Here is a 121,896-nt window from a genome sequence, read left to right on the forward strand (position 1 = left end):
TATAAATGAAATAAATAAAACAAATAAAATAAATTATATTATTTACAGCTATTTTATTAGTATTGCATTTTAGTTTTTATATAATATTATAAGTATTAGTTTAATTTTTAAGTAGGTTTATTTTAATTTTAGTTTAGGTTTTAAATTTTTAATTCATAGTTAGTTGTAATATTTTTTTATTATTACCTTTTAAGTTAAATAAATGAACTTTATCCTAATAAAATAAATAAGATAAATAAAAAAAATAAAATAAACAAAATAAATAAAATAACTAAAATAACTAAAATAACTAAAATAAATAAAATAACTAAAATAAATAAAATAAATAAAATAAATAAAATAAATAAAATAAATAAAATAAATAAAATAAATAAAATAAATAAAATAAATAAAATAAATAAAATAAATAAAATAAATAAAATAAATAAAATAAATAAAATAAATAAAATAAATAAAATAAATAAAATAAATAAAATAAATAAAATAAATAAAATAAATAAAATAAATAAAATAAATAAAATAAATAAAATAAATAAAATAAATAAAATAAATAAAATAAATAAAATAAATAAAATAAATAAAATAAATAAAATAAATAAAATAAATAAAATAAATAAAATAAATAAAATAAATAAAATAAATAAAATAAATAAAATAAATAAAATAAATAAAATAAATAAAATAAATAAAATAAACAAAATAAACAAAATAAACAAAATAAACAAAATAAACAAAATAAACAAAATAAACAAAATAAACAAAATAAACAAAATAAATAAAATAAATAAAATAAATAAAATAAATAAAATAAATAAAATAAATAAAATAAATAAAATAAATAAAATAAATAAAATAAATAAAATAACATAATAAAATAATATAAAATAAATAAAACAATAAAACAAACAAAACAAACAAAACAAACAAAACAAACAAAACAAACAAAATAAATAAAATAAATACAATAAATAAAATATATAAAAAAATAAACAAAATAAACAAAATAAATAAAATAATCAAAATAATCAAAATCAATTATATCAATAAAATTAACAAAATTAATAACAAATAAAATAAATGAAATAAGTAAAATAAACAAAATAAAAAAATAGACAAAATAAGTAAAATAAACAAAAACATTAAAATAAACAAAAACATTAAAATAAGCAAAATTAAAAAAAAATACAAAAATAACAAAATAAACGATTAGTTCTATTAATAAATTAACTTTTCTTTTAGTAGGTATTTGACTGACGGCACATCACTAAATACGAATGTAGCAAACCAATAAGCAACCGATAATAAAGGTTACCATAACTGAATAAAAACCGGTTAAAAACCCCTAACAAAAACCCTAACGCGATGGGGTTTTGAGATTAACTCGGTTAAAGGTTAAGGTTACCGTTTCAATAAGCTTACCGTTACAATCAGGTAACAGTATGATAGGGTTACCGAATGATACGGTAACCGAATTGATTGGGTTACCGAATGGATAGGATTAAGCGTAAAGAGGGGTTTTCCGGTCCTTGCATACGATACGTTTCGGCGATTTATACGTTAACGTTTTTATGGGACAGCACATCTTTTTTTCGTGATTTCGGTGTTGGCTCAGTAGTAAAAGTTGTTCAGAATGACCTACATACAGTGTGTAAGTCAAATACGGGCAATAAATTAAACCAGATATAGAATTTACCCGTCTTATCATTAATTAAGATGTTTTTTTAAGTTACACTTAATTATGACCCCGTGATTAATTTTTTCCACATGTACCGAGCAGCAATGTACTGTAAACATTAAGAAACAAGATGATAATGACATTACGAGATACGAGCTTTTCATAGTAACTGCCAACAAGCGTTGACAGTTACTTTAAAAAGCTCGTATCCCGTAACGTGTGTGGTGTATTACATTGCGGGCCGAATTATTTTGTATGGTTATAATTTTCAATGCATTTCTAAGTAAAATCTATCTCAATATACTTTTTAGGTCCTATGCTAACCACCGTTTAAATATTCGCCCGTATTGGATTTACACACTGTATATTATTTACCCCGTAGGTAGATTCAGGCTCTGAATATCTGAAATATGTATGTCAGCTCGTATGTGCTGCGCAGGTATCTGCTGCTTTAACTGACAGCACACTGACAATCGTGTTTCAAAGAGAGTGTGGAGCAAAGCATAAAGGAGCAAAAGGTCCGTGTATATCTACATAACATTGTTCAAAAATCGTAACGAAAAAATGTACTGACTAAGGGCTGATTTAGACGGCGCGCGAACTCGCATGTGATTTTAGTTACATTGCGGACTGTTGGTTACGTCTAATTCAACCGACCAATCAAAACCCGCAATATAATGAAACTCGCATGCGAGTTCTCGCATCGTTTAAATGCGCACATCAGGACGGATAGTAGGTGGTTACATTTTTGTTACTACTTTTTATTGGTTTTATTTGGAAGACTAGAAAATTAGACCATTAAGATATAATTAGGATCAGATGAAAAAGGAGGCAAGACTCCTATTTGTCAAACTTTTTTCTCTTTGGGCACTTTAAAATTTTATTTTTATATCAGATGCTGACACGTCATTTAACATTTTAAAATTCTGAATCGGCCTGACCAAGCTAACTCTGCATTGCATTCTCAATGACAAAGGGTGGCGGTGTCATCATTAATGTCAAACTTTCTATGAAAATATGACGTTTATAATTAATCATTATTAATGATAGCCCTCACTCTGTTCTGTTCAATTCAGGACACCTACTCTATCCAGAACAGATACAGATGCATTGTTACTGTAGCTGTAGACGGATCTAATAGTTTTAAGTATTAATAATAGTTGACAACAATATCTGTTTTTATAGCTCATGGCTGTATTAGATCTAGAAAAATAAAAGCATTTTAGAAATTAACGAAACACTGGATTCGGGAACATAGGTAATCCTATAAGTAGTATTTTTATAGAAAATATTTAACATGTAACTCTCTAGAGTAAGAAAGACTTACAAGATATTATATTAGAGGCTTTAAAAGGCATAGAATTGTATCTTATTCATATCCTTAAATATTTGTAGATATCTTTAATATCATATCATATTCACAGATTGATGTAATCTTTAAATCTTAATGACTTCAAAAGTTACAATAAGTAGTGTGTTATTAAATAATTGATGTGCGATATTTTTTTGTAATTACGAAAATCGTAAGCTTCGGGTCTAGATATTTTTGACATTCGCAATGTTTTTATAACTGTATATTTGAAACATTTATTTAATCTGTAGTGGTTTAAAAAAACTTGGATCTAACTATCCCAGGGGATCGAAATAGCCCCACATTAGCCTATTGCTATTTAGATTCGTTAAAGTGACCTATCAATCAAAAGGACTGTCCATATGAGCATTTTTTTAGGGTTCCGTAGCCAAATGGCAAAAAACGGAACTCTTATGGATTCGTCATGTCTGTCTGTCTGTCTGTCTGTCCGTCCGTATGTCACAGCCACTTAATTTCCGAAACTATAAGAACCATACTGTTGAAACTTAATTGGTAAGTAGATGTATTATGTGAACCGCATTAAGATTTTCACACAAAAATAGAAAAAAAAAACAATAAATTGTGGGGGTTCCCCTTACTTAGAACTGAAACTGAAATATTTTTTTTTTCATCAAACCCATGTCTGGGGTATCTATGGATAGGTCTTTAAAAATGATATTGAGGTTTCTAATATCATTTTTTTTCTAAACTGAATAGTTTGCGCGAGAGACACTTCCAAAGTGGTAAAATGTGTGTGTGTGTGTGTGTGTCCCTGTAACTTCTAAAATAAGAGAATGATAAAACTAAAAAAAATATGTGATGTACATTACCATGCAAATTTCCACCGAAAATTGCCACGAGATCTAGTAACTAGTTTTTTTTTTTTAATAGGTGGGTGAATCAACTTTTAGAACACTTAATTTCGTGTCCCTAGACTCCCTACCAAAGAAAAAATTGATTTTTCAAAAACCATGTCGATAGTTCTACTTTTTCGTTTACACGGGCATTATTAGATCCATAAGTAATTAAGAACACAATAAAATTAACAACTTGATCAGATAAAAGTTACATTTTGTACGGTAACGCAGGAGAAAAAAAGTTATCTCCCATACAAAAATCAGGGACACGACATTTTTGCCTTTTTCTACTGCGTTACCCTACAAAATGTAACTTTTATCTGATCAAGTTGTTAATTTATTGTGGTAATTAAATATTTAGTTATCTAATAAAAGCCTGAAAAGGTAGAGTCTGGTGAGACTACTAGAGTAGCAATTAATTTAAGCTTAATATGTAACCCTTTCTCAACATACATTAATAAATTTCATTTCATTTCATTTCATTTCGATAATGCCCGCGTAAACAAAAAAATATAAAAATCAACATGGTTTCAACTAGGGAGTCTAGGAACACGAAATCAGTGTTCTAAAAGTTGATTCACCCAGGTACGTCATAAATCCCCTAAATACGGAACCCTTCATGGGCGAGTCCGACTCGCACTTGGCCGCTTTTTTATTATTATAAATCAGAAGCCCGAATGATTTTGCATAGTTATTATCAATCTCCTTATTTTGTGTGCCCATGGTGTTATTGATCAATGAATTTTTGGTTTATAATACTAAATATCCATTTATATTAATTTGTGTAATGCTACAAAAACAATTATACTTATCTAATCCCTCTCAGACTCCATCTTATCCTGTTGTCACGATTGACTAGCTTTTTAAATTATTCGACAGTTCTGATTCAATAATGGAAACAAACAATATTTCATTTTCTCCCTTCAATATCCGGCTTCCAAAAATGTTTTTATATTTAAAAAAATGAAATTTATCTGTCCACCAGTATTTGTGTATTTAAATTTAATAAGTTGATGATATCGCTCCATTTTATTTATTCTAATTTTGTCAGCAGTTTTCTTTTCTTAGTACGAAATTTAAACTTAATTGGATCTGCGGGTGTCTGAAAATAATATTCGGGTAATCAATCAATCAATCAGTTTATTTGCAATAAAATATACTTAAATGCATGCAAATACAATTGTATGAAATTCGAAGAAAAAATTACATTATTAAATTATTTTAACTACTTATAATAAGTCTTGGTTGCACGTAACGTAACGTAATACACTTGAAGTACATATTTCAACTTTTCATGCGCGATATTGAAGACTATAAAAATTTAAAAATTGAAAATAATAGTAAAATACTAAAAACACACAACCCAAATCGTTGAACAGAAGCAATCATATTTAAAACACATCCATCAGATGTTGGATACCACTAAAAAAGGATTTGTTTAGGTAAACTTGGTGTTTGATTTCTTAAATAAAAAAAAGCAAGGCAGTGAATCGTTTATGATAAAACATATCTAAGAACCCATATTAACTCACATTTATAGACGGGTCTAACGCGAAATTTATTCAATTACCTTTATTTACCGACGTTTCGATATTATATATCTAAGAACTAACGCAAAAAACCTGCTTTCGAATAAAAATAACCGCTTTGCCCGTTAAGAACTACGGTGCTGCAGACAGACACAGACATAGACACCCAACGGTCAAACCTACAACCCCCCTTTTTGCATCGGAGGTTAAACATTTGGTTGAACGTATTTCAAGTTGCGAATGATCTCGGGCGAAGGCCAGACAGTGTGAAAGAACTAAACAAAACAATATTTTTTTCCCCTACATTACTATTTATTCTCGCTAAGTAAAACAAAGTTGTTTTCGTAAGAAACGTCCTGTCACGTTGAGTGAGCTACGAGCTAAAGCGCTGCGTCACACTAATTATCATTAATCACTGAACCCAATTAATCGGGGCTACATAATCCATATTCATGAAATTAGTACGCTAATTCATCTTTAATGCTCTTAAGAAATATCGTCCTTTTGAATACATTATGTGATTCAACTTTTGGAAACTTGATTTAACTTTTGAGGAATTTCCGTTTTTAATTTGTACAACCTTTTTTTATTTAAGGTTATAATAATATATTATGGTGTCACCAGATTTGTGGCAATCATATCATGAAAAAGTCAAACTTAACCTAACCATATCACGAAGTGATCAATTTTAAAATGGCATTTCATAAAATCATGAATCATGAATCTGAGTCATGGTTGTTTTCTATGTATTTACTTAAAGTATTTGTATATTATATATATCGTTGTCTGAGTACCCACAACACAAGCCTTCTTGAGCTTACCGTGGGGCTTAGTCAATTTGTGTAATAATGTCCTATAATATTTATTTATTTATTTATTTATTTTATAAAATCATCAGTTTCTATGATCTGCAGATCATGATTCATGATTTTATGAAATGATATTTTAAAATTGGCCACAACATAAGAGTTAATGAAGCTTAGAAACTAATTAAAAGTGGACAAATTCACTGTGTTGGGTGGGATCCGGTGGTCGCGGGTTCACGTCCCACCCAAGACAGGGAATTTTTCCACTTTTACTAATTTGTTTTTAAGCTTAATAGCATCGTTAGCAGACGTTTCTGCGTGATACAAAATTAAAATCAACAACCCTATTCTTAGACATGTGTATACTTAGGTTTTAGGTATTACCATAACTTATCTTATCTTTCGACCCTAATCTTCAACTGATACCTTCAAAAAACTTGACCTATAGTAAAGGGCATCGGCGGCTAAAGGTCATCCAGATATCGAGGGCTAACTCCGCTGTAAGTCTTCATGGATAATTAAAATGTCGTTTTCTTTGCCTTTCAGTTGTTCTAATGTTTTGTTGTTTATTTTTAATGAAAATTATTTTAAGTTTTTCTTTAATGTATGACATCTATTTCAGTTTATAATTCTTAATAATTATTTATGTTTATTTGAATATATTAATGATTATTTTGGGGACAATCTAAGGTTCCTAATACCACATCTAATACTTAGGCGATGATATACATACAACATAAATACATACATTATTATATTTGTAACCCAAGACCATGAAATTTACCTATATGTTGATTGATTGATTTATATAGGTACCTACATTAAATTTAATCTTATTATATTACATCTGAATTCACCGTAACTTATATCCGTAGCATAGGTAAGTAGTTAGTACTTATTAGAAACGACATGATTTATAGACAATTTAATTTATTAGTAAAAATATTATCATATAATTATGTAAAAATATAACGATGTCATTATTGTGATGGAGAAAGTAAATAAATGTCTTTTTTTAAACGCTTTATTATTCTTCAATACATCCCCTCTATTTTTATTAGTTGCTGTTTGTGCAAATATTTTCCAAAAATTGGCCAAAATATTTTCCTAATGAATAAAAAGTACTGAATAAAAGTAGAAAACTCCATTAGCCTAGTTCTCAATAAAATACAATTTAACGTTTGTTTTCACAAACTTCTAAATAAATTTTCATATTGTTTGAACAACGGCCCTCTTTCAAACATTTATAATTTCTTATAAAGAACTGATTTATTATAAACACGAATAAAGTGTTATAGGTTTATAATGATGGTACAGTCAGCATCAAAAGTTGCGTGTCAGAATATGCGTCAAAAGAATTTACCATTCTCTGATAGCATAAGTACTAGAATAATATAAGTCTACAATGTCTGGGAGACCGAGCAAAGCTCGGAAAACATGTAAAACTCAAAAATGCGCGTTTTCCCGGAGATAAGACCTAGCTAGATCGATTTTTCGCCCCCGAAAACCCCTATATAGCAAATTTCATCGAAATCGTTAGAGCCTTTTCCGAGGTATAAATAAATAAATAAACAAGAATTGCTCGTTTAAAGGTACAGAACAACCTATACAGAACAATTTAACTACCTATTAGATACTTTTAAACATGAACAAACCAGCGCCATGGCTAAGGACAATAGTTATCGGCATAGGCTGAGTGGCATCCATTTTGGTGTCTTATATTAGAAAAAGATTATAGGTTAAGCTTGTATTCAACACCAAATAAACCATTTCTATAACCGCTAACCGCCGAGACATTAACTCTATTCGGAAAAGTATTCGACGCGACGGCGGCTGATACTGTTGTCGCGTTGTTTCATACACTGCTATGGATGCTAACTGTAAATCGTAGTGTGTGTACAGCGGGTCTCTATTGTTTCCCAAATAGTTTTAAGCCATAATGTATTGTTTGCCCGCATTTACGTTAGTCATAATTCATTTGGTTCAGAAACGCATCACTTTTCAGGATTGCCATAAAACCAACTAACTGCCGTATTCGAACTTCAAGATATTCACAAGAGACGACACGTACTAGATCCATTCTAGATACGTTACAGTTTAGATTTCAACTAGTTCTCTTTTGCAGCGCAATTCGGGCAACCAATGTCACTTTTACGTTAGATAGAGTTAGATATCTATTAGATGTGAATTGGATCTCTAAGTCATATCTTGTGGAAATCGTTCAAGAGTATCTCCAGAATCCCGCAAATGTCAAATTTGACAGGTTAGATCTTAAACATATCGTTATCGTATCTTGGTGATGTCTAAAAGATATCTAACAAATGTCTATTTCAAAATCCGAACCGGCCCCTAACCTTTTTTTTGTTGAATCCTAACCTATTATAGGATAACATAACGAAAATCCTGAAATGTTAGGTTTCAGTTTTATGACTAATGATAATATGACAAACAATACATTATGACTTAAAGCTTTATGGGAAAGAATGGGATCCCGGGTACAGCTGTACAGGGCACACAGAATAGTGTGTATATGTACAGTATATTAACAAAGGCTGATCTCATTACACCCAAGTTTAGTGTGTGCTGTGAATTGCGTTCACAAACAGTACTCAAGACAAACGGAATTAAAGCAAATTAGAGCAAGTTCGCGTCAAGGGACAGTCGTTATTGTGATCAAATTCCGAGGTGGCTTGTTTGCGTTAGTTGGCCGACTGTACTTATGGTTGGCAGTATTGATTAGATTAGATTAGATTTATTTATTTCTCATTGAAAATGTACATTATATTTTACATGTCAAAATAAAATGCATTCACAAAAAGATCGTTGCAACAAAATATCAATAATAATAATAATTAACATTCAAATTCCATAAAAAAAAATCCAGAAATAAAATAATGTCCGTTATTAAATAATCAAAATAATCAAAAGATAAAGTAATTTTGTATAAAACCACTTTCTATAAATAGAAAGAGTAAACAGTAAAAATAATTAAGAATATAAAAAATAAAAATGTCAAAAATAATTGTAAAACATACGACTAGGACAACCTAGGTAATGTCAGAAATTCAATTGTGACATTGAATACCTACCCCTCGTCGGTATTTCTAGACCGATACGACCTTCAAGAAAAGAGCGTACTTCCATCTTAAACGCACAAACGCACCGGCGACGCACTTGCAAATTGCAGCTGGTGTCATGGGCGACGATATTGGACACTTGACATCATTCAAATTTTGGTCGCACTTTTGATATTTGTCAGGTAATCTTGTACATAGAATATAGATCTGATTGTCTCAGCATGAGTTGCGATCTCGTGCGCGAGACCATAACATATATGTACTTGAAGTCGCGCACGAGAACGCATCCCATGCTAACAGGTATGTTAGTGGTTACCATACTGCGTCTAGTAATTTAACTGTGACGTTTACCCACGAGTTTATATTATTATCAACAGTCGGCAAACTTGGAAATATGAGTTTGAGTTGTATTTTGTTAGGAGTTGCCTCAAGTTTAGCTGAGTAAAGGATCTTCAACATCGCCAGTATTTGGGGGAAACTATTATATTACAGATTGTGTGGGAGTTATTATTGGTCTTAATGTATTTACTCGAAACTTTTTTTTCTTAATTTTTATTAAAGAGCTTTATTATATGTCGCTCCATATAATCAAAATACAATGACCCTCATTTACGATTACTAAGGCCTATATTTACTAGCTTGAACAATGCTCTGGCCTCGTCCGACAACGGAAAAGCTAGGGCACTATTGCAGCGAGATACTATCACGCTAATCATGTGCTAGGCCTGGCTAGGCCTACTGCTAATAGTAGCGGCGTACCTCTACTTCCATGCTAAAGTCACTTTTTAGGGTTCCGTACCCAAACTGTAAAAACGGGACCCTATTACTAAGACTCCGCTGTCCGTCCGTCCGTCCGTCCGTCTGTCACCAGGCTGTATCTCACGAACCGTGATAGCTAGACAGTTGAAATTTTCACAGATGATGTATTTTTGTTGCCGCTATAACAACAAATACTAAAAACAGAATATAATTAAAGATTTAAGTGGGGCTCCCATACAACAAACGTGATTTTTGACCGAAGTTAAGCAACGTCGGGCGGGGTCAGTACTTGGATGGGTGACCGTTTTTTTGCTTGTTTTGCTCTATTTTTTGTTGATCGTGCGGAACCCTCCGTGCGCGAGTCCGACTCGCACTTGGCCGGTTTTTATGTTTCCCTTACCCCACCTTACCTATACATAATATGAGTACTTACCTAGGTACCTACGATATCCACGTACTAGACGAACCTACTTCTCGATGATTGATCGCATGCAAACACTTGGAGCCCGGAGTGTGTCGTACCGCTTCGATATTGCTAATATCCACAATATTACATCTATACCTTACGCTTAGGGTAGGGTCAAGGCTGGAACAGTGGCTCGTCACCCAAATATAACTCTATACTACACCCTTGCGTGTTAGAATATCCATTGCTCGTCCATTTGAATTTGTTCGATTACTGAATGTGTCTGCTGTATTACCCTCTTGTTGAAATTAGGTTGATTGAGACATGTTTCCGCCTTGACCCTACACCTATTTGATGAGAATTCTAGATGTTTGAGGCATAAAAATAAAAAAGTTAAAAACTTCAAGGCTAATAGACTCTCTCATCTCAATATTGGTTCAAACTTATTTATCAATATTGGTTCAGTAAGTAGTATGACACTACGGAGAAACACAATATAAGCTTACAATACCTACGTAGATTAAGACTGCTAAAATCCCGTAGGTACCTACCTAGAGGCCTATTTCTCAGACAGTATTAGACTAATATCATTAGTCCATGAACTGTACTATACCCATACGGTTTGACAGTTGTAGTGGCAACCCTGCCATGACAACACACTAATAATATTAGACTAATATCGTTCGAGAAATGGGCCCCAGTCGTATAAAAAGTTGACGACATCTAAGTAGAATTATCAAGTTATCGCATACCAAAATATCCGTTGGAAAAATCAAAAGCGAGTCAAAACTACAAGGCATCCAAAACACATTTTTGCTTTGTAGTTTATTGATTAATTTAGATAGGTACGTTTAAGTTATTTTTATGATTGTATAGGTATATACCATTAACTTTACGTTATTTACCAGAATTGGTATTTAATTATTTACAAATAATCCTTTTCCAAGTTCAAGGAAATCCGGAAAGTTCAATCAATTTGTAAGTGATTTATAAAGAAGTTAGAATGTTAATATTTAATAGGCTAAGGCAATGAGGTTAATGGTTCACGTGTTTCTGATTCTTAGCTTAATTTCCTGCTTAGACAGGGGCCCGGCCATTTCTCGAACGGTATTAGTCTAATATTATTAGTGTGTTGCCATGGTAACTCATACGACTTGACAGTTCGCGGACTCATAATAATATATAGTTTGTCAAAGTATTGTCTCATTTAAAAACAGACAGAGAGAATCATAATACTATCTTTGTCTTACACTAGTACTAGCAACCAAAAGAAAAGGATGAGTGTAGTTTTTTTTGTCCTTATTTACTGACAAATTGGTTTGACCAACTATAAGTATATAGTACCTAATACCGCGGTATTCGGAAAACAAGATCCGTTCTAGAGAAGAGAACGATAATACGATATGACTAGAAACCTGGCCCCTATTTCACCAAGCTGACAGGTACGACAATTGTCAAAAAAATGACAGACCTTTGTTTCACCACGCCGACATTTGTCAGTGACATATGTCGAGTGACAATTGTCAAGTGACAGGTGACAGATGACAATTTCGTAAATTGTTTTGTATAGAACTTCATATAAACATGACAGGTAGTTTAGTACAATTGTCCATCTTAAATTTAATGACAATTATTTTGTGAAACAAGGGTAATGTTTACTAGTCGACATATTTGTCAATTCTTCACAAGAGATCGTTAATTGCTTTCGATGTGCCGTGTTGTCATCACTAACATGATATTGATTGAGATCCCATCTGTGTCCCGACCCCATTTAATGCAGCGTATACCTACATTATATGATGAGAGAAACCTTGGATAAGTGGACAAGAGACCTTGTAGAGTGGTGCCCTAGATATAATAAAAGAAAGAGTGGCCCACAAAAGTTTAGATGGTCGAATGATTTAACAAGAATAGGAGGTAAATGGATGCAAACAGCAAAAGAAAGAAACAAATGGAAAGCTATGGAGGAGGCCTACGTCAAAGGACGAGTTGAAGCTAAAGTTGATAAATCAAATTAATATATGTTATGTACCAGCTTCAATAATAAAGGCTAATTACAATTACAATTACAATACCTACATTATTTGTTGACAAGGCGTCAAAGCATTATTTTTTTGTTCGTTTTAAGTATTTTTTTCTGCAAATGCAAAGTCAGTGACGTCAAAGTAGGAATCTATTCGTACTTTATATATTCCCTTGTATAAGAATATCACCACTATTGCTTTCGCGGAGATTCATTTTCTAACTAACCAAAACCCTAACTTTACTGTTAGTGCCCAACTTCGCCCAAGTAAATTATTAAAAAAACAATAAGATAAGATAAGATAAGATAGTTTATTCCATAACAATTTTACAATCATGTCGGAAATTTAACTTACAATACCTATCTAAACATACCTAATTTCGCTACCGGTCCCCAACTTCGCATTATTATTTTTTTTATTATGAAAACTATACTGAGACTTATTCCAAATCCTAAATGTTGAATTACTAAACGCCTTCATAGGCAACAATTACAATTTATAATGGAATTATGATTTAATGCTAGTTAAGAAGAATTTAAAAGCGATTTAAAGCGATTTTTATTTGTACCCTAAAGGCGAATTTAGGCTACACAGTTTTGCGAACGTTTATTTTCAATGAACTGCAACGATGATAACGGGGTTTGCTAACAACGAAAACACTACAATTGTCACCCAAGCCTGACACAGCTCCGATCTCATGTCAAGAATTACCGACAAATTGACAAATATGTCGACTTATAAAAACTACTCTTGTTTCACCAAATCATTGTCAATTGGACAATTGTAACTAAATGCCTGTCATGTTTATAAGCACTTCTATACAAAAACAGTTTACGAAGTTGTCACTTGTCACCTGTCACTTGACAATTGTCATCCGACATATGTCACTGACAAATGTCAGCGTGGTGAAATTGGGGCCTGGTAGTTTAGATTTCAACTAGATATCTTTTGCAGCTTAATTCGGGCAACCAATATCACTTTTACGTTAAATTATCGTATGAAGATCGTTTCAAAATCATTTTGAGGTCTAAAAATACATAACGAGACGTTTTAATTAAACATTGTGGAAATCGTTCAAGAGTATCTCCAGAATCGCGGAAATGTCAAGTTTGACAGGCTAGATCTTAAAAATATCGTTGGTGAAGTCTAATAGATATCTAGTTCAAAATCCGAATCGGGCCCATAGGCTCTTAATAATAAGGTTATTCAATTGGCTTGTTTCTTTCAGATTTGTAAGGAGTGGCCAATTACTAGGATAGGTATACCTAAAGTCTATTTTTTATTCGGTAGACTAAAATGACATTTCATAGTATGAAATGACACATGATGTTTATACTATGAAATGTCATTTTAGTCTACGGAATAAAAAAAATGACTTTAGTACTGGCCAATAAATATAGCAGTCATCCATACCGCTCCGAACTAACTATTACTCATTTATTCGCTACTGAAAAACATAAGTTACATACAACACACATATCCCACCGTGTATACATATATACTTACTTACCCCCTTATTCATTAAATACGCTACAACCTCAATGAGCTAATAATCGTTTGTCCTTATCTGTCATTATGAATTATGTATTTGTAAGAAAGGGATAAAACATAATTTAACTAAATCAGGCCCGTAGAGTTTTAGGGTTATACATTGCTAAAATCATAACCCGCTTTGCCGTAGTTGGGTAAGTGAAGCGTCAAGAGTGGAAATAGTCGGGTATTTCGCGAATATTCGCCGATATTACGAACGATCCATTTACCGGTCTAATGAAAGAGAAGCAATTACGGAGGCTATAGAGATGTTAAAATTCGAGTCTAATGAGTCTAAGGGTGCAGAAAAATGATGATGGTGTTTTCTGTTGCTGAAAATAATTAAGGGCCTATTGCGGTTTTAGAAAATCGAAATTTCGTTATAGGTATACCTACATTTCTAACACAATCGGTGCGGCAGCGCGAAACCCAAACTTACTGCGAGTGCGTTACGAGTCATCATATACTTCCCGTATTGAGAAAGCCAAATTTGCGGCACGACCTACATTTTCCCGTACCATGTCCTGACTTAAAAGGTCCCTACAGACCTGGAATGTTATCGATTTGAACTAAAAGTCATTCTGATCAATAGACAGATCAGATAATCCTTGTGTATATACCTACAGCTGCCGTCGCCCGCGGATCTGTATAAAATTCCAAAACATATAGGCATTTTTCAAAACCCTTAATTTTATGGGAATTTTAACCACCGCCGCACCGGGACCGGGGGTAAGACAAGCGCAGATAAGTAGCTGCCGCACCGGCGGAAAGTCTAATACGGCCAAATGCTTCCCGTAACGCACCGAATGTGCTAATGCTCAAGTAGAGCACGGAACGAAATAGTAGTTTGTGTTACAAGGGATCAAAATATATTTCCGTCAATTGAATCCTGAATGAAGCGATGGATTCTACAATAGAATCACCCAAGACGAAATAATTTTGATACCGTGTGACACATACTGCTTTTCACGTCAACAACTATTAGGAAAATAAAAAAATCTTAGTGTTGACACAATCTGATGCTTAAACAGATTATTTAAGCTAAAAAAATAATGTGCAAAAAAATGCAAAAATAGTGTGCTTGAACAGAAAAGTGTTACTGATCCCTCCTAGCAGGGAGGAAATGTGCCACTTTGATCTTTGATCCCTCCTAGCAGGGAAGAAAAAGCTCTTTTCCGAATAGGAGGTGTGAAAACGAAATTTATATTTTCGATGTTCGCAATATCTCATCTCTGGTTGTGACAAAATGTATCTTAAATAAAATACCTAGTAGGGTAAGTGCATTGAGTATGCACTTTTTTGTCTCAAACGATGCCGCTTGGCACGATTGCGTAATGGTACGGAACCCTTCGTGCGCGAGTCCGACTCGCACTTGGCCGGTTTTTTTTTGTTACGACATAATGACAAGAGTTAAAAATAAAGCGGCCAAGTGCGAGTCGGACTCGCCCATGAAGGGTTCCGTATTTAGGCGATTTATGACGTATAAAAAAAAAACTACTTGCTAGATCTCGTTCAAACCAATTTTCGGTGGAAGTTTACATGGTAATGTACATCATATATTTTTTTTAGTTTTATCATTCTCTTATTTTAGAAGTTAGGGGGGGGGGGGGGACACACATTTTACCACTTTAGAAGTGTCTCTCGCGCAAACTATTCAGTTTAGAAAAAAATGATATTAGGAACCTCAATATCATTTTTGAAGACCTATCCATAGATACCTCACACGTATGGGTATGATGAAAAAAAAAATTTTGAATTTCAGTTCGAAGTATGGGGAACCCCAAAAATTAATTGTTTTTTTTTTTCTATTTTTGTGTGAAAATCTTAATGCGGTTCACAGAATACATCTACTTACCAAGTTTCAACAGTATAGTTCTTATAGTTTCGGAGAAAAGTGGCTGTGACATACGGACGGACAGACAGACGGACAGACAGACGGACAGACAGACATGACGAATCTATAAGGGTTCCGTTTTTTGCCATTTGGCTACGGAACCCTAAAAACCGGCCAAGTGCGAGTCGGACTCGCGCACGGAGGGTTCCGCACCATCAACAAAAAATAGAGATAATACATCGTGTTTGTTGTATGGGAGCACCCTTAAATATTTATTTTACTTTATTTTTAGTATTTGTTGTTATAGCGGCAATAGAGATACATATTTTGTGAAAATTTCAACTGTCTAGCTATCGCGGTTCATGAGATACAGCCTGGTGACAGACGGACGGACGGACAGCGAAGTCTTAGTGATAGGGTCCCGTTTTTTACCCTTTGGGTACGGAACCCTAAAAACTAAATCGAGTCCTAAAGACTCAGTCCATCACTAGGTCCTATTATATGCAGCCGTCTCCGTCGCGTCGACGACAGAGCTGGCTTCAGATGCCAACTCGATGATTGATTTCATGTCTCAAAGGACGCCGGTAAATAGTTAATGTTCTGTGAAATGTTGCAGTGCCACGATGATTGAATTGCCATTCAAATAGAAATTTAAATTACGAAATATGTAATGTATTTTCTTTTACAGAATACGTGAATAGGTATGTGATGCAGGGATCGGATACCGGTATTTTTTGTATGGGAACGGAAACGGTATTTTTTCGTTCTTTGCTAATTACTTCATTTCTAATTGGGCAATCTAATAATACGAAGTCGTAACCTAAAAACACAACTGAGTGCTACATTTCGAGTATAAAATAATTCGAAAAATATGGTTGTTTCTATGTTTTTGCAAAAAACCGGTTCCGATCCCTGATGTGATGACTGAGGGGCTACCGCGAAAACCGTTTATTGCAAATTGCGGGGATCTTTCTCTTTTACTCCAATGAAGGCGTAATTAGAGTGACGGAGAAAAATGCCCGCAATTTGCGTTGCGAACTTCGATTTTCGCGGTTATAGCCCTGATGCCACGGCGGTGATAGATAGGTGCGAAAAGAGAAGAGTTATGGAATGTATGGGGCCCAATACACTCCACGACTCTTCTCTTTCCAAAAAGACTAAAACACATTGGCTTGTCAGTTTGATCTTTCTTTTATTGTAGTATTCTTTCGGCCAGTACGTATCCATGCTATTCCGAAATGGCGTTAAAACTTTAGTAGAGTCTGTTCGGAAAGAGAAGAGTCGTGGAATGTATTGGGCCCGATACATTCCACGATTCTTCTCTTTCCGCACAGACTAATACCTAAGTATAGTTTTAATTTAATGGTTACATAAATAAATATTATGGGGTAATATAGTAGCAAGGACGAGCGGAATGTACGCGACTGACATCATTTAAGTAGATATCATTTTCCCGGGTTTTCCGGGGCCAGCTCTGCCTATAAGCTATATGCTATACGCTCCACGAAGTGTCAGTAACGACGATGACGTCACGAGCGGGTTACGGCCAGTTTATCGTGCGACATAAATGCCGTGATAAACGAGATTATTCCCCCAGCGCAGAATACTTATTTAAGCGGAGTCCATAGCCATACGGGATGATCAAATCGACCGATTCGATCAGAAAATAAATTGGCGTCGACCCCCAAGTTAATCAACAATTTCAGTTTTTTGGCGATATTGGAGCGTTCTAAATTAAAAAAAGGCGAATACTGAAGGCACAAATTGGTATTCTTGCGTCCGCACCTCCATTTTATCGGTAATATTGGCGATTGAAATCAGCGAGCCAAATTGGCGTTTGCGTCCGCACGTTCTGATTTGATCGGATAATTACATCAGATTGGCGAAAAATCGTCCCCGTCTGGAGACGCCTTTACAGTCGTCGCTTTCCGTATTCTCTACAGTTTTTTTTAACGCCGAACGATTCTTTAAATCATTATTATTTGGTTGTTATACTAAACAAGACAGATATTAATTTGCAACATGGGCTAATACTAATAATAGGTATTATTCTAAACCAGAAGCTGCAACTGCTATATACTGCAACGCCTATTATATGGCATCTTGCTTACTGTTGCTACAATCTACAATAGAAAGTGCTTCCAGTTTAGTAAATACTAGCGATCCGCCCCGGCTTCGCACGGGTTAACAAATCATACACAAACCTTCCTCAAGAATCACTCTAACGATAGGTGAATACCGCATGAACATCCGTTCAGTAAGTACCTACATTTTTGAGTTTATCACGAACATACAAACACACAAACAGACAGACGCGGCGCGCGGCGGGGGATTTTGTTGTATTAGGTGTAGTGATTAGCAATTTTCAAAATTATCCCGCTTTAGAAGTTACCCCAATGCATCCTAACTGAATCTAGATATTTTTGCTGTGTACAGTCATCAGCAATAGTTGCTAAGCGGGCGAGGTCTTCAAAATTATCTTGACGCGCTCTTCACGTCAAGATCATTTTTAACACCTCGCCCGCTTAGCAACTATTGCTGCTGACTGTACAGATCAGATGACAGTAAAAGAACTGCGAATCAAAACAAAAGAGAGTCGGCATCGCTCCGTCTCGTGGTTACGAGTGTTACGACACCATCAACTGTTTCATGGACTGGCAGTGATTGCGCATATATGATTCCAATCTTTATGCCGCTTTAAACCAGGAATAAAACTGGATCTAAGGGTTGCGTTGAATATATTACTGCCTACAGGATGGGGCCAAAAAAAGTGAACTACAAAGTCACCTCTACTTATACTTAAAGTGAGGATGCTATAGGTATATTCTTGTTCCTCTACAATGGGTTGGCCGGGCGAAGTATTTTACTAATGGGGTTGGCAACTGTCAAAGGTTTGCATAGATGGCGCCATCATAGTTTGCCCCTTTTTCTATGAAATTTGGCTTAAAGGGCTGGCATCCGGGGCATTAAAAAAACAAAAATTTGACACAATTCTAGAGATTGACAGGGCAAGCTATGATGGCGCTGTCTGCTAAATACTTCGACCGGCAAACCCCATTGTAAGAATACGCGTACTGTCAAACTTTTGTTTTTTATGGCCTGGATGCCAACCTTTTAAGCCAAATCCGTTAGAACAAAACTAGAGACAGGTAAACCCTATCCTGGCGCCATCTATCAAAACCTTTGACTGTTGCTAACCTCATTCAATAATGTGCTGATTAACACACTGAGTCACAACTAAAATTATGTACCTACGCCTACCAAATTTGAAATTATACGACTTAAACAATTAAACATTTAATGCAAAGTGAGAGACACGCTAGTTGAAATACATTTTAAGCAACAATATTATTATAACAAAAACGAAAGTAATAATCATGTATAAATCAATTCTCACTATCTCTCATATCCAGAAATGACCAGAACAATTACAAATTACAAGGAAATCAAATCTTTTTCGCGTGACCTGCAACCACCAACCCCCCAATTAATTCCCCAAACTCCCAACCAGTCAAAATCGAACTCTTTCCTCTAGACTATACGATGTGTTTGTAAGTTGACGGGCGGTAGATGTAAAGTTGTGAAGGAGTAATCAGGGATGTCACTGGCAAGGAGACCCTTGTCCTTGTCGGAATACTGAGTAGCACAAATATCTACGTATGATATCAGTAGAGATAAGAAATAAATACGGACTGCTAGTTACGGTTGGTATCTCTCGCATTTCTGATCTGTCTTTCAGATGGTGGATGTTTAAAAATGTGATTTTTGTCCAACCTCTACAGCATTAGAAAGAACTTCGCAGATGTAAGCTTGTGGTCCCAAATCGGCGTCAGATTTTTGGCGCATGTGAAGTTTATGATCCCGATCTAGCCCACAAGATGGCAGAACCTATACTATACACAAGAAACGTACGAGAACGGTAGATGGCAGCACTTTCTTTGGCAACAATGTACTTATTTATGTTTTCGATTCAGGCCACAAGATGGCAGACTTTCCAACGCGCACGGTGCCTAATTCATTCGTCCCAATCCCAACTGTACACAACTGAGAGAAAACATAGCAGTAACTTTTAACATACAAAGCGGTTGAACATTTTTTTTGTTAGCCTGGTTTAGTGTCCCACTGCTGGGCAAAGGCCTCCCCTCCTTTCCTCTACTCAACCTTGTCGGTTGAACATTTACATTATTACATTTACATTTACATAAATTTAATTTATTGTACAGGTATTAGTGTAATAGATGGTCAAACTGGTTTTTCAATAGAAAAAGGCGCGAAATTAAAATTTTCTATGGCACGATAACCCCTCGCGCCTACATTTTTCAAAATTGCCGCTCTTTTCTACTGACGAAAACTGCGTGACAGAGTATATAATTATTAAGTATCTAAAAAAAATCCAAATTTTCTCTTACACTTAAGTGTCTTCTTATAATAGCAAAACCACTATCTTATTTTAGTGTCTTGTAGTTTCAATAAATTGAAAACTCATAACATAATATTTAAAACTTTCGTTTTTGAACACATATATTAAGTAACTCACATTTATAGACGTGTCTACCGCGAAGTTTATTTTATTACCTTTACCGAGGTTTCAACACATGTTTCACTGGTGTACATTTCGCGATAGACCCGTCTATATGTGAGTTAATATGAACTCAGCAAAACATTATCCCTCTTTTTGCGTCGGGGATAAAACCTTTTATGTATAAGTACTTACTTAATACCTACCATGGACTATTAGTCCATGATACCTACAAACATTTCCAAACTCTATTATTTACGCGTCTCTGATATAGGGGTCCCATTTTGTCTTAATAGCAAGTATTCGTCCGATAATGCGAAGTCTGCTCATGCGATAAATAGGGTGAAAGTCTACCTCCATTGAAACTATTTACTTACAGGAAAATTGGGATGTATGTATTTATTGAGAACATACCTGACCGAATATAATTATGATCACGCGCTGTGTTGTTGAATTTCATTGAAACTAATTTTTTTTTTTCATAAATTATACTCAACTGTCATCCTATACATGCGAGTAACATGACAATGGTCATGGTCTTGGAGGATATAATCAATCATTGTGTATGACCGTTGGCCGCCTATTTTCGACAGAGGGGAAAGCCTGTTAATGGCTACTCCGTTTAGTTGTATCCTCCAAGGTCATGGTAGGTAATTATAAATATAGATGGTCAAGCAAATCTTGTCAGTAGAAAAAGGCGCGAAATTCTAATTTTCTTTGGGACGATATCCCTTCTTCGCGCCTACATTTTTCAAATTTGCCGCCTTTTTCTGCTGACAAGATCTGCTTGACCATCTATATATTACTGGTCAGGCAGGCTTTAGTTAGGTCAACCTAAAACATCGATCTTGGGGAATAGAGTCTGTTCGGAGAGAGAAGAGTCATGGAATGTATTGGGCCCCATACATTCCACGACTCTTCTCTTTCCGCACAGAGTCTATGGGGTTTTGGTCTTCACATTTAGGTATAGATGCGTATCCAATCCATACGCCTCTGTGTGCCAGCAAGGCATCGCTATATACCTGCGTAATGCTTTCTCCCTCGCACTTCAAAGCGAAGGGGCATGGCACACTGCGTCCGATTCGCACGTCGCTCCGAAGTTTGAGCGAGACAACGCTATGCGAGTATTATAGCGACGTCCCGCTCGCACGTCGCTCCGACGAATCGGACGCAGTGTGCCATACCCCTAATAGGCATTAATGTAATAATGATTATTACGATAAGTTTATATAGGTACCCACCTAATTTCAACCCCATTTTCCATGGACTTCTATACGCCTCGGTTCTATCAATCATTGAGATCGTCTTAGATCTCGTTCAATAGCTAAAATCCCCCTTCGCCTAAAGCCGCGATTCGCGTAAGAGTGTGGAGGGGGCTTAAAATGCTAGTAAAGAGCTGCGCAGACCTTGAAATGAATCGTATTAGATTTTATACTTGGTCAACCAGATGTTGACAGTAGAAAAAGGCGGCAAATTTGAAAAATGTAGGCGCGAAGGGATATCGTCCCATAGAAAATTTGAATTTCGCGCCTTTTTTTACTGACAAGGTTTGGTTGACCAGCTATAGATACATTGCCGGCAAAGTAGGTTCAATGAATTAAATACCTATAGCTGGTCAACCAAATCTTGTCAGTAAAAAAAGGCGCGAAATTCAAATTTTCTATGGGACGATATCCCTTCGCGCCTACATTTTTCAAATTTGCAGCCTTTTTCTACTGTCAAGGTCTGGTTGACCAAGTATAGTTCAATCAAACACCGCAATGTAGGTATCTAAGATTGCATGCAATTTGTTACAAGGTGCGTGGAGCACTTAGTATGTAATTTCTCTCTTTTATGCCAAAGTTTTTTTAAAAGTGAACTTGTGACTTTAGCTTATACGCGATGTAATAATTTAATTTTAGCCATCCCGCCATTTTCCTTATTAAAGTTTTCTTTTCTCATGTCAATAATGTAACCGCTGCTTGTCTTCGAACGTATCCACGCTGCTGATAAAAAAGGTTATTGATAGTCTATGGTTTTATTTGCCGTTGCAAAGTATGCTTTGTAAACTTTGTAATGTAAATTAAACCTTAACATAACGGCGTAAGAAAAAAATATCTATGAAGTTAATTTTCATATTCGCATTTAGTAAAGTTGTGGCGTGAGCGTTTTTGTCTATTGCTATAAGTCTGGTCTGTCTGTCATATAATTGTCAAGTTATTGTCAAAAAAATCACGCTTGAGTCAGTGCGAATTGTGGGAAATGTTTCGCAAAAATAAGCGAATCGTAGAAACGTGTGTGTTTACGTGTTATTTTCTATAGTCCGCCTCTTTTTGATAAACAATACAATGAGTAAAACAAATCCTTTAGTCGGATTGATTGGGTACGGAGACTCGGATGAAAGTGATGATGATGTGCCTTCAAGAGCTGCTGAGAAGACATTTAGGGCCCAGCCTCCAGAGCCTAGCGCAGCGGGACATGAACTCAACGCAGGGGTACACCCTGCACCTATACCTCATTGTGGTAAGTGGCAGTAACATCGTACATAGCTTGTTCTTTATACAAAGAACGTGTTTTGTTGTGTAAAAACTGTATGGTCAGAGCACGCTAACATAGCTTTTCATACCAAGGGCTGCGTCAGGTATGGAGCTTATATTACCAAGTCTGTGCAAAGTTAGCATGGTCAGAGTCTAGATATCATAATATGTTGCAATATTCTAAGTAAATTGTGAGTTGTATGAAAAACAATATTACCTAAGCATTGCTCTTAAACTTCTTAAAGGAGTGTATGTTAGCAATTTACTGACAAAAGCTCGTTTGCTACTGTTGTACCTACTATTCAATAACAATAAACCTGTAAAGTATCTAGAATTTGGTTTGCTAATGATGTTGGAAAAATTCTGCTTTAATACCCGTGTGAAGCCAGGGCGGGTCATTAGCTAATAAGCTAAAGGTACTGGTGCTCGACGGGGTACCAGTACATGTCAAAGTGATTGTCAATAGAGGTGACAGCAGGGTGCCATCTATTGGACATTAGCATGTCGAGCACTAGTATGTTTACCTTACTAGAGTTGTTTACTTTCACAATATTCATATTCAATTCATATGTGAAAAAGTACCTAAACAGTTTTTGTATAAAACAATTGTGTATAAAATATATTTAATGAATAAGACAAAATCGTATTGGTAATTTTTTTACAAAAATGGTATATTTCGTATTTTCACAAAAATGTTAAAATATTTTAACAGCGTGGTCAGCATGTTATGATGAGAGCAGCGGCTTCACCTACTACTGGAACCAGCACACTAATGCGGTCACCTGGGAGGCGCCGCAGGAATACTTGATGGCATTGAAGTTGGCACAACATCAGTTGCATGCTTCAGGTAACAATTCTTCTATAAAGTTGTATAAAATTTTATTTTTAAAATCAGTCAGATACATTTACATCAATTTAGTGGATCACACTAGGCTAAGTTAAGAGTGATTTTTACATAAATTTTTACCTATAATAAATAATAATAAATTCATTTATTTTGAGTAAGTTACACTCATATTTTGGTTAGTAAAAATAATTCTAAATTATGTATTAGTACTTAAACCTAGGAATATCTATATCTATAAACTACATATTTTTCTTATCAGCAGAGTACGGCACATGTAGCCGACTGCAGCATAGTGAATAGGGGGCCTATAGGACAAATTTATATACTTTGCATTTGCCTACATAGCTAAAACAGAATGCTATTTTTAGTTTTGTCTTTCTTTTTTCAATATTCGTAAAAAAGTAGCACTTTTGGGTCTTTTGGTCAAGTGATAAAGTGAATGCCTTGGAAACTATTGTGCAAACCAGGGATGTAACGGATGTGGTTTTATCGGAACCGAAAGCGGAACCAGATGTTTTAAATTTAGTTTATCGGAACCAGAAACGGAATCGGAACCGAAAACGGAACCGGAACCAGAACCGGAGCCTGAGTCAGTACTATCAGTAGGTATACATTACACAACACATACGAATAGGTACTTTAAATTCAAAAACACGGATAAACCAGAACATCTAATTACTGCAGCACGTGGCAAACGGGGCTATGAGCGAATGACTGGTATAAACCTGTTTGTTTTTGATGTACATCGCTCATGTCCCGCTGCCGCGCTAAGCATTGACATCCGATATACTTCCGTTTCAAAAGTAACAGAACCGGAACAGAAACGGATGTGTAATACCAAACGGAAGTTCCGACTTAACGGAAACGGAGCTCCGTAACATCCCTGGTGCAAACCCTAGCTTGAACCAACAAGTTTTCGTTTCCCGAGAGTTAAGTATCAAGGAAATTTTTCAGCAATTACTGTTCAGTAAAGAAAACATTAACAGTAAATATACCTGCTAACATTTGGAAAGAAATTCAAAGGTGACAATGATTATGACAGAAAAAAAGACTTGAGTTTCCATTTAAGTATACACATTTATTGGTGCTAAGTGCTAATCTATTCCAGGTTCAGCAGAAGTATCAGCGGAAGAGTGGCAGCTGTACCAGCAGACCCTGGCCGAGAAGCAGACGCAGGCCAAAAGCAAGAAGCCAGATCAAGCCAAGCCAAAGACTGTCGTCAAGAATGGTGCCAAGCGGAAACCGGGCAGTGATGATGAGCAGGAGTAAGACAGTTTTGCTTTTTTAATTTGATTAAAGTACAGTCAGCATCAAATAGATATACACTTCATTTTTATATGCGTCCTCATTGTTCAGTCGCACTCAAGTGCGAAGAATAACTTTATTCTTATTTTTAGGGTTCCGTGCGTCTGTCTGTCTGTCCGATTATTCCCCCCTTTATCTCCGAAACTAGTGCGTCTAAAATAAAAATAAATACACAAAATAGTTATTTACCTATGGATGACAGGAAAACCTATTAGAATTGTGCAATCAAGCGTGAGTCGGACTTAGCGTACGGAACCCTTGGAACGCGAGTCCGACTCGCACTTGGCCGGTATTTTTCAGTTTAAAACTAAATAATTAATAGATTTATTTACATTCTTATTCACAATACATTTTTATTTCCTTTACAGAACAATAGAACTAATAACATCCTACCACAACTCTGACTCGGAATCCAACGATGAAGACACCCCAGCCAAGGCGCCCACGCCTATAGCCAAACCAGCCACGCCTGTAGCCAAGCCAGCCACGCCTGTAGCCAAGCCAGCCAAGCCAACAGCCCCCAAGAACCCGCACAAGAAACAGAAGACCAAGCCCGTTGAGTACGGACCGAGCTTGCCTAGCAACCAGAACTATACTGTGCCGATTGGGCCGGAGCTGCCCCCAGGAATGGTGGTTGAACCGGTGCTGGATGATAAGGTAATGTTATTGTGGATTTAGAAGTAGGGCAAGTATAGGACATTTGAATATGTACTTTGCTCTGACGTAGTCAGAATGGAAAAGAATCGCTCCTTCTGCACTACCGACCTTCTGTAAGTGGTGTAAGTATGTATACAAAGGCAAGATACATTGCTATGAAGATATTTCTCCTTTCACTCTTGCACTGCTTTTTCCAACAAAGCAAAAATCACAAGCAAAATGTGTAAAAAAAACTTTAATAACGACGAACATAAGCATAATGTCTGTTTGGATTGGGGATTCGACAGAACTTTTATACTTGACTATGTGGTAGCAAAATTTGGGTCACTTTTTGTCCTTAAAAATGTAATTTCTTGAATTAAACTAGATACAAAACACCAATGATGAAAAAGAAAACTGAAATTGCTAAAAAATAACAACTTTATATCATTGAACACCTATGTATTAAATTTTTTCATTGTATCATTACTATAATAAGTACTGTAGTAGTAGTAGGAACTCCTCCAAGTTCCTCAACATTTCCCCTCGTGTTGTCAAGGTAATTTAACTCTACTTTGGGGTTTTCAATGAAATGAGTATGTTATAAGCACTATGATGGTTAAAGTTTTCAATCTGAGGTGTTAGGGGTCTGTGATGAGGTGCCCGTTAGAGTCTCCAAGTGTATGCACTGTTGAGATTCACGAGCTGCTGAGAACATTTTCTGTATCTAGATTATCTAGAGATCTATCTAGTTATTATAACTATGGGGTTTATAAAACTAAATTCCAAAGAAAGATCAGCAAAGATTTTTGTTGTTGTATGTAAATTCCTTGAAAGTACACCAATAAGGTTTCTTAATAATATTTTCTTTTTCAATTGTTTTAGACACAAGCAAAGACACCGCCTTTAGTAGAAAATGATGATAGCTTAGAGGAAAAAACATTATTTATGAGATTAAAGGAAAAAGCCAAATTACTAGAAAAACTTGGTGGAGAAATACCAACAGAATTGCAGAAAATGATTAAAGATGATACAAAAGTCGCATCTCCTAAATTTGTGGATGAAACTAGCAGAGACAGCAAAATTGACAATATTGATGATTTGTTAGATGAGATTGAAAAGAAAGAGTTGCCAAAAGTTAAGTCTAAGAAGACCGATCTGTTTGGTGAAGATTCCAATAGTGGTAAAAATACGCCTGTAGGTACTCCTCCTAGAGAAGTGAAACCACTATTCCCAAGTAGCAAAGCTATAGAAGAAACACCACCACTACCACCAGTTCCTGCTGCTACTGTATTTGAAAATGGTGTAGAAAAACCAGAAGTACCAGAAAAGAAAGTTAACCTATACTTGGCAGACACAGTGGTAAAAGAAAACCGCAAAAAGCTAAGAATTGATAATTCAATCCTTCCCGAGAGAAAGAAAACCGAAGTCCCAGCTTATACAACAAAATATTCACAATATATAGAAGGGTTCTCAAGCGAGAGAACAGGATTAGGTTTTAAAGAAGATGGCATTGAGAGTCCAAAAGTGGCGACTGTTAGTTACGGTAACGGTTTGTCGTTTACTAAAGGGGAAGTTCTGAATGAAGATACGCGGGATGAAGATTTGGATGCGATGTCTGATTTGGTGGAAGCCAAGTTGAAGTTTCTGAACGAGGTGCAGCCGTGTCAGGTGCCTCCCGTGCAGGAGATGTTGATACAATGGCAGGTCAGTAGCTTTTATTTCAATTTAGTGTTTGTGAAAAAACTGCTCTTTGGCGTATCTTATTTTCCTGATAAAACTAGATTTTATTTTGTGCTTAGTGCACGTAACCACGTTTGTCTATAATGAATTCTATTCGTAAATTCAAATGGTCACGAATTCATACCAAATTCATGCCGTCTATGTTAATTGTGTTGTTTATTTGATTCTGTCGAAATTATGCATATGAGAAGGAGGTCCCATAATAGGGCCCTGTGGTACTCTGAGCTGTATATTTATTATTTTAGTTTCGTTGGGGTCATTAAGATTTAGTTTGATTTGAATTTACAAAAGTGTTTAAATAACCTAACAGACGTATAAACATGATTCAGTTCAGGGCTAAAATCATTCAATTGCACTTCGTCCTAGCTCGAGTCATGCTTTACACAATAAAATGCTTTGGAGAGATTGACAAAATAATCTTTAGTAGACTCAAATTATGTAAAGGTAATTTCTATCAAATGACGTATTTTCTTCGATTAACACGGGCTTCCGACACGTCGAAAGGGATAGGCCCAAGCGATATCTTGACATTCAAATCATTCTGCCATTTTTCGCGGGGGGGAACGTGCACACAGTCGCACTTCTCACACACTTACGTACAAAATCCAATCTGTAATGACGACACAAATACATAGAAAATGACACCCTACACAGACAAATCTTGCACACCTCGATCTGTTTTTGTGTACGGACGAATTACAAGTGTCACAACACGCACACTAACACATTTCCGTCAAAGAATTTTATTGTTTTCTGAGAGATGAGAAGTCGGATTTGTCGCTCGACCGATCCGCAATTTGTACTGGGCGAGCAAAATCGATAAATCCAGCAATTACATGAGACTAAAATATAATAATTGTGTTTAAATGTAATTAAACGTATGACATGTAAAAAAAATATTACATGTGAAATGTAACACCTTCTTTTTGTAAATTTGACGTCCCCGACCTCTTTATACAACAAAAAACCGAGCAATTAGGCATTTTTTCTGCTGCCGTGTTCACTCGCGCGTCTAGACTCGGTCTAGTTAAAAATCCGAGCGCAACTAGTTTTATTACCCGCGCTAGATCAGTTGATCTTGTACCTAGGCAGAGGGGAAACAGTGCGAATGCCGCATCCCTTCCGTGTTGATCGAAGCGTATTTCACACGTGTGTGATAATTTATCATTGTAAATGTCGTTACGGGTGGTTTGTGTGGTATGTAGACGCTGGTGTCGGCGTTTCGCGGCGGCGCGCTGTCGGCGCCGTACTGGCGGCGCTGGGTGCGCGCCGGCGCGCGCGCGCTGCGCCGCCTCGAGCAGCGCGCCGCGCCGCCCGGCTGGACCGCCAGCTTCCAGAGGTACGATATCTCCCGAGGACTATACAGGTGCTGCGCCGGACTTACACTGGCTCGATAGTGCGAGTTGAGTCGGAATACTCGAGGGTTCAGGCACAAAATAGATACAGTATAGTTTCAGTATTCAGTATATTCAGTATATTTATTGCATCTTCATGTTGTTTTTACAAGGTGTTAAGGTATTTCATTTCTGGATCAAACATGAACCCTGTTAGGGCATAGCAATCTTATAACTATATCTTATATCTAATAATTTACATGATACTACTATTCTTGAATAAAAAAAAAAAAAAAATTAACATATAACATTAAAATTTGGTGCAAATAATATTAATTTGATTAAAAGTTTAATAAGTAATTACAAAAATGTATAAATATAAAAGTCTAATTGTGAAATATGCGTCAAAATATTGACTTACAATATTTAATATAGTTCATGAAAAACATTCAAATTAATTAGAATTATACATTTAGATTATAGTTTGTAGCAGGGATGTTGCGAACATCCGCATCCGCAACCGCGGAACTTCCGCATTATTTTCAACATCCGCATCTGCATCCGCATCCGCATAAAATCGATGCGGAGCTTATGCGGATGCGGATGTCGAACAAGTCGGTAAAGGAACGTCTTAGCGGCGGCGTAAGTGTTAGGTAATTTCGTCATTACCTATAACGAAATCGTCTCGATCCAGAAAAGTCGGCGAAGTTACTGTTTATTAAATATAACGCACCTATATCCTTGCTCAAATACTAAACAATTTTTTTTTAATAAAAAAATACAAAAAATGTAATATTTGACGTTTTCTAAGTACCTAATCTTGACATCCGCATCCGCATCCGCGGATGTGAGTCTTTAAATGTCCGCATCCGCATCCGCATCCACGGATGTCAAAAAATCTGCATCCGCAACATCCCTGGTTTGTAGCTTTCTAATAGACCCCGAAGGCTAATCCTATTGTCTATTGTTAACTAAAACCGCTCGTGCCACGTGCCACAACCGCCTGCATAAAAAATCGGTACTTCGGTTACTGAGTGCCGGCGAGTCGAACGCTACGGAACCAGTCTAAAATGTGTCATCAAGATGCGTAACGAAGGCGCGTTATCGGAGAGCGCACCTACACTGGTTTTTTGAGCGTTGGACTAGCCCGCGCTCGGGTGCCAAATAGAATATTAGGACCCTTTTTTGCAGGTAAGTAGCACGTGCGGTTTTACTGAACGATAGACAATAGGATAAGCCTTCGGGCTCTACTAGAAAGCTACAAATTATACAGAAGTCAATCACATGTATGTACTTCACTTTTCATACCTACGCTCGGCGGTCGCGCTAGGGTTGTCAACTATGATTTATGCACAAAAAACTATCGTGGTAGTGGCACTCGTATCTAGTAGTGGCCGGGGCGGGGTGCTTACCTACCTACCTAACTGTTCTGTTTAACGTTAAAACGAACCTTCGAAATACAAGCAGATACCTACTTACCTCTCTGAAACCACTGGTAGCTTAAAAAACGACAATTCACCGTTTAATGTTGAATTTAAACAACCGTCCACTGAACAGTTGTAATAACTTTTTTTTTTGTTTCTCCATTATTGCACAAAAAAGTTGACAGACGCGTGTCTCAAGCGGTTGACACTCGCGCTCGCACTGGTCCCAACCGGTCCGAGATATCGTGTCCGTGAGCAGTGTCTATGTGTGCGTTGCTCGAGCGCACTTGTATGTAGATTGATTTCTGTACTGTATCTATTTTGTGCTTATAGTGCGAGACAGATTTACATGTTGGCATGTCACGTTGGATAAACGCAACATACTTATATGTATTTTAAATCACAATTTAATATGAGCAGTTCTTAGACAGAAAGAAAGTTTATTGACATACAGTTATTGAAAAGTGAGTGCCTCAATTACGACACATTCGTGTTACACTTTTTTGGATTACAGTAGATAACATTTATTTTTGTATTTATTTATATGAATGACATAATACTATTTTTCCATGCTTATCTACATCAAATATAGCAATAATTTAGTCGAGCACTCGTCTGCCAAAAATTCTAAAATCAAAATTTTAATCGACAAATCAGTTGAGACACCTAACCAGCACCTAATATAATGTAGTTGTGTACCTACTTATTTAGTGAATTGCATTAGTCTATTATACCAGAGACACAAACCAACTACCTACTCAAGTTTATTGCCCATATCATTTGACAGCTATGAGCCACCATTGTCTGTCTTGTAACTATTTAAGTTGAGTTTACATAATCCTAAAAACTTGATTTGTAACTACAAAATATCCCAATTATAACACCTTCCCTACACAGTTTAAAGACAGCGTGATAGCCAAGTTCTCAATTATAATTATTTGTGTAAAACTGTCTTGCGTTGTAAGCGTGCAGTAAAATCAAAGTGACGAACTATTGGTGATAATCGAAAACTTTAGTGTTCGCCGTGAATAAAATTGCGCTGTGCGTTGCATTTGACAGATTTTTGTTTAGTGAAACAACGTTATTAAATACAACGCACAACGCAATCACTACTGTTTTTTTTACAGCGAGTACTTAACTTGTGTGGGTTTATAAGATTGATGCGATGAAGACTAGCATTTTTTAAATTACTTATATTTTTTCTTTTAATCCTAATTGTTTTTATTATATTTTATTCGTTGGAAAACAACTAGGACCTTTTGAATACCTAGGTAATCCTAGGTATAAAACGATAATTCGTTTTTGTAAATAACACGTACGAAAGCGATAGCTATTATAATAGGGATGTTGACAATTTTTTGGAACTGGTTTCATTTTGTCACGTAATAATTACCGAAAAAAATATTAAAATAAATTCTTTATATGGCAATTTTTTTTCCTATCAAATAAGCTGTCAGTTTCAAGCTGTCATTTAATTTCATAGTAATTTTATTGCCAGGTGTTAATTTTTTTAAAGCCTTAACACACTACCGCATAGGACAGCGACCTTCTTTCTCGCTCTAACTTATAGCTGCGTCCTTAACGCACCACCTTACACACTATCGATTCGTGCGCCGCACCGCACCAAGATCGCGTTTCGGTACGATAATCTGTAGACACTTAGGCAGGTTTTATAACTTGTCTTTGGTGATTCCACTGTGATTACGTCACGCGCTCCGATTGGCGTTTGCAGTCACGTGATACTGAGCATTTTTTTTAAATAATTTATAATAATAATACTTTTGATTATTTTTAATTAATTTATTACGCATTTACACTTGCAAAATATGATTTTCCGCGTTCTAATATTCCCTGCTATGGTAAAAACATAACATGTTATATATTCGCGATTCATGTCAACATCCCTATTGGGTATATAATTTCAGAAAACTGTATATGTCCTACACAAAATTTGAATTTACAATGGTAAAACGCCGATATTTTGTAAAGCCACATAGCGTTATATTCTCTAATACAGCGAAACATACAGAAACAAATATTTTTCCAGCAAAATCTTTATTCAATTTCAATTTACATATCGCGAAATGCAACGCGCAGCGCATACTTATTCGTCCAAAAAAATATTGGGTGCCACTATACAAGTTCTTAATTGGGACCGTAATGTTGGTGTACACTTACTACGAGATTGTTAGTTCTTCTAGCGTGTATTTCATTTGTATACATGTTTTTATTGTAATTCGCCTTTATGTAATATTTTACACCGATTGATCAAAGTGTTGATTCTCTATACGTATGAACACGACGTACTTTGCTTATGCTTACATCAGTGCATATTAAACATATTATGTATACATGAAAGTAAAGGTATAATGCTTAAGTAAAACAAATTATTTGTTTATAACTTTCCAAGTATAAAAGTTATATTTCGAAACATATTAAATTGTATATAGTTTTTTTTTATTTCCTCTTAACAATCTGTGATCAATGTCTGTGATAACTTGTTAATAAAATGCTTAATTAAATTCAAAGCGTTTATTTTAAAGTAACCCTAAAATTAGGAATTTATTGTTTATATTTTAGGTAATTTAAATTACTTTACATTATTATATTATAATATAACATCTTGGGCCCATTTCATAAAGCTTTGCAAAAACAAGTAGATTAATTAAATACTATAAATTAAAAGCTTTGACACTGGCACATGTAACTTTTGTAAAGTTTGGTGACATAGGGCATTTGTCATATACATATTATGTTGTAACATAATCTAACAATAACATTAAATAAAAAAAGAAGTGACCTGAAGACAGAAGTCTATGAAAACTCAAGACAGGACGAGTCAAGACTTCGCGCCGAGGATTCGGGTGAGAAAAATGACGTAACTTACTAATTTGTATTTTCAAGATAATGCACTTTGATCTATTTCAGAAGCTGACAGCTTGGCTAGCCACCTTGGCATCTGCCTGGGTCATCACAATCGTATACGGGCGCCTTCGATATTTCAACTTTTAACGGAGAATCCTTAAATGGAATAACTTGTGAATCTACTTTTAGAAATATCTTGACTAGATATTTAGTTGGGTTTAACATTTTATCTAGCAATAACCCGTATTATGTAGGAAACCAAGTCAAGTGCATTATTGAATAAAAATACTATTAGTTTATACAAAGAAACAAGAAACTTTGAAACATAACCTAAAAACTGTAAGTCTAAAGCTGTTCCATTTAAGTTCGATTCCCGATTAAAGTTTTATAACTAAGGCACCCTAAATGAATCGCCAACATCTTCAAAGGACCGGAAACGACACTATGTCGTGAATTGTAGCAGAATATTTTCTGAAATCACGACATAGTATCGCGAGTTGCGAATTAGGAAATAAGCAAAGGATCAAGGGATTAAGTATACGGTTTTCTTTTGACTGAGTTGCTTAATTTTAAGTGTTGCCTGTAGTCTTTGGGAATTTAAAGTGCGGAGTGTCGGTTTATCTGAAATAATATGTAATCAAGATATTAAACTAATTTGATCATTCAGAAAACCAATTTACAATACGAATTTTAGAATTAATAAAAATATTAAATTGTAAAACGTATAAAACAGGAACTACCTACATATATATTACCTAATTAACAATGAAATGACTGACTGCAGTTTTTCACCAATATACTTTTTGGTATACCAAAGACATTTATTTGTTTAACTAGTATAATTTAAATTTTAGTCTCAATATAATGTAATTATTGCATTATGAATTGCACTATCAAATTGAATCAACCGAATACGCGAAAAATCTCAAACGACTTTAAATTCCTACCGACTACCGGCTCCTACCCGCCCCCACTACCTTTACTTGTACGTCCGTCATTTGCAGGTCCGAGGGGCGCTACCGCTACCGCCGCGAGGCCGACGGCTTCACGCAGTGGGAGTACCCGGCAGCAGAGACCATGGACATGGAGATATGCACCACACCACCTCCCGAGGAGCCTAAGGTTAGTTTAATTGAGCAGTCTTCACAATTCTACAGCCATTGTGTCTATTATCTTAGCCTCATTAGTCTGTCTTAAGGTGTGTGCGAGGCCAAAGTCACAGGATTAGCTAGCGTAGCGAGGCCGATGGATTTATGCGGTGGGACTACCTGGCCGCTGAGATCATTGGTTTAGGAATATGCTCCACACTATTCTCTGAGGAATTTAAGGTAAATGTGAGGCCGAAGACTCATAAGACTACCGCCGCGAGGCCGAGAACTTCACGTACTGGGACTATCTGGCTGTCGAGACCACTTATGTGGAGACATGCACCACACTACTCCCCGAGGAGTCTAGGTAATTGAGAGGCCGAAGGCTTACAAAACTATCGTCACAGGGCCGACAGCTTCACGTAGGGGGAGTACCCGGCGGCTGAAACTATGGGTATGGAGATTGCACCACACCACCCCCTGAGGAATCTAACGTAAATGCTAGGCCGAGGGCTCGGGAGGCCGAAGCTTCACGCAATGGTATCCGGGAACTGGAGCCAGAGCGACCTTAGAAATCTAAGGCAGGTAGTCCGTTTTACTGGTCATTCCCTGGAAGTCTTAAGTGTGAGGCCTGAGTGGACGCTCGAAGCGGAGCGTTCGGCGGGGCGTGCAGCGTGGCGTCGAGCTCCCAAGTGATGTGAGCAGCGTGCACTAAGGCCGCTCCTATACGCTTGCATTTGTCTAACATGCACGCCGCACGCGCCGCCCCGCTGCACGCACAACTCGAGCGTCCACTCAGGCCTTACACTGATATCTTTAATCCACATTTTCTCCAATATGCTCGGAAATGTTCACTTTATTGTAGCAAAAATAGAACGGGAAGTTCTTCCTTATTGTCAAACTCAAATTAAAAAAAATCAGACTATCGCTGTCCTGTTCTAGCGGACGGGAAGTAAAAAAACAATACAGTAATAACTTATTACTGTAGTGTTTTTTACTTTTTAAAAATAAAAAACACAATCAGCCAATTATTGTAGCCGCCGGCCGCGTCTACACGACCCGATCAGCTATCATTTCAAGCTATAGGATAGAGTGAGATAGTATGATAAACGATCTCACATGTCTCGTTCTAACAAGACCGTCGTGCTCGTGTATGATCGTGCGAATACTGTTTAATAAAATCAAAGATTTTTTTTTTAAGGATCTCATCCGTGTTCATAATTTCATATAGCTTATATTGCACAATTATTATTTTGTATTGCACAATTATATTAATTGAACGAAAATTGATTGGTACTGAATGGCACAATAAGTTTGTGCCTTTAACTTTAAAAAAAATAATAACGGAGGGAGGAAATTGTTTTTGACATTTTTGACGTGAAGGTTCGATTCGAGTGATACTTGATGCTTAAATATTTATTGTTTTACTTACTTTATTTCCTCGCATGTTTGGAGAAAAGCACTATATATGCCTCGGCAGGAATAGCGATTCGTGGATTCGTCTTCTTTGTCGGACTCCGCTTCGCGTCGTCCGTCAAAATCGAAACTCATCCACGAATTGCCCTTTCCCGGCCTCTGCAGTAATGTACTATTTTCTCCTGGCAGGAGCCGGTGCAACCCCCCCTGCCGCCCGCGCCGCCCCCGGCGCCCCCCGCGCCCCCCGCCGCCCCGGCCGCCCCCGCGCGCGTGGCCACCCCGCCCCCGCCCGCCTGGCGCGACCCGCCCCCGCCCGGCACCGACGACCCGCCGCCGCCGCCGCCCCCGCTCCCGCCGGTACGTTGAACCACAAAACAGATACAGTACAGAAATCAATCACATGTATCACAAAATAGATACAGTACAGAAGTCAATCTACATACAAAGTGCGCTCGAGCAACGCACACATAGACACTGCTCACGGACACGATATCTCGGACCGGTTGGGACCAGTGCGAGCGCGAGTGTCAACCGCTTGAGACACGCGTCTGTCAACTTTTTTGTGCAATAATGGAGAAACAAAAAAAAAGTTATTATAACTGTTCAGTGGACGGTCGTTTGAATTCAACATAAAACCACAGAATAACTAATAGTACTACCGTACAGAAAATTCACTCCTTCACAAGTCAGATTTAGGTATAAAATTACACCTATATCGCCGCCTGCGAGCAAAATTGAAACTTAAAACCGCGCACGAACCGTGAATCTCCTTTGCGCGCCGCAGTTTTATGACCGAGCTGTGAGTTTCGGCACGGGGTTATCACTTGACAAGTTTTTATACGTAAAGTCTATTTTTTTATTCGGTAGACTGAAATGACATTTCATAGTATGAACATCATGTGTCATTTCATACTATGAAATGTCATTTTAGTCTACCGAATAAAAAAAATAGACTTTATACCCACTGATTTATTATTTTTAAGATAAATATGTAGGAATTACAAACGTTGATTATGTAAACATACATTTTTTATCCGGAGATAGTATGTCTGATTCTCACGGAAGTAAGTTTCGAAGCCGCTGTGTATTTTCAATTTTGCGCGAGCGCCGCGTGACACGACTATCGTGCGCGCCGAGCGGCAGCCCACTGCCATACGCCTGTCCGATGGGCGCGCCGGCCAAATGTACCTAAACTGCGGAGTGACACCCCCCTGATTTAACCCCAGAGGGGAAACTAGACCTTGTTGGGGTTAGATTCCATTTTCACGCGATGTTTACAATGATACTTGTCAGAATCCAAACCGCGAACCAAACAAAAACTACATACAACCTACAATATAATTTCTTACGCGTCGACTGCACTCACGAAGAACGTAATCAATTGACAGTATTGATATCTGTCGGAAAGCTTCCAAAATTTTAGAAATTTTCACATGGACAAATTTAGAAAACTAATCTTATTGTTTTATGGGTAGATGTCGAAATTTTATATTTCTAAAATAAAGATTTTCTTTTCGTATTCCCTGGTATATTTTCCTGAAATTCCAAAGGAAATTTCTAACTATTCCAAACTTTCCACGACTTGCACATTTATAAATGACAGAGTTTTACAAAATCAGCACACAACATATTATAATATTTAAAACTTTCGCGTTTCACAGCGAAATTTATTTTATTACCTCCATTTACCGACGTTTCGACACAGGTTTAACTGGTCGTGGTCGCGGCTAACTGATGTCCCAGCAAAATGTCAAAACAGAGATTTGTGTTTGCGCGACACAACATATTACCATAGAGAAAAAAATACATAGAGTACTCCATACATCAGTTTTAGTAGCAAAAAGACTATTAGCATCTAGCATCGAGTAGCGGAACTATCAGTACTGCTACTTGACAATAGATGTAGCACCGACCGGAAAGTCTTATCTCAATAAGACTTTCCGGTCGGTGCTACATCTATCAGAGCAGTACTGATAGTTCCGCTACTCGATGCTAGATGTAGACACTGATATTAATAGTCTGAACTGATGTATAGAGTCTTATTATATTTCTCTATGATATTACATAACACATTATCTATAACAGGAGCCAAAGAAAGAGATAGGCGATGAGCTCCTCTCGTTCTACAGCGATATCGCCGAGTTAGAGAAGTCGACCCCGCCCACCACGGGGCCCGCCTCGCCCGAGCTTCCCCCGCTGCCGAAGGAACCCGCGGAACTGAAGGAGTCTAAAGAAAAGGAAACTAAGACTTCTAAAAAGAAATCTAAGGTAAGCTTCTTCGTATTTATAGAAATAGAAATAGAAATAGAAAAACTTTATTTGGTGTAAAACATAAAACTTAACCTATAATACATCTTATTCTAATATATTTTAACACCAAAATGGATGCCACTCAGCATATGCCGATGTCTAAGATACTTAGCCATGGCGCTGGTTTTCAGGGCAACCAGGGAAAACACAATGAAAATAAAAATAAAATAAAACAAAACCAAGCTAACATGTGGGAGAAAGTGAGTTTAAACTATGAATATACAATAATACAGTACATAATCCGTGCTTTTAACAATTAGAGTAGGTTTGTACGCACTTCTTTGTGAATTTGAAATAAACTTGCAAACTAAAAACTAATAATTATACCTAATAATAACATCTCAATTCTAGCACCGTACCGTACGTCAGCTTATGTGTTGGAAGTTTGAATATCAATTAAATACTTTTTTATCTTATTTTTAAAAGTTGCTGTCGAAGTACAATTTCTTATAGGCGGTGGCAGATTATTCCAACACTTCGTGGCAGCGTATCGAAAGCTGCCACGAAAAGCAGACGTACTGTACTTTGGGCCAACAAGCCGTTGAGCGCCCCGCACTTCACGCGTAGAGTATTGTATCTTATTAAATAAATATGAGGGTTTTTTTGTATGCATGACTCCAAAAATTAACAAAGAGAAGTGTAAAGTTCGCCTGGCCGACATATTTATCAGGGAATAGTGGTATTTTTAAGTGTAAGGCCCAAGCGGAGCGTTCGGCGACGCGTGCAGCGTGGCTGTGGGCTCACGCGTGATGTGAGCAGCGTGCACTAAGGCCGCTCCTATACGCTTGCATTTGTTTAACATGCACGCCGCACGCCCCGCCCCGCTGCACGCCCAACAAGAGCGTGCACTCAGGCCTTACACTAAGTCCAACCCGCCCACAGTACCCAACTTGCCCGAACACCGCCCGCTGCCGAAGGAACCGGTCGGGACGGGACCGTAATATATAGATGGCATTTATGAACTGTTAGGCTGCTTACAGACGAGCGACAGTACGCGACACACTGTCGGCGACGGTCGCTGACGACCGCCTGCGACGGCTATCGGCGACGGTCGGTGACTGTCGGCGACGGTCGGCCACTGTCGGCGACGGTCGGTGATAGCTGTCGCGGCGTCGCTCTTGTGTCACAGCACGCAGTCTTCGATGTGTAGTTCAAGAAAGAGCACGTATTTTCTTTTTCAAAATAAGTAATGACGATTTTGATGCTGATGCATTATTGTTTAAAGAAAATACGTGCTATCTCTTGAACTACACATCGACAACTGCGTGCTGTGACACAAGAGCGACGCCGCGACAGCTATCACCGACCGTCGCCGACAGTGGCCGACCGTCGCCGACAGTCACCGACCGTCGCCGATAGCCGTCGCAGGCGGTCGTCAGCGACCGTCGCCGACAGTGTGTCGCGTACTGTCGCTCGTCTGTAAGCAGCCTTAGGGCCCGGCCACATGTCAGCGGCTACATAGTAAAGAATAAAACTTCGACTGCCAGTTGCTTGATCAGACATGGATCCGAGCTCTTTCGATCCTAATGGGGTAAATGAATGTCCCAGTTTTTTCCTATTGTGTTACCATTCCCCCATATACTTTGTATGGCGGTGACAAAAAGGAAAATGTGAAAAATGTATTGTAATTTTAGGATCCTTTTTTCTCTTATAAGGATGAAAAGGGCTCGCGATCCTGACTAGAAATAACACAAAAGTGGCAAAAATGGTCACAAGATATAAAAATGTCCAAAAATAAAAGAAAAGCTCAAAATTGCTGTTTACTTTTCAGGTGAAGATATCATCATCAATCGGGCTGAAACACAAGACGGTGTCAAACATGGTGGCCAAGTGGCAGCAGGTCGCCGACGAGATACACTCCGACTAGACCACCCACTCATACATCTACTAATACAGTGTGTAAATCCAATACGGGCGAATATTTAAACGGTGGTTAGCATAGGACCTAAAAAGTATATTTAGATAGATTTCACTTAGAAATGCATTGAAAATTTTTTTAACCATACAAAATAATTCGGCCCGCAATGTAATACACCGCACACGTTACGGGATACGAGCTTTTTAAAGTAACTGTCAACGCTTGTTGGCAGTTACTATGAAAAGCTCGTATCTCGTAATGTCATTATCATCTTGTTTCTTAATGTTTACAGTACGTACATTGCTGCTCGGTACATGTGGAAAAAATTAATCACGGGGTCATAATTAAGTGTAACTTAAAAAAACATCTTAATTAATGATAAGACGGGTAAATTCTATATCTGGTTTAATTTATTGCCCGTATTTGACTTACACACTGTATATGTCTACGGTGTTTCTACATTTAACCTTGAACCTTGTCGGAATGCACGAAGGTTGATTTTGGGCTGACGTTTTTGGCGGTCAAAGACAATGATATTATATAACCATAGATAGGTTATACTCATAGTTGAGGAGCACAAAAAATACTTCCATATTTATTTCTGTGCCTACGAAGAAATCTGTTATTTTTTATTAGTTTTCTCATTACATCCATCTTTGTCACACTCGTTGTTAAACATAAGGTCGTCTCTTTCTCTTTCGGTGTGCACGCGCGTTAGCACGTGCACATTTCTCGCTTTTCCAACCGCGTCTAAAGGAAACTTGTCCAATTTGTCACAAGTTAAGCGCTTCAATTTTGGAACGCCTATAACCTATCTTGAGTTATAAATCATTGGTCAAAGAATACAGAGTGTTTTTTCCACAGTTACCCATATTTTGTAATTAAGGTGATCAAGTTGGTCATACTGTACAACTTTTACTGTGGGACCAATCCCGAAATGTATTTCAGTTTATTAGACCAGTGCCCTGTTTATCAAAAGCTTTAACTTGTAATACAAGTGGAAGTCCCTTTTTAGGGTTCCGTAGCCAAATGGCAAAAAACGGAACCCTTATAGATTCGTCATGTCTGTCTGTCTGTCTGTCCGTCTGTCCGTCCGTATGTCACAGTCACTTTTCTCCGAAACTATAAGAACTATACTGTTGAAACGTGGTAAGTAGATGTATTCTGTGAACCGCATTATATTTTCACACAAAAATAGAAAAAAAATTTTTTTTTGGGGGTTCCCCATACTTAGAACAACTGAAACTCAAAAAATTTATTTCATCAAACCCATACATGTGGGGGTATCTATGGATAGGTCTTCAAAAATGATATTGAGGTTTCTAATATCATTTTTTTCTAAACTGAATAGTTTGCGCGAGAGACACTTCCAAAGTGGTAAAATGTGTGTGTCCCCCCCCCCTGTAACTTCTAAAATAACAGAATGATAAAACTAAAAAAATATATGATGTACAATTACCATGTAAACTTCCACCGAAAATTGGTTTGAACGAGATCTAGTAAGTAGTTTTTTTTAATACGTCATAAATCGCCTAAATACGGAACCCTTCATGGGCGAGTCCGACTCGCACTTGGCCGCTTTTGACAGATTTTGTTAGAAAGGGACTTCCGCTTGTATTACAAGTTACAAGCTTTTGAGAAACGCGCCCCTGATACTAAATCGCGAAAACAAATTGGCTAGGTATCCCTTAGAATTAGCACGTACAGACTAATTATTATGAAATAGTTTTGCGATATTAGGATGGATTGGATGGATTCTATAATAAAAGATGTTCAGTATTTCCTATATTACATTGGTCAAGTGTGACTAACGTTGGAAAAACACGATATACTATATAAGTAATTCCTTTTTTTTATAATAATATTTTTGTCAACTTTTTTGTTTAACCACTTTTACAACAGTAAAGTAAGTAAAGCGGTATAATTTTATTTTATCTCTTTAGATACATCTTCGAACAACCTAATAAGTAGTTATCTGAAGATTTAAATAATATTGTAAACATTCACACAAATTATATATGAAGCTAGATTTAAAATAAGTACCGTGAGTTTTTGTAAGACTACGAGCGCATGGCGGATGCATTTTGTACAGATATTTATGAGAATACGTAACTGTAGTTAGGTATGTAAATATTAATAAATGATCATAATGACTGAGAACTTTGTTTAATTTTTTACCCCATAATTATGTTTATTCAGACTTATTCACAAATAGTTAAAAAACAAAAATAACTGCACTCAAAAATTAATAGAACAAATTAATTATTTTTTGTTAAAATCTGTCTGTCTGTGGCACCGTAGCTCTCCAACGGACCGATTTCGATGTGGTTTGTTTACCGTGAATGCGAGTTTCCTTATGGTATAGTTCTTAGCTATATTTGATAGATATCAATCCAGTATTTGAAGAATCCAAAATAAACCACCAAATAAATAAGAAACATAATTTGTAAAATATTTTAATTGTAATAGGCACATTTTATACACAAGTTTTATAATTATGAAACTTTACAAAACAATCTATAAATAAATCTAAAGCTGACTTCGTCCATATTTGTCATGACTGTACATATATACTATACTTAACAGTTATAGGTCTTGAGTGGGTTTTACAGTTATTAAATATAATTACTACAAAACATACACAAAATATTACTAAAACGCGCAAAAATGCCCAAAATAAAGCAACAATAGTTATTTGTACAACAAGAGATCAAAGTTTGATATTTCTTCGAGTGCTTATTTTGAGTCCCGTGCAAGCGAAAGATTTTGAGCGTAGTAAGGGACTCAAAAGCACACGAGATGTAAATAACTTTGATCTCGTGTAGTTCACAAAACTTTTCACCTCAGCAGTGAGAACATATTAGAGAACCCGAAAAATGTATTCCTTCTTCATCACTTACCTATTCACTCATGTTTTCTTAAGATATACCAACAATTAAGTTTTCACCTCAGCAGCTCGAACAAGGGTACTTTGCTACTTAAAAACAGTGAGCAAAATCGCATTTGCTCATTTTGTCTCACTCAGTCAGCAAAATGCGATTTTGCTCACTGTTTTTAAGTAGCAAAGTACCCTTGTTCGAGCTGCTGAGGTGAAAACATAATTTTACCGCTAAAGTAGATGTTGTCGTCGTCGTAGTTTATCGTTAGAATACTAATATAAGCGCTTGACAACCTACAAATGTACCTAGGTACAAATGTGTGTCGGACAAACCCATATACTTCAGGCGGCAAGTTCCCCGTTGCAATATTTGCACTTTTACGCGTCTTAGTATTTCTTTCTATGCTATAAATAAAGCTTATCAAATAATGCATCTGAACTTTACATTTGGGTTGATCCTGTGGCTTTCCATAGAAAAGGGTCCTTAATCTTTTCGACGCCGTGTCAAACACAAAAGCTGTCACGCTGACGCCACGTCACCGAAGTGTCAAAACTGAAATTGAACTTTATGCATATGCACGTAGGTCGATGTTGCTCTGTGGTCTGTGACCGATTAATCGGTCCTACGGTGCGGATATATCGGTCATTGGCGTCCAAAAGGTTAAATGCATATGAAGCATAAGGACTTCGCCATCAGAACAGGAACTTCTCTGACGGAAAGCCAGCTATTATTATTAAGTTTTAAAAGCTATCATGACAGTTTCTTCAGTACCCGCTATAATACAGGGTGCAACAAAAAAAACTCACAAAATGCTCGTTTAAGAACTATTTTACTTCATTTGTCATTTTAAATGTTTTATTGGTTCCGACATCTAATTAAACAAAACAGCTATATATTTTGCAATCATCCAATCTCGGTAGAGTTTTTGGACCCTGCATCTGGAAAACTTAACAATGATCTATTTTACTCAAGTGCAAACACAACAAGCGAACACTGGCCCCGTAGCCAACATGCCAATCGCTAACGCTCCGTAGCGAATGAAACGCAGCTGTCACTGTCACACTAATATGGAAGAATGAAGAGACACAAAGCGATTCGATGACGAAGCGGTAGCGATCGTCACTAGGGTTGCCAACTATTTTTTGGTAGAATATAGTATTTTCCAGAATAGGGCATCAAAAATATAGTACATTTCAAAAAAATATGGTACTTTTAGATAAAATACTAAACATAAGTGTAACATACGTTTAATCGGAAATATAGTATTATAGCGTACTATATATTTTTCCAAAAGTATATAGAACAGAGAGCCAAAATATAGTACAATACTATATAATATAGTACGGTTGGCAACCCTAATCGTCACCTTGGCTAGGCCGCCTGATGCTGTTCAGACCGGCTAGCATGAATTGTGTTCACGCTTCACGCGCGCGAGTCTATACTGTATACTTGAAGTCGCGTGCGCTAGAACGCAACTCATGCTAGCCGGTCAGTAGCCGTCATGTTGCCTGTCATTCAGCACTTGCTTGCCTCGTGCTAAGTATCACTGGATTCTAGGTTTAACTATAAAGACCGTGCGTGTGGGAGAGTGCCACCTTGTGGCTTAACTCGGAAACTATAACTTGACATTGTCTTTAAAGGAAAAGTAATAGGTGCTGTCCTCTATAGTTTACGCACGCTCCCTTGCCCAATGGAAGGTATAACACCTACCTAAATGTCCTAAATCGAATGAAGAGTCACATTAACCCGCCGTTAAGCAGCTCTCATACAATCGAATTGACGTTCTCATTTTAAAACGACATGCTTAAATTACATAAAAATTGGCATTAAAGTTAAATATCTATGTCTGGTACTAGTTTTCGTAATTACAATTTCTAACAACGAAAACTAGTAACAATCATGAATATTATAATAATGTTACTTGAATGTTCATCATATTTTAGAATGTCGTTTTAAATTGACAGCATAAATTCGTATGGCGGGCTGGTGGCGGCTAGGTTCACGTGACTCTTAAACTTTACATAAATACCAGTAAACTTGTTACAGTGCTGTCTTCTATATAGTTCACGCACGCTCCCTAATGAAGCTTAAACTACATCTATGGCCATGAGAGTTATCGCTTCACCACGCACGGTTCGCAAGTCCCAGGCACCACGTACGCGGGATGGCATTGAGGGCACTTAGGGTTCTCCCCATAACTAGCCCTGCCTGGCCTAGATACCTTCACGCTGAAGGAAGTCTCTGCATTCTCATCTTCATATCCTGGATGAGGCTTGTCTAAGGGAAAGACATAGTCAGGAACGAAGTAAGAACTAATGTTATATTCTGTGTTTCTAGCAGTCACATCTACTTCTACTGGTGGTGGTCTTGTCACTGTGCTAAATGGATTGGTTTTTCCTGCGTTTCTACCTTCAGCAATCTCTGTGTCATTGTTGTCATTAGTTATATTGCCTGGTTTAGGAGGCTCTAAGTCGAAAGCTGGCACTGCCCATTTCCATTCATAATAAATAGGAGGTCCTATAGTTGATGTTGGTGGATCAGTACTGTCGTGTTTCGGAGGTTGAAGCTCTTTACTAGGCGCTAAAGGATCGAAAGACTCAGTAGGCTTAATGTTGACAGTATTAAATCTACTGCTTTCAGTCACCCCTTTACCTTGGACACCTATTCTATTAGCATTGTTCCCGCTATCCTTATTCCTTCTTGGTGTCCGATCTTCTTCTGAACTGACTTGAGCATCAGGCAATTGCTGATTCAGACTAATAATCTCCGTTTTCGTCATGGAAGTTTTGTGGGAATCGGGAGAGTTGGGATCAAAACGGTTAATGAAGTTAACGACAGGGTCCACTTTATCTTTCATTCTTACATCAAGCTCGAATTCTTCAGAGCTAGCTTCAGTAGTAGAAATAACTGGAGAATCATGGAATGTTGATCCGGTGTTGTGAGTGTTTACGTTAGGCTGGAAGGTAGGGCTTGGTCTTTGAGAGGCAGCACCAGTGATATCATCGTCATCAGGTAGATGAGTTTCCACGTTAGGTGTTGGTCTTGGTCTTTCTGCAGGACGATTTTGGATATTTGAGGGCCGTTTCGAGCTGGCTCCAGTAAATGTGTCATCTGATGTGAAACTTGTCTGGGTGTTTTGAGTGGTGGGCCGGCTTGAGGGTCTGCCGATGCCGGTAGACCAGGAGGAGGGTGGGCGGTAGTTCTGCTTGGCGCTGTCGAGGCCGTTGTTGGTGGAGATGGTATCGGGGATGCCCACGATGCTGTTGCTTGGGTGGATGGCGTACTGCAACAGACATTACACGCTTTTATTTTAATGTTAGTTGGTGTTGATTAGAACCAAGGCTCGGAAAAACGGCCGTTATTTTGAAAACATAAACATAATTTAGGATTTAGGTATGAGTCAAAAATGTTCATCATAGTCTACTGGTACTAACGGAGGTTTGTTAGTTTCGTTTCGATAGTGTATCTTTTTTTTAGTTTTGTGTCTGATTTGGTTTGGACAATCTATAGGTACAGCTGTAAAATTAGAATATTTATTTTCCTTTATTTCATGTCCTACTATTAGGTACCTACTTCAAAGCTTTAATACGAGTACGATGGGACAAAATGTCATTAACTTCCAAATGTAATCGCTTCCTAGGTATACAGGCTCTGTTTTGAAAGTTCGCAAAGCGAAAGGTCACTTGCTCTGGAAGTGTTGAAAATTAACGTTTACATTGATAATTATTGCTCACGCCCTTGATTTGGCAAAATAAAAATAAAATTTTACAACCAACGTCGTGCATGGGAAGCGTTTTTAAGCAACTTAAGAGCTTGATATAAAAGTACCTACTTATCTAACTTTATTTCATTTTTAGCGTAGGTAAGTATATAAGATTTTGAGATGGGCAGCTTCTCATATTGGCAGATCTCTCTATTTCTCTCTCAGATAGACAACATTGATTAAGGTCAATATGGATAAGACCAGGATAGAGCAAGAACTCTCGTATTTACGTATATCGTATTTAATGTAAAAATATCCAACTTTGTGGCCCAGCCCTAAATTCAATAGACTAGGGGCAATTTGTTAATTTACCTCAGGAATCAACGGCAACGGCGGCAAATTTTAAGAAATGCGGAGCCACTCCTACGAAAATTATTTCAAATCATTGAAATTTTTTGTAGAAGTGGAAAAAATAACCGCAAAATTATTTGAATAAAGAACCTTAAATGGAATGATAAACACGGAGGGCAGTCAATAATCTAAGTTTCTAAGTTAAGTAGGTATAGATATAGATGGTCAACGAAATCTTGTCAGTAGAAAAAGGCGCGAAATTCAAATTTTCTATGGGAAAAATCCCTTCGCGCCTACATTTTTCAAATTTGCCGCCTTTTTCTACTGACAAGATCTGCTTGGCCAGCTTTAGTTTGTCCAAGGACTGTCTCATTTCAAACATAGAGAGAATCATACTATCTTGCTTACTAGTCTAGTATAGTATACTAGCACCAGTAGCGCCCAAAAGAAAAGGATGAGTATAGTTTTCCGGGTTCTTACTGACTGACAAATTGGTTTCACCAACTATACCTTAGTTTCCGCCTCTCTCAGGCCATCATAATAGTTGTTGTTGGGAGGCACGGAGAGTATGTCGGGCCGTGGGGTCCGCAGCTGCATGTCGTGTTCAGACACGAAGGGTTTGTCGCGCTGACCTGGAACGAGAGGTAAATTCAATTAGGACAAAGTAGTAGGTAGGTACCATTGATAAGGCGAAGAATGAGGTATTTGCTGGCTAAACTTTAATTTTTAACGGGCGATCTTGGCAATCAGTCTTGAAATAAGAGTTTCGTGGCGTGTGTGTTGCCTAATTGGCTGTGCAATTTTATATCAAACCTCAGATGTAGATTATAATGTAACAATTTGTTACGGTTTTAAACTAGTTTGGATACGACTTTGACGATTGACGCATGTACTAACCAGCGTGAGCGATTCAAGATCGGAAAAAGTCGAGAATCGGGCTCTAGATTCATCATAGCCGGCCTACCATCCCTTATTAGCATCGTGTTCAAAAGTTTACTAAATATGTGCATCTAAACTCATCTAAACAAGGGAAACTATAACAAACATGAATTTAAGGGTATATATCGTATCTAAACATCGTGAACCTTGTCGGAATGTAAGAAGGCTGATATTGGGCTGGTTAGTCCTGGCCCCGTAGACAACATGCCAATCGCTAATTTGGAAAAGTGATATAGTTCGTTTTTTTTAGCATTAGAAAGAACTTGAAAGAAGGTAAGCGATTTTGACATGTCTTTTAATTGAAAAACACTTTTTAAAAATCAATAACTATTACTTATGAAAGCAGAAAACTATAAAAGATCGTATTAGATTCATAATTGTTACATATTTACCGTAACTTATTTTTAAAATGTGTTTATCAATTAAAAGACATATCAAGATTGTTTACCTTATTTCTAATGCAAAAAAAAAACGAAGTATAGAGAGATACAAAGCGATTCGATGGCGAAGCGCAAACGATCGTCACCTTGGCTAGGCCGCCTGTAGCCGCATGCGTCAGTTGATGTCTTTCGCAGTCAAAGAATTAACACGAAGCTCAGCTATTGCCATTCCTGTCGTGTCAAATATAGTGCTTATTTGCAAATTTATTGCATGTCAAATAGTTTAGTGCAAATCGTTAGAAAGTTCTATGCCTGCAGTGCGATTCTGCAAAACAAATTACATACTTAGTCAGATTAGTTAGATTTGAACCAACTCGAACAACATTGTCTTTATTAATATCATGATTCACTTCCAAGTATTCGTTATTTAAAAAACGCCAAAAGAGCAAGGATACACTAATAACGATATAACAATACATTCAGCTATTACACATGCAAACACTATACGAGGAAGTCTATCAAGTGCGCTATTAATGTGCTGCAATCATCCCAATTACGCCGAACACTTATGGAGATCACGAATGTTTAGGTTGCGTTCACGTGTGCACAGTAGGTATTATTGGACCTCGAACAATCGAAAAGCGATAATGTAAGTATACTTGGTCAGTAGAAAAAGGTGGCTTTGAAAAATCGCACTACGTTTAAATTGTTAGAAAATCGCGTGTCAATTATACGAGTATCTATCTTTGGAACGGAACTGAGGGGCTACCGCGAAAACCGAAAATCGCAAATAACGGGCACTTTTCTCTGTCCCTCTAATTACGCCTTCATTGGAGTAAAAGAGAAAGATCCCCGCAATTTGCGAATTTCGGTTTTCACGGTAGCCCCTCTGTTTTGTTTACATTTCGTCGTTGTTCGATGTACATTGCTGCTTATTTTCGTTTCCTAGGGATACCTACTTTAGTTTGCTTTACATTGCTACTGACATAATATATCCAGCTTGACAGACTATGTCTATATGTTACGCCATATCGCTTTGTTCAACCCTTAGTCATATGCAAATGCAAGTCTGTCTAAGCCAACTTTGCATCGATTTGAACAGAACAAAGTGAGGCAGTGTCACTTTTATGACATATTTTATAGCGTCTATTAAACGTCATATTTTCATAGAAATTCGACATTTATTAATGCGTCACACTTTGTCATTATCATTACAAATGCCATGCAAAGTTACTTTGGTCCGACTCTACTCCTCTAAATAAATTTAAAACCAATCACGAAATAATCAAAAAATATTCAATTCAGAATAAACCTGGTAAAAATTATATAACTGTGTATCTCATATTAATAATAGTTCAGTTAAAAAAATTCTGTAGGTTACAGAGTGGACGCACCTTTAGGATGCGTTCGGAAGTAGCCAACATGCCAGGTCAAGGGTGCGACATTGACACTTGATTGCATCCATTCAAGTTTCCGAACGTTTCAGCTGTTACATAAAAACTCCACGTAATCTATGGTGCGGAATTTCAAATTTGGAACGTTCAATGGACATTGATTTACCTACCTGACTTGACGTAGCGTGCGTGGGTAGAATTGTTTGGTGTTGAATGGGCTTGTTAAGAATGTAATTATAACGCATTCAAGTGGCAATCATTAATCATTTGTGTGCATCGCAGCTTTAATGATGACGTGACCTTAGCTTTGTCACCTGTTTGATAAGGTCGTAGGGCTTTATGATAGTTATGATGATTGTGTAAGATAAGTACCTGCTGTCTTCGTATACTGAATTTTTTTTAATAGGTACTTAACCGCATAATAAACGCGCTTGGAACAAGTTTAAACGTTTAAATGATATTTAAACATCTCTCGACCTTCCAGATAAACACTAACTGCTATTTAGCTGCTGCGGTGCTTAATCTTCAGACAAATATATATATTCATATTCCATCAGCCATAGTTTCCTTTTACGCCCAGATACTTCAGGTTATGGGCTCAGTTGTTCTTATAGAAATTTATATGATGCAGGAGATCATTGAGTGCGCCGACTTCTGGCCGAAGGGTGTCGTGTTTCGGAGGTTCCGGGGCGAACTGCGAATCCGACACAAGAGCAGACGATTCAACGGAGCCACGCCTTTATGTCATTTAAATAGTAGTGGCATAGAGAAATAAGTATGCTTATTTATTTATCTATGGTATAGGCTTAGTTTTAATTTTTTTTTTGTATGTTAGTCTATTAGGTATTTGCATGTTGCCTGAATTAAAATATAAATAACATAAACTAAAGTAGCAAGTTAATCAGATGACAACACAGGCGTCGGAAGTTGATAGCGGTGGTTGACCGCAACATATTACCTGTATCTACGTTAGTAGCCATCGCCTTGCCACAAGGTGTTGGTGTCATATCGTCTTACCGGGTCTCAGGCGTGACAATTACAATATAACTACTCAAGATATGTGATTATATCAATTCAATCAATGTGAAAAAGGTTAAAGTTAGGGAATAAAGCAAGCAAGTTTTGGTAACACGATCGATCCTCGCTTGAGATTGCGAATTTTTCTTTTGAAACGGAAAAACATGTTAAAAGTACGGCTTATGTGACTACAAGCCACATAAGCCTTACTTTTGTCAAATCCATCCATGGGTCGATAAAAACGATTTTTTTCTTTTAAATTTTGGTCAAAAATATATGCTAATAAGAATGCCCAACATTGGCAAAGGCCTCTCTTCAGGATTTCCACCCACTATAGTATCTTTTCCTTGGTATCAGCCAATTATTTTCGAATTAAGAATTAGTATTTATTATTTAAGTTCCCTTTTAATTACACAAGCTACGATGACACAGTGAACCCAGCACAAGATGAATTATAAATCTAGTCTCGAAGCGAGCATAATGCGGCGTTCTCACCATCAATTTAATTATTGATTATAATATAAAGATAGTTAAGTATAAGGTAGGTATATTACAATGCGTTTATCCTCTAGCCGCCCAGAGACCTACAAAAAGGTCTCCTGTTCCATTCTAATTTGAACTTAATGTTGATAAAATAAAATTTCATTTTGCTTGGCAAGGTTTGACGTATGGGCGGCTAGAGGTTATAAACGTCAAGTAAAGCTACACACGCTCTAACCGGACACCTCTGCCCGATAATTTAGAATTTAGCTACGAGAGAATTTAAATCCCTCCTAAGTTGTACGAGTGTATCCCAATGTGGGACCAGCAAGAAACTCCTGATGTTTGCCTAAGGGTTGAACATCTATCTTGTGAGTTCGATAGACTACGCAGTTAGCTTAGCTGAAACGCCGGATGTCACACAGAGCCTCTCAAAATGTCCAAACAAAAAAATACATAATATTAGGCGATTGAAAAATTAACCACGTATCCACTGCATAATTTACCAACTATCACGACTTTCTCAATCCAAATAACCCGCTCATAGGATCGCCGCTTTGAAAATGAAAATGAAAATGAAAATATTTATTTCAGACACCAGGTATCCATATTTTTGTCTACAAAACTATATTAGTAGGTAACAAAGAAAAATAAAATAAAACTAAAACTATAAACTATAAAAATAAACGTTAATGTTAGTAAAATATATAATGCTCATTGGATCTTACATGTATTGAGATCCAGTGAGTTATAAGAGGGCTATCGACCCTTTCCGCAATCACCTTCAGGAGTGTGTTGGTGCTGCCCCGCACGCGTTGCCACAGGGACGCTACCCTCTTACGCAGCACTGCGTGGAAGCCGTCTGTGCCCACTCGGCGAACATTCCTGACGCGCTGCATCGCCAGGGCAGCCCCAACAAACCCCTGAAGGCGTTGTTGTACTGGACACGCAGAGCACTAAAGGTTTTTTTGGTGTAGTTGCTCCACAGGTTGCACGTGTACAGGTTTTGGCAGTACGTTTTAAATAGAGTAATTTTGACCTCGCGGGAACAGCGTGCAAACCTGCGTGACAACATGTTACCCCTAACCGATAGTGCTCTGCGTTCCCTTTCTACGTCTTCATCATCTTTGAGAGTGTCTGTGACCCAATGGCCCAAATATTTAAATTTTGTAACAGTCTGAAGAGGAGAACCGTCTAGCTAGACTAATAGGTGGTATGGGATATGTTTTCGTACCAGACTTAAAGACTAAGATCTCACTCTTCTTGACATTATATTTGAGCCCGTGGGCCACAACATATCTCTCACATATACCTAGCATGATTTTTAATGCGTTTATTGAGGGGCTCAGCAGCACCATATCGTCGGCATAGCTAATATTATTAACAAAACAGCCGTCCACCGAACAACACAGCTTTATAACTGACCTTTTACTTGCTCATGAAAGGCTAAACAAGAACCGGTCGACTTGGAAATGTCGTCGAATCATTGATCAAATTCGTATTTGCAGTCTGGCTTACTAAGCATCAGCCTCAAGCCATTAGAAACACTGAAAATATATTTTATGATTACGTTGCTATGGCCAATGGCTACTATTCCGTTTTCACTACGGAGCGACAGCTGACGTTCAAAAGGCTTCGTGGTATAGTGCTAAAAGTCTGCCTATACCTAATTTAAATCGAGATATTAAACATAATGAAATGTCCGAATTTAAACTGTTGTGAGACATACTAACATTGAATAATTTTACGGTTTAGAGTCTATACCGTAAAATTATTCAATAATGAAATGTTTTATATTAAAAGGAAAAAAATTAAAAAGTTATGCTTCCAGCAGGACTTTTTCAATTTTTTCCTTTAATATAAAATTTGGAATATCGCTCGCAGAAGTAGGTATCTGTTTGTTAAAAAAATTATAATGAAAATTTATATTCAGATAAACTTAACTTAACCCTTAAATGCATAATGATGCATATATGCATCGTATATTTGATGGTCCGTGGCTCAATATGCAGCTATCCAAAATAAATGACAATGAGTGATATCATAAGAAAAACTAATCCGGTTTCCGATTTTTTATATAAATTTTCGCAATATTTTAATTTATAAAAATTACATTCGTTTTAAGACGATATGTCAGAAAATTTGAAAAAATTCATAATTTGATGATTTTTAGTATGTGATATTGTATGTTTTTTTGGGTTTAGTAATTATTTTATATTTAAAAACTCTATCATAGGTGTATCACAAATAGTGTACCTTTCTGATGATAGTAGTATTTATCATATATCTCTTACTGAAAATTATATATTTACATAAATATGATTTAGCCTATGCAACTTCTAACACTGATTTCGCAGTGAAAATCGATGTTATATTTTTTTTACCATTTTTCCCATAATCAGCAAACAATTACGTAACACATATATTAATTTCGGGCAAACAGAAAAAAATCATGCATTTAAGGGTTAATTTAACTTCAGTAAACTAAGTTCAAACTGAGTTAAATTAATTGTAGGTAAATCATGTGATTCAAATACTGTTTGCGAAAAAGACAAAAATTGCGTTGAAGCTAAGATAAATAGGATCATTATAGGTAGTCGCGTGTCAGACGAAAAAACTTAAACAACATAATGTTGTAAAACAGGTACCTCGAAATATTTATAGACAATACAGTTAACTGTAGGTAGATATATTAATGTTTTTATGTATATTAATTAGATGCAGTGTTTATGTTTTTTGTTTAGCTAAGTTCACATAGGTACCTATAAGACGGCTATATCTGCTATAACAGGTAGGTATTGCAGGTGAACCTGAACACCTGGAAAACTTACCTATAAGAAAATTGGCTTCATAAACACCTTCGCTTGCAGAACAGTTTACCATATACCAATGGTCGCAGATAAGCATTATCTGCTGGAAGAGTGTGGTATTCGGCCAGGTGTACACCTGGAACGAATCTAAAACTCACCTATAAGAAGATTGGCTTCATAATCCCCCTCGCTGGCAGAACAGTTGACCATGTACCAGTGGTCGCAGATCAGCATTATCTGCTGGAAGAGTGTGGTATTCGGCCAGGTGTACACCTGGAACTAATCTAAAACTGACCTATAAGTAGATTGGCGTCATAATCTCCCTCGCTGGCAGAACAGTTGACCATGTACCAGTGGTCGCAGATTAACATTCTCTGCTGGAAGAGTGTGGTGTTCGGGCAGGTGTAGCTGAACTGCCGGCCCAGGCCATCGCACATGTGGTACACCTGGAAAGAAAATGATAACTTAGGTACACTAGCGTCAATAGCCCTAATAGTAGTATGTTCTAGAGGGGTCGAGTATCAGAATCAAGAATATACAGGGTGGTGCAAACATAGACGTCCAAAATTTTTTTTTAGATTCCTCACATCGTGGGCTATCAGAATATACCCCATGTATGTTAGCCAATTTTTCGTAGTTTTCGAGTTACGAATTTATGAACTTTTAACTTTTGTTAAGAAATTCCGGGGCGAACCAATTAATTTATTTCAAAAAAACTATTGAACTTTTTTGAATGGTTCTTTTACTCATACTCATACTCATATATTTTATTGCATTTCATGTGTACAGAGGATCTTAGGGCTAAGTACAGTTTCAACATGAACCCTGCGAGGGTATAGCAACATAACAGACTAACTAAAAACTAAACTAAACATCTAGATCTCACTTAAAAAATCTTGGATACAATAATATGCTTTGCTAATTAGATATCGCTTTAATTGCACTTTAAATCTATTTATGTTTGTTTCCACCTGTATTGACTTTGGAATTTTATTATATATATTGACTGACATGGCAAATGGACCAGAGTGGATCATTTTCATGTTTGAGTTAGGGCGGGCTAATCTTGTATTGGGTCGTAAGTTAGATGGACGAGAGTACTGCGGGAAAAGGGAAATGTTGTTTTTAACGAAAGTGCTTACTTCTAAAATGTACAACGACGGTAGAGTTAAGATATTATGTTGAATGAAGTACTCCTTACAGCTTGTCATAATACCTATGTTTGCAATAATTCGAAGGCACCGTTTTTGAAGTAAAAATAATTTTGATGCATCGCAACTATTTCCCCATAAGACTATGCCATACTGTAGCCATGCGTGTGCATATGCGTAATAGGCACACAGGGCTGTCTTTTCGTCGGTACATATTTTTAATTCGTATAAGGCATAAGTAAATCGGCTCAACTTCATAGATATCGTATTTATGTGCTCTTTCCAATTAATTGTAGAATCAATGTGTATGCCTAGCAGTGGGAAAGTTTCGACGCGTTCTAATGTAGTGTTTTGAAATGAGAAATCTATATCTATGCTACGTTTCTGATAGGGTCTAAATTGCATGAGTTTTGTTTTACTAAAGTTAAGCTTTAAGTTATGATCATTTAACCAGGTGACAATATTAACAAGGGTTGAATCTAGGGTTGTATTTAAATGTAATTGATTTTGGCAAGGTATTATTAAAGATATATCGTCAGCAAAAAGGGTGCAGAATTTATCTATAGCTTTGGGCAGGTCATTTATATATATTAAAAATAAAATACAGCCGAGAACGCTGCCTTGAGGTATAGATCGAGTAATATTAGTTTTATCTGATTTAAGTGTTTGTATGTTACCCGTTATATAGTTATGGTATTCTACTTCTACACATTGTGTCCGACCTGTAAGATATGAAATGAACCAATTGTGAGCTGAACCTCTAATACCTATTCCAAATAACTTTTCTAATAAAATATCATGCAAAACACAGTCATAAGCTTTGCTCATGTCTAGCAGCAAACCAATAGCATATTTTTTATCGTTTATTATGTTTAATACTTCATTTATATATTTAAAAACTGTTGACGTTGTTGATCGGCCTTTTCGGAAACCATTTTGTGAATCGTTAAATATTTTAAACTTCTCACAAAAAGAATATAAACGGTTCGACATTGCAGTCTCAAAAATTTTTGAAAATGTAGGTAGAAGGGCTATGGGACGGTAATTACTACAATCATTTTGGTTGCCTTTTTTGTAAATTGGTTTAATAACGGACATCTTAAGTAGATCTGGGAATATTCCTTCAGTAAATGACTGGTTAATAAGCAGCGTTAATGGAGGCGTTAGCTCCTCGGCACATTTTCTTATTAGATATGGTGGTAACTCGTCCTGGCCATAGCTTCTTTTATTTTTTAAACCTATAATTAATTTAAAAACTTCTTGTTGTAACATAACCCTTTACAAACGGCGCAGTTGCTAAAATCAACATCCTCACTTGGCTGCGAGTTGGAAAAAAAAGGCAAAAGTCAAAGTTTTACGTTCAATAACAATTTAATTTTTGTCTTTTTTTTCCAACCTACAATAAATGGTACCTTTAATGCTAAATAATGCTTCAATGAAATACGGAAAATATTGATTGTCATTCATCATTTTCCCCCCGGATTTTTCCAAAATTTTTGTAAATAAGAAAGTTGGTCCTGTGGTAGATAAGAGCTTGACTACTATTTAATCTTAGGTTATCAAACAAATATTATTTACCCCGTCGTTGGTACAAATTAATAGGTAGGGTGTCTGAATGTATGTCATATATCATATATAATAGGTATACCTACGAAAAAAAGTGACCAAGGCCTTCAGTTCCCTGGGCTATCCATTACATTCTAATTTATAGTTACTTATAGTACTGTTTCTACTTTAAATAGCACAAATGAAAACATTTTAATTAGGCAAATAATTTAAAAGCACTTGCCTAACTTATCCACCATTCTAACACTAAACTTCACTTAATTTATGTTCCAAAATTATCCCAAAGACCAATTTGTCAAGCGCCATCTGGCGGTGTTGCTAATAATTTAATTTGTTTCTTAATAGGACGTTTTAATCGCCTAGGGAAGAAAAATACAAGTAAAATTTAACTAAGAACGGCAATGTTAAAATATATGCAAAACATGTTGCCATTCAAAAGCCTATTCAGACAAATTATTGTCATAAATTATAATTGTTACAAAACTTACGCATACGCGGAACACACGCTAAAAAACTCATTATATCCTATCGATTACAACTCATTTAAAATTACATGTGTTACATTAATTGACTGGCATTAAGATATAAAACTGATGAAATCTTTGGATGCGTGTCTTAAAGATTAAGGAAGTGCTTGCAATATTAAACAATTTGTTTATAGCATGATACAATGAATCAAAATGTTTTTTTTTTAATTAAGTAAGTAACGTTGCGTGTCTAGGAATTTGTAGTTATTAATTCCTAATTAGAATTATGTTTGTCATTGAAAAACCCGCCAAGTGCGATTTGGACTCGTTCAAGCCTAGCAAGTTGAAATTTCCATCCAGATGGGTAATTCTCATTATGTGCTTTTTGATGGGATTATTTCTAACAATTTAAGTTTTTGATCTACAAACGAACTTAACTTTATGGCCACTTAATTTAGACGCTAAGAGTTATTCTGACGTTGACGTAGGTACCTACGTACATCGATTTTTCCAGTAAACAATGATTTGTCAAAATAAACTCAAAGTCATCTCAAAATACCACAGAATACTGGTTTTTTGGCGCAGCCGTGTTTTTCTAAACTCTTGTTATTTTTGCAATTTTCCATGCAATTAAGATTTTCCTTGTGATGTTTTAACAAGAAAAAACTAATAAAAAATGCTTAATACCTACCGTTAAAGGTGTTTTCGTACCTAAATCTAAAACAGCTATTAGGTACAGTAGGTAAAGCGTCAGATCAAATCAAAGCAGCCACTAGAAACAAATTCTAATCATAATATGTAATTATCAAAAGCGAATAGATTCTTAGTTTCCTTGTAAGGAATCACCTAATTTTCTTCACGATTCACTGCCTCTGAAGAACTTCACACTTTTACCTAATAAGTCAGTATTCCTTCTATTCATTTTAGTAGTTCATTAGTTTTTGTTGTCTGGTTTTATATAGGTATTTACAGTACAGTCTCCATCAGATATATCGGAGCGACTATGGTGCTTACTATGGGGCGTGCTATGGGGCTTATGGTGCTCTATTGTCAATGTGTTAGAGTACGTGGTCAGATATTTTGAGTACCTCGGCCGATCCGATATATCTGATGGCAACTGTATATATACACTATATGAAACCGCTTAGTTATCCTCGCAAGAAGAACTAATAAGTACACCGACTCATTTTTTTATGGTAAGGGCCAAGGGTGTGTTAAATATTTTTTCTACTGCCGTACTTTTATTTGTCATTTAAAGGGTCGTGCACATACCTTTAAAACCCTACCTTATAGTTGTCAAGACAAGTCTTTAGTCTATTCCCCAAAAAAGAATTTGTGCATACACGCAGTATCTTTTTGGCGATTTTACGATACTTCGTGTAATGACCACTTAAAAAATATTGAATGAATACAGTGTTGCCAACCTTATTTTAAATGTCATCTCTGACAAATAAGTGAACCATAGACATGTTTTTTTTTTATTTTATTTATAATTCATTCTTTTCCCTACGCTACGCTCCATTTTTGCTACTTCTTGAATTAAAAATATTTGTTAAATTTACAATTTTATTTCAAAGTAAGTGCTTGGTCGTAGAAAAAGTACCTATTGTATGCAACGTTGTTTACTGAGTCAAAAAATACTCGTGGCGTCTTTATTTACAATTTTCGACTTCGCCTCAAATTGTTACTCACGCCACTCGCCTTTCTTGACCTCTCTTAAACAACGGTTGCATAATATTTATAAACAGATACGCACCTATATTCTGAGCCTTCCTGTCCGCCCATTTGGTCTTGATCTGTCGTTAACTTCAAACAGATCCTCAAAAAACTGCTCACCCGCATCTTCATCGGAATGAGGAACTTCGTATAATAACATTAGGCAGATCGTGACGCCCCTTATCTGAGTGTATATTTAAATTGGTTCTGAACTGATAATGCAGAGGAGTTCCACTCCTGTCACTCAAGGTCTGACGTCTGATCCTCGACCTTAGAGTAACTGAGTTAGATCTTTATTTGTATTTAATGTAAATAAGATTGTATAACAAGATGCCTTAGTGAATACCTATTACCTAAGTACGAGTGGTGCATCTAGGTTACGTACAGATGCCTAAATACAGATCTAGTGCAAAATTATTTTCATGGAAACGTACTATTTACGAACGTGTTTTTCTATTTCAGTCAGTCTCGGTATAAGTTGACTGAAGTAGCATGACAAATACGTTTCTGAGAAAATACAAAAACATTTACATGCACTTAATCTGTAGTCGTCAAAGTCAAGTAATTTATTGCATGGATTATTGTAAACTGTATATAGTTATTTATGTATCAACACTCGTAAATGCAAGAGAGGATGTACTTAATGTCTCGATTGTTTCAGTTTTTATGCACAATTTGGCCACGAAACATTTATCTACAGCCATGTTATGCAATTGAATTGTACATAATAGTTGAAGAGTCGTGTCTTCTCAGCACGCACGTCGATCAGTCGGATTGCCTTCTAATTCATATAATTAGCCTAAACGCGTAAGTGGGCAGCTTGAGACTTGTTTGTTTTAGAACTAAAAGGATTACCGTACCGGCGTACAGGTAGACTGCAACCCGACGTTGCAGTTGGCATGCAGTCAGCGTACAGTTCCCATACAAGTTGCAGCCAAATTGCAGTCTGTATCGGCCCTAAAAGGATTAGCCGTAGTGCTCGACATACTAATGCCCAATAGATGACATACTTGATTTATCTTATCTTTATCTTTTACCAGCTTTTGCCCGCGGCTTCACACGCGCAGGAGAGTTTTTTTAATTTTCACCCCTTTAGGAGATGAATTTTGAAAAATCCTTTCTTAGTGGACCCCTAGACCTTATAAGGAATCTACTTGCCAAATTTGGACTTTCTAGTCCCAGCGGTTTGGGGTGTGCGTTGATTTAAGTCAGTCAGTGGTCTTTCACGTTTATATATTATAGATTTGACGACTAATGCTAATGCTAATGTTTTGGTGCTATTGGTCAACCCCCAAATATTAAATTCAAATCCCGCACGTCTCCTTTCATCTCCTCCTCCTTGGAAAGGCAGCCTTATGACTGATTTGCAAACCTATTACAACAGCAATTACATAACTCAAATAAAATTCTTATTGGATACATATAAATACTCAAACGTAGTAATTTCGCATTTAAATCACAATTAAGGGTACATTCCATTTCTGACCGCAGCTGCACTACTGGTACTGAACGCGTCGCTGTTACTGTAAATTTCCATAGTAAAATGAACAGTAGTGCAGCTGCGGTTGGAAATGGACTGTCACCTTGCCGTTTTAACCCGGACTCGTTTTATTTACTACTTCCTGCCTTATTTAAATTTTTTATTGCCTGGTTTTTGAACCTTCAAAATAATATCTAAACAATTTTTATTTAACTAAATTATTCTAAAACAACTGACATTTGCTCTACTTAAACATATCCTGTTCGAGTTATTTAGGAAAGAATTTATGTAAATAGGCTAAATCATTTTCGATATAACCTTGGGATTTACTTAAAAAAGAATTAGTTTTCAGAGGATGAGGGTCAAAAGCAAAGGCTTCGACCACACTAAGTTTGCACCGACTTACCGATAGTATGAGATATATAGGTACCTAATGCTGATAATGATGTTGTACGACATACCTACCTGTAATCGGGGTTTATACTGGTACATATATGTATCTTCTTCTACTATGTAAAACCTCATGTCTGCACTATACCTCATTTTGGCGATTTTTGCTTTTCTAAAGGAAATACGAGTAATTAAGTATCAGCATTACATTCTGATCAAAGGAACAGATTATGAATTTGATCTGGATTTGTTATGGATATGATGTGACAATAGTGACGTTTTTGTTTTGCAATCAGAATAAGTACGCCTCTTAGTCTCCTCGATTACATTTGAACTCTTGACTTTACGAAGGCAACTTTGCAAGAGCATAGTTTACAATTTACCTTTTTAGGGTTCCGTACCCAAAGGGTAAAAAACGGGACCCTATTACTAAGACTTCGCTGTCCGTCCGTCCGTCCGTCCGTCCGTCCGTCCGTCCGTCCGTCCGTCCGTCCGTCCGTCCGTCCGTCTGTCACCAGGCTGTATCTCATGAACCGCGATAGCTAGACAGTTGAAATTTTCACAAATGATGTATCTCTGTTGCCGCTATAACAACAAATAAGTACTAAAAATAAAATAAAATATATATTTAAGGGGGGCTCCCATACAACAAACACGATTTTTTGCTCTATTTTTTGTTGATGGTGCGGAACCCTCCGTGCGCGAGTCCGACTCGCACTTGGCCGGTTTTTTAATCCACCACGGCAGTTGCGCTTGAGTTGACAGCTCGGTGTCAGAGGTCGGAGGGTCTACCGAGAATTACTTCGTTCGTTCTTTTTTCCACTATCGCTCGAACATACAAGAGCGATAGAGAGGCGGATATTTGATTCAATTTCGGCTCGGGATGGTCGTGTGGCCGTGACCCGGTGCGTACGAACCGGGGCGAATTTAACAATGGAACGTTTCAAATTGTAACAAGAATTTACGTAACGGATTTTAATCTTTGTCCATCTCTTTTAAAGGCCCTTCCACATTTAGTATCTACACGTGGCCTACGCAGGCGAATGTGAACTGTACCCCTAAAGTGTCATTTTGTATGGGGTTTTGAGTTTCCAAAACGTCCCGCTTGGCGCGCTGTTCAAAATCCCATACAAAATTGACATAACGCAACGCAAGTATTCTATTCTTATAACAACAGATTATGTGTTGTGGATATGATTTTTCAGTGTCAAAAATGACACTTCAACCAGAAACGCCTGAGCCAAAATCCAAGTTTCTGTATCTGCAAAAACGTGAGTATTCGTTCTCGAAAATGCAGGTAATGTTGATATTCTCGTGACGTGTCAAAAAAACTCGCTTAGCATTTTTATAAAACAGTATATTACTGTATATTTGCATAAAATTAACATATTTAGGCTACGTCTGCTTGCATGTTATGTAAGTATATGTATATTATAGATGTATTAGTATATTAAGTCATGTGAACGAATTCGTTCACTCCTTTAAATTTATGTCAGAATCATTGGATCGTATTTTCAATGATATTTCAATTCAGTTACGACGCTTTTCCAAATATGTAGTGACAAGTTCAAAAATATTTGAAATTTGAAGTTGAGTGTGCGGCCGATTGTCAGCGGAGCGGATATAAAAAGCGGAATAGTAATTTGCTGTTTGACCTTTTATTGGCTTGACATATTTATCACAGATGTTTCCTTCACCAATTGGGGTCGACAGTATGGCTGGGTAATAAATTAAGGAAGACCTTGACACCTGTGAATATACTGGTGACACTTGCTGATTTGCACATATTTAAGATAAGAAATTCCATTCTTCTGCAACTGTTTATTTGGAAATGAACATAATCATACTTTATTAAATATAATTAACTAGCAACCCGCCGCGGCTTCGCACGGGTTAGCAATTTATACATAAACCTTCCTCTTGAATCACTCTATCTATTAAAACTAAACCGCGTCAAAATCCGTTGCGTTGCGTTGCGTTGATCTAAGCATACATAGACAAACAGACAGCGGGAAGCGACTTTGTTTTACACTATGTAGTGATGTAAGGTAAGTAGCTAAGTACCCTCAAACAAACGCCAGAAAGTCGGAAGTCGCTTACAACCGCCACCGCGTTCCGCTCTCACCGGCACGCACCTCAGTTAAGTTACGTAAGCAGCGATAGTTCAAGGTGAAGCACCGATACCCGCTCAAGACGCTCTCGTTCTGAACTGGCACAAAAAACTATGTTGAACTTACCGCTTCGTAGGCAAAAGGGCGTAAGTCTCGGAAACTTTAGCGTGGAAGAAAAGGCGTACCTACGGCGTTATTTATAGAGATCCTTAGGGCTCATCAAGAGAGATACTTAGGGCTCATTAAGGGGCATTTCCAGACAAAAATGTACCTTTTAGGTACTTGTTTTCGAAAAACCATCATATTTTGGGTTATTTCTACTCAGAACTCAGTCTTCGAGGACTAATAAGTGTCCGAAAAAATAGGGACACTTATTTGTTTTTTAATCAGTAGTTCTTACAATTTTGAATCGAAATAACCGAAATTGGTAAATTTTCGAAAACAGTAAATGGTACACTTTTTTTTCTGAAAACCCCTGCGGACTGCGGTTGGTTAACCGGTCGGCTGATCCTCAAATACCATTAAACTTGAACAGGCTTCGTTACACCGTGCAACATGTACTTATACCTATTGTGAACCTATTTTCGTCTTAAAGTTGTGAATGACACAGGCGCCACAGATCATGCGACACCCACAAGATTGGGCAATCCCAGTGCAATAACCCGACACAATAGGTGCTATAATCGAATGGGCTTGATTGCTGCTCGACTTTGACACGCTGCGGCGTTGCTAAACAGTTCACTATGCTAAACGCTGCACTTTGCTAGGGTTAGATGTGCAATTAGTCAGGCAAATGGGTAAAAATGAAGTTAAAAACAGTGTTGAATCATTTATTTCTTGTCACTCGATCGTTCTCATGGTTACGGTCTCCTAGGTCATTCTTAAAACCCTAGGTCCTAGGAGTTTGTTGCAGTTATAAGCCTTGCCCATATTCGGTAGGTACTTACTTTTTAATTTCGAAGGCGAATCTCAATCTCAATATTTAAAATGTAGTTAATCAGGTAGCACCAAAAAAGAGACGGCGTGATGACTTGGACGGATTCTGTCCGAAATGGTAGGAAAACACCTTACCGAATCGAATGAAGAAACGACCTTTGCCCAGTATGGGACACTAAGAGTCGGTTGCACCAAACTATTCGTATCGTTAAAGAGTTCGCAAAATGTATGTATGGAAAGTTTCATAGTAAAGCGCCGGGGCGCGCCGGCTGACGTTGATCAATCTGTCAAATGTGGTTGGTGCAACTGGCCCTAAGTTAAGCTAAATAAAAGAAAATCGAATCAGTCCAGTCGCATCTTTGAGAAATGGGGAAGCATAATAAACCCACTAAAGTAGGTAGGTGCTTAACTTTGCACAGTCATCAACTATTGCAACTGATCGAGATGATTGTTTTTAACGAGTTAACGAGCTCTAATGAGCGGGTTTCGTTGTTTCATTACAAAGTTCCTTATGAGCTCCTTCCGGGTATATTATCAGATCAAGTAGCTTAACGACATCATAATATTCTATTTTAACTACGCTACTTAGGTACACCTATATACAATAAAGAGTTATCTAAGTAATGAAACGATTAGTGTTTAGGACTTAGGTCATTCAAGTAATACTCATCGTAACAACAATAAGTTGCTACATGGTGACTATATGGTGACTACTTCTCAAAGGATAATTATTAAGAGTAAAACTCGTCAAAAATCAGAAACCAATTCTTTTTTTCAACCCATATAAGAATGGAGCAACATCTATATCAAACATTTGCTTTAGGATTGATAAGAACCTACCCGCGCCATTTGTTTAACTGCCCATCAACCCCCCATCAACCAACCCACCAACCCCCCATCAACCAACCTACCAACATAAATGGCTAAAAGTGGTTAAGGTACATCTCCATGGGTAGCAAGACAGCACTCATCTCATAACTGTAGTAAACGTGCCTGCGGCTGCGGTGCCTGGCCCGAGTACGCCTGCGCCAGTACCGCCACCACCGGCCGAACCCGCCGACGGCACTGATGCGGTTCTGTGGTCGGATTGCGACGGGAGCCCTGCCACGGCGGCACCACCCGGTGCAACAGACAGTTCCGTGGCCGGCCAAGCGGCTGTCAATGCCCCGGCGGAAGGAGAACCTCCCCGTGAAGGATATTTAAAGAGGACCAAAACCATTGTAGATTTTAGGAAGTATTTTTAGGTTAAGGTGGAGGGAATGTAGTAAACGTAAGCACTTTAGATATAACGCGCGGCTGCGCCCGCGCCTAATGAGTCAATATATAGCTGTCACACTGTCCATACGTGTGTTTGACTCAGTCCTCCCGATTTACCGTTATAACAATAACGTAATCTGACACGCTCATGTAAGACATATGATTTCCCTTACTTAAATCCCCTTGATTAATATCAATTCTCATAAATAAAGGTCAAATTTCTATGAAAATTCAAATGGGTGCAGAATTGGCTAAGACGGGCTCTACCATGCTCTATACAAGCATTTTACATTCATGCAACAGCGATCACATCAACATTCTTCAGGAATGTTGACAACGATTTTAGCACATCGTGTTTCAACTGGCAGCGATTTTGGCACATCGGTTGGCATTTCAAAAATCCGGGTCGGCTGACAAAGGTTAGAATCAGTTTAAATGTAACAAGTGTGTTTATAATAATGCCATTGCGGTGCGGGTCAGGGCCCAACGGTAGCGTGCGAAGGCATTGTTTGAGGCAACGCTGGTAATTTATTAGGTGCGTGAGGCAGGCTGCCACAGAAACTTTACGACAGAAACTTTAAGTAAATAAATAGTATCATTAGAATACTTAGAACAAGATAGAATCATTTATTGAATATCACAAACCAGTTATTGTTATAAAGGTGGTACATTATGTGTGGTTAGTTTAAGTGACGCCCTGTAAGGACTCAGCAACATTAATACTACAATGGCTTTTTGGCAGAGGGTAAGACTCTAAAGCTAGCCAAACACAAGGTGACTAGGGTATGTCTGCGCAGCTCACTGTTGTGCCTGTACAGTTCAAGTGCACAGGTAAAGCCGGTTAGGAAACTGCACAGTCGAATGTCACATACGCTCCGTTTTACGTGGTTTTACAAAACTACGTAGGCAAGTAGGCATGCTCTAGTGCGTGTGACCAACTTTATGGTCTAAGATATGCATCATTCTTCAGTACAAGTCGTTTATTTAGTGTTTGTGTGAGCCACCGGCTTCGCTCACAGTAATTCATGTGACTGAGTAGCTTTAAATCGTTGTCGACCCGAATAGCTCAATTTTGCTAAACGTACAAGCTGCTTCAGCTAATTTGCCTACGAGAACGATTATGATCATTAATCGTCAATGTTTACTAATAATAACCTATGATCTACCACCGTTAGCGTCTAAATTATTGATCCAAAATAATTAAAAGATTGTACCTAAATCAATTCGTTTTTATGTTGCGACTTGCGGGTGACATAAACTATAGGTAGTTTCACGAAAGCTGGCATGGAATGGAATGAACGAAACTTTAATTATATGTAACTTTAATGTATCGGTATCGGTACACAGTCAGAGTCGCCATTTTATTGGCTAATGTCATACACACAGATATTTTCATTCACCATTAGTTCCATTCGAGCCAGTTCCTGTGTGAATTGACCTGTACGTCTGACTAGATTGATTAAAAAATGTTAGTATGGCCCCGATCCTTAAAATATTTCAAAAGTATGGTCCCTAACAGATTGCACTTTAATTTTTTTGCATCTTGATATAGCTACTCGTATATCGTCAGATGACAACGAAAAATCACTAATAAAAAATAAATAATTAAAAAATCAACCATATTTTAGTGATAATATGGTTCACTATGGCTATGAACTTGTGGTGGTACTTAATTAGTAAGTTTTGGTTGTCACCTGACGATATGCGTGCTAAGTTTGCTGTTCAGTGCTCATGCACCGAACATTACACGTGGCCGCTCGCGACCGAGGTTGTGTTTGCGATGCGGCCGTCTGTCCCAATCAATGCACTTGATGGCATTGTCGCGAATGCATTCGAACATTTGTATCAGCTTATTAACCTTAACATTTTAAAATTAACATTAATATTGTGAAACTTTAAAATATTACACCAACTATCTTTAGAACATTTATATTTTAATTTAATAACAACCACTGCAAGCTCGCATCCTCTTATATAAAGTGTAACAATGCGAATTTTGTTTGCCCTTTATTAAAGTGAATCTTTTATTCTATCGCCCCAAATTGGTCACTTAAAAAAATCAACTGCTATCGATTTTCTCTATCTAATTATGAATACCAATTTATCATCTATCGATACAATTATAATATTGGCACAAGTAAACAATAACATGTTTACATAAAGTCGTATGTAGGCCTCGCCTTGACACCCAGCCAAAGCCATAGTAATTACGATTATAATTGACATCTACATAGCCATATTAAAGCGAACCTTATGCATATTCAATAAGGTTTCATTTACAAGGGACTTTGCCAAGATGTTTAATTGTGATTTGTGTACTCGTATGCAGTGCCTTAGCGTTTTTGCGAATTTAAATTTTATACGCTTATGGTGTATTTTTGAACAATTGTTTAAAAGAGATAAGAGTTTGTATAATTTATGATGATAAACTGTTATTTAACAGTTTTATTGCTTTTATTGTTATTATTAGGCTTCTGTGCTACACGAAGCTTTTGTTCTATGTATGTATGGTTATTTTTAATTGCATTGATACTTTAATTATGCTGTGGGGCCATGGAAAAAATACGAAGGATTTGGTCATAAATATTATGTATTTTAAAGTAAAAACACACGTTAATTGTATGAAAATTAATAAGCCTGGTCTCACTTAACTTATTTCGTTCTTATTATGTTAGAACTTTTGAATATAAACTGAGTAAGTAATAAATATAAATATGTTTACGAGTATATCGAGTACCTAGATTTGCGGTTGATATTGATAAGTAAGTAGTTAAACAGGTATATCTTTGACTCCTTAACACATTGCATGACATTTAAATAAGTTTATAGCAAAAATTTCATTTTTGGTACACGCTTTTAACGCTGACTGTACTTTTCTTACGACAGACAACTAATACTCATCGAGACAATTCTAAAAACACCTAACACAATTATGTTGCGTTGTTTCATCACAGAGTTCCTATGGCCACCTCCTGTCTCCATCATCAGATCAGCTCGATGGTACCATAATATTGCATTGTCACCCGACTTATATGTATGCAAAATTTCAGCTCAATCGGAAACCGGGAAGTGGATCAAATTTAACTTGCAAGATTCCATTACAAGTTAGTTACATACAGGTCGACCTAATAAAAGCGTGTTAAAAAGAAAAATTAAACGACATATTTTATAGATCCGTCAAAAAAGCTCGCGCTATTTAAAGGCACGTGATTTCGTTTCATGTCTCATCAATGCATCGATACTTCACAGTTGCAGGATGACATGCAGACAACCCGACAAAGAAATGATAACCCTGAAGCCTGAAGAATAAGGTATACTTTCGTTTGACTAATAGGGTTGCGACAACGGGCAACCATAAATATAAGAAACTTATGTGCATTGATTCGGCAATGGTCGTTAAATTGACGGAGATTTTGATAGTCCACATCAAGTCAAAATTGCTTATGTTACTGGGATTTAATCGTAACTGGTAGCCTTTTCAATAGGTATAGGGTACGATAGTTGTAACATTATAATATCGCCTAGCGTAACAAACTACCTAAGGGTCTCTATTGTTTCCCAAAAAGTTTTAAGTCATAATGTATTGTTTGCCCGCATTTTCGTTAGTCATAATTCATTTGGTTCAGAAACGCGTCACTTTTAAGGATTGCCATTAAACAAACCTAACCTATCTATAGGCTAACCTTATGAAAATCTTGAAACATTCACGGTTTCAGTTTTATGACTAATGATAATTTGACAATGATTATGACTAATGATGATTATGATTTAAAACTTTATGGAAAACAAAGGGACCACGTTTAATCGATATAATAAAAGGCCTAGTAAGCTCCACATAAAAACAAAATCATCAAATTAACAAATATCCTAAACCAATTAAAGAACATTAAAATAATTACATCAATTCCTTCACTAACAAACTGGTACAACTAAACATCGATATAAGATGAATTATGGCTAGTGCCGCGCGACGTACTGAAATATAATATCGATAAGTAGGCGCTCCCGATATGGTGCGACCTTCGGTGAGAATCGTAGGCATACCTACCGTGAATCATTGATATTTTGAAATGAAAAGGGATTAAATCCAAGAGCAATGACATTTTGTTTTGAATCTTAACGCGGTGAAGTTACGTTGAGAGTAGAAGTGACTTTCACTTTCATTTAAGCACAAGTTACTCACTTTATTAAGTACCTAATTTATAATATTGAACAGTCATAATAATCACATGTTAAAGGAATTCAAATTTTAAAGTCACACACCCAAAAATTTTGGGTACCGCTTTTCAATCAAAAGATGTTTTTCGAGAGTATGCATATTTGTATATTTTGAAAATTATTAGTGTGAGACCGAAACCGGATTTTCTAACGAAATCGAAACTGAAACAGAAGGTTCTTTTTTGGTCGAAACATGCCGAAACCGAAACTTCAATCGGACTCTCTCTTCTTCCTCGGGTTGTCCCGGCATTTTGCCACGGCTCATGGGAGCCTGGGGTCCGCTTGGGAACTAATCCCAGTAATTGGCGTGGGCAATAGTTTTTACGAAAGCGACTGCCATCTGACCTTCCAACCCAGAGGGTAAACTAGGCCCGTATTGGGATTAGTCCGGTTTTCTCACGATGTTTTCCTTCACCGAAAAGCGTCTGGTAAATATCAAATGATATTTCGTACAAGTTCCGAAAAACTCATTGGTACGAGCCGGGGTTCGAACCCGCGACCTCCGGTTGCAAGTCGCACGCTCTTACCACTAGGCCACCAGCGCTTCTTAACTTCAATCGGACTCTAATTGTAAGAATTATACGCCCGGGCCAATGAACTTCTTTTCTGGATGATTACATTAATTAGATAAAGAAGGTGATGATTACATTAATTAGATAAGCGCGCGGCTCCGCCTCAGTAGCACTGTTCCGCAGTGAGCACGGTAAGCATCACGTGCTCTTAATCGGCACTTGTGTTCCGCGAGGAACCGGACGGCGGACCGGCGCCGGCGCATGCTTTCCTTTTCATTTTGGTATAACAGGCAATACAACCATGGTTATAGTTTTGAATGATTCGCGATCTGTTCACTAGACCTATATAGACCGAGATATTGACTTGACACCCACCCGCTATCTTCAGTTAACTGCGTCGAAATATCGGGAGCTCGAAAACAATACTAATTAGGTAATCACGGTCATATCCTTATCCCGGTCTATATAAGTCTAGTCAACCATGGTTAATTGTTACAATTCCTTATCGTTGAATTATTGAAAGATAGATACAAGTTTGTGGCATATTCACCTTGTTTACCTTGTATATGGTATATGATTGTCTAGAATATCTAGTCAACACCGCCCCGACACGCTCTTTAATTTATTGCCGCTCTTTAGTTTCAAAGATTATAATTTGTACACTATAGTTAAATATATAAAATTGGATATTGGTGACCTTGACATTTTTCTTACGTTCCTAACCCAAGAACAAGTATCCATGCTTATCATACAAAAAATACATATTATGTACATATAATACCCTGATCGGGACCGTGGTTTCAACCCAGAACCATTGCGTGAAATAAAACCGGTCGGTGTCAATACTTATCCTTATTAAATTGTACAACGGGACTTAATCGCGTATCTAAGTTTTTAAGATTTACCTCCGACGTTTCGAGGACGGCGTTGTCCCCGTGGTCTCGGAGAAGACTGGCTTAAGTTGACATCAGCATCTTCTAACCGCGCGAGTTTTTCGAACTACACACACTTGGTCTTGTTTATCCGCTTGAACGTTTTGCGCACTAGGGATGTCACTCTGTCGACACACAACACTAACGATACTCGATTTATCGACTGTCGATATTCGTTTACGCTTACATTTACTAATGACTGGATTCCATGTGGATGAGATCTTGAAACCCTCGTCCCGATTGAAATTACTATGTTTACTGTGTTTTGTGTGGTTAATCTTAAAAACTTAGATACGCGATTAAGTCACGTTGTACAATTTAATAATGTGTAAACATCGTGAAATTTTAAATCAGTGTCCGTGTCAGAATCACTTATCCTTGTTTTAAATAGACGTTTATAGAATTAAGGTCATCATTATGGCCACTTAAATACCCTGAATAGACCAATCAAAGGAGGTCTAGGCCCCGTTAGAGTCGAATTACTAGCCTTGCAAACAAGAAAGAACTGCTGTTTGTTACCTGGCACCCTGCCTCCACGTCGGCGTAGTATCCCGAAGTTCGGCCGACACATGTGAACCTTGTCCTGGGTATGCTCCTCGTATGGCCCTGGAAACAAAATAAAATACATTTTAGTGTCATGATATGATAATAATAATCTCACACAAATAGACCTAGCTCCACAGTAACCTCAATAAAGCTTGTGTTAGTTGTACTTGATTACGGTATATTATTATTTTTTTTATTTTTTTATTATTCAAAGAGAAGTTACATAACTATCGTTACTTATCTGCCAAACTGCATAGCAGTTTGTTGGCAGAAAACTTATTCTACCCTCCACCTTCGTAAAGTAAGTTATTTATTACTTAATTTATAGCCTTGCCTAAATTTTTTTTATAATAGATAGAAACATACTTCAGCTACTTTGTATGATCATTAAGCAGACTATTTCCGATGAATTCATCAATCGTAACCTATTACGATATCTAAACCAAAAAACCAATACAAATGCAAAGGCTGTCCATCGCAATTCAACGCGGTAACGCAGCGAGTGTGATGGGCACCTTTGCGCCAGGGGTAGCGCGGGGAGGCCTCTTTCAGTAGTTTTTATATTCCTTATTCCTTTTTATATTTTAGATATATTTAGGGTTGTTAGTTTTAATTTAGTATTATTCATAGATTTATTTAGTTCATAAGTTATTTATTTATCTTTTTACTGTCTTTTTCAATGAAATAAATTATTTTATTTAAAATACAAATTCTCAAACTGCAGCACATGATTTACATCATTATAAAGGTCACTAGACTTAGATCAATAGGTAACTCATCGATGACACACATCCGAAATGATTGAAGAAGATAATGGCCTTGAATGACTAATGACTGATTGATTACTAAACGATAATTAAAGTAAACTTGTAACACTTCACTTATCATGTACCTACTGAAGTTAATATTGTAACACATATTGTTGTCAACGGAGACCATCAATCATGTTTAGTTAAAAGACCTTTATTAAAATGTCATTTGCGCAATTTAACAGCAAATGTAATTAGTTATTATAGTTCTATGTATTATTGAAATTTGCTTGAATCATCACTGGGCGTGTTGAGATTAATGAAGATACTAAATAATAATATGTTAAACAACATTCAGCAAATTTCTTGATTGTAAAAGAATTGATCAAATCCTAACTTGAGTAACTTGTACTGCAATGTAACTAATTCATGATGTACATAGTTTATTGACTTTACTGAAATAAAAACTACAACTTTTTATATAGGTACAGTCGCCATCAGATATATCGGAGCGGCCAAGGCGCTCACAAATATCTGAACACGCCTCTATTGCCAGGCCTTTAGAGCGCGTGTTCAGATATTGTGAACACCCTGGCCGCTCCAATATATCTAATGGCGACTGTACATGTAAACTTTCAAGCGCTTATCGATTAAAAGCCAGTTGAAAAATAGTGGCTTGGGTATTGTTTTTACAAATAAATTAGTATATATAATAGAACTAATTAATCGTAATAAATTATTATTCTAGATATTTATTAAGAGACTGATCTTATGCCACCTATTTTCACCTTTACACGAATTTCATCCGTACCACAATTAAATGTACAGTCACCAGCAAAAATATATGACTGTGGGCAGCCGTGCAAAAATATCTGATGCTCCATTGGAGGCATAGCATAAGTATATGACGACACTACCTCGGTAAAAATATGTGATGCTTTGTAGCTGGCAAAAATATCGTTAGTCTGTATCCGGATAAATATCGGATCGGGTCGCTTAAAAATATTTGACTACTCATAAAAATCAAAATTATATGATTACTCTCATCTGGCATAAATATCTCTCCACTGTGAATGCAAATACATCTGATGGCAGACGGATCGCCTGTCTATCTGACACGAAATTATGAAATATGTCATCAATCGGCAAAAACAAACCATACTAGAGTGCAGAGCGCCTACCGCGAACCACGTTCGACGTGTTACCTCCCTGTCACACTTACGTACGAATTTACAAGTGCGACAGAGAGGAAACATGTCGAACGTGGTTCGCGGTAGGCGCTCTGGATAGCATAGAGCCTTCAATTGTATGAAGTGATTTGACAATTCACGAAAAGAGTGCAGACTTGTCATTGCATGTCTGTCTCACGTATTTCATTTGCAATTTTAAATTGTGACATAAATGAAAATTAGGTAGACTTTTAATAGAAGATGTGTAATAAACCTCCTTCTTACATAAAAAAGAATGATGAAGAAGTCAACTTGTGAGACTGTGACAAGGACAAACAATAATAGCGCTTTCGCTGCTACTCCTACTGAAAGATACATAAGACTATCCCGTTCGGTCATTTCCCCCACCCCTCATGCCAGATCCAGTTATATACTAGATTCATGATTGCAACACGTTCAATAAAAAAATTATATCCATTTTATTCCGTCAAATCGCTGATAGAATATAATGTGAGACAGACATATACAATGACAAGTCTGCACTCTTTTCGTGAATTGTCAAATCACTTCATACAATTTACAGCTCTATACCAAACATGTATGGTTCGTTTTTGAAGGTCGATAACATATTTGTGATTTTCCAACGTGTCAGATATACATATATGCGGTTCGTCGTCCATCCGATGTATTTGCTTTCATAGTGGAGAGATATTTATGCCAGATGAGAGTAATCACATAATTTTGATTTTTATGGGTAATCAAATATTTTTAAGCAACCCGATCCGATATTTATGCGGATACAGACTAACGATATTTTTGCCGGCCACAAAGCATCACATATCTTTACCGAGGTAGTGTCGTCATATACTTATGCCTCCAATGGAGCATCAGATATTTTTGCACGGCTGCCCACAGTCATATATTTATGCTGGTGACTGTACCACCAAAGCGGTACAAAAATTACCCCGACACTGCCGGGTTCCTAACCTTACGCAACATACTTTATCGGCACAGTGAATAAATCGGTGCTTTTGTACGCATTATTGCACTCATTGTGATTATGAGACAGCTATTCATCACTAGGTATTCATCTAGATATTAACTAAATAGTCCATAAATTGTGGAAATTTGAAACCGAAGTACCTACCTTAAACATAAAATGTACATATGTAGGTACTATGTAGTAGGTAGTTATTTGTGTTTTATAGTATTCTAAATTCCCGTCTACCCAAAATTTTACTGTAATCAAAAATAGTTGTTTAACCCCTAAACAGGTTGTGTATCTATAAGTACCACATAGCAAATGATTTTTTTTTTTGACGAGCTGAGTAAATACAACGACCGCAAAATGTCATTGCCGTAAAGTCTATTAAGTGGGTGATATCGGAACGTAAAAAAATGACAGGTGTTAAAACAAATTTCTTTGACAATTTAGTTGTCAAGTTCAAATCGACAACAAATGGCAGTTTTTGTACGTTTCTCCCGCTGTATAAGTTCGCTACGCCGAAAAAAGTACTGTAAGTATTTTGTTTTGTATTTTTATGGTAGATTATTAGGTAATGTATGTGTAGTAAGTCATAACTTACCTTAGTTATTGTTTTCTGATAAAATATTTGATCTAAAAGTTTGTGGTTCATATGAATCCTCTGCCCGTCTGGGGCACGTTCGAGTGGTTTATAAGTGGCCTCTGCCCTGCATTGAGTTTACATGACATTTAAGGGTAAGATTCATTACTATGAATGAACCCTCATAGTACAAAAGTCATTTAAACTAAGAAAAATATGTCGCAATAATATTATATTTTCCTTTGGTATTTAAATTAAATATTTATTCAATGATTAATCTTACGAGCCACGATATCCGCGCGAACTCTCTTATCTTAATTAAATTATGGTTTTATTATTTTATCGATTACATGTGAAGACGTGACTTACCCTTAAAACTACTCTGTATGGCTAACAAGGCAGTGGCCATATATGTTCCACGCAGCACCATTTTTAATGGGCAGAGGGCATATAAAAACCACCGGGTTTTTTTTTATTGAATTAATGATAATAAAAAAAAAAACAAGAAATTACTTTTCTTTTAACGCTATTATCTACCCGAATCAGTAATCAAAACTAAAAAATTCGTCAGGCCTGTTTAAGGGTTAAAGTAATTTTTAACGTGTATTTTTGTAAACTGTAGGTACATAATGCAAACATTTAGAGTCGGACCAAGCTAACTATTCATGACAAAAGAAGTGTGGTGATGTCATCATTAATGTCAAATTTATATGCAAATTTGACGTTTATAATGACACTTCCTCACTTCTGTTCAAAGTTAGTTAAGTACAATGTTAGCTTAGACGGACTCCAACTTTTTTATCTTCTTATTAGTGACTATTAGCGACCCGCCCCGGCTTCGCACGGGTTAACAAATTATACATAAACCTTCCTTTTGAATTACCGCAAAACAATCCGCATCAAAATCAGTTGCGAAGTTTTAAAGATCTAAACATACATAGGGACAGACAGACAGCGGGAAGCGACATTTGTTTTATACTATGTAGTGATGATGTACCACAAACATTTGGCAACTTTTTGTCCCACACGCGTTATGGTCCCATAATATATTCTCGTTATTTTAAGCTCAAGACCACTTAGAAGTGCTAATGATAGATTAGCATATAGAATAACAATATTTAAAGTGTCCTTAATACTAATAACACGAGTATTTCGTAACGTAGCTTAGACAAAGCCATGACACGCCGTTTTTGGTCAAGATTAACATTTATTTGCATGGGAAGCTGATCAACTGCCATTAACATAGTATTAACACTTGCACAAACGGATATTAGCACTAATCTTACTATTATATTTATGAAGCAGGTAAGTACATCAGATAAGCCAACACAGCTTAATTTTTTTATTAGACCATTATAGGTCCACTTTTCTACTAAAAGCTGAATAACGAGAGCATTAGTTGGGTGCTGTTCATAAATTACGTCATCTATTTTTGACTATTTTTTGACAATAAACTACGTCATGCTACCACCCTTCGATGTCCAGACCCCCTCCCCCACCCCAATTTGAAATGACGTAATTTATGAATAGCCCCTGGGCCTATTTTTATTATGTCGATAAAATTATTCAATTGTTCAAAGTAGCCAAATTCTGTCCAAATCTAACGGAAACAGACAAAATGAAAATCAGCCCTAGCAGTGGCGGATTTGCTGTAAGTCGCGGCTAGATATTACGGCTATTGAGAAAAGGGCGGCGGTTAGTATAAAGCGGCCTGGGGTGGCCAAGGCTGCAAATCCGCACTCAGCCCTAGTAAAATACACCCAAATCTTTACCTATTATGCTATATGTTGGTTTTCTTTGGATTTTATAGCTTAGGTAAATATGTAACCATAAAAACCTTGTAGAGTTATGGAGTTATTCATAAACGGCTACTAACTTAATCAGTTGATGATCGTCGTTTGTCCCTATCTGTCGTTATGCCATAGAGAGGGACAAACGACGATCATCAGCTGATTAAGTTGGCCAAAGCAGACGTATATGAATAACGCCGTTAGACTTTATCTACAACCAGGACCGTCAGCCGTAAAAGTGCACGGCCACTTTATCAATGAATTCATTCATAATTTATCCATGTAATTCCCTAGCTCACTGTACATCGGCACGGTGGCTAGGTACCGTAAAACCAACGAACTACAGTCCAGTGCCCACCAAAATTATGATCCATAATAATTAATTCTTCCATACATATTTTTCCATTCAAATAGGATATTCGAACAATAGTCCGACCTGAACGAAGATCATATTCTTCCTCGCGTTGTCCCGGCATTTGCCACGGCTCATGGGAGCCTGATGGGGTCCGCTTGGCAACTAATCCCAGTAATTGGCGTGGGCACTAGTTTTTACGAAAGCGACTGCCATAATCTGACCTTCCAACCCAGAGGGTAAACTATAGGCCCTTATTGGGATTAGTCCGGTTTCATCACGATGTTTTCCTTCACCGAAAAGCGACTGGTAAATATCAAATGATATTTCGTACATAAGTTCCGAAAAACTCATTGGTACGAGCCGGGGTTTGATTTGAACCCGCGACCTCCGGATTGCAAGTCGCACCGCTCTTACCGCTAGGCCACCAGCGCTTATCGCCCACCCACCTGAACGAAGATATTCGAGTTAATTTTGGACCAATGCTGGGAGCATTTGGACTGAGTGCTGGTATAAAGTGCAATTGGTACTCTTGCACTGCTTGTAATACAAGATTAGGTAATAGTTGCATCAATACGGACGTTCCCAAACAACAATAGAACAGTGTCGGCTATCTCACTATCTACTAGCCTCACTACATCTAGACATAGACAAAGGCACGTTTCCCTGTTTATTTTAACCAACATTGTGATTTACTGGCATACTGACCAAGTAACAATATATAATAGGTAGTTATTCGCTAGGTGCACGACTGAGGTGTGCGGCGCTGTGCACTTTTTGTGATGGGGAAAAAATGTTAAACTCGCGACAGCGTAAGACGTAAGATGTCATTGAGTTTTCACTTCTGTCGGCACTCCCGAAGTGCAACCCGTTGTTTTTTTTGTTAAAAATTAGCCTTGAGTGCTTAAAATAGCTATCCGTAGTAGGTATCCATTTAAATTATATACTTAATGGAATAGGCGAAGACGCCCAACATGACAAGCGCCGCAAATATGCATTTTTAAAAGACAATTACATATTTTCGGCGCTTGCAGTCGAAACCTTTGGGCCATGGTCATCTGACACCAGACAAGCTGTGAAAGAAATTTCAAATAAACTTGTGTGGGTGTCTGGCGACTTTCGGGCGGGCGAATATTTCGCTCAGCGGCTAAGTCTGGCAATACAGCGAGGAAACGAAGCAAGCGTCCTGGGGACGATGCCCCAGGCAACTTTAGGTTTTATTTTGTAAATATCTTGTAAGCTACGAAACTGGGCATACTGCGAAGAAACCGGCTTCACCATGTGACACTTTAATTTTAGTTTTAGGTACTTCCTCGAAAAGGATAATCGGTGACAAGTATACCGTGACAGCAACGTTAATCATCTTGCCTTATTTAAACGCCTACTTGGTCAGTTTAATTAAATATGTAAATCAGTCACTTTATACAGGATGTAACTAAAGTAGTGGGGATCCGTTTATGGGCATATTCGGTATCGTGTTCTGATTAGGAAAAATTAGAAGAAATTTTTAATGACGCGTAAAAAAAACCTTCTGCAGCGGTATCATGGTCGCGCTTTTATCACCTGTCATCTCATGCGTCACTTTCGCACTTACATACTTATTAGAACGTTACAGGCATGGTGACAAATGATAAAGAGCCGACCATCTTAGCCCTTCTGAAAACTGAAGTCGATTAAGTTAAAAAGGATTTATCACGAACGAAAGCACAGAATAAATAATAGTACTAAGTACAGAAGACTCACTCTCTAACAAAACGCGTTGAGATGGTAACATAGGATTGCATCATAAATATTATTCGGCTTAAAGACATTGTTAAGTAATTTGAGACGGAACTAAAAACGACGGGAGAGTGATAAATTTAAACGAACGTATTCTGAGAACGAGAAAACCAAACGCTCGAAAGTAATAAATTAATAAAACAAAGAAATATAAAAACAATACAATTTATGTTTCTAGTTAGGGTCTAAGGAAGTAAAAGAAATGCAATATAGACAAGTGTGCGATAAGACAGTTCAAGGAAAAGAATAAAGAAATGTATTAACTCTTAAAGTTGAATACAACCTAATATGAAGTCTATCGCTGACATATACGAGTGATTATGCAATGCAGGCACTACTCTGGTTCCTTCAAATCTTTGCAGAATAAATCGACATCTGCAACGCAACGGGCTGACACTCGAGATCACTTCCCATGCGACTCCAGCGCCGCCGGAGGTGCGAACGCGACAGCGCGGGGCCCAGTACGAAGGAACGAGACGGAGCATTTGCTGGGAGGGGCTGCAAAGACGCTGGATCAGAGATGAGCGAAGATCATCCCTGTTACATTGTATTTAGGTTAAGATAATATGTAAATAATAAAGTTGTAGTAATTAAGTTTGGTTAAGTTAGTAGAGAGAAGTTGAGGACACTTATTTGAAAGACGCGGAAGAGATAGGTCGTCTGACTTAATTCACCAACTCCACGATCAACAAGTATCTCAATACTGTTCCAAATAGAGAGTTGTAGAGTCAGTGTCGAGTGGCAGAAGAGCAGCTAATTCAAAGCTAAGTACTCTGTTAATGTGAGGTGACAAATCGGATATACATACTAATCAATTTATTTCATCATATTTTCATAGCGTTGTAGTTCAAGGCCGTAGGGCTTTGTCGATTTAGTGCCATAATAAAATTATCCGATTAGTCACTGAAAATTGACCCCATCGTGTGTATTTGACTGTATTGGGCTGAGGTCAGGGCTTGTTAACGTTACCAATTCACATTATAAAGTAACGTTACTTAACGTTAAAATCATAAAAATACCTTATTACCGGTAGTAAATGGTAACGATACTTGATAACTTAACGTTTGGTAACGTTAGCTAGTTAACGTTAATTTTACCGGTAATTTTACTTTTTATTGCAGGGCTTGTTAACGTTACCCAATTCACATTATAAACTAACGTTACCAAACTAACGTTAACACTATCATTCTTTAAGCTGATATTTGCTTGTAATTTCATACACAATTTTAAGGCCAGTAGACCTTATTGACCATAAATACGGCAGGGCTTCTGTCAAATTGAAATAGAATCAGTCAAAATACATTAAAGATAATTATGTACTCTCAACTCAACTTTAATTCTAGTAGTTAGAGTTCATAGTCTTTTGTCATTATTCTTTATGTTTATCAAATGAAAGAGGTGGTATTCTACTTGTTTAAGATCTTTGTCCAATATGCATTGCGTCTCACTCTCTCATTAAGCAAAATGTGAGACGCAAATACACAATGGACCGAGATTGGACAGATAAAATACCACCCGGCTGTGTCGGAATATATTTGCCAAAATAAGAAGGTTGCAAAACGTCATAAATTAGTTTTTTAAATATGATGGTATAGCTAATTCGTTACTTGGTCGGTTTATATTAGGTACAGGCGTCTTTGATATAATATTGGCAAGGTGCGAAGTCGGTGGAGGGAAAGTGGCGCTGATCGTCACAAACACAGGTAATCTTATGGAATGTCCGCCATTAGTACTAGCGGCAGCCGCTTGAACTAATTTTACTCCATAAGATTTAACGTAGAAAGTCCGCCAAAATGAGGGCCGCACCAGTCGTGCACCTAGCGAATACGTATATAATTACTGTCATCATCTGTATTTATTTTATTTCTTTAACCCCTTATTCATAAACGCGCTACAAACTTCAATTAGCTAATAATAGTAATAATCGTTTGTCCTTATCTGTCACTTTAACTTATGTATTTGTAAGTAAGGGATAAACATAATTGAACTAAATCAGGCCCGTAAAGTTTATGAATAAAGTGGTTAATCTTTATTGCACAAAAGAAAAACCTTATAGTACAAGAGGCGGACTTAATGCCATAAGGCATTCTCTACCAGTTAACGATGGCTTGTCCTCCGGGCCATTTGATCGATGACCTCCTTTGATTATTTATTTTTAATGTACGCCAAAATCCAGACAGGAACTTCGATTTTGACATTTACCACAGTAATGCAGTCGGTAGCAATGTCGCGCTTCAAAATTGCTGCAGTCGACTGCATTGCTGTAGAAAACGTGAAAAAGGTAATTCAAAGGGTAATAGGGTTATATACACCGCGGGGGTTATTACCTGAAAGATTTAAACCAACGATTTTAGATCCTAATTAGAGTATATAAAGTTATATAACACATAGTCCAAAAACCCTTAATTTAAGAGATATTAATTATTTAAAACAAATCACAAGTTAAAAAATCTCAATTCTAACACACCCTTATGCGTGACGTAGCCACCAACTAATTTTACACGCAGACGCACTAACTGCATGGTTATTAGCCAAATTCGAACTTCTAACGAAATTTTGTTCTGTTCTCAATCACGAGAGTGCAAACTATTTACCTTCACGATAACTGGCTGATAGTTTGACGAAAATGACGAAATTGATGTCAAGATATGCGCAAGATAAAATCTTTAAATTTGATTGACTGTAATAAATAAAATTCGCCATGCCGCATTATCCTCCGGCTCATTTAGCGGATATTCACTTTGTGTACGGATTTGGAAACCCGAAGAACTATGTGCTTCCGGCACGACGGACCCACTTCAGCCTCGTTCCCAGTTCGTAAATTGGCTAGACGAACAATACCCTGAGAGGTGGATTGGCCGTGGAAGCAACGTCCTAACCTGGCCCGCCCGGTCACCCGACTTAACGCCATTGGTTTTTTTTCTATGGGGAACTCTGAAAGATAAGGAAGGAATACTCAACACCAGTGAAGTCTGGAGAAGAATTATTAATAAAAATTCGAACGGCTTCCGAAGAAATAAAGAACACTTTTGTAAACCTAAATAATGAAATCCGTTTAAAATTAAATCTTTGTGCTGAAAACGGTGGTACACGCTTCGAAAACCTAATTCATTCTTCTTCTTCAACCTAGCGTTTTCCCGGTCTAGCGCCAGGGTCCGCTTTCCTGCTCAGCCTTCTCCACTTTGCCCGGTCTTCGGCATCCTCAGGTGTGAAAACCTAATTCATTAAATTAATAAAAAAGCGTAATTGTTTAACATAGTTGTTTATTTTACTTTACTCAGTATAAATCAACACATCGAGAATTTAAAATACGTACTGATAAGCATGATCGATTTTAAAATACGTACTGATAAGCATGATCGATATTTTAACAAAAGGTCATTCATTGATTTTAACAAAGTAATCATCCCTTTCCAGCTGTAGTAAGAGTTAAAACAATAAGAGACATGATTTCTTTCGGATATAATCATGGTTAATGGCTTTGGTTATCTCACTCAAAGGAAAAGATTTTATTGCAAAGTTTCAACAATAATAACTGCACTGTACCTACTGTTGTAGTAATTAATAAAGTTTTGATACAATTTGTGGTATTTTGAGGTGCCAATCGATTGAAATAATTTCAACGTAAACATGATCCTAGACATAACTTGACACTTCTTGTCATGGGACACATGTCACTGCATTCGCCGTGCATCGTATGATATCGGAGTGATTCGTGAAATGTCATGCTCGCTCTCTGTTTCTCTACTTGAGATTAATTAAACTCGCTCACTCTCTGAATAAAGGTTTGTTCACAAAGAAGCGGTAAATTAATATGATTTAATTTGTACTGAAATAGTAGTTTAATTAAAATATATAATTGGACCCATGTTGATATAACATTATTTACTCGTACTGTCGTCAAAAATACGTGGTTTAAATCTTTCGGGTTATTAAATCCCGCGGTGTATAAGATGAAATGATGCATTAATAAAACTTTAGTTAACTAACAATATTATATTAAATCATTAACAACTTTGACAGCACGATCTCTTCGCAGGTAGGTGCTCTACAAGGAGTTTATATTACAACATTATTTCCAAGAAATAATCTCTCATTATTAAATTATACAACGGGACTTAATCGCGTATCGTTGTATAATTTAATAATGTGTAAAAATCGTGAAAGTTTAAATCAGTGTAATCTCTCATTGTTACGAAAATGTTGGTAGGGTGGCTTTAGGTTACTTTTCGTTCATATCGTCTTGGATATGGGTGAACATGGTGTTAATACACTCAGTATCAATCAACCTGTACAGATATTGTAGCCTGGCCTTTTCTCGAAAAGTCTTCTAGAAAAATTTACGCTCATGTCGTCTCGGATATGAGTATATTTGGTATCAGTGCATTCAGTATAATATCCTGAACACAAATATATGAGATGACAAGCGCGAAAGTGGTGAGGGTAGTTACTGTGATGCAAAGTTTTTACCATTTTTCTTTTAAACATACCATGTGGGGTACCAAATGAAAGGGCCTTGTGAGTAGATCACAAATATATAACATACTGTAACACTTTTACTACTTAATCCAACAAATTATTTGAAAACGTTCAAAAATTTCACAATGAGTTGATTTCCAACTGCTCTAAATTGACTAAGATAACTTGATCCCAAGTTTCCTTGCAATTATACGTAATCGAGGGCCAGGCTCATACTAGTTCTCATGTCGAGATGCGCTATCGCTAACAAAAACTAAGCGTTACGAATTGCTGACATTTGCTTCTTATAGTTTCTCTACTCAAGCATCGGATGACAGGATCGTTGAAAAGGGACAAACATATCCTTTGACGTTACGTTACTCTTCTCGTGAATTGTCAAATTTTAAAATTCGAAATTAGCTTTGGAATTTGTCCGGGTGGCTATTCGAAGTATAACTTGGTGGACGGTACTTACTAACCAAATAAGCTTGAGATCCAGTATCATAGATAGTTGTAAGACTTCAAGGGTCTATTTATATCTGACTGTGCATCCTGTATTCTAAACGTTTTGTGAATAGATATAAAAATTGACACCTATCATTTTTCACATAAACACAGACACTTTATGCATTGAATTATTAAACCTTAACGCAATGCCATAAGTCATAAGGTATATTTTCCTAATATACCTTGATGCTAATTCGAACTTTGTTATAAAAGATGTCATTTTATATCATTCGCGCGTGCATTTCACTCGTACTAGATGAAATATGTATTGGTGCGAGCGAGACGGTTGGGCGAATGATAACAAAATGATATCTTTTTGACATCTTAAACAAAGTTTGACTTGGCCTCTGTGGAAGCCTGGAAATACAGCATACTTCATTGACTTTTTATGCTGGAAATTGATTTAATTATTGCGAGAAAAATAAGTATGTAGTCTTCAATAACTTGTACAGTTATGTACTGCCAAAAAACTAGAAGTGTCCATTAATTGTGTAGAACATTATTTGCTGTTTGTTTCCAAAATCATGCTGCTATTCTGCGAATATAGCAGTTCCTCGGGCAGATAAATTAAACATGATCGAAACAAATACTATTAAATTAACCACAATAGTAAACTTTTCTCTCAGTGTGGGATATTCTCGGTCATGGAAAACTTACAAAATTATTGTTTTTTTTTCATTAAATCTATAATTAATATTATTGTCGGGAGAAATTCTGACCGTGTAGTCGTGTAAGCTTCATAGCCCATTCTTCAAAAAAATTCTAGTTAGAAATTACTGTTCTTTGTCTCACGGAAGTTTTGTTATTAAAATTGCCCATCTCCGCTTGAGAGTGAATGAACATTCGCTCGATTGTCAATCAGTTAATCAAACGGTAAATAAGCAGCTGTTAACGTTACCTACTAACGTTAACAATGGTGTATCGATACCTTTGACTTAACGTTAGCTCAAATTGACAGCTGCTAACGTTACCATTTTGTTACCGGTAAAGAGTAGTATAACTAACGGTACCTGGTCTAACGTTAGTTACAACTTAACGTTAAATCTGTCACCTTGTGGTAACGATACCAACTTTTTAACGGTATTTAAAGCCCTGGCTGAGGTATTGGTTGAGAAGAAAGAAGAATATTAATTATATTCTTCTCCTTAAACCGCGCCGCGGTGATTTCGGTATCACTTCACATCATTCCCTTGTTATTTCCCGAAACTTATCAACCAATACTAGGCTATTATATTATGAGTGTGTATTTGTCTTGTAAATTTCGCTACTCTCGTTCAACCTTTAATAAAGATAGCGTAACTAGGCCAGTTTGGGAATATATAGATAATTTGTCTCCATGGTTATAATATTATAATAAAGGGTCTATAATTTTGTATGCGTAAGCTAGTGGTTAGGTTAGTTATATTGGTAGTAGATCAGATTTGGTTTGTTGTAAGCAACATGTTAACTTTTAGTTGAAAAGAGACCAAAAGAATAATCTGAAGGGGTTTCTTCAGCGATTCTTCCTCTTTGCAGTGTCCACCTTTCTGAATCGCGGGTAATAAACACCTATAAATTGATCTGCTTTTAATTTAGTGTTTCCTCTCGTACTACTTCCATACTTGCCCTAGGCCCTAAGCCTTCATAGTTACCTTACAGTTAGTTTGGACAGACAAGAGGGTATTTTGTTAGATACCGAGTTAATATCCACTTATACCTTACATACCTGGCTTTAATAAACGACTAGAACCGATTTCAGGTAAAGCTCTGATGTGTATTGGTAGTTTTGACGCGGCTAGAGGAATTACACGACGACGCCACCCGGCCTGACTGTGGACGGCCCTAGCACGCCTTTTGGGTTCATTGTAAATTACAGATATCTAATTCCAGCCACTTGTTTGATTAAGGGTTCATTGCTATTATATTACGGGGGGAATAAGCCGTTATCATTGCAACTGCGGGTCTAGGGACTAGATTAATTGCTAGTACACATCACGGTTATATGATTTGCGTAGAACAACCTGTGTCTACCTATACGAGGCGCCGAGGGTTAGCTTATAGTGGCCACTCACAAGTAATAATAAAGGTATACCAGTTAACATCAATTACTATTACAATCCAACGTCATATAGTGCACTTGTGCACCTGCTAACCCTCCATACGATAACGCTAGCTAGCTTACACACTTATTAGACACAGGCTCTACGTGGGTAGCTGACGAAACAGTTCTAGAAGTTTTGGTACCTCAGAAGCTGCCTTGTTCAGTACAGTTCACTTACGCTTAGGAAAAACTGTTCCGCGCCTCTCCGGCGTTGGACGCAACACCGGTCGAGAATTAATTACTTTCGTCCCAGACGAACACGAATTATAGTGGTTCAGGCTCTTTCTGTGAGGAAGTGGTTCTGAGGTGTGTGGCCAAGGTTATTGTTTGTCCAAGCTTCAGTCTATAGGGCCAGAATACCATTACAGCGTCTGTTACGATCAGCACAAATATGGCCGCTAGGTGGCGACAGCGCCACGCGCGGCTTATGGCTTTCCCCAAAATTGGGGCCGAACGGATGTACTTTTAGCTACCTGTAAGCGACGAAATCGCGGAGTGAGACACGCCTGACGAAAGTTAAACCAAGAAACCACGTGGCCATAAGTTGACGACAACCAAATAAAAGCCATTAAATTACATACTTCAAATTATCAATATGGCCTTGATCTCTCAAACTAACACCTTGTTACGTCGCCAAATGTTTAATGCCATTTTCGTCGGGAGGTGTCATCGGAATCGGATCACGTGATGAGTGAAGGCCGACCGGGTAGAGCTGTGAGCCGGTAAAAATAAAAGTAGAATTGATTAATAACTAATTGATTGTTAATTAAAAAAATTGTACATTGGCAAAGGTCAGGTAGATAGTTAGATAAGCAGAAATTTCGATAGTTTTTTTGTAAATTAGTAACATCTTGACTGATTAGATTCTTGCATTTCGATAGGAATTTTGCGGACTCGAAGCTTCAGTAGCCAGGCAGTTGCGACAAAGTTTTTAAAGTCTTTAAACGGAATGTATCATGATCATGAAGCGTGAACGTCAGCTGCCGCTCCGCTGGTGGGTTCAGGAATGGCAGCCACTCAAATACACGTTTTTTAGGGTTCCGTAGCCAAATGGCAAAAAACGGAACCCTTATAGATTCGTCATGTCTGTCTGTCTGTCTGTCCGTCCGTATGTCACAGCCACTTTTCTCCGAAACTATAAGAACTATACTGTTGAAACTTGGTAAGTAGATGTATTCTGTGAACCTCATTTTTCACACAAAAATAGAAAAAAAAAACAATAAATTTTGGGGGTTCCCCATACTTAGAACTAAAACTCAAAAATGTTTTTTTCATCAAACCCATACGTGTGGGGTATCTAGGGATAGGTCTTCAAAAATGATATTGAGGTTTCTAATATCATTTTCTTCTAAACTGAATAGTTTGCGCGAGAGACACTTCCAAAGTGGTAAAATGGTTCCTCCCCCCCCCCCCCTCCCTGTAACTTCTAAAATAAGAGAGTGAGAAAACTAAAAAAAATATATGATGTACATTACCATGCAAACTTCCACCGAAAATTGGTTTGAATGAGATCTAGTAAGTAGTTTTTTTTAATACGTCATAAATCGCCTAAATACGGAACCCTTCATGGGCGAGTCCGACTCGCACTTGGCCGCTTTTTTATCATTTCAGTCAGCCAAATAACGTTTTGACGTAGGTAATCAAGCTGCGCGCAGTATACCTGCACGTGGGTTCATTATTGAGCTTGTCAGACTTCTATAGTTGTTAATCTAGTTCGTTGGGTGGAACACATGTAAAGCCTAAACTCTGGTCTGACAAATGAATCCTAACTAAAATACCCATTCCCATGGTCCTTGTGCAAGTAGGTTATTTTATTCCATTGCTAATAATTGTGATCCCAAATGATCAACCGAATTTTACACAAATTACTCGCGATTACTCACGATTCACTCATTTTTTGAAAGGTCACCTTTAATTCAGAGTTACATAATGCGTAAAGTTGGCTTATTTTTTATTTCGTCACAGAGATGGCATCTCAAAACGGAATAGCATAATTTCACAAATAAAGATAACTTTTATTGGCTGAATGACCGAGTCATGTGATTTTGTTTACCTTTTACGAAAGTAGGGCAGACATGTACCCATCTTTTTACCCACGTAGGTACAAATACGGAATAAATATGCATTTCATAGTAACTGTTAGTATGACAGTAGGTACCTATACATATTACGAACAAATAATTTCAAATAGGTATTTTCCAAGTATTTTCAAACTGAATCTACCTGCTAAGGATTTTTGACACACCAACAAATGGATTTTAAGGTTTAACTATAGTTCGTTTTTTTTAGCATTAGAAAGAACTTGAATGAAGGTAAGCGATTTTGACATGTCTTTTAATTGAAAAACACTTTTTAAAAATCAATAACTATTACTTATGAAAGCAGAAGACTATAAAAGATCGTAGTAGATTCATAATTGGTACATATTTACCGTAACTTATTTTTAAAATGTGTTTTTCAATTAAAAGACACATCAAGATTGTTTACCTTATTTCTAATGCAAAAAAAAAACGAAGTATAGATTTTGAGCCATTTTATTTAGTTATTGTGCGTCTCTAGCAAATATAATTTTAATGTCAGTGTATAAATTCATAAATTCTACCAACGCAGACATAGTAACAATATGTAATATCTAGTGAAATGAAGCAAAATGCAAAATGTACTATTTAATGTATTACTACGTATTACTTCATATAACTTATGTAACGTAATGCTGCATGCGCTGTTAACTATTAAGCGTTAAATATTTAATTTTATGATGTATGAACTTAATGTAATAATAACCTTTACCTTGTCAATGCCTCCCGGAGCCTTAAGCTCCAGAGGTATAAGCTCCGAATAATCAAAGTACTTACCTAATTGTAATAAGACGTAGTTGGTCACACATACTGTATATAGTGTTAAAAATACGTTATATAAAAGCCTTTCTTGTAGTGACTGTTTGTTTACCTAAATAAATTAAAAAAAAAACGCGAATGTCATATGTTGGTAAAAAAAATCTGTTATACTTAACTGTAACAGATATTTTTTTTAGCTATATTCCGAGCTAGAATAATGATGTAATTTAATACCAAAGCCTATAAAATGCTCAGTTTGTCAAACGTAGGCAGTTGTCTCGTACATAAATATTGTATACTAATCATGGCTATTCATTCTAAATCTGTTTTAGACAGGATATTTATTAATGACGAGACGTTAGAATTACCCTGATTTTGATTAGACTCTGTTTGAAGTTGTTTTTAATAATGAAAACCATAAAATATATTACATAATTTAACATTTGGAATAGTAAATTTAATGCCCGCGTTACAGCCTACTATAAAAATACTCGGACCAATAGAATCACGAAGAGTTCCCTCAATTCTCCAGGTTTTCTGCGTCGCATAGTTAACTAAACTATGGAATAAGCTGTCGCTTGCAGTATTTACAAACCAATACGACCTACAAATCTACAAGAAAAGAGCGAACTTAGCTGATAAAAAATATATTTTTCAAATAGGCTTAGACTTCTTCGAGAAATCAGAGGGCCTACCGGGATTGACAAAAATCTAAATTTCATTATCTGCCTCTTTTTCAGTCTTGCATATTCTACTATAGAGAGGCAGATAAATAAATTTTGATTTTCCTGTTTCCTGTAAGGCCCTCAAGGAACACAAATAAGAATAAGAATTGGACTAATGGACTTAGTTGGTTATTTTTTAACTGAACTCAGTTAAAAAGTAGCCAACTAAGTCCATTAGCGACTCCCTAATTATCAAGATGCTATTATAAAGAGTCTACTACTTACTCAGCCTCATATATGTAGAAGTATTTTAATACCTTTCCAGCTAACTATAATAACTACAAAAATAAGTAAAATAACTCCCAAAGAATCCTGTCACGTCCACTAAAATCTCCATTTCTTGAGAGCCTAATATTTACTTAACCGTGGGTGTCATCCTTGGCCATTACATTAAAAACTCGAAGTCGAGCATGTGACTGTATGTAATAAAACAAACCTACGCTTCGTACCTCTTATGTATGTAATTATTTATTTGTGCACCTTATTGGCTGAATGTTAAGAGTTGTTGTTGAATGAAGATGTATTTTTTTAAAGATATGACAGGACGAAGGCGGTGCGTCTAAAATACGGTCAATTGCTTTAGTCTGGGACTGAAGCAATCTTTGCAGATTTATACTTATTTATGAAACATAATATGTAATTATGGTTCCAAATACAAAAATATAGATATCACTAAAAATTTAGGCACCAAATGTTGACATAATGTACCTACTCCTTGCCAAGGTACAGTACCCGTACCATGAGTCACTGACAGTGTCCAAATTGAGATACGCTTACCGTCTACGTAATTTACTTTTTATACATCTCACTCGCACTTATGCGAGTACGAGGCACGAGCGTCATAGGTGCATAGAAAGTAAGTTACGTTCTCGATAATAGCATTTATGTTAGTTCCAGAACTTCCAAATAGGTAGCAGCCACACTGGAATCTATTGGGTAACAATGACCCAGTACCTACGGATCATCAAAAAGTCTGTATGCAATAATATGTATATATCCTTACCACTTGTTCTCAAATATTTACTTTCCAAAATTGATCCTTAGTCCAGTAAGACGAGACGTGGACGTAAATGTCATTTTTTGAGTTTGTTCGTCAGTCAGTTACAAAAGAAACGTGTCAAGAGACGAGCATATCCACATTTGGATACAAATTAGCCAATGCACGTTTTGTGAAGAATTGTGAAAGGTAGTTTTGGTAGAGTTGTGACATCGCTAAAACCACTATCCTTCAGATATACAAGTAAAGGTAGAGGTACTTACTCGTATCTAAAACTTAAGTCACACGCGCCGTCAAAAAGTTGCACCGGTAATCGAAGTTCTCATTTTTTAACCACATGCTTAAATTGCATGAAACTTCACATTAACATAACATATAAGTACCGTGTGTGGCCTATAACGCGGGCGAAAAATTAAAACGTAGATTGTACTCCTCAAACAATAAAAGTTTTGTTCAACAACTTTTTGAAATTATGTAGTCTTAAAATTGTCCCTTTTTCAAACAAACTAAATAATATTTTCAATGTACTTTAAATTCCGTCTAATTGACATTGCCCGTCAGTCTTGTCACCGTACAGGCATAATCAATTTCGTGATACATTGCGTGTTCGAATAAATTTTAAAGTGTTTTAAAATACAAACCACAAGTTATTTTTAAAAGTCGCTGAACAAACATTGTCTAGTTTGAGGAGTAGAATCTACGATTTAATTTTTCGCCCGCGTTATAGGCCACACACTGTATATTATCTATGTCTGGTAGTTTTCGTTGCTAAATATTATTATTCAAAGATTAGAAGTTGTATATATATAACTTCTACTCGCTTTAAGTTCTTTATCATCGTCGCACCGATGGTTGGCAATGACAACTTCACTCTAGGTCGGTTGCACCAAACTGTTTGTCATCGTTAAAGAGTTCGCTAAATTGTATTGTATGGAAAGTTTCATGGTAAATCGCCGCGGCGCGCCGGATGTTGATCAGTCTGTCAAGTGCAGATAGTGCAACTGGCACTAAGTCCTCAACTCACTAGTTATCATTGATAAAAAAAGGCCAGCCGAAACTTAAATAATGTATATATAGAAGTAGTCACGTTTCGTAGCACCTGTCATCTGAGCGCCTACCGCAAACCACGTTCGACGTGTTGCCTCTCTGTCGCACTTGTAAAGTCGTACGTAAGTGTGACAGGGAGGTAACACGTCGAACGTGGTTTGCGGTAGGCCTTCTGAGCTCGTACCATGAGTCTCTGAAAGTGTCAAAACTGACATATACTGGATAACTTTTAGTCGTTTTGTTGTATTTTTTTTTTTGGCATGATTTACGCTGTTTGGCCTCTCCTGGGGCCAGTTACAGCTTGTGGTATGAGTGGGATCACTGCGTTTTGTTGTACGTTACCAGCTTTATTTTGTACTTGAGTAGCCAAGTGCCAATAGACTGTGTCAACAACTGGTACTCTTCATTAATCATTGGATAGTTTACTCTATTACCAAATGCGGAACCCAACCCGGCTAAATTCGAACTAGTCTGTTATTATTGCGTAAAGTAATTGTGTGTCTGGCTCGCCGCCCCGCAGCCTAAACGCAAGGATTGACATAGTTGCACAATGTCTAGACAAGTAGACATTGATGAGATTAGTCATTAAGTACAATTAAGCACTCTTTGTTTGCAAGATTTATTTTGACTTTATGTAAGTATACTTATAGCCTGTATACCTAGTTTCACACGTAACAATATAAAATGATGGGTCTTTGTAAGATAACTAATGATTTGTCTTTCCAAGCAAACTGAAAGTATTATTGGTCATTTTTATATTAGCTATTAATACATGAAGTTCAAGAATACCTACTTTTATGATTAGTTAGTTACATTACATTAAGTACAAATAATACAAGAGATAAAATATACTACTTATGTCAAAAAACTCTTAGAGATTTAGGTTTTTAATTGGCTACATTTTTTCACGCATTGCCTCCATTACTTATCTTTTTGAATGCCGCTGTTATCTATTAATCTTACTTTAATGTAACATGATGTAGTAAATTTAGCCTAAATAACGTGTTAAATGTGTCTATTTATCTCAACATAATTGCCCAGTCTGGCAATAAGATGACAGCTTATTGCCAGACTAAAGACGAAAAATGTAAAATAACAAGTAATTGAAATGCACTTGATCTTATCTTAAACTAAAACCGGCCAAGTGCGAGTCCGACTCGCGCACAGAGGGTTCCGCACCATCAACAAAAAAACAAGCAAAAAAACGTTCACCCATCCAAGTACTGACCCCGCCCGACGTTGCTTAACTTCGGTCAAAAATCACGTTTGTTGTATGGGAGCCCCACTTAAATCTTTATTTTATTCTGTTTTTAGTATTTGTTGTTATAGCGGCAACAGAGATACATCATCTGTGAAAATTTCAACTGTCTAGCTATCACGGTTCGTGAGATACAGCCTGGTGACAGACGGACGGACGGACGGACGGACGGACAGCGGAGTCTTAGTAATAGGGTCCCGTTTTTCCCCTTTGGGTACGTAACCCTAAAAATTAACAAATGACGACTGGGTACATCTCAAGGGCCGGTTACATCAACCACAGTTGACGAGTTGGTAAACATTACTTTGCAGTGAATTATGACATAACCCATACAATAAAATGTTGCTAACGTTTTATAGTCTGTGCGAAAAGAGAAGAGTCGTGGAATGTATGGGGTCCAATACATTCCACGACTCTTTTCTTTTCGAACAAACTTCCTAACCTAATCCATGTATGCAACATGCAAGTGCAATGTTAACTAATTGCCGCAGCGGCCAGACGGTTTAGAGTTAGAGCAACCGACATTACATGGAAAATTTAATTTAAATGCGGATATATTCAGTAAGAATTATATCAATTAAATATAGCTATGAGTGTCATAATCAGGTATGGTAATGTCAAAGTATGTGACAATATGGACAATGTCAAAGTTCCCATTGACAGAGAGAGTACGTATTGATCAGAACGAAATGGATTCATATGTAAGTGTAAATACAACGAAGGACTGACATTAATATTAATGTAAGTCATTATTGACAGTGTATGGCCCGCAATAAACGCATTGAATGATATTACTGTGTGTTTGATAAGAGAATGCTGGTTTGAGATGCAACTACTCCGATCCAAATAAACGCACTTAAGGTGCAGTGTTTAGTCCGGTCGAGCAGGCTTTGCACTTTGCGAAACAAATAGAAAAGGAGTTAAATCAACGGTCGTTGACACTGCCCTTGTATCGACGCCGTTTCTTGACGTGACCAGTTGACTACACATGGATTGGTGGAATTCGTTGACAGATTGCCGTGAGGTGAAAGTGACTCCTATTTTAGAACCTGGATCAGGAATTCCCTTTGATTCGGTTACTGTATACTATTTACTGTTAAAAAACTTATTGCATGAGAACTTAGTTTTGTGGACTTTCATACTTTAGCACTTTCGATTCAGATTTAAAAAGGTAATACTAAGTTTCGTTTAAGGTACTTCGAAAGACTACACTAATAGTATTTTCTACAAAAACCTTGATAAAATGTTCAATGACTGACCAAAACATTTTTATTTCATTTTAAAATAATGTTCCGGACTGTAAGTAACTATTCAATTTCGTGGCAATTTGATACGCTTTACGCAAATGGAATTGACGTAAACACGTCTTAATTATTCCTGTATAATTTTCAAAGTATAATAAGATTAATAAGTATAGGTATAATTAAAGGCCGCGGTAAATAGGTAAGTACCTACTCGACAGAATTCCACCACTGCTGCATACCGTCGTAACCCAGGCGATTGGTTGAGGCATCTGCCGCGAATGCAGAGGACGCGGGTTCGATATCAGCTCTGGGCACTGAGACCCTACAGCGAAAAAAAAACTAGATTTCTTTATCTGCCAGAGAGGCATCGGTTTAATAATCTTTGGAGGCCTCGGTCCCTTTACTTTTGTACCTAGGTATATGACATCCAGTTTAGTTTTTATATACAGTTGTATTACTAAAATAAATTAAAAACTAGCTTAAATCTAAAATAGGCCCTTGAGGCATTGTACCAAGGATGCTGGCGACATTTCCTCGCTGTATCGCAATGCTGATACGTTGTGCGAGGTAACCGCCAGCTCTTCGGTCACCAGTTACGTCAACCAGACGCTTCGCGATTTCTGCGAACAACTTATGCGCGCTGGGACCCCATGGACCTAGAGTTTCAACTCCAAATGGTACAAAATGGTACTCTCTACCGAGGCTCTTATATTTGTTACGTTTTAAAATTTCGGCGCTTTCCGCCGCCCCGCCCGCTTTTACATTAGTCCGTTGGAGGTGGGACGGTGCCAGTGTGTCTACGCAGGTAGCATCCCACACTAACATCCGTCCCAAGCTCCAAGGAACTAAGGACACCCCATCGGGCCTCCTGCCATCGTCTCTGAAAATGCCAGTCGGCTCAAGAAGAGCAGGCACATTGACGGTGGCAAGAGACCGACGGATTATGTCATTAAGCGACGCATGTCTCGAAAAACGGCCTGCACTTTTTTGACAAGATAATCCAAGGTGTGCCAGTCGGTCCACGTCCGTGCCACAAGAGCATATGTGTGGCGTACACACCGTAACCCCAATCGTAACGTTTTTATATATTTTTTATAATCTTTCCACTATTTAATCATTTACATTTGTCACGTGATCAAACTATGCATGCGTTCGCACGACCTTATTCACAAAGGAAACCACAATCTTGCATGTATCGTGAGAGCATTTTGCGCAATATTACCTAGACTTTGGGTTTAGCAGTTAGTGTTGATTGAAATTTGACTTTGAGATCGGTCAGTCTCGGTAATTACGAGTAGTACCTTAATAAACTTGATACACCCGCGTTTCAGCAGTTAATGACAAATGTAATTAACCATCAAACTTAATCGGTAATTTCTAATCAGGCAATTACGAGTGCCAGGAATTTATTGCAAAGTTCAAACTCTTGGCAAAGTCGCATTTATATTTAGTTACACAAACGGGTCTACCGCGATATAATTTCATTGTTTTTACCTTTAATTCCGACGTTTCAGCTGAGTTGCACCACTTGCACCAGCTGTGGTCACGGGAAGACTGACGTCCCAACATGTATACCTAATAATATGCGTCCCAACAAATGTCAACGGAGATATTAATAAAACACTACTAAACTACCCGAAATTAGTTTATAAAAATGTTCGGGGTAGACCCGTTTGTGTAATTAAATATGTGTACAAAACGCGAGAGTTTAAAGTGTTATAAAGTCGCATTTAGCCAACAAGTGCGTACAATCCTACGAGACAATTAGACCGAGACCATGCAAATTGACCTTCCACCTCGACCTGGAGGTATTTTCTCTTTCACAGCAAATAGCTGTAGACAATATAGATAACACGCATTAAAGGTCTTAAAATTAATGGTGAGGTTTGAGTAAAAAATTTAGTGCATATAAAATTGATTCCTTAAGTATTATATTTTTTTATGTACAGTTACACGATATAGTAGTGATTAAGATAGAGTTAGACCAAGCTACTATATAACCTAGAGTTCATTCGTTTAAAATTAAATGGATTCAGTCCAGTGGGAACATTTGCCGGTATCATTATTAGGAGCTTTAAATACGACTAAAATTGTACGGTCAGTACAAGACAGTGTACGGTGATTTTATTAGCTTTTGTAAAGCGATAGCTGGACTTTACAAGTAGCACGTGGACTACCGGCCGTTGACTATAAATGCGTTTCAAGATTAATTCTCCATTCACTGCACACTACCACATTAGTTTACTGTATAATTAGCCTTGGAGGATATAATCAAACGGAGACGCCATGTCTGTAATTTTCTGTACAAAACAGTCTGCCGATTTTTGCTGGGGAGGGGAACGTCAAATGTATGCGTAACGTAAAAATAGCCATGTCAGATAAACGTCAGTCCATACATTGTGTATGACCGTTGGCCGCCTATTTTCGACAGAGGGGAAAGCCTGTTAATGGCTACTCCGTTTAGTTGTATCCTCCAAGTAATTAGCTATCGACGTTACACTTTAAACAATATTCATGAGCAAAAAACAAATGGCGCTCGAACGGGAAATCCAACCTAGAGTTTAAATATGACGTTCGGATGTTAACTACAGCTGGCGACGGAGTCAACGTCATATTTTATCAACCTGAAACGTCACTTTTGACATAACAAGTTCATCACCAGTTATAACAATCAGAATACGCCTCGCGGTTACTTTTCTACGTCCTCGAAAAGTATAAGAGCTAAACAAAGAAAACTTTCGCCATCCTTTTACGTTGACACCTCAGACATTCGTTAAGCCGCGTGTCCCGACGATACATTAACTGTCAACTCAACTGTCAAGTCCAGATCGATATAATCTTTATGACAATGTAACCTTTACAAGCGTGGACGGACATTTTTACAACAATTGCTGACAAAGTCAGGTATGGTCAGAAAATAAAACCAAATTTGTCCCTTATGGCTCCTCTACACGATGGGCCAGCGCCGGCCACTCCAAGGGACGCAGCTGTGAGATACGTAGTATAAAAACAAAGATCACACTTACATTATCACGAAATAGTCCACTTTTGCTAAACTAATAGGTATATCGAAATAATAAGTTAGAACTGCTGTTTAATTACACAACTACCCTCCATGTATATTTCTTGACCATAACTGTCAGAACATTAGTAACGTAAATAAAGTATCTTATAATAATAAGCCATGATATTAAATTCGTATTAATTTGCGATTAATTATTCTATAATAAATTAAATTAAAATGTAGCAAATACATTTGTTAAATTGAATTATTATGATAACCGGATGTACAGGAAACATCTTACTTGTTATTCCTACCAAGAAGTGGTGGAAGGGGTGAAGTCTGATCGAATATAAGCGGGTGTCTGACAGTTGTGGCTCACTTCTCAGTTGGAGAGCTAACAATGACAAACGAAGCTAAGTATCTATTTTATTGTGTTTTTATGACTTTTATGTTTTCTTTGTGTTATAGTCTGATGGTATGTACGTTACAACCTTTGATGACCTTTTAACAATTGCTATGTAACGTATATTCCAACTGATTACGGTGTAATACATCATGTAGCTTATTGCTAGATCTTTATTACTGTTTTAAATTATGTCAAGTGTGTACGGTAAGGTAGCCAGTACTAACTATAAGCCACCGATATCTATTACGCAGCGTACCTACTTGACTAATTAATTTAGCAATACAATTATTAAGATTTTTGTGAATTATGTGGTAATAAAGCCGATTAATTGTTCAGTAAATTTACAATATACTTTTACTTACAATTTGCTTATATAAATATATTACTTAAATAATGTTTGCCATTTTTATATTCTAAACCTTGTAGTTGTCCCTATAATAAATACATTACTTGAGCAATAACTAACTGATCTTAATTAAATACTGCATTACATCCTGATTTCCTATGTTATTAATGATTTTACTGGTGGTAAATCTGACATCAGAAGTGGGATAGTATTCAGCTACACTACATATATACTTATATGATTTCAGACGAATTTGGAAGCTGTGGATAGCCTTCTGATAGCGGTTACGAAAACCGTCTACGGTGCTCGCGGAAGAGACAAGGACATCGCTTTGCCCACCTTTGACCCCGCTACAAGCGACAGTGGAGCAGAGTCCTGGTGTACCATGAAGCTATCGTCACGTAATTAATATGTTGAAATGTGCAATGATTCGTCAGATTGGCCGAACGATATTTGGAAAGGTATTTTTTTTTTGTATTTTATACAAGATAATATCTGCTGTAGATTCGATATGTGATCGCTATGTCTGTGTATGATTTGGCATTTATGATACATGCTGCCGAGGCTGACGTGATGTGATAAGTGAAACAGTAGCATGGTGATTGTAACCAGGATTATTGCTGCCGAGCCAACGAGCTCTCGCTTGATGTAAGTGAAAAAGTAGCAATATAGGGACCTGCTGCAGAGCCTGTGTGCCCCACTTGATGTTATAAGTGGACCAGTAGCCAACTCAGGGCGATACATACTACCGAGGCTGACTTGATGTGATAAGTGCCCGTAGCATGGTGATTGTAAGTAGGATAATTGCTGCCGAGCCTGCGAGCTCTCGCTTGATGTAAGTGAAAAAGTAGCAATATAGGGACCTGATGCCGAGCCTGCGAGCTCTAATTTGATGAATGTGATATGTGATATAGTATCTGACTAATAAAAAATAGTCATTGCATACACTAAGTTTAATATGATTGCGAAATAAGGTACTTCGAGAACGAAGCACCTGTCAGTATGGCCGTGTGAGATACGTAGTATAAAAACAAAGATCACACTTACATTATCACGAAATAGTCCACTTTTGCTAAACTAATAGGTATATCGAAATAATAAGTTAGAACTGCTGTTTAATTACACAACTACCCTCCATGTATATTTCTTGACCATAACTGTCAGAACATTAGTAACGTAAATAAAGTATCTTATAATAATAAGCCATGATATTAAATTCGTATTAATTTGCGATTAATTATTCTATAATAAATTAAATTAAAATGTAGCAAATACATTTGTTAAATTGAATTATTATGATAACCGGATGTACAGGAAACATCTTACTTGTTATTCCTACCAAGAAGTGGTGGAAGGGGTGAAGTCTGATCGAATATAAGCGGGTGTCTGACAGTTGTGGCTCACTTCTCAGTTGGAGAGCTAACAATGACAAACGAAGCTAAGTATCTATTTTATTGTGTTTTTATGACTTTTATGTTTTCTTTGTGTTATAGTCTGATGGTATGTACGTTACAACCTTTGATGACCTTTTAACAATTGCTATGTAACGTATATTCCAACTGATTACGGTGTAATACATCATGTAGCTTATTGCTAGATCTTTATTACTGTTTTAAATTATGTCAAGTGTGTACGGTAAGGTAGCCAGTACTAACTATAAGCCACCGATATCTATTACGCAGCGTACCTACTTGACTAATTAATTTAGCAATACAATTATTAAGATTTTTGTGAATTATGTGGTAATAAAGCCGATTAATTGTTCAGTAAATTTACAATATACTTTTACTTACAATTTGCTTATATAAATATATTACTTAAATAATGTTTGCCATTTTTATATTCTAAACCTTGTAGTTGTCCCTATAATAAATACATTACTTGAGCAATAACTAACTGATCTTAATTAAATACTGCATTACATCCTGATTTCCTATGTTATTAATGATTTTACTGGTGGTAAATCTGACACAGCCATGGGGTAGAATGAGATAGCAATATCACTTGCTCCCTCTAACGCATAAATGCGTCCCTTGGAGTGGCCGGCGTTGGCCCATCGTGTAGAGGAGCCATTTAGCAGTTCAACCTGTGAATTTGCGATAGTGGTTCTTATTTTTCGAATTTCACAATTTTCCCAAGGCATCGCATCCGATCATTATAATTTTTGACATACTTAGTAATTGTTGGTAATTGTAATTGTAAGCTTATAAAAAGGTTTGAGTTACGCTACTTGTTCAGTTTTATTAATACAATTACTAATTTATTTGAGTTGTATTTTAGGTGTTTACTAAAATTTTGTGTAAGTAGGTCGGGTCGATTGATCGTAACATTATCCCATAATACTGTTAAATTTTTATGGCATATTTGACGAAGAAACCGAAACTTTTAATAAAATTCAAAATGCCGACTGTACAGTGACTTGTGGAGTGACCACACAAATATCAAACCACGAATCGTGACCGCACGTAACTCATTTGTCCGTTTTGTAACTTTTGTCAGCGCGGCCGTCGGCACAGCGCGGGAGAAATGGACGTCCAAATAAAGCTAGTAGAAGTTTTGTATGTAAAACTTATCTTAAAATACGCACAATCACACTTTTTAAATAAGTATTTTACACATAGGTTTGTACATAAACAATTAGGGATTTTTATTTTTTTGTTAGGTTTAGTTCTAGTTATTTTATTTTATAGGGTACTTATGTATTAAGTTTGTGTTTTTTACGTTAAATAGACACGTTTTATTCCCAAAAGTATTTAAAAAAATAGGTAGGTACATAGTGTAGATACTTAAATTCACTTGCACGACCTAGCACCCAAACAGTTTCTAAATCCCGTCTAGATCTAGAACCAAACTATACAAATACATGTAACCTCTCACCTTTCATTGTTGAGTTATGGTCGATTCATATTTCAAAATGACGAAACCGTTACGTATCTGCAAATGTGCTGTTTGTGGGGCTGGTGATCAGGGTACCTAGCTATTAGGTTATGTGATTAGACATGACATAACGAGACAGGCTGGCGATCATTACTTTCTACCTCTCCTAGTACGATTATAGTGTAAGTTATCTGTATTAACGGAGCGTACAGAGAACTCGATTCCCTCCGGCATAAAGCTGTAATTTTAAGCTTAAAATTGAATTAAATTAAATATCACTTATTTTCAAGCAATATATACCTATACTATACTATGTTAAAAAGTGAATAGTTACGTTAATATTTTTAGACTCGAAGGAAACACTGTATATTTTAGACTAATCATATAAAAATAATACAATGATTTGGTAAAAAGAGGACTTCGAATAAAATAACTCTACACACAGAGTTATTGATGATATCGGCGAAGAAAGGGTTGTTTTTATCTTAAAATTCTTAAATACATAATTATACATTTAAAACATGTTTTTACATTTATCTCCTCAAATTAATATTGTCGTCTTTGTAAAGATATTAAGTATTAATTAAGACTAGTTTTACGTAATACTTTTAATTAATAACGTTAAATAATTTCAATAAGTTACGAGTTGCATTTGATTTGGTTTCATTATTATTTAATCTCTTTTATTATAACAGCTATATGTCTACATTGATATAGTATAAAGAACTGGATACCCAATCAGCCGCCAAAAATGGCCCCACAAAAGTGATGTCAAAACAGATCATGCATTACTTTTTCGTTTAGTCTTGTTTGAAACGCTCAAATGTGAAGTTGTCAACAATTACGAAATGTGCCGTGGAAGGAATGAATGGAATGTATTTCTTTCGGTTAGTACTTTGGAAAAGGATGGAATGTATTTCTTTCGGTTAGTTCTTTGGATAGCATTACATAATTTATGTAATCTGGTGGTAATTTTATGGTTTTGAATAAATTAATTTGTTAGTACCAAAGAAGGGATGTTAAGGAACAAAAATCTAATGAGTCGATGTGAGGTCAATATTTTTTTATATTTTTATATGGAATTCATAAGAAATAATATTATGTTTAAATTCAAGATTTCCAAGAAAACCTATGCGACGTGCAAAGTGGACTGCTATTTAATTATAGCAAGAGATAGGGGTGATGCAGTTTTAAACAAGGCAAAACGGCACTTGTGTGTTCGGCCCATTTCCCTGTTTCCGACATATACACCACCAATAAGGGCTTATATCGACTAACTGTAAATGCTAAACCTGTCGGAACACAATGACAACCACAGGATTTTTTTTATAAAGTATAGGTAGACTTTATAAAAAAAATCCAATCAGTATCTAAATGTCCCCGTGCACCCGCGCTATGAGTAAATGTAGATCTTAAATACACAGTTATTTAATAAGTAGAATTTATTTCAAGGAAATTAGTATTTAAAGACGTATACTTACGAATTAAAAATTTGATTTGTTTGAATTTGAACCACGAATTAATTTTATTTGAGCTCCCGATTAAATTAAATTTGTTTTATTTATTACTTCAATTGGTTTTCCTGTACAGTAATACATATTCAATCAATCTTTGGGTGTTATGGCTCCATCGATATTGTCGATGATTCCGCCAAGTAATACATATTAAAGTGTACCAAAGTGACTCCATTCGTTCATTATTCTCGTTTGACGTAAATACGTTACGTTTAGTGCCATCGGACTAAATTTTTTAACAGTGTTGGTACTTATGTTTGCAAATTTGACACTTAATGCTTACGACATTAAGCTCTTTTCTGTACGAAATATTTATCTTGACTCAAAATTTACGTAAGCGTTTTTATCATCAATGCAAATGGTGCGAAACGTCATTGGGATCCACATTTTTTGACGTTTTTGTTCTGCTTTGTGTGTCTATTTCTTTTATATTAAGTCAGTGTATGTCTAGCAATAAATTTGTTTATTTAACACAATTTGATATTTAAATCACGGTCAGATGTTATCTAAGTGGAACAATGCCATTAAACTTCTAAAGTTAGTACGGTTTACATTTATTCCCTCGAAAATATCTTGATATTTCCTATTTATTATGAGATAAAGGATGACTCACGCTACAACGGTCCGGGCCCGGGCCGGGCGCCCGACACGACACTTCAATTTTCTATAGAAAGCATCACGTGATTACCGTCACCTGTCATAGTAAAAGAAGTCGAATTTAAACTAACGTTAAGCTAATGTTTCGGTTAAACTAAGTGTTTAAAACGTGTTTTTTAACCACGTGAGTAATTTGACCGTAAAATTTGAAAAAAAAACTAATTTTTCGATTCCCATTAAACAATATTATTTACATATACATATATACCTACCTATATTTATCAGTTCAATCACATATTCTATAGTTGGAAAAGGAAGTTGTGATTTTTATAAGTTTATCGAATTCTTACAGCGATCATCTAAAAATTAACCTTCCACAAGGTGAACAAGCAAAAAAAATGTAAAATACTTTACCGATCCAATTATTGAACAAGTAAATGCGACCTCGATATGAAACGAATAGGCTGTTGTTCCAAACATCGCCCTGAATGTAATGAAGTAGGGTTGCCTGCTACAAATTTAATATTAATGGAAGCTCGTTTTTATTAAAATAGATCATTGAGTTGATTTTTATTTTGTTGTTGAATAAGTTAAATTATTATTTTTGCCATTAAATTTGGATAGAATATGGCATATTTGGAAAAAAAAAGTTTCCCTTGATGGTGGACACCATACAAGCCTATTTTCGTAAGACTATAACGTATTTATAAAAGGCTAAAGTATCCTTTTGCTGGGAAAAGGCCTTCCATCCCCCTCTCTATACCCCAGTCCTGGCCTTCCTATCACCATCACCAGTTTTTAGGGTTCCGTACCCAAAGGGTAAAAACGGGACCCTATTACTAAGACTCCGCTGTCCGTCCGTCCGTCTGTCACCAGGCTGTATCTCACGAACCGTGATAGCTAGACAGTTGAAATTTTCACAGATGATGTATTTCTGTTGCCGCTATAACAACAAATACTAAAAACAGAATAAAATAAAGATTTAAGTGGGGCTCCCATACAAGAAACGTGATTTTTGACCGAAGTTAAGCAACGTCGGGCGGGGTCAGAACTTGGATGGGTGACCGTTTTTTTGCTTGTTTTGCTCTATTTTTTGTTGATGGTGCGGAACCCTCCGTGCGCGAGTGCGACTCGCACTTGGCCGGTTTTTTTTATTTAATTTCAAATGCTCCAACCAGCGGTTTAAAAGTAGGTAGAAGTCACTTTTATTTGATATATCTTATTAAATACTTCCCATTTTATTATTTTTATTATTCTATTAGTCTTCATAAATTTCTATCGCAATACCGCGAGCATCTAGGATAAACTACATTAGAACTAGTTAAGTGTATGAAGATATCACACTGTCCGACCCGACCCTTGGTGGCAGCCCTATCGATCGAGGGATCGAGAGAAAAGGTCGCGCGCAGGCATTCGTGGCAGATTCGCAAATGGAAGTTCGCGACATTAGAGCTACGAATATCACCAATGATGGTATCATCATTCGTGATATTCATTAACAATACGTAGAAATTAGGGCGCTGATGTTTAACTAAGAACAAAACACAAAAGAACATCCTGTGTTATAGGTATACGAGGAAACCCTAAACAAAATCAAAATACGTTTACATACATTCGGAAGCTCAACCTTGTAAACCATTCGTATAAATAGTCTAATTTATTATTTAGCCAGACCACAACCAGCCCATGCGCGAGTGTCACACGTATAACTATCATACAAAATACAAACACTCTTTACTACAAACCTTGCTATTACAAGAAAATAATACAGAGAATACTGTACCTAACTAAAGATATGAAGTTAATTCGATCACCTACAGTAAACTATTTAATGACTTTTCGACGTGAACCTTTATATTTTTAATTAAAACTCAGAACAAACTTATCTCACTTCCTCAAGCCCAAATAAACAAGTACCTAAATAGTGTGTAGTTAACCCGGGGTTATCAATGTAGTACTTACGGCGCAAACATGTTGTCTCTGTGTCTCGGTCAAAGGTCCGTGTACGCACATACTTCAAAGTGCTTCAACGGACAGTTGTGTAGGAATAAACCGTTTTAATCAACCACGATATTACAAGCACAAGTTACGATACCATGTAGATAGAATAAGTCTTTATTGGAACACCTCGGTAAAAGATGCAGCTTAAGAGGCTCTCGCAAAATTGTAACAGTTTTTATTTTGAATTTTACACGTTTCAATGAAAGACAAATGCAATAAAAAAAACATACGAAAACTATTAGACTAGGGTATATTTGGCCAAGTACCATAGTAATTGCTTGCTTGCTTGCGTGCTTGTTTGAAGCTAGGTCGATTTGTGTAAGAGTGTCCCATCATATTTATTTTTATAATAATTCTGTAACATATATTCATTTAATAATTATTCTTAATGTAACTTAGGACTTGGTGCACTGTTCCTAAAGACATTAAGGGAGGCACCTTAATGAAAAATAATGAAGATTGAGGGATTTCCTCCGTAGGAAAATATTGTGAGGAAACTCAACACTCTCAACTAATCTCAATAAATAATTCCACTAATCTTTTAATTTTCCTTTTTAAAGATAAAGATAAAAAGATAAAAGATAGTTTATTCAAGTAGGCATATTACAATGCGCTTATGAACGTCAAATAAAGCTTTAGGTAGGAAGATCTGATGATCTGAGCAGAGTCGTTTTCATATTGGGAATAGTTACCAGGTGGACTCCCCGGGACAACAATAATAAAACTGTGATGTGGTAATTCAGGTAGTTCAGGCTAATAGCTCAGTAGTATCTAATCTCCTTCCATGAGTTCCTGGGTTACAGTGATAGTCGCCTCGGGGTCCCTATCGCACTTCCTATTCCTTGACGTGAAAAGTACATAGTCACGTGCTCACGTAGGACCGAATAATAAAGTGCTGTGCATACAGACCTCTATTGAGGTAATGCATTGTTATGTCACGGGGAAAGGCAAAATTAAGATTACAGGTTGGCTGAGAGATTTTTTTTACCTATGTTTAGTCAAAAGATCACTAGGCATTACTGGGAAGCAATAGCGCAATGATTACGTTACAAAATATGTGAGACTATGCTAACTTGCTAAGTAATTAACATTTATATATCAACATGGCTTGTTTGTATTCACTTCACCCTTTGAGTCGAACTCGGAGTAAAGATAATCAATATTATATCTTGCATATAAATATTATATTAGCCTGTTAGAGTGTACCTAGCCCTAGTTTTAAAGAAAACCAACTTGCCGAATCGTCAGGCCCCGATGTCGTTGTCACATTTTTGTTTTATTTCGTAGATAGATCTTGTCAAACCAATAATCTTGTCAGTAAAAATGCGCCAAATATAAAAAAGGAGAATTTGAAGATTTGGTCTCGAAGTTTTTTTTTTTAATTTCGTTCCTATTTTACTGATTATAGTGTTCATATTATTAAATAGTTAGAAACTTAACCGTTTATGACATGGGGTGAATTATAAAAATTTGCATACCTGTCCTTGTGCAATCACAGCCAAATACAAACACGCCACCGCCACACACACTGACAAAAATTGTCTACAACCCATTATCACTTTTCACTTTACAATACCCAAATTACAATAACATCGGTCACGCCAAATTAGACTGTCTAATTAGATATCTTTATAGCTAAATTAAAGGTAAAAAAAATATCATTATCAAAAATAGATTATAAAAAAAATATTGCTAAAACTTTAATCGATATTTATTACGGTCGCATCACTAGTTCGAAATAAATAAGTTCGTTATTCGCGTTCGTTTTTTTAAATAAAGAGCGCGCGCGCTCCGCCGTTTGGTTCGTAAGACTGGCTGGCATTTGGTAGTGTTGTGGCTCCCACCCAGCGTTCGTCCTTGATCGATACATTGTTCTATGGTAGTTGAGCATCTGTGGGTAATCTCGAGTGCATAAATTTGCTGTCACATGGTATTTTATTGGTTGCAATCTTGCGTGTTACATGCGCTAATGCGTTGATTTAGATCTAAATAGAGGGTTTACCTACGAGATGAAATTTAATGTGTTTATGTGTTGTTAGGTCCAATTGTTGTAATTTTTATGATAAAACTGTCGATAAACGTACTTGCACATAATAATTAAGTAGTTAATTTTCTGAAATAAGTAAATATTCTCAACTCCACTGTTCATATAATATATATGGGTGACGGAAGACAAAGCTAACCAAAAACACTTTTCATGTAGCCATAATTACAATATATGTATTTGTATTGCAATGATGTCAAAGTAGGTACCTAGGTATCTATTATTTAGTAGTTGATATTTGCTAACTGACGGCGTATTCAACTATTGTTTAGGTAGCTTTTGACCCCGACTGACGTTGACACTCGATGTTTATGTAACTCTGTTTAGATATTTTATAATTTTATATCTATTTAGATATTTTAGATGATTCTCTTTGTTTGAAATGAGACAGTGGCCTGGCCAAACTATATATTTTTAGAGGTCCGTTCCGTACCTCAAAAGGAAAAAAACGGAACCAGGAGAACCTATTACAAATGTGCAGTCAAGCGTGCGTCGGACTTAATATACGGAACCCTTGGAACGCGAGTCCGACTCGCACTTGGCCGGTGTTTATTATTATTTTCATTCTCTAACGGCTCTAACCCTATTGTAGCGCCGTTTTGTAACATATAAACGTGCCTAAACCGAGGATATTATGGGTTTATATCTGAATTATAACTCCTGTTTTTAGACCATCAATAAAACCTCCGGAGTAAACAAACGAATATGTCTCTTTTAACCCTTATATATGATAATGATGATGAGGATGATAATGATAGTTTGGTAGTATAGTCCCGAAATTTTGCTTATAATTTTTCCATTGGTAAATAATAATCGGTTATGTAGCATAATTTCGAAAATCAAAAATTCTAAGTACAAAATTCCTAAATAGAGAACATCGAAAAACAAATTGTCTAATGTACGAAATTCCTAAAGATGAATGTCCTACTGGCACTCAATGCTGCTGGCACGTACGGGGAAACTACACACAGAACACTGGCTAAACCAGACTGGATGCAGACAGGCCAAACAAGCCATGCCTGGCATCAACGGTAAGCTCACAAGGGCGCTCCTTCAACTAGGAAAGGTTCAACTGAGTATGGTAACCAGTATCATAACAGGTCATGGACTCTTTAACAAACATATTTTTACAACAGGTGTCACAGACAGTCCCCTATGCCGTGGATGCATGGAGACAGAAGAAACAGCCTCTCACGTGGTGCTGGAATGCAGCGAGTGGCCCTATACAGGGCAAAACATCTCGGATCCCCGAGAGACCTCCTCGAGATAGGATTCCTCGAAAAGCTGGGCTGGCAGGACTAGCCCACCCCCTCCCCCCCCCCCCCCCCATCACGCAAAATAGGCGCAAGACGTCGAGTTGCGGAAAATCGCCCGAACTACAATACAATACAATGTCCTACGGTTAATTAACCTATGTTTTAAATGTCTAAAGTACAATACTGCTAGTGCACGAAAATATTATCATGCCGCGATCAGAAAGGGATTAGAAATAACAGATTTCCATACACTTACGTCAAAATCAATATGGATTGACAGCTATCTCAATCCCTTTCTAATCGCGATTCAGTAATACTAACGACTTTTTTTCCTACGTCCAGTTGACCTAAGTTTAAAACGTATAAATTGCGAAATTTCTAACGACATGTGTCCTACGTTTAGCTGACCTAAGTTTAAAAAGTCTACCGTAAGAAACTGATAATTTTATTTCATATCACGACTTTTGGTTGTATATGAAATGTCAAATGTGACGTTTCTTCAAACAAAAACGTCACTTTTGACACTTGTATGGATGGAATATATCAGTGTCAAACAAGTGACAAAAGTGACGTTTTTGTTTGAAGAAAAGTTGCTTTTGACACTGACATATCCTATACATACAAGTGTCAAAAGTGACGTTTTTGTTTGAAGAAACGTCACTTTTGACACTGACATATCCGATCCATATCGTTTCTATATCTAATATTTGACGTATCTTAAAGTTCGAATAAGGCTTTAAATCAATAGGTAGGTTAGGTTCGTTAGGTAGCTTCAGATGCCCGAAGGGCAAAACGCCCATAAAAAGGGCTCCGTTGACTCAGGGTAAGAAGGAAATGTTCTCGGAAATATTGAGTTTCAAACTACAGTCATTAGGCTTTTTATACGTAGCTATTTTGAGCACTAGACATATTGACTTTCGAAGTATTGACATTAGGCATCTTGTACAAAGGAATTTTGATTTTCGAAAATGAGATCGTTCGATTAAAAGTGTATTAGGACATGACAAATTACAAATGATTTGAACAATGAATTGACTAGGTAGCCCTACAAGCGAAAGGATGAAATATTATATTTACGATAAGAATTATTTGTTGTTTGTTTAATTCGACTGAAAAACTTCATATAAACGTACAAGATTGCCTGAATAGTAAATATATGAGCTGGAAATAATTCTTCTCAATACGGCTCTAGCCATCATTTCCGACAATCGCAAGTGAATAAGCTTTTTCTGCCATAGTGTCAGTTTTCCCACGCGCCTTACGCACAGATCGCACAATGCATTCCACGTCTATCTCTTACTGACACATATGGACATAATTGTTAATAGCTTAAGCGAATTCCGACGGTAAGAGTCAGTGGGTTTGATGGCATGTTAATAAAATCTTTTTATTGACATAGCCATCATCGGATTTTAGGGGCGAAACTGTCATAATAGTTGGTTCAGGTAGGTTCAAAGGTGTATTTCCGAATAACGGTGCCAGAGAGGAATAAAGAGGAATTCCTCATAGCTTTTAAACAATATTCTTTATTCTGAACAATAATTATTGTATGTTGTGTAATAATACTAATAATAAGTTAACAGTCGCCCGCGTTATTTCTGGAACGATACGACATACGACCTTCAAACCTTCAAGAAAAGCGACGCAAACTCTCTGGTGTGGCAGGTGTCTATGGGCTACGGTAAATGCTTACCATCAGCTCTGCTCATTTGTCTCCAAAAATCATAAAAAATATGGCTGGCTAGGCCGATATGGGGAACACAGTATATGTAGTTGGTGAACTTCAGCCTGTGTTTTGTTACACAGTGACACTACGAGTAAAGTAGTGATGTTTCAATACATTGCTTTAAGTTGTAACGTAAGAAGTTCTGTAGAAGTATAACAAGAAAACCGGACAAGTGCAAATTGGACTCGCCCACCGAGGGTTCCGTATTTTTTAGTATTTGTTGCTATAGCGACAACAGAAATACATCATCTGTGAAAATTTCACCCTAGCTATCACGGTTCATGAGATACAGCCTGCATGGTAATAGACAGATAGACAGACGGACGGAGAGACAATAGGACAGACGGACAGAGGAGTCTTTGCAATCGTTTTTACCCTGTGGGTACTGAACCCTAAAAACCTTCTGTTTGAACTCAGTGACATTGACAGGACTCGTGATGTTTACTACAGCAAACCGGGTTGCAGCAGATGGCCGCCATTGTGTAACGGCGCGCGCGCAGTAAACACACGATCGGTGACATTTCACCGGCGGAAGCTTGAAAAAGGGCCTGAGCGAGGGAGACTGCTTATTGCATGGTGTCCCGCTTGTATTGAGCTTTTTTTCAAACAAAACTAAAACTGGCGGGCAGAAAGATTCTACAATAAAATTTGTCACAACTGCAAACAAGGTGAGTAATGATTTTACCAAACAGGTTAATAGAATCCCCCATCCTACCTAGTATAGTCAAAATCGGCATGTAGGTAGTACATCTCAAGCGTCACTATACCCTTCAGGTTCTGGCAGAACACCAGCGCTGCGAGTCTCCGCAGCTTTATGCTGAGCCAGCGCCTATTCTTAGCACCATCACATGGCTCGATCCATTTTCAAACTTTGTTATTCTTATATTGTAAGGTATTCGTTTAGGAAGTAAGAATTTTTTCTTTCACATTTTTAAATTATGTTTTTAATTATTAATTTCGTCCGTTAGAGCCATTTAAGAATGAAGAGAATAAAGATTTATATCTATCTATAATCAAAGGTATAAATGAATGAAATGAATAAGTAAATCAGTGTTGTCATATTGCTGCGGACCGCATTCCGCAGCCCGGGCATGTCATGACTTTGCTTGAATGAGTAATTCGTATCTGAAAATCGGTATTTCGTCAACTGTATAAAGGTTTGCGTAGACTAACTGCATTGGAGCTGCATTATTTAAATAGAAGTGCATATTCATAATTCATATAATTCATAATATCTTCGAATTTAATCGAATTTAAACTGTTGTGAGACATGCTAACATTGAATAATTTTACGGTTTAGACTCACTTGTTTTGAGTCATAATATCTTTATTGCGTCCATGTTCATGTTTACATAGGATGGTATTAAAACAGTATAAAGTTGGTACATGGTACCCTGTTAGGGCATGGCAATAATCTTAATACTAAATACTAATTAACGGTGACTATTTACAAATAATACTAAACTTGTCATAACATATTTAATTTGAGAATACATTGCAAAATTCATTATAATAAATAATAGAAAATCTTAATTAAATAGGATGTATGCGGTATTACTTATTTTATAATTGTATGATGAAGTGTCATCATTATAAAAGCTCAATAATAGTCAATAATAAAATGACAGAAATATAATAAAAATATAAAAATTTATTGGATGTGTTGGATGTCCTATTGATACTAATTTGGCGAGGCGTCATCATTTAAATACTTCAATGGTATAATAGCATTTATCCTGAAGTAGTGTCATGTACCAATACTGCAATTTTTCAACTTTGTCATCTAAATGTAATCTCTGTAATTTTTTTAAATGTAAAACATTAATTTCCTAAAAAAATCACTTATCTTGCAATGTTTAATTACTGGATTTACTAGTATACAAATATCGAGATGTACCTACATACCTTTCTAAATTATCAGTTTCAAAATCAATATAATGATAAAATAATAATGAAAGAAACGATGCCATGAAATTTGATATCAAAAATTCAAAATCATAAGTTGAAATCTGAACTGTCCTTCGATAACGAATCCCCGTCATGCACGGGATCTCGTTCGTACTTGACATCACATACATTGTAAGATGCTCTATGAGAAATACCATATCAATAACATATTTTTAAAGTTTGAATACCACTTCCTGGAACCGCAACCAAGATGACAATCATACAATTCATACTTCGACAAACGCAAAGCGAAACGTAAATATGGATTGGGATGACAGGTGATACGAATAGTCACGTGACTATTTCCATACATTACCATTGACGTTTTCTATCAAGGATTATCATCTTGGCTACGCCCCTAATCCACCGTAATAAAAGACATTAACGCGCCCATCATTCTCTCCTTTGCATCGGTAGGTACAGTCGAAAGTTTTAATTTTTGACTCATTTTGTGCCTTGTCACAGTGTAAATAGTATGAGGTCTCTAGCGACTTTCATATTGATTGTCACTGTGACAAAGTACGAAATGGGTCATTTAAACGTCATAAATTAATACTTTCGACCGTACTAAACATTGCTTTAGGTACCTAATTTAATTTATGCTAGAGTTATCAAACATATAAAACAAAACTAAAACGTACGAGCACCAACAATAACGATATAATCGAATCAAACAGATACCAATCAAACGAAATTAGAACAATACTAATCGATATGTTGATCGATCTGTCTTCAAACTCGAATCTCTTGTACAATCGATTATACTCGTATAGATCTATCTCGCATCTAGTTTTTAACATAGATGTTAAAAACTAGATGCGTTCCAATGTGGACCATAAAAGTAGCGTCGTTGGCATTAATAACTGACTTATTTTAGTACTTATAACTACGCAATAAAGTGTTATATTAGACACTATAATGTAGTATGTTGTATGTATAGAATTTGGTGGATCTAGGATCGGTTTGTTTGACGTGTGCATGCGATTGAATGGTGATAAGATAGTTGTTCCGGTTTATTGGATTGTGAAAGACTTCGAGATGATTCAAGAATCGTACAATTTCAAAGTAACTTTTTGCAATAATAGAAATGATACAATTCATACGACGATCTAGTCTTTTATTTTGGCCTTTAGGTAGAACAAATTTAATCCCATAAATAACTTGTAAACAAGGGAAAGAAGTTTTTTACATAAAGTGACTGTACTTTTTACAACGTGTACCATTTTTAAGATCCCATAAAGGTCATAATTAGTATTAAATTCTGAAAAGGAACCGAAAACCGCGAGAGAATATCTTATTTTTCCGTTTAATACCGATTATAACAACATTTGAATGAATCCTGTACCTATAAACTGTTATACCTACTTTAAAGTTGTTTAAAGTTGTTGTGTGTGTGTTATAGTTTAAAGTTACTGACTCATGCTAAAGTTATCTGAACCATAAAACCTTTCAAATTGGAAACATCCTTTTTAGAACATTAATTAAAATTAATTAAAAATATCGATGACGATTATCAACGTAGGCCTAGTACTTTTGGCGACGCCGCCTTATAGGGATGAGCCGTGTGATGAAACCCGGCGCCATCGACGTGCGTACACGCAGACATAAATGTCGCACTTCCATTGCACCTCAATAAACTGTGGTTACGGCGGAACGTGTTGTGTCAAATCGTAAAGAGGCGACCCGATTTCATCCCACTTCCAATAAGATTAAAATAATCAACTTTTAATCTGAAAAGGATGTCATATATGTACTAAAAAGTGATGAGTGAAGTGAGTGAGTGAGTAAGTTTAGTGAGTAATACGCTTGATTGTGGGTCTATCGATGAATAATCTTGATAATCCCAAACTAACTAAATTTGGGGAATATTTGTCGAAACGCGTGGTTTGTACCTACGAGGAAACCGGTCCGAACTCCGAAGTGACTAATAGGAAAGGCTGACACGATCATTTAGCTTAGCGCCATTTGGAGTTGTAGTAGGTAAGTACGTGTTTGACTAATGGTTAACAATTAATTCACAGGTACAGTCTTGGACATAAGTGGTAAGGGCCCATGCATATTACCAAATTTAAAACTGTAATGTAGCCACATACATATTTGTGAAATCTGAATAAAAAAAGCATAAAAACTTCAATTCCATTCGAAGGAGTGTATTTTTCTTGTTCTTGCCTTTAGTTTATATAATTACCTATGTTAAATAAAATAAAAATTAAACTGATCTAATAACTAGCAAAAAGCAGAGCTTTGTAAGGGCTCGCGGAGTTTTCCTACCTAAACGTACCGGACCGCGACTTTGATCCAGTCCGAGGCTTGTTCCATGATCGATCGAGTGGGTCCGTTAAGAACGCAGCTATAAGTGAGAGCAAGAAAGAAATATACTAACCGGACCCCGGTTGCTGTCTGGTACGCCTGTCTGTTACAGCTTTCACTTTGTCCATTAAAAACGTGTCCAGGCGACAAAATCAAATTGCCAATATCATCCATATACAATATACAATTTCATAAGCGCTTATTATTACATCCTACACGGTCGCCCAGTACTTTTTGTAAGGAAGCCAACTGGCTTTCCTACATAATGTTGGGTCAGCGAGCCAATGTCCTTGAATTTAATTTTTGCGTCCACACCACACAGTTGAGCGAAAAACTATCCCGTCTGGACACCTACTGGCGGTAATCACGCTGCTCCGCACATAAACACACACACACACAGTTCCACTAGGTACATCCAGGGTTCAGCATCAGCTCTATCTAAGTGCTCATTAAGACGTGTCAGATGACCAAAACAGCGTGTGCCTATGTTGCACCAAACCTATCTTGGGTACTTAATCTCCTAAGTGCAACAAACCTGAGTTCCACTCTAGGTACTGCCAGGGTTCAGCATCAGCTCTATCTTGGGTAGGTACTGCTCTCCGAAGTGCTCATAATGATGAGTTGGTTGTCCAAAACAGCGTGTGTCTATGTTGCATCAAACCTGAGTTCCACTCGGTACAGCTAAGGTTCGGCATCAGCTCTATAAGTGCTCATCAAGACGTGTCGATTGATTAAGACAGCGTGTGCCTGTGTTGCACCAAATCTGAGTTCCACTAGGAACTGCCAGGGTTCTGGGTCATTTTGTTGAACTGCACGCCGACGTTGCAATTGGCGTGCAGTTGGCGTGTAGTTCCCATACAAGTTGCAGTGGTGTATATCGGCCCTAAGTCGCTGAAGTTTGTATTATAATTTGATCTTTATTTATAATTTATAATTTTAGCTGTTCCAAGCAATAGTAACACTAAAGGCGCCATTCATTGATTACGTAAGACCATTTTGGCCAGTTTTTGACCCCCTTCCTTATATGTAAAAAAATAATAAAAATAGGCTGACCCCCCTCTCACCCCTATATTAGCATATATTACGTTAGAATCTTAAGGAAAACATGAGTACACGTTTGGTTTGTTTTAGTGTTTATTATTCAAAAACAATATTTTTATGAATATTTATTTGTACGTACGTTTGTACAGGACAAAGGTACTTGAGCTCGTTTAAGCTAACTCTGCACCGTGTTTTATAGCATAGAGTGTGGAAGTATTATTATTATTTTAAACGTCATAATTTCGTAGAAATTAAAAAAAACGCATCTTTGTGATCTTACTTATGTAAGAACTATAAAAACCCTCTCCCTCCCCCTAGTAAGAAAAAATTGCGACCCCCCCTCCGCCCCAAAATCATCTTACGTAATAAATGAATGGCGCCAAAACTGTTTCTCGAACTAAAAATACCCGATTTACGTTTGTTAACTTAACATGACTGATCAGTTCATCAGCGTCACAAAACATATGAGTAAATTGACCTCCGCAGTGAATATACAGTAAGATTGATTGTTCTAGTAGGTATTCACAAAAACTTATAGAGTCTGTGCGAAAAGAGAAGAGTCGTGGAATGTATGGGGCCCAATACAATCCACGACTCTTCTCTTTCCGCACAAACTCTATGCTAAATTGGGAATCAAACCAAGCGAAGCGAGGTGGGTCTGATTCCAAAATTTTAACCCACTTTTGTATTCATCGTTGTTAATGGCGTATAAGCACCATCGACATGAAATTGAAAACACCACATAGGTATCGTTGTCTGAGTACCCACAACACAAACCTTCTTGAGCTTTTCTGGGGCTTAGTCAATTTGTATTACGACGTCCAATATTTATTTTTTTACTACTAACGCCATCTGTTAGAGAAATAAATAATTAACATTAGCACGAATGTTAATTCATTATTTTGCCAACAGATGGCGCTAGTAGTAATACAAAGTGTTATTACATTATTTAATTTTTTTAGGTTTATAAAATGATATTTTTATGTTTGATAACACATCTAGACATGAATTTAAATTACTATGTTAAATCTCAAACCTAACAGTGCAGTAGTTTTTCCGTAAAGTGTACCACAAGAATGCATAGTTTGTCGAATAGTGATAGGGCTCGCTTCGCTCGCCCTAATAAAACAAACAAACAGACTCGCGCTGGGTGGTTGGATCAAGGGTCAGATGCAGAAGGCGGTAATTTTGGATACGGCGCGTATAGTACGCCGGAGTGGCCCTGATCCTGACCACCGGCAGCTTGGGCCCTGCCCCGCTGCTGGCGGCACCCTAGGTTAGGTTTTTTGTAATGTGTTTATAACTTTTTTGTATATTGTTTTGTAAGTGTTTTTATATTTTAATTTTATTATGCATATTATAAAAATCCTAACTAAGAAGAAAAATTAATAAAGATAAACAAATTAAATCAGGGACTTCTGTTTGCTTCCATAGAAAATTAGTTTCATTGTTGCGCTAAATGCCAATGTCGGGTAAACAAAACTGAACGAATTCGACAACACAATGATGGTAATAATCGTGATAGACAAGAATGGTCACCGCTGATTGTTGATAAGTGACTGACAATGATGGGTAGTCATTATAAGGAGTTCAGTCACAAAAGGTGCGAATGTTTGTAGAACTAGTCGCCACTTCGATACAGTTCGTTCGGACAAAGAATGTGCGACAATGAAAGGCAAAAGATAGTGAAAAATGGGCAAGCTTATGGCAGGCGGCTTTAGTTTTAATGCTCTTAGCTTCAAGAACTCCATATGCCTTTATGTTACTATGTAGTCTACTCGTATGTAATATAAATATGTACATTGGATGCAAAATAAAGATCTCTATCTCTATCATATAAGCGTTTATGGGCGTTATGGTATACGTTATCAAAGTATGCATCATGCTGGTAAAATACGATGACATTTCACATAGTTGAGACTCTAAAAATAATCTAGAAATAACATAACTAATCTCTACATATACCTTATCATGTCTTTTGATATCTATAATTTAATTCAATTATTATACATACTATTATTATTCAAATTCTATCATCGAACTGTCAAAGTAATTACGTAAATAATTATAGAAAGCATTTTTTAGTGATGTCCAGTCATGATCTGCCATCACCTGTCTTGCGCGCGCCACGATACATCAATCATTACCAACACACGAGGACCCGAGTAATAGTATTCAGTAAATCAATTAATGATTGCGTGGTTTTATTATTAGGCTCAAGTGTTTTAACGTAATTTAAGCGGTTGCTTAAGTTTGTTAAATCGATATGACGGACCGACTGAGCTTAATCCGTGGCTCTGTTAACATTGTTTAAACAAGTATTTATTTGTTATTACCATACTAACTTAAAACGATCTATAGTTTCATACAAAGGGATCTTACTGCGCTTCTTATAAGACAAATGTAGTCGTCTGAAAGACGATTGAGATATTCGTCAAAATTGGCACAGTAATTTCTGCTACACTGGTGAAACACATAATCATAACATTCATAACACAAACATCACCCTTCCAGTCAGGGCCGGATTAACCCTAAGGCAGAGTAGGCAACTGCCTATGGGCCCCGCCTCGGCTAGGGGGCCCCGGCGGCCCCGCGCGCGCCAAAAAAAATGTGTTTGCCAAGTTTGGCATATGGCCAAAATTCATAAATAATACTTTATGTTACCTACTTATACCTGTTTCTCAGACAAACAATCATCAAATGATTATGTAAATTATGTTATTTTATAGCTTTTAAAGTCTGTAAATCGAGCTCGAATCTCAGGCTCCTGAGGGCCTAAAACCTCCTTAATGAAACTTCGGCCCTCCGAGTAACTCTTGTATGACACATATATTATTGTTGAGTAACATTTGACGATTAGTTCGTATCAGAGCGCTGCTTTGATTCATTGATTTCAGAAGCTTAGCCTTTTGCCTCGCATGAAAGCTTACCTCGCTGGTTAAGTACGCTTCGGGCTTGTTGTGTAGTATGTGGAGATTGCTGAGCTCGACCTTCAGCCTCACTTTTTACCTCAATTTTTGGTTCGCCTACCAAATCTCTTCTTCATCTTAGCCTTTGGCCTCGCTGCGCCAAGCTCGGCCTGCGGTCTCGCTTATTAATACAATGGAGATTGGTTGTCGTCTGTGATCTAGCTGAACTTATCCTGAAGCACGGCTTTGACCTCGCATGAAAGCTCACCTCACTGGGTAACTTCGGATTTTAAGGCCTTTTTAACACGTTTTCACAATTTTTTCACAAAAAATTTCGCGCTCGCTGCGCTTGCGATTTTTATTGCTTTTCCGATTTACCCTGTACTTACATGCTAGTTTAACTGATTAATAAATAATCATTTAAACACATGTAAAATCTTTATTATTCTATCTTTATTATTTCTTTATTTTTTCGCCGACGCATATCCTGGGGGCCCTTGGAGGCGTCAGCCTTCAAGGCTTCATGAGTGTCGTCCAGCAGTGGGCAGAGGTACTTCACACCTCGTTTATAAGTGCCCGTTACTGTGGCAACTTCGGCCACTCGCGAAATCCCGTCGGCGCCAGGAAACAATTTAGCGATTCGTCCAAGCCGCCAGTGTAGGGGAGGAGTATTCTCTTCCTTGATGAGGACCAGGTCACCCAGTTGAAGAGCTCGTCCTGGAACACGCCACTTCGTCCGTTGTTGGAGCTCGCCGACGTATTCCAATTGCCAGCGCCGCCAGAAGTGCTGTCTTAATGCCTCGAGCCTCTGAAACCTATCTAAACGGTTTGGGTTTATATCCGCGAGGTGGGGCGACGGCAACGAAGTGAGCGCGCGGCCGATGATGAAGTGACCTGGGGTTAAGGGTTGGAAATCGTTTGGTGAGGACGACAAAGGACATAAAGGACGACTATTAAGGATAGATTCTACCTGACTAAAGAGAGTTGCCAATTCTTCATAGGTTAAATGAGCGTTACCTAATATACGATTGAGGTGAAATTTTGCCGATTTGACTCCTGCTTCCCACAAACCACCAAAGTGAGGAGCATATGCCGGTTGGAATTTAAATTGTATTCCCTCATTTGCTGCAAAATTGCAAACCGTGTCTGAGTTTGAAGTAAGGTAATCGCTAATTTCCTTGGCCGCTCCTACAAAATTACGTCCATTATCGCAGAATATTTCGCGAGGTCGCCCTCTACGAGAGATAAAACGTCGCAGCGAAAGTATGAACGAATCCGTCGACAGCGTGCTTACTGCCTCTAAATGCAAACATTTGTACCGGAAACAAACAAATATAGCTAAATAGCACTTTGTTATTTTGCAACCTCTGCCATGCCTGTCTGTAATCATAAAGGGACCGGCGAAGTCTACGCCGACACTAAGGAAAGGAAAATCAGGCGTTACGCGCTGAGAAGGCAGAGCGCCCATCAAAGGAGCAGAAGTGTTGCCAGCTGCGCGGCGACAGGTGACGCATTGTTGCGATACGGTGCGCGCAAGCGTGCGCCCCGATACGGGCCATACCGTCTCGCGAACGGCGGCTAGAAGCAGCTGAGGAGGAGCGTGCAGGAGACGGATGTGTTCCTGTTGAAACAGCAATCTAGTCAATCTATGTTTAGAGTGTAACAGCATTGGGTGGCGTTTGTCAAATGGATAAAACGACGAGGACAGACGTCCACCAACTCTGAGAAGCTTGTCGTCTTCATCGTAAAATGGGTTCAATGATAAAATAGGGCTTTTAGGGCCTAGAGGTTGCTTGTCACGAAACAAATTCAATTCAAGGGGGAAACTAGCCTGTTGTGACAAAGCGACCAGTTTTTTAAACGAAACCTCGAGCTCCTCAGGTTGTAGCACACCCGTAGTTTTATTGGATGAAGGGCGGCAGTTATGCGCAAACCTAAGCATATAAGCTACCGCACGTTGTAAATGTGTAAGTTTCGAATATCGATCGAAATCAATAACATTGTTTTTTTGCGAATCGTCAGTAATCGCGACGTTAACCTTTAGCTCGGGTAAATCGAGTTCCGAGTTTGAGGAAAACTGAGGCCAGTTATTTTGTGGCTCGTATAAGAAAGATGGCCCGGTCCACCACATGTGCAAATCAGGTAAGCGACGCGCTTCGACCCCTCTAGATGGGTAGTCAGCCGGATTTAACGCGGTTGGAACGTGACGAAACTCACTGCCATCGGTGAGTTCTAAAATATGAGCCACGCGATTGGCAACAAACGTTTTTAATTTGGTTTGATTAGTTTTAAGCCATGCGATTACAATTGACGAGTCAGTCCAATAAAATTTCTGCGCAATCTGGCAGCGCAACGTCTTAGAAACAGCTGACGCGAGCTGCGCGCCTAGAAGGCAAGCGCATAATTCCAATCGCGGAATAGTCGTAGCCTGGACCGGCGCGACCTTGGCCTTGGCGCACAGCAACCTGACTACAACATCGCCCCTCTCATTAGTGGACTTTAAATAAATACAGGCCGCGTATGCAACTGAGCTTGCATCACAAAAGACGTGCATCTCGATATGCGTCGGCGAGTCGCAAAGTACATTACGAGGTATTTGGAGCGAAGTTAAAGACGCTAACCCGTTAACAAAGTCCTGCCAAGACTCGTTTATGTAACTCGGCACGGGAACATCCCAGTCGATTTTTTCAATCCATAATTTTTGAATTAAAACTTTAGGTATAATCGTCAGCAAACACAAGAGGCCTAGGGGATCAAATATTTTACACGAGTCCGATAAAATTGAACGTTTCGTAGTGTGGCCGTCCTTGGCAGAGTATTGAGTAGGAAAATGAATGACATCTGCCTCAGAGTCCCAGCCCACTCCTAGCGTGTGCGACGACGAGCTAATGATCAAGCTACCTTTATTTTCACCTACACTATCGTTTTGTGAGTCATGCAAAATTGACGGTAAATTTGTGCGATATTTGCGCAAGGGAAAACAACCAGCTGCCAGCGCACGCTCAACCGACTCTTTAATATAACGCAATTCCTCCTCTGTGTCTGATCCCGTTAATAAATCGTCAACTAAAAAATCATTTTGAATGATGATCTTAATTTTTTCATCTGCACATTCCTCGCCCAACTGCCACAAACAGCGTGTACTCAAAAAACTAGCACTTGAAAATCCGTAAGTGACCGTGTTAAGCCTTAAAGTCTTTAAAGGTTCGTTCTCATTGGAGCGCCAGAGGATTAATTGTAAATCGCGGTCGCATTCCTGAACCAGGACCTGCCGATACATCTTAGCGACATCCCCAGTTAAAACATATTTGTAAGTACGAAACCTCAGAAGAATGTTAAACAACGAATCTTGGATCGTCGGCCCAACCATCTGTAGGTCGTTTATAGAATAGCCAGACGTGGTGGGGGCACTGCCATTGAATACGACCCTTAATTTTGTAGATTCGCTGGAGGGCTTTTGCACAGAATGATGTGACACAAAAAAAGAAGGATCCGGAATGTCAGAATCGGACACAGAGAGATGGCCTAATTCGGCATATTCATTTATAAATTGCTGGTAAGCTGTTTTCAAATCAGGGTTGCGTTTGAATCGTTTCTCTAATGCAAAGAACCGTTTTTTAGCAAATCGATACGAATCCCCTAAACAATCGGGTTCCGTAACTAATGGCAAACGCACGTAAAACCTACCGTTATCGTCACGATAAGTGTGAGTGACAAAGTGTTGCTCACATTCCGCCTCTAAATCGGTAAACGGTTGACTAGGTTGGGGCACTTGCTCCAGCTGCCAGAATTTGGTAAGCGAGTCGTCGAGATTATCACTTGTGTACAAGTGATTGCATTGTAAAGAGGAATTGAACGACTTATCGTTTAACATTGAAAATGCATTGTACTTACTTACCACTAACCAACCTAGTTTCGATTTGCGCAAAACAAGCGAATCGTGCCCTATGTCAATTTGCTGACCTTCAACCAGACTCCAAAAAACGTCACCGCCAAGTAAAATATCTACAGGTCCGGGCTGATTAAAATTAGGATCAGCGAGCGTTTTATTACGTGGCCACTGGACGCTCGACACATCGACATACTCTAGTGGCAAAGTGCTATTAATTACAGGCAGCGCTAAACATGCGATATCGAATTTAGATTTTTTATCATGTTTAGACCGAATTTGCACAAAGCAGCGCTCCGGATTACTAGATATAGGAACGTCGGACAATCCGAAAAGCTTGGAATTACTGGGCAGCGGTGCGAGTTGCAATTTCTGTTTAAAACTGCTTGTAACAATAGAAGGCATGCTTCCGCAATCTAAAAACGCGCGCGCTGTTACATAATCATTAATAGCCGGGCTATATATGTCTATGTACGCGGTAGGCAAGAGTATTTGATTTGAGCGCGACACGGTCACATTCGACGACAG

At 37.1% G+C, this 121,896-nt stretch overlaps 3 protein-coding genes across 4 annotated transcripts; 1 reads left to right on the top strand and 2 right to left on the bottom strand.

The window, feature by feature from the left end:
* The first annotated feature begins 22,578 nt into the window (after window positions 1-22,578).
* Window positions 22,579-39,753, top strand: LOC134651726 (formin-binding protein 4-like). Its single transcript, XM_063506828.1, has 10 exons — window positions 22,579-22,869; window positions 23,596-23,730; window positions 24,839-24,995; window positions 25,404-25,692; window positions 26,557-27,378; window positions 28,620-28,753; window positions 34,042-34,159; window positions 35,731-35,898; window positions 37,627-37,809; window positions 39,623-39,753. Exons 1-10 carry the CDS (start codon window positions 22,695-22,697, stop codon window positions 39,716-39,718), a joined length of 2,277 nt encoding a protein of 758 aa, XP_063362898.1. The 5' UTR covers window positions 22,579-22,694; the 3' UTR covers window positions 39,719-39,753.
* Window positions 39,754-44,598: 4,845 nt separating this feature from the next.
* LOC134651352 (metabotropic glutamate receptor-like protein P) lies at window positions 44,599-105,861 on the bottom strand. 2 transcript variants are annotated; one of them, XM_063506430.1, is made up of 5 exons: window positions 105,725-105,861; window positions 70,918-71,004; window positions 53,958-54,108; window positions 47,153-47,274; window positions 44,599-45,871 (listed from the first exon to the last, which is right to left on the bottom strand). In XM_063506430.1, the coding sequence occupies exons 1-5, from the start codon at window positions 105,797-105,799 to the stop codon at window positions 44,702-44,704; spliced, it is 1,605 nt and encodes a 534-aa protein (XP_063362500.1). In that variant the 5' UTR covers window positions 105,800-105,861; the 3' UTR covers window positions 44,599-44,701. The 2 variants fall into 2 exon arrangements, with proteins under 2 accessions (XP_063362500.1, XP_063362501.1); XM_063506431.1 differs by lacking the exons at window positions 53,958-54,108; window positions 70,918-71,004; window positions 105,725-105,861 and adding an exon at window positions 53,821-53,926.
* Window positions 105,862-117,028: 11,167 nt separating this feature from the next.
* On the bottom strand, window positions 117,029-121,370 carry LOC134651727 (uncharacterized). The gene is made up of 2 exons (XM_063506829.1): window positions 117,960-121,370; window positions 117,029-117,033 (listed from the first exon to the last, which is right to left on the bottom strand). Exons 1-2 carry the CDS (start codon window positions 121,351-121,353, stop codon window positions 117,029-117,031), a joined length of 3,399 nt encoding a protein of 1,132 aa, XP_063362899.1. The 5' UTR covers window positions 121,354-121,370.
* Between the last annotated feature and the right edge of the window lie 526 nt (window positions 121,371-121,896).

Source organism: Cydia amplana, chromosome 10, assembly GCF_948474715.1.
Source record: "Cydia amplana chromosome 10, ilCydAmpl1.1, whole genome shotgun sequence".
Lineage (NCBI taxonomy): Eukaryota > Metazoa > Arthropoda > Insecta > Lepidoptera > Tortricidae > Cydia > Cydia amplana.

What these genes read in the sequence shown, in the direction of transcription:
- LOC134651726 (XM_063506828.1), top strand. Translation starts at nt 22,695, where the DNA reads ATGAGTAAAACAAATCCTTTAGTCGGATTGATTGGGTACGGAGACTCG. An exon ending in TGCACCTATACCTCATTGTG is followed by an intron (nt 22,870 to 23,595) that starts GTAAGTGGCAGT and finishes ATATTTTAACAG; the next exon opens with CGTGGTCAGCATGTTATGAT. An exon ending in CACCTCCCGAGGAGCCTAAG is followed by an intron (nt 34,160 to 35,730) that starts GTTAGTTTAATT and finishes TTCTCCTGGCAG; the next exon opens with GAGCCGGTGCAACCCCCCCT.
- LOC134651727 (XM_063506829.1), bottom strand. Translation starts at nt 121,353, where the DNA reads ATGTTAAACGATAAGTCGTTCAATTCCTCTTTACAATGCAATCACTTG.
- LOC134651352 (XM_063506430.1), bottom strand. Translation starts at nt 105,799, where the DNA reads ATGGGTTGTAGACAATTTTTGTCAGTGTGTGTGGCGGTGGCGTGTTTG. An exon ending in TGACGCCAATCTACTTATAG is followed by an intron (nt 47,275 to 53,957) that starts GTCAGTTTTAGA and finishes CTCTCGTTCCAG; the next exon opens with GTCAGCGCGACAAACCCTTC. An exon ending in TGAGAGAGGCGGAAACTAAG is followed by an intron (nt 45,872 to 47,152) that starts GTATAGTTGGTG and finishes TGTCTGTTGCAG; the next exon opens with TACGCCATCCACCCAAGCAA.